The sequence below is a fragment of the Castanea sativa genome, chromosome 12 (genome assembly GCF_040712315.1).
Source record: "Castanea sativa cultivar Marrone di Chiusa Pesio chromosome 12, ASM4071231v1".
Taxonomy (NCBI): domain Eukaryota; kingdom Viridiplantae; phylum Streptophyta; class Magnoliopsida; order Fagales; family Fagaceae; genus Castanea; species Castanea sativa.
In genome coordinates this window covers 43415584-43559762 of record NC_134024.1, presented here as the reverse complement: position 1 = coordinate 43559762, position 144179 = coordinate 43415584, and the positions used below count along the sequence as shown (strand labels likewise).

Genomic DNA, 144179 nt, shown 5'->3' with positions numbered 1-144179 from the left:
ATGTCAAAAGCTCCTAAAATAGTTCCCCATTTAGCCACCCTTCTAGAGTAGTCAGCACTACGCAAAACTGACTTGAGAGGCAGTTGGGTCAGAACTACAATGGTGTGGGACTGGAAGTAATGAGGAAGCCTCTGCGTGGCATGAACTATGGCTAAGAATGCTTTCTCCACAAGTAAGTAACGCACCTCGGCGTCATTCAGCGTTTTACTGACGTAATAGACCGGTCTTTGCACCCCACTGTTGTCCCTTATAAGGACCAGGCGGACCGCATGGACAGCCACTGCCAGATACGCAAACAGGACCTCATCCACTTCAGGCAGAGACATAATAGGTGGCCGGGAAAGATATTCCTTAAGTTGTTGAAAGGCTACAACGCACTCCTCGGACCATTGGAACCCCCTCCACTTATTCAGAAGTTGGAAGAAAGGCTTGCATCGGTCAGCTGACCGAGAAATGAACCTGCTGAGAGCAGCGATCATTCTGGTTAATTTCTGAACTTCTTTAGGATTTCGAGGTGGCTGTAAGGTCTGAATAGCTCTGACTTGCACTGGATTCACCTCTATACCTCTATGAGTAACCATATAACCCAAGAACTTCCTAGAACTCACACCAAAAGAACACTTCGAGGCGTTAAGACGCAACTTGTACTTGCTAAGTACCTGAAAGGTGTCGTCTAAATCCTTCACTTGTGCAGATATCGTCTTACTCTTCACTACCATGTCATCCACGTATATTTCAATGGTCTTTCCAAGCTGCAACTCAAACATTCTAGTCATCATCCTCTGGTAAGTAGCCCCAGCATTCTTCAATCCGAACGACATCACTTTATAGTGATAATTCCCTGTTGGAGTAATAAAGGCAGTTTTCTCCTGATCTTCTGCTGCCAGTGGAATTTGGTGATAACCCTGGAAGGCATCCAAAAAGCTCATCTGAGGATGTCCGACGGTAGCATCCACTAGCTGGTCGATGCTAGGCATTGGGAATGAGTCCTTTGGGCAGGCTTTGTTTAAATCTGTGAAGTTTACACATACTTACCATTTCCCACTTTTCTTTTTTACCACAACCGTGTGCGCCAACCACTCCGGATAGAAAACTTCCTTAATAGCCCCAGCCCTCTTGAGCTTGAGCACCTCTTTCTTAACGACTTCAGTGTGCTCCTTGGAGGAACGTCGAGGGGGCTGCCTTCTAGGAGGAATAGCAGGATTGACGTTCAAATGATGATAAATGAAGCTTGGGTCAACCCCCGGAGCCTCATAAGGGTCCCAGGCAAAAATATCGACGTTGTTCTTTAGAAACTCCACCAATTCCATCTTCTCCTGGTGTGGTAAACATACCCCAACCTGGAAGAACCTCTCGAGATCATCCGATATCAAAAGCTTCTCAAGGTCTTCGCATATGGCCTTCTCTACTGTCACCACGTCGGGCGCATCCAGAGTCGTTAATTGCTATAAGTCTTTCACAGCCGAGGTCGAGGACTACGTTTCGGTCTGATGCAGCACTGCGGCCGATATGCATTGTCGGGCCATCAATTGGCTGTCGAGAATCTCTTCGATGCACTCCCCCGAAGGGAACTTAACCTTAACATGCAAGGAGGAGGAAACGGCTCCCAGAGTGTGCAGCCAGGGCCGGGCAAGGATGGCTGTGTATGGGGAATATGCATCGACCACGATAAAATTGACCTCGACCGTCTCGGAGCCAGATTGCACGGGCAACCGAATCTGTCCCTTTGGTATAACGGCTTTCCCTTCAAAACTTATTAACGGCGAGTCGTAAGGGGTGAGGTCCTCCAATTTCAACTTTAGCCCCTTAAATAAGTCAGGATACATGATATTCACGCTGCTGCCTTGATCAATCATTACCATTCTCACATCATAATTCCCTATCCTCAGAGTAACCACTAGGGCGTTGTCATAGGGTTGGATGGTCCCAACCTTATCCTCCTCTGAAAATCCCAAGATGGGCACACTTAGCTTCAGTCTCTACGGCTTGGAGCCCCCCTCCTCGGCCTGGGAGTCCGAAACGGCCATCACCCTAGTAGGACATGAGCCAGTCCTGCCCGGCGCAGCAAAGATAACGTTGATCGTTCCTAGAGGAGGCTGAGATGAGTTATTCCTCTGATTATTCGAGCCAGACTGACTGGCCTACCTGCTAGGTTGGTATAAGTGCTGTTTTAACTTTCCTTCGCTAACGAGCTGCTCCAAGTGATTTTAGAGAGTCCGACAGTTCTCGGTAGTATGACCCACGTCTTGATGGTACTGACAAAAGAGATTTTGATTCCTCTTGGCAGGATCCCCCGCCATCTTATTGGGCCATCTGAAGTAGGGTTCCTTACGGACCTTCTCCAGTAGCTGGTGCACCGGCTCTCGGAATACAGTATTAACTATCTGAGGTGCCGCCGAGCCAGACGGCATTTTCTGGGAAGTGAAACGATTTCCACATACGTGGTGAGGTATGAAACATGTGGGGGAAGTTTAGGTCGGATCAAAACTCCATTTTTCTCCTCGGATAGGGAAAAATAAATTTTTGAGGGGCTATTGTGGGGAGTGAAAGAATCTGAGTGGGTATTTGGGCCTTGGGCTTTATCAGTGGGCGCTAGTTCGTTCTTGACTAAAGGCCTTTAGGGCCATGAGTTGGCTCACGAGCCGAGGGCCCGAGGATTCATCCGAGGAAGAGTCACTCCTCGGACATACTAGTGACTACTTGGAGGTTCACTAGAAAGATTAGGGCAGGGTTCTGGAAAGACTGTGGGTTACAGAAGGAGTCCAAATACCCTCTAGACGTTTCGGTGTAAGAGAAATATCTCAGGAAAAGGCTGCTGCCTCCACATTAAAGACCCTGCACCTACCTCTCTGGCCGCATTAATGGGGAAGTGACCCCTGAACAGCGGAGTTCAGCCTTCTGGCTAGTATTTAAAGATTTCAAGAAGGTGGTAGAAGGAAATTTTGGGTGACACGTGGATAAAGGGAGGAGGAAAGGAAGTATATAAGGGAAAAATGGGGTAGCAGAAGGGGAGGCTTTTTGGAAAAAGAACTGAAGGAGAACTAGAAGTTGTAACCTTTATAAGAAAGAAAGAGAAATAATATACAAAGGGTCCTCGGCCTACGTCCGAGGAGGTTCATTTTTCTCTATTTGTCCATTGTTTATAAAAATTGTAGTAATTTGGCCCGTTCATCAAGTTTCGAGTACCCTCGAAATAGATTGCGAACCCACACTCTACAAATTGAATTGTCAAGGCTCATTGGGCCTGAGCCCACGTATATTTTTGAGTACAGGTGCAATTGTGCACTTACATTATCCACATTACCATTTTACTTTCTCCTTTCTATGAAGTGTTTTTAAAAATAAAATTTTGTGTTTTAAGCTAAAATTGTGTTTGGAAACACAATTTCAATGTAAATTACAAAATTTTAAAATTTTACACTAAACTCATGTTTCCAAAACATACCTTTAAAGCAAATGTGTTTACACTAAAAAATGTTTTCAAAATACAATTTAGTACAAAATGTTTATTGAAATTGTGATTCAATTTCCAAGTGTACATTATGTCCATTATCTCATGCCACATTGGCAAATCTTAATTTAAATCATGTTTTCAAAACACAATTTTGTGTTTTGAAAACACAAGGCAATTCTCCCAAATAATTTTTTCAGAACATTATTTTTAATAAATAATTTGCAAGAATAAACCGTAAATTAAATATTTTTTTCTTATATAATAATGTAAAAATGACTTCTAATATGCTATTTAAAAATTTTATTTTATGCAATAGAGGCAAAACAATAAATTCACACACACAACTACAGTAACCATCCTCTCATTTTGCTTCTCAACTAAACAAAGAAATAATTAATTTTCATCTTTTTGCTTTTTCATCCTCCATAACAAACATATATGTTGGAAAACTAAATTTTTTTCTATTTTCCCAATTTTCCATCTCTCCATCTGAGCAGACTCTTTAATAACAGATGAAAGCTACCTTACAAGACTTTTCATCATGTTATGGATACAAAAGTTTACATGTCATAATATATATATATATTGCTGGGAAATACTTTGTAGTTCAATTTCAATTACATTTCCACCTCAAAGACTCCCACACCTCCCCACCAAAAAAAAAAAAAAAGCAAAAAATCTACATACATCCAACAAAGAAAAGAAGAAGAGCTATGGTTACTCTGCTACAGTAATGGCAGGCTCCAGCTGCTATCTTGACTGAAGCAATGATACCAGCAGCAATATAGTGAGAGAATAACTGAAGGAAAATTGTCCCAACTTTTCTCCTTTTCTTTATTTAGGTATACACAGTCCTATTCAGTCACTTTCACCATGCGAAAAGTATCTCTGAGCATCAAATGGTTGCTTCCAGGAGTTAGTATCAGGTAACTCAGAAGCAGTTCCTCCATTCATGGGTGCAAATGCTGAGATAAAAAGAACATAAAAAGATCATGAACATCACACCAAAAACATCACAATTCCTAAAGATTAATTCATATAGAAAATATGCAAAATGAGCAAAGGCACATTCATCTCAGATGCTTTTAATCATCACATTTTAACAAATTCGTTCCTCTTTGTTTTACATATCATTTGAATCCATATTGTCTTTAATGGCAGTTATTATGGGTCTATATCCTGAAAGTTAGGTTATGTGTTAGATCAATGTCAAGATTTCATGAACATAAAGCAGAACAACATGTCAAGGTTTCAGTATGTAGTAATTCACTAACTTTTTTCAGTGGCAGTGACCCCAATTTCTCGAATTGCTACAATTTAAGGAAAGGTGTAGTCCCCAATTGCAATAGAAAGCAGAACTAAATGATTCCCTTTCTAGTCTACTAATATTCAAATCTGCTATATATAAGATTGTGGGGCTAGTGCATTAAGCATAATATAGTTACCATGTGAAAGTGTGCAGTGAGGCCAAAAGCCTTGTAGCTTAACTCACACTTCTTGGTATTTCCAATGCAAACGTCTAGGATTCAAATTTCCCCTTCTCCATTGTAACTATGGGGGGAAAACCAAAAAGTGTGCAGTGATGAAGAAAATCTTTGTTGCAGTTACCCAAGAGAAGTTGACCAATATAAAGGATTTTCCACCCTACTACCATAACATGCAAGATTTCAATATTCTCAAAAAAAGGGGCTCAGGGGTAGGGTTTTTTCCCTGATAAATTGCTCTTTTCCCTTTCCCCATTAGTGATTGTACAAGATTTCAATACTAGAATACAGATGCATGGAATTCCAGGATTCCATCTAATTATCTCATCTATGTTTTAGTATGAGGCTTACACAATGGACTTTGACATAACTCGTTGCTAATTTAGGGGAAAAATGTCACCACTAATTTAAAACTATTAGATAATAAGTGGCAAGTTCTGCCAAAACAGTCAAGGGACCAAACTTATATTAACCTCAATTGCATGAAAATATATTTTGCAAGGCCACCCACATAGTGATGAATGAGGGTTGAACTCAAAATCATTTAGCCTGCTGAAGAGAAGCTAAAAAGCTGATAAATAAACCTAGCTCAAGGTGCTATTGAGAGTGTTACTTTGCTTTCAGCAATTATCCGTCACCCAGGTCCAAGGAATCAGTGAGACCAAAACACAAAATAGAATGCAAGCAAGTAAAATAAAGCTCAAACACATTGAGCCTACCTTTATCTCTCATTCTTTTCTCCCTGTCAAATTCAAACTTATCCCGAATTTGGCTGACCCTTTCCCAATTGTCACCTTGCCTGTTCCTCCCGAAACCCTGGTCCTGTATTAAAATCCAGTCAATTTCTGTGGTAGTGGCAAATGTAACTAGACTTAAATATTAAATATTAAGTGATAAAAATGTTCAAATTAAATCAAACCATTTTTATAGATCAAACACATCCATGACTCTTGTAGCATAAATTACAAAACCAGAAGTGCACCCTTCTTGCTTAAATAAAATTAAAAATTTGCAATGGAGACCATTGAGCAAAATAAGAATGTCATACTAGAGACTGGGATTCTTCTTTTTTTCCTATTTTGAACTATTTCTCCCAGTAGAACCAGAGAGTGATACGAAGGAGATGCTCATTTACATAACCATAGGGCAGAAAATATTACTTTCAAGTGGTAAATAAGCCTTCTTGCAGCAATTTTTCCCAATGAAATCATGACAAACTATCATATTTTTGGTTCTTTTGAATGAATTAAGACCTTTCTTTCTTCTCATACAGGGGTGTTTCTTTAAATAGCAAAAAAAAAAAAAAGGCATGCTCTCAATTATTTTTTGATAAGTAATAGAAATTTATTGAAAAGAGACTGACTACATGCAAAAAAAAAAAAAAAAGTACAGAAGATTATGTACAAAAAGATAGAGACTCAATAAACATCAGAATGGAACCTCTATTTGTGAAACCCCCAAGCACGGGACCAATCAAACAAAGTGCCAACAAAATAAGCTAGAAGTTAGTCCCTTGTACTCTCCATATCCTCAGATGTTCGCCTATTTGGCTCTCACCAAATAATCCACATCCAACATAATGGAACCAAATTTCAAATATCCAAACGAATGTTTTCCCATCCAATTCCACCAACCAAACAAAAGATCTTTCACACTCTTTGGTAACCTGGGAGATACCAAAAGATCTAAATACAAAACACCACAATTCACATTCATAAGCTTCCTCGCAACGAAAATTAGAAGGTGATCCACCCCCTCCCCACTATACCAACGCATGCAACACCAATCCACATAGTATAGCCTCTCCTCCTAAGGTTATCACAAGTAAAAATAGTCCCCCATGCTGCCGTCTAAACAAAAAAAGACACCCTCAATGAGGCCTTCACACTCCAAATACCTATCCAAGGGAAAGTGACAAGAAAGGTTTTTTGTTTTTTGTTTTTTTGGGGGGGGGGGGGGGTTTAAATGCTAGGTAGGGGATCCTATGGTTGTGGTCTTTGGAGGAGTATTAGGATGGGTTAGGAGATGTTTGCTCAGCATATTTGGTTTGAGGTTGGTATGGGGAACTAAATTCGTTTTTGGCATGATTGTTGGTGTGGTGACCAACGCTTAAAAGAGAATTTCCCACTTTTGTATGAGAACTCTATGGATTGGGAGGCCTCTGTTGAGTCTTTTTTGGTGAGACAGGTGAAGGGTAGAGGTGGAGTTGGGAGGTGCTCTCAATTATCAAAAAAATTACTTTGCTAAAATCATGCTATATCTCTCATTGCAATTACTCACTGCGATTAACCAAAGATAAATAAGCAGAATAAACCTATGACAGGCCATATTCATCAACCTATTGGTATCACTCAAATTCCCTCTCGAGGGATTTCAATAAATAAATTTTTGTAACTATCAATTTACATTAATATGATGCAACAGTTGGTGTCACAAAATTTAAATCATACATGCTTTTCTGCACCTTCATTTCCATAGAACTTTTGTTGGACTATCAAGAATGAAGAGGAAGTTGACTAGTCTTAAAGTGACTGTAAACAAGGTGCATCCTCCAAGACATCTTGCCTAATGTTTTCTTATTAGTGAACATTGATGCCTAGATATGCCACCAACCATATATCGAAACATCCTTTCAAGTAAAATCTAAGTAATCCAATCTAAAAGCTCCTAGCTCTCATCAGCTAGCATAAATCAACTGTGTTTCTAGAGTACTCTATATTAGCCCAATCTTGAAAGTTGGAAGTACTAAACCTTGGAAGTAAAGCAGACAAGATAGCATACTTATATATATATATATATATATATATATATATATAGAGCATTCTTAATCCAATTCAAACCCATACCTTCATTGGCTCAGCAGCTGATCGCCTGCTCCTGAAACACAATCAAAAAAGGGTTAAATTGAGTTTCCATTGTCAACATCACATGCTCTTACTTCAAACAAATCAAGTCTTCTTCACTAAAAATTGATGCTTATGAACAAAACACAATCAAAAGAAGAAAAAATTGAGAGTCCATTGCTCTTACTTCAAACAAATCAAGTCTTCTTCACTAAAAAATTGATGCTTATGAACAAAACACAATCAAAAGAAGAAAAAATTGAGAGTCCATTGTCCAAGTTTTGCAATATAAAATAAAGAGAAACCTGTAAGGAGAAAAATCTTGATCATCATCTTCGGCAGACTCGTAGTTAGCGTGATCTTGTGCAATTTTCTTGGAGTAGCCTTCATCCCAGTACAACCTCTCCCAATTTTCTCTAAGCTCCTGATACAATTGCATGTACTTGTTGCACCAGGGCTCATGCTCCTTTACAATATCAATAGCTAATAAAAATTAGGTAACCAAACTAGCACTCACAAACCAAGTAATGATAAACAAGGAGAAAAGTGGACAAACCGATTCCTTGATAATGAGGCGAGTGCGGCGCATGAACTGCTCCCGGAGCTGCTTGCGGCGCTTATTGGGAATGTTGTCCCTTGGGATCACAAAGCGCTCACGTGGAGGCACATGATCGCCAACCTCATGCATTTCACCGTCCACTATCCACCACTCTGAATTTTTCTCACCCGCCTTCTTTGCTAGTGCCGGGGCCAGAGCTGGCCGTCTAGGCCTCCTAGACGTGCCCGTGTCAGTCCGGGCCCACCGGAGTTGCTGGGAAGCAGAGCGCAGGCATGGGGCTAATGCCTGGATTCGTTTGGTCAGGGAGAGCATAGATTGGCAGCTTTCTGATTCTGATTTTCTAATCTCAAAAGAGGTTAGAGTTTAATTCACTTATCCTTTGAAATCCATACAAGTTCCAAATCTAGCATCCAAAAATATGTGCCTTTACCCTCTATCAATTACCCAAAAAAAAAAAAAAAACATTTCATTATGCTTTAACTACAGATTAATGGTTAACAGCATAACACATTATCAGTAAGTTTAGAAATGGAATTACTGCATAACCATATACATAAAAACTAAAATTGTTGTGAAACAAATACAGTAATAACAATACCCCATAAATTCTTATCCAAACTTGCACCCGAAAATATATATACCTTTCCCCTCTAATCTATTGATTACCCAGAAAAACATTTCACTGTCCCTAAACATTTCAACTTGTCATCATCAATTCAAAAAAAAAAAAAAAAAAACCCAGTGTCCCAAATAGCCTTGACTCCCTTGATAGCTATCTAAAGGTTTATGAAAATAGGAAGCCATAATCATAAGAAAAACTGAGAGAGAGAGAGATTCTTCAATTAATTTAAGTTGCCAAAACGAGGGGAAACCGTACCTGAGAGTGACTGAATTCCGAGAATGTGCAAAAAATCGTGTAGTGTAGTGTAGATGTGAGGAGGGTTTTGGGTTTTGTTTTCTATTTTCGTCAATAAGAAAAAAAGATGAGGGTATTTTAGGAATTGCGTTCGTTTTTGAAAAAAAAGAAAAAAATTGGAAAACGCTGTCGTAAATGAAAACTTGTGTTTACTTTACTCGCCTCGAATCTCAAGACAGTTACAACTTGCAATCCAACGGTCTAGCAGTTTGTCTTGCATCGGCACTAAAACGAGAAGAGAAGAAAGGTTTGAAGAGAGTGGGGGAGAGAGAGAGAGAGAGAGAGAGAAGTGGAAATGTGTGGGAGAAGTCGTTGTACTCTGAGAGCTGATGACATTCCCAGGGCTTGTTACCGCAACAACTCCTCAGTTCGTAATCTTCAGATGGACCGGTCCGTACTAACTACTAACCTCTTTTCTTCATTTCTATTACTATTATTGCTTTCAATAATACTTATCAGTATTATATATAGGCACCGTCCATCCTATAACGTTTCACCGGGACATCATTTGCCGGTTGTTCGTAGAGAACAAGGATCATCATCATCAGCTGCTGCTGCTGTTTCTGAATCTGATGGTGTTGTTGTTCATTGCATGAAATGGGGACTCATTCCTAGTTTCACTAAAAAATCCGACAAACCTGATCACTACAAAATGGTACTCTACTCATTGCTATTACTAAAACTTCTCTCGCATTTTTTCAAACACATACCAGGCATTCAATCACTGCCTTTGCATTTTTTTTTTTTTTTGCTACATGTCAACAATGTCAATCAACAACATATATAGTGTGCTACTCAATATTTATCTATTTGCTATAATCGTGAAATGATCTTTTGTTATTAAGGCCCCGTGGTAACAGTGTTTAAACAACGAAAACTATTGTTTAAACACCGCAATATTTATTTATTTGCTGCATTTTTTCAAACAATAGTTTTCGTTGTTTAAACAACACAATACGTATTTCCATTCACTTTTTTATCTACACATATTTCCATAAAACTTAATCAACGTTACTAGAAATCTCTTACCAAATAGGCTTTAAGAGTCTGGCATGATTGGCACAACTCCAATGAACTTCAGAAATGTACAAGTTTGATGAATAAAAATCCTCTTTTGTCACATTCAGAGTGTTTCACTTTAAGCTATACCAATTATAGCCTAGCACACTTCCCTTTTTTTTTCTTCTTTATGAAGTAACCAATGTTTAAAATAGGGGAAAAAGAAATCAAACACGTGGCATACTACAATTGGTGGAGCATAAATGAGAACGCTAAGGGTAGGACAGTAGATCTTTATTAAAATTTGATCAAAAAAGAATGGATACTTCTTATGTTTCAAAGGATAAGATCGAGAAAGCCAATTGAGTTGGCTAAGTATGTGCATTTAAGATGAATGGATGCAATTTTAAGAATAGCAGTGTTTACATGTTATATGCTCATTCGCTTGCAAAGCGAAGAGAAAGAAAAGTTGTAAGAAAAGGAGTATGGGCTTACTGTGCTTTTATATGTGCTTATAAATGGCACGCACAAACATTAAAGCGACCTGAATACGAACTATGACTGCAAATAGAGGCCCAAACTGCACCTAACATTCTGTGACCTGTCTGTACCATAAGCCTAGAATGCAATGTTCCAGGTTAATCTGCTTTAGGATGATTTCATTTTCTTGAGAATTTAGTTATCAATGTTTACCATCTAGTCTGCATTGATCATCCTTCCACATCTGTATTAATCTTTCTGCTCAAGTTAGCTTAACATCTCAGTTGTCATGAATCATTTACTTTATCATTCAGTTGATAAATTAATTTGCGTATCTAAATATAGTCACTTGTTCTTACTTTTCCTTGCATTTTAATTATTTTTGTCAGTTTAGTTACACTACCTAAGCTACAATCTGACATTTTTATTACAAGATTTTTAAATTATGGCATGATATCATGTAAGAGTCTTTTATTTGTTTGTTGGTTTTCCGTCTCCAGTTCACATCCAAATGAAAATCTTTATTTTGACCTTCCAGTTTATTGACAAATCATTATTTATCTATGTCTTTGTGATCAATTGAACAATGAGACTGAAATGTTGATTTTGAGGCACACCTGTTATCTCATCCCTATCTTGGACATTAATTGTGTCCATTTTATTTTTGTTCATAATACTCCTCCTATCTACTCATTAACTTTCTCAAACATTCCAGGAGAGTGTGTGTGTGTGACATTAAGTGTGGAGGTTAAGATTGACAGCCCAGGGACTTCATTGATGATCATTGTAATTCTATCACTTTAGCTGAAATGAGGACAGCTTTAGTAAATCATATTATTTACATGGTGATTGGTAAATAAATTTCCGATAGTGTTTACATTGTTAATGATTTTTTCTCCTCATATAATTTGCATGTTTGATATGCATTCGTTTTGATTTCTATATAAAACTGCTTGTTTAGTTTGGGATGACTTTATATCATAGAACTTCTATTGGAAAATTCTTGTTATTTCATGTGTTGTAAATTGCAGTTTAATGCCCGATCTGAGTCAATAAGTGAAAAGGCTTCTTTCCGTCGTTTAATTCCTAAAAACCGGTGCCTTGTTGCAGTAGAAGGGTATGCTTTTTTTCCTCAATATTTGGCACCTGTTTCTTTAATATTGTTCTCTAGGAAGAATTTTCTGATAGTAGATTGATTTTATTTTTAACTTTCCTGAATATTGACAATCAATATTAAACTTCTTCAATTTCAGTGATTAAAATTAGAACCTTTTTGAAAGGATTTCCCGTTATATGGTTTTAGGTCATCTTGCAAGAAATGTTCATATTGTGTGTATGTGTGTGTGTGTGTGTGTGTATATTTGCAATTTATCTGTATATGGCATGAAATGTTCTACGCCATAACTTGACTTTGTATAATTCCCCAGATTCTACGAGTGGAAAAAAGATGGACAAAAAAAGCAGCCATACTACATCCATTTCAAGGATGGTAGGCCTCTCGTGTTTGCAGCTCTTTATGATGCATGGGAAAATTCAGAAGGTAAACCATTTTCCCCCCATGTATTTTAGATACATTTATTGGAAGATACATCATATTAAATTTTTTATATTTGATTAGCTCTAATAACTGATATATTCTTTCTGTGTTATACCAATTTCAGTATTAGTGAATAAGATCAGTTTAGTATGTTGTTTATCCTTATAGTTGTAGGCACTCTTCTTATTGCTATATCTACCATTTTACCAAAAATTTGCCGTGGTTGATATAGTTTCTTTCATTCTTTTCCCTCAAAAGAGAAGGCTAATACTTTATTTTAATTATTTTAGTGTATGATTTCCTGCAGGCGAGATCCTCTACACATTTACAATTCTCACTACTTCTTCTTCTTCAGCATTGCAGTGGCTGCATGGTAAGTCATGCTTGTTTCATTTTATTTATATTGCATGTTCTAATCTTGTGATGTCTGCACATTGTAAATTAGTGTGCTAAACCCCAAGAAAAAAGGAAACTCATGTTACTCATCTGTTATTTCCATCATCATATGTCAATGGGATGTACTGTCAGTGTAATGAGCAAATGTTTTCTTTTTGTTTTTTGGTAGAAGAGTGCAATTATTGTTAAGATTTATAACCAACTCTGAAGTTTTGGGATGAAGGTTTTGTAGTTGTATATTTGTACCACTTATGCTGTAAGGTATTACTATCAAAGGATGAGTAATTAGTTGAAAAACATGTTTGGAACTTGTGTAAGCACATAAAATTGTATGTTTTAAAGGAACAGTAAATTTAAAGTTGAGATCATGTGCATGTCTACCATGCTTCTGCTTTCTTGCTATTTGGAGTATGTTGTATAGGGTTTGCTTCCTATGACGCATATAATTTGTTGGTTGGTTTTACTTACCTTCTGCTATTTTGGCCAAGTTTTTGTATTTCATACATAACTGTACTATTGATGTCCTTGTAGATCACCTATATTTCAATTTTATGCATAGAAAAGGTCTCAGAAAAGGCATAAAAATGCCAAAGCCAGAGAAACTTTTGATTGTAGTTTAGAAATGGTGACTAGTAGGAATGTTTGAATTTATTGTCTTCCCACACAAACAAGATTTTAAAAGAATCCCACATTTTTATGGATTTTTAGCTAATGATTTTCCCGCTGTTGTAAGTTCTAACAAAATGAACAGGAATTATTGTGGTATCATTATAGTATCAGTCCTTTAATTTTGATAAAATTAAAATGGTAGTTATAGATTATGGTATCATCGCATATCTTAAGCTTGATTTCTAATTGTTCTCCAACCAATCATGTTAGAGTTGGAAGTGAGATCTACACAGATTCTGCTAAATTATTTGTTTACTATGCCAATCTTCACCAAATTAAAGTGGTCATATACTAATTTTTTCATTGCACCATCATTATAGACAGGATGCCTGTTATTTTGGGTGATAAGGTATCAACTGATACATGGCTAAATGGTTCTTCATCTTCCAAGTTTGATAACATGCTTAAACCATACGAAGATGTGGATTTGGTAAGAGCTGTCTGAATATAAGAAATAACAGCTTTTCTATATCTATATTTGCTACTTTGAGTATAAATGGTACACAATATTCCAAATTTATTATTCTTGTCTTCCAATCTCCAGGTGTGGTACCCAGTAACACCTGCAATGGGTAAGCCGTCTTTTGATGGACCAGAATGCATCAATGAGGTGAGGCTAGTTGCCTCTTTCTTTAACATAGTGTATTTTCTCTCTTGTCTTGCGTAAATGAATGTAAGCAATAGTTGATGGAGATCTGATAAATAAGGTCAATCAAGGGAAGAAGTGAGATGGTCTCATGAGACCTTTTCTCACAAGATATGAGTCCCACATGCTGTGTCTCATGAGATACCCTCTCCAATCAAGATTTAGTACCAAGCTAAATGGCACCTCTACCTCCCATAAGCATGGGTTGGTGTGTGAGAGTGGGGTTCAAATTCCTTGGTTTTGTGATTATGTTACTTTAATAAATAAAAAAACCCACTCAGTTAGAATTCATCTGAGGGTGTCCATTTATTGGTAACACTGGCTCAATTTTTTTAATTCTAATTATTAAGTAGTATGCGTTATGATTTTTTCCCTGTTATGGTTTTTGACTTGGTTTTTTTTTTTTTTTGGGAAAAACCAGGTAAGAAATATTCACAGTTCTTATTAAAAAAGAAAAAAGAAAAAAAGAATAGAAATAGTGGCAGTTGCTTTCTGTTCAGATACTCCTAATCCTAGATTTATAAAGGAAAAAACTCATAATTGCTGGTTGAACAATTTTCGTACAGATAAAATTAAAGATAGAGGGCAGCAATCCAATCACTAAGTTTTTCTCAACAAAAGCAATTAAAAAAGAAGAGTCATCAAACTTAGAGGAGAAAAACTCTTGTGCAGAATCTTTCAAGACTGATCCACCAAAAAGGTTTAAAAAAGAGCCTGAGACTCAGGACAATACAGCATTTTCATCCTTCACTGAAAAAGGTGACCAGGACGCAAGGAGCAATCCTATCTCCAAGTTTTTCTCAACAAAGGTAATTAAAGAAGAAGAATCAAACTTAGAGGAGAAAAAGTCTTCTGCCGAATCTTTCATAACTGATCCACCAAAAACAAATAGCTTTAAAAAAGAGCCTGATACTGAGGACAGCAAAGCAGTTTCATTCTTCACGGGAATAGGTGACCAAGATTCAACATCTAGTGTTGTACATTCTCAAGATGGACCAGCCAAGTGCCAACTGAAGCGGGACTATGAGGAGTTTAATGCTGATTCAGAGAAAAATACTGATGAAACTAGCAAGCTATGCTCTACTCCGGCAAGGAAAAAGGGAAACCCGAAGGATTGTGGTGATAAACAACCCACCCTATTTTCGTACTTTGGGAAAAGCTAGTGTTGTGTGCCTTGCTATGTAGATTCCCTGTGCATATGCTGCACCTTGTACATAAATTTTGTTGTCAGTATTGCAAGCTACAGATGAAGACTTTTGTAAAAGTAGGCAGTAGCTTGCAACTGTTGTGTTTTTAAAAAATTCCAACTTCACTCGTTTGCTGGAGGATTGTAAAAAGTTTGAAAATGCTTATCAATGAAATTTGTTTAACGTTGACAGAGAGATTGGGTGTAAACTAAACCTATGTAATAAACTTATTATATGGTTGATTGAATTAGATTAACGCAGGAACATTTGGGACATAAAGGTAGCATCCAAAGCGCACAGAACTGCGAAAACAATAATGTAATGTCCAAACCAGAACTGCAATAGCCATGTGTGCTGTTGCAATCATAGGTGCAGCAGCAGCTGTATTTGGTCTCCTCTCTGGCTCCGGATCTACCACCTATGCGAAAACTATAAACGCTCTGGGAAGAAACCACAGCATATTCAGAGATGATTTTGAGTGAGACCCGACAGCCTACTTTCACAACCTGCACAAGTAGCAATCTGTTTTCTACATGGAATAAAGTTATCAGTGCTGAGTGTTGGTTTTATTTTTATTTTTTGAGTCATTATTATTATTATTATTATTTTTTTTTTTGGCTTGTTAAGGCATTCTTTGAATAGCCCTTGAGCTTGGAAGGCTTTGAAGTGGATATTGAATGAATAATTTGAAACTTATCATCTTTGAATGGAGTATTAAATTATATTGTTACTTCTTCGTAGCTTCAAGTTTAGCTTCAGCATCCATGAAAGTAAAACAATTCTCACATGGAATTCAACTGCCATTGACGCCCTAATATGCCAATAAATAAACTTTCAAACTTGGATCTGTAACATGACATATATATAGTTTCACCAGGACTATTTTCGGGTTGCCAAATCCATGACTTTGTAAAAATTATTTTTTAGAGGGAGTAGAATCTGATCATCTTTTGCAGTGTTCCTTGGCAAAAGGGATGGCAAAATCAACACAAACCCATTTGTCCACCCAAACCCTCTCACTTAGATAAGACCCAAACCTACCCTATTATTAATTGGGTTAAATGGGTAGTAACCCAATTATAACTAACATTAATTGAGTTTTAATTGGGTACCCAATTAGACCCAAGTATCATTTCTACAAGTCACCAAACTCTAAAATACCCAAAACCACTAAAAAGACCAAAATACCCATAAAACCTCCAAAAATACCAAAATACCTCATAAACCTAGAAAATGATCAAAATACTCCCCTAAACCCATAAAATGACCGAAATACTCCCAAAACCTAAAAAAGACCAAAATACCTATCTAATACAAAAAAAAAAAAAAGACTAAAATATCTCTGAAACCTTAAAATGACCAAAATACCCCTTAAAACCTAAAAAATGACTGAAATACCACCAAAACCTAAAATTTTGCTCATTTTTGTGTTTACTTACCTGAATGTGTAATAAATTGGATTAGTAGTAGATGATTAACAATATCGGTGGACAACTTACTTAAGAATAAAAAGCATTTAGTAAGGGTTGAATAAAAATTTTGATTTTTATTAAGAAATATCTCAATTGCAATAATAGAACAAATACTATCTACAACAACACTACAGATCATAGCATATTTCAGCAAAATGTTGAACTTAAACAACTCAAAAAATAACTAAGAAAAGTTCCCCAATATAATTTAATTAAAGAAAAAGGGAACATGTTAGATGAGATTTTATTTAAAATAGAACCCCGATAACCTATTTGCAAATAGTATTTTTTTCATTTTACATTAGTTTTAACAGCTTGGGAGGCATTTCATTAAAGTTTGTTGGTACAAGCAGGAGGGTTCTGCTTGCCTGAAACCGCAGGCTGAACTTTAGCACAAGTGGAAGTAGCAGATCCTCCACCTCCCTTGTATGCAAGATCAATGTTAGAGAGCACCATTTGATGGCATGGTACACTCTTACTGCAAATAAGATTCACAGCTTCCTTTGTTGAAGAAGTGCCTCTAATTTTCTTAAAGGTAACATTACTGATCTTAACTTTAGAAGGAGACTGAAAACAAAACAAAAAATAAAAAAAGGAGCCAAGAATTTGATATCAGTATTTGTAATTAAAAAAAAAAAAACTTTTTTTAACCTTTAACTTCAAAATTTGTGTATATAATTGTGATGTCTATAGTAACCTGGTTTGAGCATTGATTGTTTGGGCAGTAGTTTTGATCAATGACGATAGGATTGGCAACATTGTTCATAACAACATCCTCGAAATGTATATTAGAAGCAACTCCAGAAGGGGAAGAAGGCCATGTTTTGATTCTAACACCATTATCTGTATTGCTAAGTGTGGCACCAATAACTCTAATTCCTGAAACATGTTGTTCATTCTGGTACTTTCCAAGACTTCCAATGCTGATATTATGGCTAGGTCCATAAGTTACTTGGTTAGCAGTAACATCTTGGGTTCCATCACCAATGGAGATGCAATCATCACCTGTTCCAATATTGGCATGGGTAATGGTGATTTGAGATGAATGTCTCATGTGGATTCCATCGGTGTTGGGGCTATCTGCAGGTGCAATTATGGTAACATGTTGGAATTGCAACTTCTTGCATTCCAAAAGGTTGATGTGGAAAAATTTGTTGTCCTTCGATGTAATGTCTTGGACTATTGAATTTGTGATGTAGTTGAACTTTATATTCTGTTCATGTTTACAAGTTAGATAAATTAAAACACTAAATATGAGTGCTCGAGTTCCATTTAAGCATTCACTTAAAATAAAGTTTCATTTAAAAAACATTTTAATTAGTAAAATGCTAACGATTCTTTGAATTATATAAAATAAATAATATTTTTTTTGGAAATAAATGTGATCATTAAATCAATAAAAAAAATGGTAAAGTTATAGCAAATATTATTACATAAAAACTTACAAACTAATGTGTCTATGAATGTGGTTGGTACTACTTCAATAATATTTTATTATATAAACAATTCTTCATAGACCACAAGCTTTGTCAAATGATGACATGCGATTGTGATTGGTGAATTATCATTTTTAGATATAACCATTGTTTTTTCTCTATCGCTTATAGTCGCATAGGTTAGTGTTGTGGCACAAAAAGTTGTGTCCATACTCCATAAACTTCCCCATATATAACTTTTAAAATTAATTCTTTTTTGAGTTGTGACACATCACTATACAAAACTTGTCAAATTATTTGTAAAACATTATTTATCATATAAATGTTTGAATTATTTTTTTTGTAATGAGTAAAGTTTGTAAAGTTGTAATGTCTATGTAGAAAATGATGGTAATGTAAATGCTAATTAATTAAGTTTGAAATCTTACAATAGGAAGTACGTTGCAGTTTTTGTCCTTGTCACACTCATTTTATTGCCATGCTTGTTGTCCTTTGCCATCAAAAACTCCACCACCTGACAAAGTGAGACCGTCGATACGTTCAAAAATGACCCAAGCATCTTTACCGTTGAAGGCAGCAACATCTGATGGGGCCTATAGGGTTCCTTGAAGGTTAAACTCAATAGCACCCTTGCATGGACCCAACAAAGTCACTAAACCTAGTTTGTATGCCCCCTCTAAAACCACAACTTTACTTCCTGCTACTGCGCATGCAGCTTTCCAAGCTTTTGTCAAAGCCTAAACAAATTATGAAAAATCAAAATCAGTATATAATAATAATAATTTTGCATGTTAATGTTTTGTCATCTGATCATGGCATCAATCAGTTTCTAGTGTAAACGGAGTTTGAACCTAAGTTCTCTTATTCAAAGTTAAAACACTTTACTAGTTAAGTTAACTAGAACACACTCTTCATGTTAATTAAGTATAGTTGATTGCACTACACATATTTATACCTGGGTGATATCGGCATTAGGTTATGCTCCATATGATTTAACATCAAAGACTTGCTAGGCATTGGTAGATGACAACACCAATAACAAGGAAATTGTTGCAATGCTTAAATTCTTTCCCATCTTATTGTTCTTTATTTCCTTTCTATTGCCAATTTGTTGTACAAAATGATGGTAACCTCATTTGGTTTGAAGCTATTTATACTTCAATACCTAAGCTCCACACCATTGAAACTACCCAACTAATATTAACTAATTTTATGCAATGTTGCTAAGAACTCTCTTGTATATACTTCAACTTCTGTGCTTTTATTAGTTTTTGTGCTTTCTTCTCCACTAATTAATTATCATTTGTTATTATATAAGATAAGATTATTTTACTTTTATATATCATCCTAACTTCTTTTCTTTAAATGGCATGCTGTTAGCCACCTGAAATTTGTTTATTTTATCATATGACCACCAAAGTGACTTCCATTAGTAAGGGGATGTAGATGCTCATTTTTGCGAGCCCAGCAGGAAGGAAGGCCCAAAGTCATGGGCAAAAGAAAGTAGTATGGAAATGCCATTAAGCTAAGTGGGGGGAATGACGGATAGTGGGTCTATAAAGAAAATAAATGGACCCTGAGGAAGTAAGTGGGCCTAAAAAGACATGAAAGAAAGTAATAACAAACCCATGAGCTGTATGGATATGGAAAAGTGAGAATGGGTCATGGCTATCACAGCGGGCCCAAGGCAATGTAAGTAAAGAAAGTAAGGGGCAATGGAAAACCCATGAGCCCCAAGGGAAATGTGAGAAGTACTTGGGCCGAGGACGCCCAAGAAGTTAGTAAAAGCCCATGGGAAACATAGAATTAAAAAAAGGCCAAGGATGCCCCAAGAAAGTAAGTGGGCCAAGGATGCCCAAATGAAAGTAGGTGGGACAAGGGAGCTCGTGAGTGGCACAAGGCCCAATGAGATTATTGGGCCTTCGAAGAAAGAATGAACGGAAAAGTCTAAAGAGGCCCAGTAGGCTTGGGTCAAGCAGATCTCACAGCAGGCACAACAGAATGGTGTGGCAGGAAGCAAGTAACAGGGGCTGGGAATAAAGGCATTGAACGGCTCACAATCGAGCGAGACCCAGCCCATAGAAGGTGCAAACCATAAATGAGGAGTTAGATGAAACAACCCACGCCAAAAGAAGCCAAAAAACGAGCAGCAGACTAGGCAATTTGACTTTCAGATCGCGGTAAACAGATGAGCAGCAGGCAGAATTTGAACAAGCATGGATGCAAGGCATGCGCAAGGCCTAGGCACCACCAACCTAAACCCAGCCAATACAAGAAATGGTGAGGTCATGGGTCAGAGGTAATGGGGTATGGTCTGGCGGTAGGGAAGGGGAAAAACCCATTTTTGTGTTTCCTACTCATGCTTTTTTGGAGGCAATGTCCTGCTGGGATGACATACTACCCAAAAGTGGCGAAACTGAGTTGGAACCACTAGGTTTATGCCGTGAGGGATAAAGAGAAGGAGAGCATTTACACCGTGGTAGGTAAGAGTGCCATAAGGAGAAAGCAAAAAGAAGAAGCCTTCTCTATCTGGTGAGACGGAGTGGCGCTAACTGGGTGATTGACCAGTCAATGATGGTCGGCAAAGAAACCCATGCCAGAAAAAAAAAAAAAAAAAACGGTTAAGGGTTAAAATGGTAAAGGCAAGCACGGCTGACCCTATATAAGGAGCCCTACTGTACATGGCCAAAGGGACGGCAACCTCTGTGAGATAGTCACTAGAATCACAAAAACAGGGGAGCAAGAGAAACAAGAAGAAAAAGAGAGAAAGAATAAAAAGAGAGTAAAAACAAAAAGAAAAAGAAAAGAAAGGAAAGGATTAAAGAAACAGAGAAAAAAAAGCAAGAGAGAAGCAGAGAGAATAGAGTGATTGGCATGCACCAAATGGGTTAATCTCCCTCTCCCCCTCTAACCCATGCTCTCTGGTAACAAATGATGTGCATTGATAATAGCTTAATTTTGTATATTTATATCATTGTTAGAAAGCATTATCATACTTATTTTGAGGTAATTCATACATTTTATATTTGGTTTTGGAATAATAGTGAATAATCAATTTTGTACTTAATTGAATCTTATTGCGTGAATTTGTCTTTTGTAGGAAAATGAAATTAAATAAGTGGATTTGTGCAAAGAAGAATGCTAATGGACTTTACATTTACAAGGGCCACGATGAAGTTAAAGAAGGCCAACCCAATTAAATTTAAATTCAATTGGAGCAAGGAGTCAAAGGAAATTTGCATCGAATCCAAGTCCAATTCGGATTGGGATTCCAGGCTGCATATTAGTTAGTATTTTTGGCATAACTTTCGGTTCAGATGTCCAATCGAGATGATTCAAGTTGGGATAGAAATTTAACTTAAAGAGCTACAACTTTGTAGTTTACCAAAAGTCCGAATTCTGACGTTAAATGGGCCAAAATCATCAGTTAATTGAAGCCTAACAATCTGGGATTTTTCCCAAACGGGAATTCAACTTGTAATAGGATTCATTGACTTATTTAAAGGTTCTTTAGGGAAAAATTCAAGGAGGCAAGTGCTAGGGCTGGGAGTTGAACATAGAGAGTGTGGCTACTTCTTTGGTTTTCTTCCATGATAGTTAATTTTATTTTATTTGTTTAGTTTAATGTTTATTATTTTATTCTTGTGTTTTATTTTAATTATTATGAGTAGTTAAATTTATAATTAGGGTTGAGGATGAAACTTTGTTAAGGATTATCAGTAATATTTATGTGATTTGATTTTTCCACAATAGTTGTTCTTTGATGATTTAAATTGTTCTTGCTTCATATCAATTGACTGAGATGAGATTCTAGATATGAGTTCAATCATATTTTTCTCGTGATTCAGGATTTATCTTAATTAGTTGAATGTTTGGTTTATTAATTCTTGATTATAAAATTAAATATCGCTTGTGATTTGTTGTCAATGGATACAATTTATGATTTGATTTTTAGAATTGGATATATCTTGTAATTTGTTTGGCTACAGATACAATTAATGATTTGATTTTATACATAAGAAGCGAAGAATAACATGCTTTTTATTTTTAAAATAAGGATTTTAATGAGAATATTTTTCATGATAGCAAGATTGATTTCTAGATTATCATGTAGTGAGTTGGGAAAAATCAATGATCATAAATATGTGTTGATATAAATTAATAAGGTGGATTCCAAAACCTTGATTCCAAAACCTTAATTCCTTTCCCTTGATTGTTTACATCTTTTTATTGCTTTATATCTCTTGCTTAGTTTAACTATTTGCTTAGTTTATTTAATTTCAAAACAACCAATTTTTATTAAACTAGATTAGGATTAATTTGGTTAAGATTTGATTAATTTTTCTACGTTCATTCAAGTCCCTGTGGGTTCGACCTCGTTCTTGTCAAACTATATTTCGGTACGGTTCATACACTTACGAGTATTTTAAAATTTCACAACAACAAAAAAGGAACTTCATTCAACCCAAGTCACTTAGACCCGTTCCTTCAAAACAACTAATTTCCTTCTCATAGAGATTAGTAGCATTGAAGGAGTGGTTCCCCTTCCCGACGTAGATTCCGCAGAACGATTTAACATGGCAGACTGACATTTATTTCTTTAAATACGCTTGTTGTTCTCTGTTCAATACTTATTCTTCTGTTACCATTGTGTAAAGCAGGCACTCTTCATACGGGCCCACTGTCTATTCAATCTAAATTCCTATTATTATCTTTATTATATCTACCTGCTGTAATTAACGTAACAGTTCTGCCTGCCGAAAAGCGTATGATCAGGACTTGATCAACAGAGGCATTGTTTGTGCACAAACCGGACTAGGAAGGTTTACTCCTGGACAGGTCCCAACTCCTCGATCCAAAAATCTTTGGGCCTATTGTAGCGGCAAGCGGCCCAGCCCAACACTTGCAAAAAATGGCCCACACAGAGGGAAAAAGTCTAGTAAAATCACCATCTACCAAAATTGTCCAAATTTAGTATAGGTAGCATGCTCGTCTATGAAAGAAAAATTCTGGTTTTGCATCTCATGCAAAACCCACAGCGGAAGCAAAGAACAAGGATCTATTTCATTCATGATTGATAACGTGCACAATGTAAATTTCAGAATTTAAGAACAAGATGGCGTACCTTGGTGTGGAGAAATTCAAAACAAAGATTAGAAGCACTTGGGAACACTTTTAATCTTCACTCCAATGCCACTTTACGCCCAAGATGTGTGGTCTCTCAATCAGTTTTTCAAAGGGAGAATGAAAGTGTGTCTCACACTCTCTCACACACAGTTTCTTTTTCTTTTCTAAACTCCTCTAATAAAAATTCTGTATGTTTCTCCCTTTATAACTAACTGATTATCTAATTGGGTTGGCCTATTGGGCCTTTCCAATTGGGCTTTAGTGTGTGGCTTGGAGTGGGACCAAAAGGGACCAATAAGACACTAGCTCCAATGGGCTTTGGGCTTTTCCGTCAACTCTTGACAAGTCCAAAGTTACCATTAATTATATTTAATACCACTATATAAATATAATTGCACTCTAGGCCTTATTAATAAATTATATCCCAAAACTTTATTATACACGTAACCCCTTCATAAAATATTCGTAGTAACACAAAGTCATAAATGTAGACTGCCACTTTGTAAATTACTACATCTTATCCTTGAGTACCCGGTTTAATTCTTTAAAGTTATTCATTATATATTTATGAAATCCAATTTCATAAATATATACTTTAGTAATTTCTTACTAAAGTGGTTAGGCCTAACTCTCTGAATAACTGAAACCATTAAACTTATCTCAAGGGAATATTTTATATCTCTATCAAGAGACTATGAATTCCATCTTGAGAATATATGTTCCATCAACACTAAATATGGCTGCCCAACATACTGAGGTTTTGACCGTCACTTCAGATCTCACTCCTGATATATCAAAGCAACCTACACTTCATGATCAGGTCCATTATTCTCTCAGGATTAAGAGTTCATGCAAATAGAAGTCGTGAGATTTATTATTCATTTGACAGTCGTTAGGAAAATAATAAATCTCACAGCGGTCCTGTTCAATATGTTTTAACTCTTAAAACATATCAACATATCAACTAGAAGCTTCCACTTCCATGATCAAGACAAATCATCTTAGTTGACACGTTATAGTCTTCGCAGATGAAATGCCCAATTTCATCACCGACTACGAACTATTAATTCTGAGTTTACAAAGAACTTGTGATTTACATCTTCTGTGACTTTTCACATAAATCACATACAATGCATCTCATGGACTATATGATAATGTCACATATTCACGTAACCACTATTTTAGATAATAATAAAATAACTTTATCAAATACAATATTAAGTCATACATCATGTCATACATCATGTCATACATAATGTCATACATAATATCATACATAGCATCATACAATAGGATTTAAGGGCACTAATCCTAACAGTCTACGGTTTACAATAGCAAATAATGAAACCCACCAATATTTTGCTCATTTTTTAGATTTTGGGGGTATTTCGGTCATTTTTTTAATGTTTCGAGGGGTATTTTGGTCATTTTTTTTTTGTTTTACAGGATATTTTGGTCATTTTTTAGGGTTTGAGAGGTATTTATGTCATTTTTTAATAGGGATGACAATTTTGCCTTACCCTGCTTAACTCGCCCTTCCCTGTTTGTCCCAAGCAAGTTTTTCCCGCCCCACAATGATGGTGGGGCGGGGATAGGGCGAGGTTTTAGACCCGCACCACGGGGTAGGGCGGAAATGGGTTTAGACTTTTTAGATCCAACCCGCCCCACCCCGCCCTGCATTGACAAGGGCTAAATTGTAAAATTTTCATACCTTAAAACCCTATTATTTAAACGAACACACACACACACACATGCGCACGCGCACGCACGCACACACACACACACACATATATATATCATCAACTTATTTTATTACACCCAACAAGGCTTTCTGCCTTCCTTTTTTTTTTTTTTTTTTTTTTTTTTTTTTTTTTTCTAGCAAAGTTGGAAATAAGGTACCAATTTTAGGATTTTCTTGTCTTTATTATAAAATAATTTATATACTATTGAATCATTTATTTTGTACTATGAGATTTTTGTTTTTGCTGTGATATTGTCTTTTTAAACACTTTAATAATATTATTCAGTTTTTGCTAAAAATTAGTTTGATTTGATGGGATAAATTTATTTGTAATTTCAAGTATATTTTTATTAATGAAACAAGTTTTATTAATAAAAATTGTAATAGTTGTTGGCAAATTAACAAGAAGTAGAGTTTTACGGGGTGGGGCGGGGCTTCGTGGAGCCACAAGGAAAAGGGACGGGGGCAAGAAAATTTACCCATCATGCAGGGTGGGGCAAGGATGAGGTAAGACAAAACCATGCAAGGTGGGGGGTGAAGACCCCATTATTCAGACCCGCGCCGCCCCATTGCCATCCCTAATTTTTTTAGGTTTGGGGGGTATTTTGGTAATTTTCAAGGTTTCAAGGATATTTTGGTAATTTTTAGATTTCAAGAGTATTTCGGTCATTTTTTAGGTTCGGGGTATTTCGGTCATTTTCTTGGTTTAGGGGGTATTTTGGTCAATTTTTAGGTTTCAAGGGTATTTTGGTATTTTGAGAGTATTTTGGTAATTCTAAGTGGTTTTTTTTAGCATATTAGGTCTTTCTATAGGTTTGGAGGGTATTTTGGTAATTTTAAAGAATTTTAGGAGTACTTTGGTCATTTTTAAGTTTTAGGGACATTTTGGTAATTTTGATTATTAGGTAATTGGGTGGGTTGAGGTTTACCCATAATAATTGGGTTGGGTTGGATTTGAGTTAGAAGTAATTAGTTATATGGATAATAAATGGGTAAATGAGTTTTATATACCTAACCCAATTATGCCCACCCCAAACCTACCAAAACTCACCCATTTGACACCCCTATTGCCAATGAAATTATTGTGACATTGATGCAAATTTTGGGCCCTTTGATGATGTTCAAAGTTTCATTGTAATAGACATTTTATGATTTGGAACAATTTAGCAAAAAAGTAGTAGGTCCTTTGATGATGTTGAGCAACTAAATCATGTAATAAAGAAAATGATTTTTAGGTCATTACAAGGCCAAAAGACATTTTGTATTTGATCTGTTTTCTCTTTTAATCAAATTGAGAGAGAGATGGAAGAGACGACGGAGAAATATAATTTTTTTTTATATATATTATTTGATTGTGTAGTTTATATTATTTTATTGGATTGTTTGTAAAAATAAGAATTGAGATGCTAGGTATATTGCTAAATAAGTTAGTAAAATAAATAAAATAATGTTCAAAGATGTAATATATGTTTTTTTTTTACATCATCGGATGTGAATGCTCTTATGTGCATAAATACCCTTGGATGTAAAGGGTAAGTCATAACTCATGAACTTTCTCTCATCATATATATATATATATATATATATATATATATATATATATATATATATATATATATAAAAGTTGAAGCGCAGCATTTATTGTTGCTACGTTTCTGTTAAGCCACATAGCAGCCCGTTTCCAACATTCTCTCTCTTTTTCTTCTTTCTTTTTTAACTCTTTTTTTTTTCCTTATTAATTTCCCAACTTAATGTTATTATTTCACCAACTTTTCCCCTCCCTTTTATTTTTTCATCTCCCCACTACTATCGATCTTAATATCACTTTTTCTCAATCCCTTTATCTTCCTTTATTTTTGGCTTTTCTTATTCTTCCTCTTACTGTAAATTTACAATTCTCAATTTCATTCTATACATAGTTTTCCCACACACATAAGGTTATTTCTCTCTCTCAAATTTTTTTCTTCATTTTTTGCTGGATTTTCTAATTGTTTTTCTTGCATCTCTACTTTAAATTGATAAGTTTTTGTATTATTTAAAACTCTACTTTGAGTTGAGGTGATTAAGTTATGTTTTTAAGTTGTTATCTTCTTTCTTCTCTTTGATTTCATGGATTTTGTCCTATTGCATTATATATAAAGATAGTATATAAGAATATAATGTTATTTTATTACATAACATAACATGATTTGAATAATTTGGTGTTTATTACAATATATGTATATATATATTATACCTTTTTTCTTATATTATTTTCTATAAATTTCTTATTATTCTCTCACTTTCTCTCTTGAAATGTGGTTATTCTCTCTCTCTCTTCATTTTTTTTATATATTCTTTCTTAGAACTCTTCTTTATATTGATGAATCATTGTGATTTTTAAAACTTTATTTTGTGTTCATACGCTTTAGTGTAGTATGTTTTTCGTTTCCCATTACAAGTAGCATATTTTTCTCTCCTATAGTTTTGGTTTGATTTTTGTTTGAGTTAATACTTGATTATTTTGGAAGCAAGAATTTGAATTTATATCAAAACACAATCTTGGCTATGCTAATAATAGATTGGCATTCGGTCCACTTCATCAATTCAGTCCGATTCGGTCTACTTCAGTCCACTTTGGTCAATTTTGATCCAATTTGGTCTTCTTCTGTCAATTCAGTCTATCCGCTCCATTCAATCCAATTTGGTCTACTTTGGTCAATTTGGTACTGTTCCCTCCATTTGGTCCAATCCGGTCCATTTAGTCCACTTCAACCTATTCGGTCCAATTTGGTCCATATGGTCCACATAGGTCTATTCCATCCAAGTTAGCCAATTCGGTCCAGTTAGGTGTATTCTGGCCAATTTAGTCCATTTAGGTCTATTCATTCCAATTTCGTCAATTCGGTCCAATTTGGTACATTCAGTCAATTTGATCAATTTCAAATCACTTTGGTCCAATTTGTTGCACTTAAGCATGGCAGAATACAAGTTTGGGTTGGGAGTACTATTAATTATTTAAGTAATATCAATTGTAATTATATAATAAGTTTTGGTTATCATAATAATCTCTTTGAGAGAATTAGAATTAGAATTATAACTTTGAAACTCTTTAATTATACTAAAAGAAATTAGGAAAATATAATGCATAATAACAATAATTAGAAGAATATATGGACCATTTCATGAAAGAATAATATCAATCAAAAACATAAAAAATGATAAACTTATATATTTGTAAAAATAGAGTACTGGAAAATACTTTTTGAAATTATTTAATTTATGAGGAGACAAATTATCTACAATAAAATTTAGAGAAAAAATTATACATATTTAGTATAAGTTTGTTATAAGTTTTGATTATTATAATAATCTCTTTTAAGAGAATGAAAATTTTTAATAATTTATTTAAATAAAAATTACACACACACATTTTTGTTTATTTATATATAGTATTATTTTTTTCTTGAATATATAATCAACATCATGAAATTTATTTAAAAGTAATGATGTTAAAATAAATGAGTAACTGCCTTAAATATTAAATTTGTATATTCATAGCCTTAATGTTTAGAAAAAATTTCACTTAAATTTAGCCGAATCGAAGTAGACTAAAATGCTATGTTAATGTGGCTTAACAAAAGTTTAGTAATAATAAATGCTATACTTAAGATTTTAGATATTACAAATTGAGATTTATATATTTTTTTAAAAAATAAATTTGGATTTAGAATAGGTATTCTCGACCCAAATATGTATTTTCCCTATATGCAAGCGTACAAAAATGGACCAAAGTGAACCAAAATGAATCGAAGTAGTCTAAATGGACCGAATGGAAAAATAGGACTGAATGGGAATGAGGAGGACAGAATAGGACCAAAATGAACCAAGTAGGACAGAGTGGACCAATGTGGACGAAATAGGAACAAATAGTACTGAATAGGACCATAATGGACCGAATAGGACTAATATTGACTAAATGGGACCAAGTGGACAAATTGGACCGAATAGAACCAAAGTGGGCAGAATCGACCAACGTGGATCGAATAATACTTTTAAATATTTATCATTATTATTGCATTTTATGGGCTCATATTTATAATTTCTAACTTGTCTCACCCTCCCTTAAAAGTTACCATGGCTTTTGAGTGATTTTGTGATATGCCTTTGTATTAGATTCGATTTCCCTCTCCCTTGTGTGTGTGTGTATTTGTTTCTCAAAAAAAAGAAAAGAAAAAAGAACGGGTAATTGTCCCACATTGCTTAAGAGAGTGTGTTGTGTGTAGTATAACTTGCCCCGCCCTCCCTTAAAAGTTACAATGACTTTTGAGTGGAGTTGTGGTGTGCCTTTGTTTTAGAACCCCTTTCCCTCTCCCTTTTGTGTGTGTGTGTGTGTTTGTTTCTAAAAAAAAAGAATGGGTTATTATCTCACATTGCTTAAGAGAGTATGTTGTGTGTAGTATAACTTGCTCCACCCTCCCTTAAAAGTTACCATGGTTTTTGAGTGGAGTTGTGGTGTGCCTTTATGTTAGAACCCCTTTCTCTCTCCCTTGTGTGTATGTGTGTGTTTGTTTTCCAAAAAAAAGAATGGGTAATTGTCCCACATTACTTACGAGAGTGTGTTATGTGTAGTATAACTTGCCACACCCTCTCTTAAAAGTTACCATGACTTTTGAGTGGAGTTGTGGTGTGCATTTATGTTAGAACCCCTTTCCCTCTCCCTTGTGTGTGTGTGTTTATTTCTATAAAAAAAAAAATTATAATTTCTAATGTTTATTTTGTTTGTATTTTTTAATTCAAAACTAAAGAGTTTAGACAAAATATAATAAGATCTCATACTTTTCAACCCAAAAATTAAGAAAAAAAAAAGAATTTTTGAGCTAAATTTGAAATACAACCTACAAAAGAATCAATTTAAGTCCCAATTAGTCCAAAAGGGACCGAAATTGATTGAGTGGACCAAATTGGACTAAATGGGATCAAAGTGGACTGAAGTAGACCTAATTGAACCGAATAACAATTGTTTAATTTTTAGGGAGAATAAATTATATATTATATTACAATTATAATTACAAAATAATTTATTTCCATGCATTGCGTGGTTCTGCGACTAGTTTCTGTCTAAAAATAGAAACAAATTAGAGCTTTGGAGCACTCACTACCACTCAGCGTGGTAGTTTTCCTTTTCAATGCAGGACCTAGTTATGCCGGACTACAGCAAAGCTTCATCACTGCCAAACCATATCCCACGAATTTCCAACCTTCGGCCTCAAAAACTTAATTACTCAGACCATTAAGGAGCTCAAGTATCAAACTGTGTAACTGCAAGAGCTAGACCTCCTAGCATTCAAACAGAGCTTCCATTCTCATTGAAGAGGTTTTAAACTACATACCTGACTGGTAAGTCATGTGAGGAAAGAGAAAACAACATAAAATATTAAAATATTTTATTCTCCCTTAACCAATCTGCATCATCATGTATTGGGGATTATGGGGCATGGTTCTTTACCATTAAAGATATTTATTGTATTGAGTTAATTAATTGAAACTATTCTTGACCAAATACAATTGGTATCGTCTGTATGCAGCAACTTCAAGACCATTGGTTTGAATATGCTACACTTGATCATCGGTAGAGACTTTTAAGAGCAAGAGGCATAATACCTTTAAATTTACACCAAGAGCAACTCCAAAAGTATTTTTCCCGTGTAATAGGGTTGTCTTATATGCCTTCGACTTGTACACACAAAACCCTAAACACTTAATAGGCTGAATTTATGTTTTAGAAAACCTCAGTTTGATCAATCAATTTTGAACTCGATTTACTGAAAACTGGGCTTTTCAGTTGATTGAACAACTATTGAAAAGCTGAAACTTGCAGTCTTGACTAAACATATGGACTCTTAAACCACTTGTTGGTGCAAACACAATGATAATAGAAATAACACGAAGAGAAACTGAATAATACTTCTGAATTTTTATTAGTTTAAAGAAAGAGATTACACAACACTATTTGGACTGACACTACAAAACACGCGGGTCTTAGACCGCGTTTGTAAAAACGCGGCCATAGACGGACTAAAGCCTCGTTTTTTAAAAACGCGGCTTAAAGCAAATAATAAAAGCCACGTTTTAAACATGTGGCCATAGAATGTGTCTAAAGCTGTGTTTTTTTGGAGCTATAGCCGCACTTTTGGGGGTGGAGCTATGGCCGCGCTTAAAACACGCGGCTATAGGACCTGTGTATTTCAAAAATCAATTTTTAATCTTAACTATGGCCGTGTTTAAAACGCGGCTTTAGTTTGGGATTGGGCTGCGTTTCTTAAACGTGGCTTCAGACTTTGCCTATAGCCGCAGGTTAAAAACGCGGCTTTAGGCTTTGTATAAATACTAAATTAAAAATTTTCAACCCTAGCCTCTCCAATAGCACATCAGCCTCCATCTCTCTTTCTCAAAGAGAACTCTCTCAGACTCTCACCTGATCATCAAGCTTTCACCTCCGATTCATCCATCATCCTCACCGATTCATCATCGTCCTCACCGTTGCCACCAAAGCTCACGCTCCATTGTACCGAAGCTCACACATCATCGCCGATCCGATTCATTGTCCTCCTCACCCATCTTCGAAGCCCAGCTCTATTCATCCATCATCCTCACCCATCCGTTCAATTAGCCATCGCCGACTCACGCAGGCCACGCCCCATCGCCGATTTGTTACCCAAGCCCCATTGCCGATCTTTCTTCACTCTTCTCCGGGTACTTTCCCTTGGCTTTTCCCTTTTTCTCAATTTGCATTTGGGTCTTTCTGTGTGTTTGTTTATGTTGTTGATTGTGCTTTGGGATTATTGAAAAGATCCTAAATTTTTTGAAGTTTCTTTTGTGATTGGTGATTTTTGATGGGGAATTGATGGTTAATTTGTGTTTTATTTGGTTGATTTTTTCTGGGTTTTGCTTGGATTTATATGAGATTGATTTTCGCATTTTATTAGCAATATGTTTAAGCTCTGCTCTGTGGACGAAGTTGGGTGTTTGATGGATATAAATTATCTATTATGTTCAGATTTTATTTTAATTTTTGCTAATTAGCTCTGTAAAAATTAAGAGCGACCAAATGAACATTGAGCTTCTCAGGAACAATGGTCGATGTTGTATTGTACTTTATATACTTGGACTCTGCGCATTGGAAAACAAAAGCGCTCAATACTACTCCTAAGAAGAAAAGCAATGAGAACAAATTAAAGGTTGTGTTAATTTGTGTCTTTTTTTCTTTGCGTGGAGTGGAGGGATCGACTTTTTCAAGTCTCTCAATGAGAAAGCTTAGTTGGGGCTCTTAGTTGATGTAACAGTCATTTTAAAAGTTCTTAAAGATGATGCAAGAGTCTTAGTTTATGCGGCTGCAAACTGCAATCGCAGTTAGCGAGCTTGTACAATTTGAGTCTCATCAGTGACTGGGCCCATAGTTAGGCTGTTCAAGCCATTTGATGAACTTTTTGTTGATTCCTAGGTATCATAGATTTAATAAATTTCAGAACAGATGGTTTTATCTTTTTTATTTAATTTATCTCTTTCTCTCTCTTTTATTTAATTTATTTAATTTTTAAGTAACAAATATCATTAAATGGGTAGAGGTTATGAACTCTCACCTTGCATGGAAATATGTAGTGGCGATAGGTCTTATTTGATGGGATGAGTAACATCAGTAAGAAAGCACAAAAAAGAGACTCACCGGGGTTTGGGTTTGGATTTTCTCTAATTTGGAATTGTTTTAATGCTTGCTGGGTTATCATTTCATTGGGACATGCATTTATCTTGCATGTCTGTTTTCTGCATTTTTTCTCTTTCAATAATTTATGTATAATTTGCACTTATAAAAAAAAGAGTATGATTTCTATTTTCTCCCATAGATAGTATTGATCATCTTCTAAATAGAAGTTTTGGAAATTGGTAGGCCATGTTGTTCTTGAAGCAATTTATGTTCTTTTATGTTCTGGAGTATAATTTACTAGTGCATGTGACAATGGAGAAGTTATATTATGAGTATTATCTTCATCTGTTGGTGTTCTTAATTTCTAGCTTCTTTGCTATTCTTGTAGATCTTTTAGTATCCCGTGTCCAAAGGAGGAGACTCTCTCTAGGCACTCTATCTTGGGTCCAAATGGACTTCATGGGCAGTGGCAGCCACCTATTAGTGATAAAGGGGTATGCTACTATCTAGCGATTTCTTTTGCTTCATTGCCAGAACCATGTTGAAATACCTCTTCTTGATGTAGGTCCAATATCCAAGCACAAGTATATGGTTCAATTAAAAAAGCGCTCAGACTCCCTTAGGCATTTTTAGTCCTTTCAATTCAATTATTAACACCAAACATTGGAGTTGTTTATAGGTACCATATGACCTTCATGTTTAATTTATTCAATTTGTATATATAATGTTATATTACGTCCTTTGTGCTATGTTGCCTCAGGAATGATGGGATCATGGATTTTTATTGGGGACTACTTACGACTATAGGTGCTGCATTTGTGTTGAATACATTTTTTTTTTCTTTTGGCATTTATGTGAAAAGAAGCCTTAAAAAGGTTCCTGCCTTAGACTTAATGCTCCTAACTCCATCTTAAAGCCATCACAAAAGAATGCATGCTTCTTACCTTTTAGTTTTAACCCACGGCATTAATTTTATTGATGTAAATTTTTTTTTCATCATTGGGTATATAATTGCTACAACTACTACGTCTTTACTGCAGTGGGAATTCCCTACTATTTTGATATATATATATTTATATATATATATATATATATCTCCCTTTGTCGTTTTCTTTGTAAAATTGATTAATGGAATCATATTTTGATTTTCCCTTTGTATTTTGATGTGTAAAACTGGTGAGATAGATATTTTTTTGAATGAATACCATATGCATCTTTAAAGAGGTAACTTGATAGGTTATATGACGGTTTTTAGAAAAGAAATGAGTTTTTCTAAATTTTATGAAGGTGATTTAAGGATATGTATGACAAAGCTGTGATTTAAGGTGAGTTAGCTAATATGGTTGCACATGCTAACAATATTTGTATTGTTGGTTGTGTTGAAGGTACTTAAGCAACTTAAAATTTGCCTCCTAATACTCCAATTTTGCTTGAAAAAGGAGATTTTGATAGGGTAAGCTGACCTTGGGAGATCCTACCTGCTGGTCACAAAATTGGGACACTAGAGCCATTGTTTAAGGAATTGGTATAACTCTCCTACTTCTATGATTTGTTTTGTGAATTGTGATGCTGATTTTTTTGTTTGGAATTGAGGGTTTTTTTTTGTTTCATTAGTAAAATATGCTCAAGGCTTAAAAGGAAAGTTAGATAGTGTCATTTCATTTGTACATATTCATTGTTTCCCTTAGATCATTTTGGGGCTATAGACAAATTCAAAAAAGTATACAGAGGTTATAGCTGCGTTTAAAACGTGGCTATAGTTGTGGGCTAAAGTCGCGTTTTTAAAATGTGGCCATAGTGATGGGCTGAAGCCATGTTTTTAAAACGCGGTAAGAGTATGTCCTATAGCCACGGTTATAAAAACGTGGCCATTGGTCCTGGCCTAAAGCCGCGTTTGAAAAAATGTGGCCATAAACCCCTCAAGTCTATAGTTACGTGTTTTAGACCAAACCATCCTACCCCTTGCGCATGTATCTAACCCAATATTTGAGACAATTCATGTTAGCCCATTAATCACTACAATTAAAAAGAACAAAATAGTCTCTCTCCTTTTCAACGTGGGATTAAACATTTTCATTAACTCTTCATCTTCTACATTCACTCTCACATCTTTATATTTATGTTATAAAATTTATTCATTTTAATTATTTAATATTAAAATGCTCCAACACCACTATACAAGACATTTTTTCTCATGGTTTGTCAATCTAAAGCTAACCCCTAACAATGCTAATGCAAATGCTCCTGCATCACTAGCTCTTGTATTTATTATTTATTGTTTTCTATTAATGCTCTGATATCAGTAGTACTCTTCAACAATAAGAAAGATATGCGAGAGGCAGAAATAGACCACGAGAAATATTAAAGGCTTTCGATTACAAACATTTATTGTAACGAGAAAATGCACCACTAAGAGTAGTTAGAGGTTCTTCAATACATGTTCAAACAAAACAAGATATTGATGAGTACAGAGACTCCTCCACTTGAACTCACCCATAACAACTATAATTATTTCTCTTTAAAAATAACAAGAGCTGGGGTTAATTTCTCAAACAAATTGGTCGAGATGTTCTTCCACAGAGGTGTATTTGACATCTGGGTACAACTGGGAAGCTTCCAAACCAAATGATGGCTCAATCTCAAAGTTGGTGTGATCACCCTTCACAAAGACCCCGTGGTGGAATCCCAACAGCACATTGGTTAGAATTGGGGACTCTACAAGAAAGTACCACGACCAAAAACAAGTTAATCAATGTTTTTCTCCTTGCCACTGTTAAAAATAGCATTTCTAGATATAAATCGTAACCATTAATGTGAATTTTTAAAAAGAAAATTATGTTTTTACATTTATTTAGTTTACAATATAAAATGTACATGTACATTTTATATTAAAAACTAAATAAATGTATACAACATTATACACATCATGCATGTAAATATGTACAATTATGTGCACTTTATATGAACAGTGAATGTAAAAATATAATTGTCCTTTTAAAAAATATGAAAGAACATAAAATTATTAACCGCTCATTATGTTTTGACTAAGTTATCATCATGACATTCTGCTGTAGCAACATTGGAGTTTAGGACAGGTTTTCTCACTGACCTTGGATGTCCTTCAACATCTTTTCCTCCGGAACATAGATTTTCTCAAGGGTTTTGCCAATCTTCTTTTCCCAAAGGGAAACAAGCTCATTGAATGAGTAAATGTTTCTAGGAGGCCTAAGATAGAGTATCTTGTTCAATGTTCTTGGGTCATCCACAGCTCTAATGGTATAGGTTCCTATGTCATCTTCCCTGTTAAAAATTGCTGCAAGGAGAAATAAAAGTAAAAAATTGTGAAACAATGATACATATCAATTATCATAACTACAATTGAGCTCATTGGATTTCACCTCACTCACACTCATCTCTATTAGCTTCAAAAGTTTTTAAGGGTGTATTTGTGTCATTTAAAATTCTGTTTCACCACTTAAGGACTTTTTTTTTTGGGGGGAATCTTCATCACTAAGGGTCCGTTCGGTTAGAGGAGTGGAAAAGTGGAAAAGTGGGAGGATGGAAAAGTAGGAGGATGGAAAATATTTAGTTTTCCCTCTTATGTATTTGGTTGGAGGGGTGGAAAAGTGGGAGGGTAAAAACTCTTTTGTTTGGTTGGAGAGAAAAAGGGAAGGATGAAAAATGTAATTTATATAAATTGACTATTATACCATTGTTACATAATATGTAAGAAATAAATTTATTTGTACTCATTACATAATATAAAATTTATCACATCATATATATAAATTTATATTATTATTTTTATTATTATAGATTAGGTCACGTTGAAAAAAAAATAAAAGAGAGAGAAGAGAACGTTGAAAAAAAATAGATCAAGTCACGTTGAAAAAAAAAAAAGAGAGAGAGAGAAGAGAACGTTGAAAGAAAAACATCCCAGGTCACATTGAGAGAGAGAGAGAGAGAGAGAGAGAGAGAGAGAGAGAGAGAGAGAATGTTGAAAAAAAAATCCCAAGTCACGTTGAAAATAAAAAATAAAAGAAAGAGAGAAGAGAACGTTAAAAAAAAAAAAAAGGTAGGAAGAGGACATTTTTGTAAAAGTACACTACTATAGCACTTTTCTCTCCAGATTTTCCTCCCGATTTGGGAGGAAAAAAAAATGTGGGCCCGGAGAGAAAACTTTCTCCTGGGTTTTCTCTCATTCCTATTTTCCTTCTCCAACCGAACAGTGAAAAACAATATTTTCTACCCTATTTTCCTTTCTCTATTTTCCATCCTCCCTATTTTCACCCGAAACGGACGGATCCTAAGGATTGATAATTGTATACGTACTAAAAAAAAGAAAAGAAAAAAGAATTGATAACTAATTTTAAATGACCTAACATTAAATAAAACCTTAATTTGGAGCAATAGATTTCCAATTTCATGTTTGGCGAACATAGCTACACATTTACACAACCTACTAATGAAAAAATGTTGCACTAGTGGGTCAATTAGTTCAATTGATAAAATTTCTTATTGTCCAATAAAAAATTTGGAATTTAATTCTAGCCTACACAAAAAATCAACTAAGGTCATGGTCTAATAATAAATAACAATTATCATGAGAACTTAAAGAAATTGTTGTTTACCTTTGGGATTTCCATCTCTAAAGATAATGACTTTATCTCTAGGAGGAACAGTGGCTCCTAGCTGTAACAAGTTAGGGAGACAATGGCCAAATAAGTAGTTGGCCGCAACATAAGTGTAAGGGATGTTGTTAGCCTCAACGGTGCGTCGAAATTGGACCTTAGTACCAAATGCAGTCTTTGCTGGCTCAACGGCATGGACTCGGTCCACATCGTTTCCAAATTCAGACGGGAAGAATCTCTGAAATTAAAACAGCTCACCCATTAAAATCTTTTAATAACTATTCAAACAATATTTCAAAGAATACTCGATGTTCTTCTAATTAATTAAGAGGATTCTTGGGTAAAAGCCATTAAGCTGTTTGCAACCGTGTCTATTTAGAATGATCCAATTCTATTCATTGATGTCCAAGGAATACCCAATTACTTTTTCAACAATAAAACGTTCTCCCTTAATATCAATGAGAATCTATGTCTTTCACACTAAGGAAAAACCTTTCTTTTTCATGTGAAGGAACCTAAACCAATTTGAGACAATTTTCAACATGATCCTAAGAACAACCTTACAAAATGAGACTTTGCATATAATTTTTTTTAAAATGAATTTGAATGAATAAATTAAATTTTAGATAAAATGAGTGGTTCAAATAGTTTGAGTAATTTAGAAGTACAAACCTTAACATTACCAGCTTCTTTAATGGCATCAACAATCCTGACCTGATCTACTAATTGGAGGTTACCCACCACTGATATCACCACATCCACTTGCTTTATCGCCTTCACTAAACTCTCATGGTCGTAAAGATCTCCCTGCATTTTCATTTTTTTTTAAACCACAAAACCTACCCATCTAGCATTAAACCAATGTTTTAAAAAGCAAAAATTTGTAATTTTTGAGATCGGACTAGGGGTCTGATCGAAGGTTGATAACGATAATGTCATCATTAAAATAGCAATTAATTAAACTACAAGTAAATGTATTAAATTTGTAAGATTTACAAAAAAAATTATTAGAAAATATTTTTTAACAATTAAACAACTTTCAAATAAATTTTCACAATTAATATTATATAAAGTTAATATAAAATAATAAAGCATAAAAATTATATTGTGTTTAGTGATCCTTCTAGAAGAAAATATTTTAATATATAATGAGAACATTTTCAAAATAAATTTTTAAATAACACCTTCACATGTAAAAACAAAATTATTAAATTACAAATAATTTTTTTTTTATACAAGATATAATTCTACTCTAGCTTAATCTAAGTATATATGTGTGTAAAGCTCTCTCTTGGAGACTTGAACCCCGGCCATTACCCCCACGCCCCACAAGTATTTATACTTGTAGAATGACCATCGCACCAAGGTATAAATGCCAAATAATTTTAACAATGAATATAAATGCAATGGTATAAATGTTTGAGAAATGATATTTAATTATTAACCCGTTCAAAGCAAAAATATAAACATAATTAAAACTAGTTATTCAACGCAAAACAATGCAAAGCCTTATGGCTCAGTGATTGTTTGGTAAGATTATCTTTGCCAACTTATTTTACTATTTAGTTTATTTTTGTTACTATTTAGCTTATTTTTGTTACTATTCATGAGTCTCACTGCACTTTTTAGTACTATTCATAGGTTTTACTATACTATTTCAGTTAATTTTTATCTTTATTTATAATAATTTCAGCAAAAAATTTTTAATTTTAGAAAAATAAGCGAATCTCAAATAGACCGTCAATAGTTAGCTTGTGTGAGTGTGACATTTATTTGGTTTTGAAAACTATGCATAAAACACACATAAACACGTACGTACAAAGAGAAACGAAGAAAGAAAATAAAAATATACTTACGTGGAGCAAAGTGACACCTAAGTTCTTGAACTTCTGAGCGAGTTTTCCATTAACGGGATCAAAGAGTAGTGTGCTCTCTCTCACCAAAGCAAAGGTGGGATGCCCAACCTTTACGCTTGCTTCCACCACGAATTTCCCAACATAGCCCGTGCCTCCAATTATCAAAATCTTGCTTTTCTGAGTCATTTGAAAGTGTTTAATTTGTTTTTAACAAAAAAAGAAGAAGAAGGAGATTTACAATAACAGGTAGCACTATAGCAGAGACAATAAAGGGTACGTGGAAGAAGGTGGAGTGGAAGTGGTCAGAATATGAAGCAATTTATGGATGATATGGCGAGGTATGGTTACAATAATGGCCTTTGGTTGGAGCAGAAAAGCTTGTTGTTAAAAAGGTAAGACCAATTCTTACGTATGTTTTTGGTGAAATTTAAAAAGAAATTTCTTCATAAGAGAAGACCAATGCTACTAATTGTCGTTGGAATGCGAAACAGTGACAGGACTCAGGACTCGGGACTCAGGACTCAGGACTCAGGAATCACATGATGACCAAAGTCTTTGGTCTTAAATGGAATAGAGACAATATCTCATGGTGACCAAGAAAATGTAGTAGGAAAGCGGAGACTAATTAATAAAGTAGTGCGAAAGTGGAGACTAACGTAGTGATCAGAGAAAGAGTGTGCCGCAACAGAATGTTCAAGTATAGTGTTCTATTCTTTGTTGGAGAGAGTCAATGGCGTATTGTTGGGGTTTGGGTCTTACGAGAATGCCATTGTGTTACTGTTGTAATCTCACTATTATAGTGAAACTTTTTCCTTGTCCCTGTTTATGGATTTAGGTATATTATTGATCTACATAAATTCTTTGCATCTATTTTTCCCTTACGTAAGAAACTTTGAAAAAGAGTGATTGAAATTAGGTTAAGACATGAAACAACAATTAATATTGGAGAATCATTCATGCCAAGACGATCTACCATGAAAGTTATCTTCTTACTTAAACATCTAACGGAAAAATATAGAGAGATCTATAAAGATTTTTATATGATTTTTATCGATTTAAAGAAAGCATATTAATAAATGATCAACAAAGAAATTATGATTAGACAAAGGCTTGGAGTGACATTGGAAAGAGACAAATTGAGATCCCGTGGCTTATTGCACCACGCAATAATTACCTTCTCGTGTAAAAGTTGGTAGGGTAAAGTGCTGTAACTTTAACTATTACACCATATCTAAATTCAAAAGAGATGAACACCAACCCTGCTTGGATATTGATCACCATTCTTTTTATCAACACAAGTTAAAGAATTTAAGTAAAAAAAAAAAAAAACTATAAAAAAACAAGTTATAGAATAAATATTTAATTAAAGGTTGTAATGTAGATCTTTAAAAAAATACTTGTGGATAGTTTATTAATTTATAGTGTAAAGAAAAATTTGTGAAGTTTATACATATATGTGTTTCTTAATACTATTCTTTTTAATGTGAAATTCAATACAATTATTGAGCTTAAATTTTGTCCTTGGGGAATCAACCGATTCAACCCATGCTGCTCATCAACAGGGAATTAGGTAGATAACAACCCATGTTCCTAACCAAGAGGGAATTCTAGATAAAGGAAAGAAAGTCTCTTTCATATTCAGAAATCAGAATAAAAAAGAAAAGAATGAAAGAGGGAGACTCTGTTTGGACCTAAGAAAGGAGTACTGGGTAAACTTTTATCACTATTCAAATGACTGCTCTCAACGCCAAAACAAAGGTATATTTATTGACGCGGACCATAAAGGTAATTAGTGGAGTCAATAAATATTAATATTAGTTAGTTGCATTTTCGCTTTAGAAAAAAAAAAAGGAAGTTAGTTGCGTTTTTTAATTAAAAAAAGAGAAAAATAAGCAATAAGAGGAGTACTGGGTAGACTTTTATCACTATTCAAATGACTGCTCTCAAACGCCAAAACAAAGGTATATTTATTGACGCGGACCACAAAGGTAATTAGTGGAGTCAATAAATATTAGTATTAGTTAGTTGCATTTTCGCTTTAGGAAAAAAAAAAAAAGAAGTTAGTTGCGTTTTTTAATTAAAAAAAGAGAAAAATAAGCAATAAGAGGATGTATAAAAAAAAGAATAATGTTAGGACTATAACTTTTGTCACTAGACAACTCATAAATGATGAAATTATAAATCTACCACTTTTATTTCACTACTCACAATTTGTCACATGAGTAAGTTATGATAAAAGTTATGGTTATAACATTTTCTATATATAAAAAAAAAAGTTGCATTTGGTAGTGGGTAGGGTCCGGTGTTTATAACAATTTTTTAATAGAAATTAATACAAAAATGAAATTCTCATTTTTGTGGACAAGTACATAATCCAAAATTTTTTTAACATATGTGAGTATATGCTTTATTTGTGCAGGAGCTTGTCTCTCAGTATTCCAAAAGAGACTTTAATTACGTACCCGACTTGCACATCATGTATTGGGTATTATGAGTCATGGTTCTTCATCAATAAAGAAATTTATTGTGTTGAGTTAAATAATCAAAATTATTCTTGACCAACTACAATTGGCATCCTTTGTATGCAGCAACTTCAACACTATTGGTTTTGAATATGCTTCACTTGATCATTGATAGAGGCTTTTAAGAGTAAGAGGCATGATACCTAGACACTAAGGGTTCGTTTGGATAGAGTTTATTACTGAAAATTGAAAACTGAAAACACTGTAGCAAAATAATTTTTAAATGTGTGAATAGTACCGTGGAACCCATTTTTAATAAAAAAAATTTTGTAAAGTGAAGTTTGTGGGTCCCATAAATAGTATATGGAACTCACAAATGTGCTGAAAGTCAGCAAAATGCGGCTACTGTTCATGCACAGTAACATGAACAGTAGCCTTGTCCCCCCTGACCCGTGCTGCTGCAGCAGAAGAAGAAGAAGAAGAAAAAAAAAAAAAAAACAAAAAACGCAAACGCAGACGCGGAAGAAGCTGTATCCAAACTCAGCCTAAATACTTGATAGGATGAGTTTACGTTCCAGAAAACCCACAGTTCAATGAATCAAATTTTGAGCTCGATTTATTGAAAATTGGGCTTTTCAATTGATCTAACAACTATTGAAAGCTGTTGAAAAGTTGAAACTTGCACAGTAACTTGTAATCTTGTCCAATACATATGGACTCTTTGCAATTGGCTTATAGCCTTTAAATTGTACACATGAAACCCTAAATACTTGATCGGATGAATTTACTTTTAAAAAAACCTGCAGTTCGATCATTCAAATTTTGAGCTCGATTTATTGAAGATTAGGCTTTTTATTTTTTAATCGATCGAACAACTATTAAAAGTTGTTGAAAATCTAAATCTTGCACTCTTGTAGTCTTGACTATGCACATTGACTCTTAAACCGCTATGCAAGACACATTTGCTCGTGGTTTGCGAACCTAAAGCTAAAACCTAACAATGCCAATGCAGATGCTCCTACATCACTTGCTCTAGTATTTTTTTTCCCTATTAATGCTCTGATATCAATATTCAATGGTACTCTTCAACAATAAGGAAGACATGAAAGGCAGAAATGAGAAATATTAAAGGCTTTTGATTACAAGCATATAATGTAATGAGAAAATGCGCCACTTAGAGTAGTTTATGGTTCTTCACTAAATGTTCAAACAAAACAAGATATTGATGAGTACAGAGACTCCTCCGCTAACTAACAACTAGAATTATTTATCTTTAAAAGTAACAAGAGTTAAGGTTAATTTCTCAAACATATTGATTGAGATATTCTTCCACAGAGGTGTATTTGACATCTGGGCATAGCTGGGAAGCCTCCACACCAAATGATGGTTCAATCTCGAAGTTGGTGTGATCACCCTTCACAAAGACTCCGTGGTGGAATCCCAACTACACGTTGGTTAGAATTGGGGACTCTGCAAGAATGTACCACGATAAAAAAAACAAGTTAGTTAATGCTTTGCTCCTTGCCATTGTTAAAAATAGCATTCCTAGATATAACCCTAATCATGATTAAGGTACATATACATAAAAAAATTATGTTTTCATATGTACTGTTCATATACACTTTACATGATAGTGCACTATATTGTACATAGTTCATGCAAATGTGTACAATTGTGTATAATTTTTATAAATGTGAGACCAATTCTTTCAAGTATTATTATTATTATTATTATTTTTTGTGAAAAAAAAGTATTCATAAGAAGAGCATTCCACCTGTACTAGATAATGAGAAACACGACTCAGTACTCGACAAGGATGATCAAAGTCTTTGGTCTTAATTAAATGGAACAAAGACAATATTGATCAAGAAAACATAATAAATTTGTTTAAAATATTCTAAAATTATTTTTTTCATTTATTTTTATTCTTACGTGCTAAGTCACTGCATTAGTCTCCACTTCCCGCTACATTGTCTTTAGTCTCGGCTTTCCTACTACGTTTGATTGGTCAACATTATCTCTAATCCATTTAAGACCAAAGACTTGAATGATCTCTGGCAAGTCCTGAGTCCTGTTTTTCATTATCTAGTGCAGGTGGAATGCTCTTCTTATATATATATATATATATATTTGTTTTTTCACAAATAATACTTGTAAGAATTGGTCTCACCTTTTTAACAAGCATTTCTGCTCCTACCAGAGGCCATTATTGTAACCCATACCTCATCATCTCATCCATAAATAGCTTGATATTCTGATCACTTCCACTCCACCTTCTTCTACCTGTTATTGTAAATCTCCTTTTTTTTTTAAAAAAAAAAAAAAAAAAAAACAAACAAAACACTTTCAAATGACTCCGAAAAGCAAGATTTTGATAGTTGGAGGCACAGGATACGGCCTACGTTGGGAAATTCGTGGTGGAAGCAAACGTAGAGGTTGACCATCCCACATTTTCTTTGTTTAGAGAGAACACACTACTTTTTGATCTCGTTAAGGGAAAACTCGTTGAAAAGTTTCAACAACTTAGGCGTCACTTCGCTCCTCGGAGGTATATTTTTATTTTCTTTCTTCGTTTCTCTTCTTATGTGTTTGTGTGTGTTTCATGCATGGATTTGAAACCCACACCAATTAAAGAACTAGAAAAGAGAGACTCAAAGTTTTGAAGGTTGGATACTGGGTTTAACCAAGATTGAACCATGATATGTCATTTAATTTTTTTATTAAATTTAATTCATAAATTGTGTTTATATACAATAATTTCCCATATCTTGCCAACTGAAGGCTTGTGGCCTATTGGTTTGATATGCTGGATATAATTAAGAGGCATGTAAGACCATTATATGATTTTCATCCATCTAGAGAAAGCATATAAAGAAGTGATTAACAAAGAAATTATGACTATACAGAAGGCTTGGAGTGACATAGGAAAGAGACAAACTGAGATCCAGTGGCTTATTACACCACGCAATTACCATCTCATGTAAAAGCTGGTAGGATGAAAACTATTTTTAATTAAATTTTTTTTAACTTTTTATTCTATTAGCTTTTATGTTGCATGGTACAATAACTTTAACTATTGCACCAAATCCAAATTCAAATCCGAAATAAAAAAGAACACCAACCCTTCTTGGATATTGGTCACCGTTCATATTATCAACACAAGTTAAAGAACCTAAGTAAAAAAAAAAGGTTAAAGAATAATATTTTATTACAAGTTGTAACCTAGATCTTAAATATATATATATATATATATATATATATGTGTGTGTGTGTGTGTGTGTATATGTATGTATGTATGTATGTATGCATGTATATACTTGTCAATAATTTATTAATTTAATTTACAATGTAAAGAAAAATTTGTTAAGTTTATATGTAATTAATTCTTAATATATTTTTAAAAAATTACATTTGTTGATAAATTATTGAGTTCGTAGTGTACTCACAAATTCATTATTATAATTATATATGTATTAATTTTAATATTATGCATGATTTTTTAAAAATGTATAGAAATATATATCTTTTTTGGAAAAATACAAATATCGTTTAACAGAACATAAAAACACATTTTAACTACTATCAACCATGCAATGCCTTGCTGTTGATATTAGCTAGCATATGCATAAATTCAATACGGCACAGATTCCTGGCATGGAGTGGGGATTCATGCAAACTCGTGGTGATCTCTCTCTCTCTCTCTCTCTCAGTGATAAACTATTCACTATTTAATTGAATCAAGATCCTCCGGTTAGGAACTCAAGAAAATCTTAGAAAAATGCTAATAATACCGAGTCCAAATTTTCTGTCTCATTTTTCTTGCTCCACTAGTATATACTCCACAAATAAAAACATGTCACATGTCCATTTATTTTATTAAATACTAAATTTATGCTTTCTATTATTTTAATTTCCTAAAATAAATAAATAAATAAATAACCCGTCATATTTAGGTAATTGAAATAATAAAAGGCATAAATTTAGCATTTAATAAAATAGATGGACATGTGACATGTTTTTATTTGTGGAGTATCTAGTAAAGCAGGAAGAGTGAGATAGAATATTTAAACCCAATAATACCCTAGCATATGTTTAGAACTCTAAACATCATTTTATCAACTTAATCATTTTTAGTCTAAAACTAACAATTAGCCAAATATAGGTGATTAACCAATTTTTATATATCAAACAAAAAGATACTATAAACTAAATATGAAAATAGAGAAAATAAGGGCAAACCACAGCTAATCATAAGGTAGTGTTTACGAAGAGAAAAATCTGATTGCGAATCAAGAGAGGGTTCTAGCTAAAGAAAGACTCTTTCATGTTCGGAATAAGATAATCACCCCATGTTGCTAATCAAGAGGGAATATATTCTAGCTAAAGGAAAGCAAGGCTATTCAGCAAATAAAAGAAAAGAATAACTCTTTCAAGAAAAATAAAAATTAGACTTTTACTACTATTCAAATGACTGCTCTCTAAGTCAAAAAGTACATTTATTAGAGACATGTACCATAAAGAGTCAACAGATACTAGGATTACCTAACTCCCCCTATCCTTCATTTTTAACGAGTGCACTTACTTCTATAATACTTTCACAACAAATTTTAGATGAAATATTGTTATTAGTTGTAATTTAATTCGACAATTGAAATTACTTTTTTCTTCACTAATAATAACAAATAAAAACATGTCATATAATATTTTTTATGAAAGTCGTGAATATAGCATTTTTTCTAATTTTTTAATAAATAGATCCGGTTAACAGTACTCTTAAGAGATTTTTTTAATAAATCAATTTAGGAAAGTTTTGATACCACTTTTATGAAAAATATTTAAAAAAATTATAAAAATTGGAAAAGTTAATGGATGTCCTAAGAGCATTAGTTTAGAAAATATTTTTAGAAATATTTTTTTATAGTAAAAGAAAAAGTAATTAATTTATGATAAATTTTTATATTTTCCATGATATTGATATTAAAAATTTACTAAAAAATTGTCAATTAACAAATATTATGATGCCCCCGTTAATTTTTAAACTAAGTAGTCAAACAACCCTATTTTCAAAATATATGGCAAGATGCCACTCTTTTAGAACATTATTGATGTCGAGTTCCACGTGACATTTTTTTATATTTAAAATCCCTTCATCAAAGACTGCCACCATCATAGAACAAGTATGGAACTCAATATTACTAATGTCAAATTTCACGCAGAATTCAATATAAGCAATATCAAGTTCTAAAAGGGTGGTATTTTCCCAAATAGTTAAAAATTAAGGTCATTTTACACATAGTTATGACATAGTATTCTTTTCGACTTGGCGTGTGCATGCGGGCAATCTTTCACAACTATCATTTATTCTAGGCTTGGTACCAATTTTTTCACAAAACTATTATTATGTCCATGTGATGCACCGCTTAATTTAAGTTATATATGTTGAAACTATATTAATAATTTGTGAATCACAAGATAAAAACAAATTAATTTTGCAACATGTATACATACATATATTGAGTCACTTTGTGCATACATGGTGTGTAGTATATAAAATTTACATATTAAAACATAAAATAATGATATATAATCAAAATATATAAATTATTTTAAATTATTTGAAACATTTAGTAGAATTTGAGGTGAGTGAAATATTGAAATTTGAAGTTAAATCATATCATTATATATATATAGACACACACAAACACATAAAAATTATATATTCAAAACAAAAGTGAGAAAGCTATCAAAATTTGATAGAATTAATTTAATTAAACAAATAACATATTTCTATGATTCTTACCTCTTCTTCCAGTTTGGAAAGTTGCGTAGCAAACACTTTTTTTTTTTTTCCTTTGTGTCTCCCTATGTTTTTATGCCTTGCATTTGATTCTCCGGCATATTTGTATGCTTATTTAGACTTGCATAAATGCAGGTTCTGTTGTGTCTTCAACTTGCATGTCCAGCATGTATCTGAAATATTAATTTTCCATTTATATCAATTACTATATATATATATATTCAAATTTAACCAATAGTAAATATATATATATATATATATATATATATATATATATATATTTACTTGCCTAATTTTTGGAAATTCACATGCTTTTATACATGTGTCACCATAGTTTTGGTTCATGTTTTTCTTTTTCTTTTTTTTATAATAATTTTTTAGGAGACTCATATTCATTCCCAGCATTGATATTTTTAATATAGGCCGTGCAATAAAATGTTATGTCCTACAAAAAAAAACATATGGTAGATGTTATCTTTCTAACATAAATCTCAATATTAACAAAAAATAAAATTTTTTTCTAACCTATTCTTTTTCAATCTTTATAAAGATCAAAATTAACAAAATGCAATGACTAATCTTTTTCTCTTTCTCATCAAGGTTGAATTTGGATTCTTTAAAACTGTATTGAAATACAACATATTAAAATAGTTTATTGGTGGACTATTTTAGTTTACAAAATACTAATTTAAGAAAAAATAAATTGAAAATAAGAAGTTCTAGAATTGTACTAACCCTTTTCTTTTTGTAAGCAATAATGTAACATCAAATTAATGTCTAATTAAAAAATATATATAATGTGTATGTAAAAGAACTTTAATGAAAATAATTAATAAATTATAACAAATACATAAGCCAAAAAGAAGATTGTTCTCGAAATCAAAATTGAGGGGATGAAAACAACATATCACCATTGGAACCAATGTCATAAACATGTAATTCATATATGAAATACAAAATAACAGATCTTCCAAAAGGAGAATAAGAGATTTGTAAAAATTATTATATCAATTCTCGTGGAAGATCCACCACTATGAAAGCATGTCTAACAATATTTGATCATTAATTCTCAAACCATAGCATATAAAATATATCAAATTTAAGGGAAGTAACTTAAACAATAGCAACAAATACATAAAACCTATTCAATTTGATTATAATAAAAAAAATTAGAGTAAATAAATACATATTTGTGAGGTTGTAGGTGTTGTAGGTAGGAGAAGGAAAGACTAAATAAAAAAAATCGTACAATTGGTAGGAGAATGAAAAAATACATCAAATACCGTGTGTGTGTGTGTGTGTGTGTACCCTAAACTTCTTGAAGAAGTTGATATGAAAAATAAAATGAGTCCATGAGTTGTATGTAAAACCATAAAGGATATGGACATTCTCATCTCAAGAAGTTGATATGGAAAAAAAAGAAAAAGAAAGAAAGAAGGAGTCTGTGACGTTAACTTCTTGAAGAATTAAAGTTGATATGAAAAATAAAAAGTCTGTGAGATGAATGTAAAATAAAAAAGGATATAGACGTTCTCGTCTCAAAAAGTTGATATGGTAGAAGAAAAAAAGTTGAAATGGAAAAAAGAAAAAAAAGAAAGAAAGAAGGACCCATGATGTAAAATTAGAAAAGACAGGTTGTTAATTTAGTTTTTGTTATCCAAACTGATTAGGTCTCTTAGATATAGTAGTTATATGCCACCCAATAACTAAAATTAATTTTTTAAATAAAAATTTAATAAATTTTTGTAATTTGGTAAAGCTACTTGGATGTAACCATGATTTTTAAACCCAATTTTTATTATATAGTAAAGTATAATATATGATATTTGATACAAACTACCGACAAAGCAGTAAATAGACTTCCAAAAAAAGGAAAAGGAACAAAAGTGGTTTTTCATATCTATAAATCTTTCCTAGTTTTTTGGAGAAATCTGAAGGAAAAAAGAAAAGTTAGTACTGGATGATTGGTGATAGGCTAAAGATTGCTACTTTTCCAGGAAAGTTAAACAAAAAAACGTGTGGGTCTCTCTTTACATGCACTTTGCAGGATTGCGTGGAAGAGGACGTCCGCTACTTTTATCTGATCTTCGTATAGGTTGGTTGGATTTACCATTTGTTTGATTGTTTCTAGATCTATGGTTTGTCATTAAAAATAACAATTTATTTTCTTAGTGGAAAGTTCAAAGACTTGGTCACACCAAAGACAACGTAAAAAAGCATCAATATGGCACTTAAAAAGTTCAAAGAGCTGTTGGTCACACGGAAGCAAGCTTAACTAATTGAAGGGCTCCTCTTGCTTGCATTTAGCCTCTACCTAATTTGTCATTCACTCTCCTAGGTTATATTGATAAACACTTTACAATTTTCTTTCTTCTCTTTTCAGAACTTAACAACCGTCTGCTCATAAATCCCAATGGCTCTTGTGACCAGCAAAAGAGCCTCATCATCCTCTTTCACCCAATTCAAGAACTTCGATGTTTTCTTGAGTTTTAGAGGAGAAGATACTCGTCTTGGTTTTATAGGTCATTTGTATAATGCTTTGCGCCAACGGGGTATTAACGCCTTCATTGATGATAACCTTAAAACAGGAGAAGAAATTTCTACAGGACTTCTCAAAATCATTGAAAGTTCAATGATTTCAATAATCGTATTTTCTGAAAACTATGCATCCTCCACCTGGTGCTTAGATGAACTTGCGAAGATTGTTGAATGTAAAAAGAATGACCAATTGGTGCGACCAGTTTTTTATAACGTAGATCCATCAGAGGTTCGTAACCAAAAAGGAAAGTTTGGAGAAGCATTGACTAAACATGAAGAAAAACTAAATGATAACAAAAGGGTGCAGACTTGGAGGGAATCTTTATATGAAGCGGCCAATATATCTGGTTGGCATTACAAGCATGAGTAAGTTCCTATATTTAATGAATACTTTTGTGCTTTTACATGTTCTAATGATTTGTAATGAGTAATGACCACTGCATTTTATTGTTAAACAACAACTACTACTATTGTTTCTAAGTTTTGCCAAATTGTGGATTTTTTTTTCTTGTCATATCTTCTAATAAGGTAGTTAGTCACATAGTTGTCAAAAGTTGAATTGTACCAGGAATCAATTTTTCATTTTATTAAATTATGTATTTCATATCATATCTTCTACAATAAGATAGATAAATACTTCATAAAATTTATTTTTAAAAAAATTATAGATTTACATATAAGAGGTATATTTTATTATAAAATTAGAAAATATTTGACTAAATAATGGAAAAATTCAATCATCACTAACCAATAATATTTAAATAAACTATTTAAATAGATTTTTCTTTACCTTTATTGTTCGCATTCAAGTTTCTTGGACCTGTGTGTGTGTGTGTGCGCGCGCGCACGCGTGTGTGTATTTTCAATTAGCAGCACTTTCATATAAACTATACCTCTCTTTCTTTTGAGAGAGAGAGAGAGAGAAGCTTATGGATATATTAGTTTAGTGCCTAAAGTGTGTAGTCCAATAATTTTATGTTAAAAACAAGTCTATCAATTTGTTGCACTTAAATCAAAGCACAAATTTTAGCGCAATGGCTCAATTCAAATTGATATGTCTATGTATTATTCAATATATATGATTCATACGATACAATTTCTATGATACATATTTACGTATTGTGCAATTCATGATAATAATTGATATGCACCTATGATACAGTACCTTTAAAGTTCAATTCAATATGTATCACTTATTATATAGTGGCAAAGCCAAGATTATAATAAAAATTAAAGACAAAATTAAGTCTAAAAAAGTTTATTAATATTAGAAAAAGATTACTTAATCTATTAAAAAAGATTGATTAAAGTAGAAAATATAATGTAAAATTAAGTCATAATTTATTTTTTGTACTTGGTTTCAATTTATTTTTTTCAGCCTTGTATAAGCTAGAGTTAGTATAATCGTTTTTATGTGAATGCTACTTTTTCGTATTTTAAGCTAACTATAATTATTTTTTTCAAAAAAGTAAAAAGTACTCAATGCATATATATAGTTTCTTTTATGTATGAAGTGAAAAGATTAATCTAAATGTAAGATAATCAAACAAATCATTTGATTATTATTATTTTTTTGTAAAATTAAAAAAAAAGTAATAGCAATATGATCATATTCTCGAAAATTTTAAAATGTTCTATTTGTGACTTGAGTATTTATTTATTTTATATATGTTGTATAATATTCTATTCTTGAATTAATTAAAAGCAATAATGTTTATTCTTTCTATCTTATATTTCATTTCCAACCATGGTGGGCTGATTGCAAAAGACCTAAAATTATATAGATTTCCAAAAGAATTATTCTGCACTTACAAATAATAATTAAAAAAACAACATATAAAATTTGGTACATTGTCTTGGAGATACTGCGACAATAAAATTCGGTGTATATATATATTCCTTGATTACATTAGTAGAATTAAAAGTTTTTTTTTTTTTTTTTAAAGTTTTGATTTTTAAGTATAATAAAAATTAATATATTAATTTAAAAAAAGCTTTATAGAGCTTTGGGTGGAATGGAGTGCAATTCCCCCCCCCCCCCCCCCCCGCGTACCTGGCTTTGCCCATCGTACCATATGATACTAATAATTATGGTTAATAATAGGTCAATAGTAAAAATAAATGAACTTAATATTAGATTATCTTACTGATTAATTTGAAGTTTCGATCTCATGTTGTTTTAAAAAAATTTAAGAAAAATTTAAGAATTTTATTCAAGTATCATAAATGGGATTCCAATAAATTTTTGTTCCTAATCTAACTGGATTTTCCATACAACTTCCTGCCTAAAACTAATTTCCTAACAAAAAACAATAAGTAAAAAAAGTCTTAATAAAATATTAGTTCTTAGATCTTTAAATTACTTGACGCTTACTAAATGACAGTTCTTTGATTAGTTGTAATGCACAAATTGAACATCTAGAATTTAGTTTAAGTTCATTTTCAATTTATAGTCTAACTAGTTACATGTCTTTGATTATTTGTGAATGACAGCTGCACTGAATTTGAATTTATCCAAAGAATTGTTGAAGAAATCTCAAATTCTAAATTAAATCGGATGCCATTATTTGTTGCTAAATACCCAGTTGGAATAAATTCTCGTGTAGACGCCATAACATTGCATTTAGATATTGGGTCAAATGATGTTCGTATGATAGGTATGTATGGCCCTGGTGGAGTGGGTAAAACAACCATCGCGAAAGCTATTTATAACAGAATTTTTGATAATTTTGAAGGAAGCAGCTTTCTAGAAAATGTTAAAGACAAGTCAGGGGCAATTAATGGCATAATCCAACTACAAGAGGCACTTCTATTTGAGATCTTAGGGGATGGACAACTAAAGGTGGGAAGTGAATCGAAAGGAACCAGTGTGATAAAGAACAAACTTCGCAATAAAAGAATTCTTGTAATCCTTGATGATGTGGATAAATTGGACCAAATAGAAAGATTGATTGGAGGATGTGATTGGTTTGCTTTGGGAAGTCGAATTATTATAACAACAAGAAACAAAAATTTATTACCTTCTTTAAGAATAGGTCATTCAACCTATGAGGTTAAAGAGTTAGACGATCATGAAGCTCTTGAACTGTTTAGTATGCATGCTTTCCAAAGAAACAAACCTGAGGAAGATTATTTAGAACTTACTGATCAAGTTATATGTTATGCCAAGGGCCTTCCATTAGCTCTATCAATAATTGGTGCTGATTTGTGTGGAAGAAATGAAATGCAATGGAAAAGTGCATTAGATAAGTATAAAAAAAATTCCTGACAAAGATATTCAAAAAATACTCCAAATAAGTTATCAAGGATTGGATGACACTGAACAAGATATTTTCCTTGATATTGCATGTTTCTTCAAAGGGCATTACAAGGATTATGTTGTAGATATACTAAATGCTTGCAATCTATACCCAATTATTGGTATTCAAAAACTTACTGATAAGTGTCTCGTAACTGTTGATCGATCTAACAAATTATGGATGCATGACTTGCTACAACAAATGGGTAGAGAAATTGTAAGACAAGAATCGCCACAAATGCCCGGAAAACGTAGCAGACTATGGTGTTATGAGGATGTTGTTGAAGTGCTAATGGAAAATACGGTATAACTTCTAGTTTCATTCTCCTTTATCATTTTCTTCATGAAGTAAATATAATGACCATTTTTTCCTTATAATTTTTTTTTTTGGTTATGGAAGAAATTCATGTCCAATAATGTGGATAAGATTTAGTAATTATTCTATTTTTTATGAAATCTTTTGAATGATGTGATTTATGTAATTTTTTGTCCAATTAGGGATCAGAAAACATTCGAGGCATGATGATATGCTCACCTGAACCAGAAGAGATGCAATTAGAAGCTAAATTTCTTGAGAAGATGAAAAATCTCAAATTCCTAATGGTTGATAATATAGATATTTGTGGAGGTATTGAATATCTTCCCAATGGATTAAGGTTGCTTGATTGGCCTGGATTTCCTCTATCTTCTTTGCCATCCAATTTTCGTGCTCAAAACCTCATTGCACTCAACATGCCGCAAAGTCAAGTTATATTGGACAAGCTTCTTGAGGTATGATCAATTTTATTTATTCATATACTATTAATTCATTAAACTTTATGTTAAAGTTTGTCAAAACTAAATTATGATTTTTTTTTTCAACAGAAAATACGGTTCAAAAGCTTGACATATATGAATTTTCACTCATGTCATTATATTAAAAAATTACCCGACCTCAAAAAAACCACCCCAAACATAAAGGAATTGAATCTTCGTGGATGTAAAAATTTAATGGAGGTTCATGAGTCCATTGGACAACTTGATAAGCTTGAAAAGTGGGACCTCACAGATTGCATTGAACTTCAAATCCTTCCAAGTTGTCTGACGATGAAATCTCTTAAACATTTAAGTCTTTATCGATGCACAAAGGTTGAGAAGTTCCCCAATATGCCACAAGAAATGGAAGGTTTAAAGTATTTAAATCTATGTGGGACAGCTATTAAAATGTTGCCTCCATCATTTGCAAATCTCATTGGGCTTCATCAATTATTCCTAGGCTCTGATTTCTATTTGGGTCATCTTCCAAGTAGCACCTATAAATTGCAACATCTTTGTGAAATCTATCTTTATGTCAAATTTCCAAAGGACGTGGAGATTGGTAGACAAGTACTATGCAATTCTTATGGTGGCTTTTCTAATAATGGGTTTCGGAGCTTGAATGTCCTCTTTCTTTGTTTTTCTAAAAATGGTTTAGAAATAGATTTTATTTTGAATTCTTGGTGCCCCCTCTCGTTGAAATGTTTATTCATACGGAGTGAAGATTATACCCTTCCAAAAAGCATTATCAGATTCAGTAAATTACATTCGCTTGACATTAGAGATTGCCACTTCATTCAAGAAATTCCAAAGCTTCCAGAATGTATAGAAAAAGTTGATGCATCAAACTGCTTCTCGTTGAATTCACAATCATTAAGCAAATTATTTGTTCAGGTACCTCTCTCTCTTAAAGTTAAAAATAAACATTTTCAGTTGCCTAATGGTAAAATAATTTACCAAATTTGCTAAAGGATAATTATAGGTGTATAATCTTGTACACATTTGTTTAGTTTACAATGTAAATCTTACATTGCTACCTCAACGTAAACTAAGAATTTTCTTTTACCAGTAATTATAGGTTTACATTGCACTTGTACTCCTTTCACAAATGCGTACAAACATTGTACACATTGTTTTAGTCTTCAATGTAGATTTTACATTGCTAGTACAATATAAACTAAGAATTTTCATTTGCTAAAATTCACTTTCTTGAATTTTATAATTGCATGCAGTTTGGAAGAATTTTAGAGCTTCCACCAAATATGAGATGTTTAGGTGTGAAAGAAGACATATTAATGGAATTACAACCATCTATCAGATTATTGCATCAGATTGATTTCCCTTGCTGGCTCTCCCCATCTGAGTTCTCTGTAGCTGAAAATTATGATGAAGATGACACTATATGTGAATATGAAATTGTAGTACCAAGATATGAGATTCCAAAGTGGTTCAACCATCAAAGTGTTGAAAGTTCCATATCATTCTGGATTGGTCCAGAATTTCCAACATTTGCTCTTTGTCTTGCTTTTTGTCTAGATCAGCTAACTGATAAAGATACATACAGTTGTGTTTGTGTTGTCCACATTTCCATCAATGGTCATAAACGACTGCTCATGCAGAGACTCTTCCGAGATTTTCAGTACGATCATCTGTGGTTTTACGGTGCACCTCATACCCTATTGCAGCAAAAATTTGGAGACTTGATTCAAAGTGATCAGAATCATGTTGAGATTTCAAGTAAAATCTCTCACTGGACTAGTACAACTGGTGGAAAAATTGCTCCTACCATTGAAAGGTTGGGGGTCCATGTGGAATGCATTTGTCGTCCTAAGAATTCAGTTATCATCCCTAAAAATAGTGAAAATGTTGATGTTGACTTTGACAACACTGTACTCTCGCCTTCACTACCTCTATTCCCCACTTCTAATGATTCAAACATACATCATGGGGGTTCCAACAGTGTAGAAGTTTTAAGGCTTTCAACAAACACATCAAATAATGGTTTTGACTCAAGTTTGATGGGCATTCATAATGATGGGAGCGATTTGTGTGTGTCATCAGTTGCCTCTCCCTTTTCAAGAATTGGATATAATGACTTGAAGGTAATGGATGGTGATGGTTTTGATTTGGGTTCTTCTTCAGTGGTCCATCCTTATGTCAACGGTGACTCTGGCTTCAATCCAGATCCACCATCAAAAAAATTGAGAACCCTTTAATCAAATTTTGAAGAAATATGCCAAGGTACTATTATTACATTGTATTCTATCAATTTCTTTTGCATTGTTGAATGCTGGAGTTCATCTCCCCATACCCCATTGCATTCTTTGATTTACATCATCAGAGGTTTTTGTCACATCCTATTTTCTTTCTCTAAATTAAGGGGCTCATTCAAACGGGGTATTGATTCAATTTGAAAGGACATTTAATGCAAAGAAAAATAGGAATTGATGGTCATTTGATTTGTTGTTGAATTCTATTTCTTGTAATGGTAAAAGAATTTTCAAAATTATTCTAGAAAACTACATTAAATTTATCTCGTTAATGGACAACTAAAGTCAAAATGCCTATACTTTTTTAGACCCACAAATACCAATATCTAATTGGCCATACTCAAGAGATTACTTGAAATGATTAGAATTATGGGTTTTAATTAGTTGAGCATATTTGTTATGGCGTTTTGAAGGGGCTCAGTCATATTAATTCAGAAATAGATAGCTTGAGTGAATGTTGCTGGAAAATTAAGGTTTGATTTTGGAATAGCCATGGTGCAATTGATTATCAGCTAGAAGACTCTGTTCAAACACAATGCACTATGTATTATGAAATAAACTAATTAAATATGTAGATTCTAACAACCAAAAAATAAAAATTCAAAAATCTGAGTAGAAGTGGATCCTTTGGTTGAAAATTTAGGGTTACATAGTCTAAAGTCACCACCTTATTAAATTTGATACAATTTCAAAGTTGTTTGAAAGTTAAAATAATTTTACATAGTCACCTCCTAGAAGATCCTCTTCAACTTCTAACTGTTGGTCTAAACCTCCACGATGCTTCACAAAGTTACACTGTGATGCTGCAATAGGCAAAATTTTCTCTGTTGTAGCTGTGGTTGCTAGAGATTGGAGAGGGACAATGGTATTGGCTGTCACAAAAAAGGTAGACTTCATTATCCTGTTCAAGCAGAGGCAGAAGCCATTATTTGGGCCTCAGGCTTGCAGCTGGCTGAATTGCTAAAATTGGGGAGGGTAATCATTTAGAGTGGCTCTAAGGGATGTATAGAGGCAGCAAAAGGTCAGTCACAGAGTATTGCTTGGAGAGTGAACTGTTGTATTAAAGAGGCCAAGCTGATAGCCTGCAATATTCCCAGATGCATCTTCCATTGTGTCAATAGGAATGGAAACAAAGCACTTCATGTCTTGGCTGGTTGGACTCTGAAATTTTTTTTGTTTGGCCCTTTTATCCTTTCTCTGGTCCAAAGAATTTTGTGGAAGTATATTTTCAGGAACTGGGATCTGTGCCTCTTGCAGTCAGTTCCTAGTCCTTGTGGTTAAAGTATTTCCTCCTTATTATCAAAAAAAAAAAAAAAAAAAAATTTACATAGTGGCCAGGTTTAAAGGATTTTGCAGAACTCAGTATTTAACTAGAGTGACTTAAAATCTCAGGAATAGAATTTTCTCCCTTCAAAAAAGGGGGAAAATAATAGTTCTTATTTTATTTGAGTAGATTCCTGGAATCAGCCTCCCCAAATAAAAGTTGAGAGTGAAGTTGTCTACCAATCACCTCTCCTAGACCCTAAAAAAGTGGGAATTTTCTTTATTAAGCATGACCTTTTTTTACATATATTTGAATAGCTTTTTAATTTTCTTAAAATTCTATTAAATTGGATGAATAAAAGATGGGTTTGAATTTGCTTGTGGAATCGAGGCCTTAAAGCTATGATCACCCGCCTAGTAGAAAGCCTTAATCCAATGCTGATTTCCCCCCCTGTTGTTTGTGTGAAGTGGACTAGAATTCATGTTTGTATCAACTTGTTTAAACATAATAATTCTATATCATCAACTTGGTTTGAAAAAAAAATCTATGTTATGATCTGTTTGAAAAGTTATGCTCGTCTTTACATGATAAACATTTAAATAAGCATGCAATGATATATGCTTCTACCTAGTGAGAAATCCTATGCATGGATCACTCTTTTTGCTAGTTGGACATGTTATGAATACATTTCTGCTTAAGCTGTTTTCCTAAGAACTCATGGCAGCACCCTCTCTTTTTTTTTCAAACTTTGCAGTCTCAGAACTAACAATTCTCTTAGTTTACAATTAGTTTTTCCCTGTTTTGATGTGTACTTATACTTTGTTGCTTGGTTTTACTTGCCTTCTGCTATTTTTGGCTGAGTTTGTATTTCATACATAACTGGACTATTGATGTTCATGTAGTTCATCTATATTTCATTTTTATGCATAGAAAAGGGCTTAGAAAAGGCATAAAAATGCCAAAGCTAAAGAAATTTTTTAGTGGAGTTCAGAAATGATAACTGGAAAGAATGTTTGAATTTATTGTCTTCACACACACAAAAAAAAGATATAAGAAGAATCCCACATTTTTATGTATAAAAGCCAATGATTTTCCCGTCATTGTAAGTTCTAACAAAATGAACAGGAATCATTAGCAGATTGTGGTATCATTATTGTATGACTGTATGAGTCCTTAATTTTTGAAAAAATTGAAATGGTAGTTATAGATTATGGTATCATCACAGGTCTTAAGCTTGATTTTTAATTGTTCTTCAACCAATCATGTAAGAGTTGGAAGTGAGTTCTCCATAGTTTCTGCTAAATAATTTGTCTAGTATGCCAATCTTCTCCAAAACACAGTGGCCATGTACCAATTTTTTTCATTGGTCATTACAGAGGATGCCCGTTATTTTGGGTGATAATGTATCAACCGATACATGGCTAAATGGTTCTTCATCTTCATATCCAGATTTGGTAAGAGCTGTCTGAATAGAAGAAATAACAGCATTATTATATCTATATTTGCTACTTTGAGGATACATGGTACAAAATATTCCAAATTTATCATTCTTGTGTACCAATCTCCAGGTGTGTACCCAGTAACACCTGCAATGGGTAAGCTGTCTTTTGATGGACCAGAATGCATCAAGGAGGTGAGGCTAGTTACCTTTTTCTTTATCATAATATATTTCCTCTGTAGTCTTGCATAAATGAATGTAAGAGAAAAGTTGATGAAGATTTGATAAAAAGGTCAATCAAGGGAAGAAGTATCTTATGAGACAGTTTCATGAGATCTCTCTCTCACAAAACAAGATGTGAGTCCTTCAAGCTGTGAGAGCGTGGGCTCATGAGACCGTTTTATGTGATACCCTCTATAATCAAAAACCTATTTAGTTTTATACAGATAAGATTAAAGATAGAGGAAAGCAAAAGCCAACTAAAAAAGAAGAATCCTTACTTATGTGGAGAAAAACTCTTGTGCAGAATCTTTCAAAGACTGATCCACCAAAAAGCTTTTAAAAGGAACCTGAGATTGAAGGATTACACAACATTTTCACCCCTCACTGAAAAAGGTAACCAGTACGCAAGGATCAATTCCAAGTTTTTGTCAACAAAGGGAATATTAAAGAAGAAGAATCATACTTAGAGGAGAAAAAGTATTCTGCTGAATCTTTTAACACTGATCCACCAAAAAGCTTTAAAAGAGAGCCTGATACTGAGGACAACAAGCACTTCCATTCTTCACTGGAAAAAAGGTGACCAACACTCAACATCTAGTGCTGTACATTCTCAAGATGGACCAGCTAAGTGCCAACTGAAGCCAGACTACGAGGAGTTAAAGCTGATTCAGGGCAAAATACTGATGAAACTGGCAAGCTATGCCACTCCGGCAACGAAGAAGGGAAACCTGAAGGGTGGTGGTGATAAAACAATCAGCCCTATTTTCGTACTTTGGGAATTGGGAAAAGCTAGTGTTGTGTACCATGCTATGTAAATTCCCTGTGCATATGCTGCACCTTGTACATAAATTTTATAAATTCTGTTGTTAGCGTTGCAAACTACAGATGAATGCTTTGTAAAAGTAGACAGTAGATTGCAATCTGTTGTGTTTTTGAAGAAATCCAGCTGCATTCATTTGCTGGAAGATTGTAAAAAGTTGAAAACGCTCATCAATGAATTTTTATTATTATTTATATTTTAACATTGACACTCAGAGATCGGATGTAAACTAAACCTATGTAATAAACTTATTATATAATGAACTTATATATGGCAGATCAAATCAGTTGCGGCGCCGTGTTCAGTCCGAGTGTTACAAGGAACGCCTGACCTGAAAAAAAAAAATTATATATAATAATTAAATTTTTATTATTTTTTTACCTTTAAAAAAAAAATAGGAACACCTTCCGCCAAAATTAGGAACACCCTCAGATAAAAATAGAAATAAATTTATTTGCTCTACTTTCAAGAAAAAAAAAAAAAACCACTGTGACAGAGCAACAGATTCATCAAGTAAAGCAAAACCAGAATAGAGCACATCAACCAACGGACGGCGCCTCCGCCTTGAGCAACGCTGCAACAGAGCACATCGGTCATCACATCGCTCAAGCTGAAGAACCAGAACACTCATCAAATTAGATTAACACAAATGGGAGCTTTTTGGTCATAAAGGGTAGCATCCAAAGCACACAGAACATTGAAATGAAAACAATAACGTAATGTCTGAACCAGAAAACAAAGCTGCTGCAATAGACTTGTGATGTTGCACACTTGCACTTTTAGGTGCAGCAGCTGCTCTATTTGGCCTCTTCTCTGGCTCCCTCAGGATCTACACCAACAGTAAAACTATGACATTATATCTTTGTATAGAGTATTAAATTAGATTTGTTATCTTCTCTGGCTATTTTTTCTTCTCTCTTCTACCTTTTATTTATTTATTATTTATCTTTGTAGTGTCGATTATTGCCAGCTTGCTTGACTGAACATGTAGCACCAAGTTTAGCTTCAGCATCCACGAAAATAAAACAATTCCCCATGGAATTCAATGGCCGACATTGACGCCCTTTGGAAAATGCCCTTATACCTTAAATTTTATAAAATGTCATGCACCCTCACGTGCTACGGTGCTAGTGCTTTCCATATCACATGTTGGTATTTAGATTTTTATACATTTGTTCATATCATTCCCACATGGTATTGTATATGTATATTTAAATGAATTTGGTAATTAAATTCACACATTTTTCCAAAAAGCCTAATTGTCAATTATAAGTGTTATTTTTTAAAGAATTAAAATTGAGGATTAATCAAAACATGATACTATCTTAGGATAGGCGTGTAAAGTGCCTAAAACCTTTCCGGCATACCTTCCCCTCATAGAACGTAACTCCTAAGTTCATGTCTTTGGTTCAAGACCAGTGGTACCTCCAGGATTATTTTCTAGGGAAGTCAATAAGAAACATTAATTATACATAATCTAAAATAAAAGAGAACTTGAACATAAATAAATAATAATAATTAAAAAAAACTCAAATACATGAAGTTTTACTATTGTCTTTTACGAGGTTTCATATTTTAAAATTGTTGCATGATATTTTCATTATCAATTCTATGAGTTATATCTCTTTTAATGTACATAACCAAGTAATCATTTATCCACCGATCTCCTATTTGATTAATTTATTCCAAATTTTTTAAGATATAAGTGGGTTTTTTCTAAGGTTTAAGATTAACAAATTTCTACCTTTATTATTGAGCTTTTTCTTTATTGTTGGTTTGTTATATTATTCACATCAAACGTGCAAAAATAGCTAAAATACTATTTTAGCACCAAAAACACTAAAAAAGTCGCTACATCAAATTTACCAAACTTATAATTTTTTAACACCTAGCTATAGTAAACTGCCAGAGAACTGCCATCTTTGGTAGTTTACTATAGCTAGATGGTAAACACACAAAAAAATAAGTTATTTAAATGAGAGAGAGAGAGAGAGAGAGAGAGAGAGAGAGAGAGAGAGAGGGACTTGAGTGAGAAAAGAAAAAATATATTTAAATGAAGTTGTAAAAGAATAAAATATTTGATGTTAGGTATATAGTAAAGTGAGATGTTAAAATAAATAAAGTAATTTTCTAAGTTGCTAAAAACTAAAATTTTTGACACTTTTGATGCGGATGAACTTATTAGGATTTTTTTTCTATTTAAAAAAGGCAAGATATTGTAAAGATGCTCATATTCAAAGCTTATTTCAACGGGGTTTTAAAAAAAATTCAAAATTACGGTGCTCAAAATTTTGTTTTAGGGGGTCAAAAAAAGAAGAAGATATATATATTGGCCAATTCAGGGGGTTCATTTGAACCCCCTGAATTTCAAGTGGAGCCACCCATGTTCAAGACATTTGCCTTACCCTTTAGCTTAGGAAACCTTAGGAAAATCCTTAATTAATTAGGCATAAAATGGATTAGACATAAGTGATCAATTATACCTAAGAAACCAATGGTTGGTGGCGACTCTAATAAAATGGAAAGATAAAAATAGACTCACTAAAAACACACACGTACACTCAAGCGTTCACACACGTTCTTATAAAAAAAAATGTGTCCACACACATACACCGGCATTTTTTGTAGTGACACACATTTCATGATGTGTCTCACCAAACGAACTCCACTCCCATTAACAAAAACAATTGGGGGGTTGAAAAGTTTATCACTCAAAAGAAGTAGCCTTCGAATATGTTGGAGTTCCTCAAGGATCCAAGACAGTAAGATTTTTTTTTTTTTTTGAGAGAAAGACAATAAGATTAAAATGAATAAAATTACAATTTCCTAATAGTTTAAGATTTGAAGAAAGTTAGTAATTTAACACAGTATTAAAACATGAGGTCATAAATTCAATCTCATGTCACCATCTCACCCTCAGTTAAATTTCATACAAAACTTCAATATTCCTATAATCACTATAAAAATTTATTTGGTCCACAGTCCACTAAATGAATGTGATTGCAACCTTTGTCCATTACTAAAACAAAGAACATGACAAAAGATATTATAGAAATTGAGCGGAAATGTACAGGTAAATATTATTCACTAAAGTATTTAGGAGTGCCCTTATCTTATCTTTTTCAAGGCCAATGATTATCTACTACTAGTTTCAGCACAATGAAAGTGTTTTGCTTTTTGTTGGCGATTCAAATGATTTTTTTCCCCTCCTTTTATGTCATTCCCACTTAACTTCTTGGAAAGTTGAAAGACTTGAAACTGTTTGATCTGAGTGGAAACTTAGGGTCTATTTGGTGAAGTAGTTCAAATAACAATATGTGAAAGATGAATTTATCTATTTTAATAAAGGATCTTTTTTTATATGTGTAATATTTCGTTGTTGTAGACCATACCTCTGAAATTGGGTACCTGCAAAAAAATTTCTCCTTTCCTTTTACAGTAATTTATTGTAAAAAAGAAAAAGATGTACTCTAAATTATTCATATTCCAATGTAAAACGAATCACTCAGAACCTTTTAAGATGTTTTCTCACCAACTGCAAGTAGTAACTACCGTTACCATTTCAACTCATCTCTCTCCTTCTTATCTCCTTGTTTAAGATATTCACAACCTTTTGCTCATAAATTATAATAACTTTCCCTACCAACAAAAAGCAATCATTTAACAAACCAAAGAGTTAAAAAAAGGACTCCTACTTACCAAAAGGTAAAGACTTTATAGTCTGAACACAAATTTCAGCCTTCCACCTAATAAACGTTTACTTTTAGGCCCACCAAATTTTGGCCCATTTTACTTTTTAGTCAATTGCCCAAAAATTTAGGTTCCATTTTTCCATGCCTTTTTTTGGGTCATGATTCATCATTTTGGGCTTATTATTATTTTTATTTAAGGAACTCTGGGATTATAATTTATCAAGACCACATTGCTCTTTTTTTTTTTTTAGTATTATCTCATAAAGTTATGGTAAACATAATAAACTCATCAATTTAAGGGGACGGCATCCTCTAGTTTTTAGTATATTTTTAAAAAAATTTCTTTTCTTTTTAATTTTAAAAAACTAGTGCTATTATTATTATTAGTTTTTTTGAATTTAGGCTCACTTTACATTTTGCACAAAATTTTCCCTTCCTATTTTTTTAAAAAATTGTCCCAATTCCTCTTTCATATATTTATGAAGATCACATTTCTTTTATTGCATTTGAACCTACAAAAGAAATTGTATACATAATTTAATTTTTGTTTTTAGCTAACCATTAAGCCTAGACCTTCGACAGTAGATTGGAAATATAATTACTATCAACTTTCTATGTGATACGTTCGAGATGTGCATGCCCATTGGCCATTGCCCTGTCATAACAAGAATTGATGTTCTGTGATATATTGGCTTGACGTGATGAGGTTGTTTGGTTTACTGGCTTGACAGTGGCATTGTTGAGGTTATATTCATAATATAGTTTTTATTGGTGACTAAGAGCATTCATATCCAGGTTTTTATAAAAGTACTAGCATTATGCGTGTGTAATGCACGGCTTAATCAAAATTCATATGTAAATAATTTTTTTTATTAATTTATTTAAAATAAATAATAAAAATAACTGAATATTGTATTTTTAAGTTATATAATTGTAAGTGCACAATTTGTACCCGGACCCAAACGAGTGATGGGCTCAGGCCCAAAGAGCCTTATACAATGAAATTTGTAGAGTATAGGTTTGAAACCTAGGTTAGGGATATTGGAGAACTGATAAACAGGCTAGAAGGCCGCAATCTATGCAAATAATATATGAATATGACAAAAAACTCTTCTCGGACGTAAGCCGAGGACCACTTGTATGGCATTTCTTTCTCTGAGCAAAATATTACAATTTTTTTTTTTTTTTAAAGAGGTCCCCCTTCTTCTTTCCTCTCTCGTCTTCTTATAGTCTTCTTCTTCTTCCTTGTTTCATCCACGTGTAACATGGATTTTCCTCTTAGATACTTGTCTCATCCACCACCTTCTTGAAGTCTTCAAATAATAGCTGGAATGCTGAATATTACTGTTCAGAGGTCATTTCTCCATTAATGCGGTCAGGGAGGTAGATGCAAGGCCTTTAATGTGGTGGTTGCAGCTTTTTCCTCAGATATTTCTCATTCGTTCCTCCTTCTGACGAGTGCTTGGAACACGCCTTTACCCAACAGATCTTCCAGAATTCTGTCTCTAAATCCTTTAGCACGTCCCATGGCCTTTACTGGGCCCGTCCGAGGAGATACTCCTCCTCGGACAACTCCTCTGCCCCTTGTAGCGCGGACTAGCCTGTGGGTCCCGAAGACTCTGATTGAACAGACTTATACCAACTAACCAGGCCTAAGGCCCAAACGTGCATTTAAGCATTTTTTACCCCCCACAATAGCCCCTCAAAACTTCATTTTTCCCCCCATCCAAGGAGAGAAATGGAGTTTTGAACCAACAACGCACCCTTCACACACTTTGCAAACCGCCACATGTGTAGGGGTCTTTTCATTCCTTTAAAACCGTCCCTGATGCTTCGAAACCCGGAACACTCGCATTAATGATTGCAAGTTAAGTCTTGTTCCCCACATTCAACGGTGAGATCCGCATCCAACTGTTCGGGTTCACTCTAAAAATTTTGGGCGGGATAATTATGATTCGAGGCTGCCTCCCACACGCCAAAATGCCTAGGAAACTGTATCTCCATCCATCTTTTCAGAAATTAATCAAGTCTAAGAGTTACTCACTCTCTTTCCTCTCAAGAAGCTCGTGAAGAATCGCCTAACTATTTCCCGTAAGTTCTCAACTTTCTTTACTCATTTCTCCTCGGCTTATGTCCTCGGCCAACAACTAGACCCCTCCCATTCTCTAAACTTTCATTCTCACTCCCACCAAATGGGTAGATTTAAGTGTTTAGTAGATACCGACACCGGTATGGAGGGTTTTCGGGCCAAACACCATATTCCCCAAGACGTAAGCTTGAGATATTGCCCAGTAGAAGCCATAGGAAATGCCAGAAGAGAGGGAGAAGTTATCATCCCCATCATCGCATTCCTAGAAGGTGGGATGACCCTTCCCATGAGAAACGTAACCAGCGAATACCTACGTAACCATAGGTTATGCCCAGATTAGTGCACACCAAATGTATTTAGAGTCTTAGGTTGTGTTGACGCCTTAAATAAACAAATGGGTCTGAACCTCACATGGCACGACGTCGTTTACATGTACGAGTGCCATAAACTAAAAAGCGTAGGATACTACCTTAAATCCAGGTCTAGCATTGTTAGGCTCATATCATGTCTTCCCAAATCCAACAAAGGCATGAAAGACGACTATCTTATCTCCTCGGGAAACTGGTATGACGGCCCTTACTGCCCAGTCAAATGGGGAGACTCAGGTGTGACTCCATAGGAGTTAGATTCCCTAACCTGTGACTTAGTCCTATTAACTTTCCCTTTTTTGGTTACATTGCATATTACTACACCTTTCTTTGATATTTATTGCTGATTTTAACTATGCTCGTCTCCTCGGATGTTTTTCACAGATAAACAACACGTACGGCCGCGCCTAAGTCTTTGCAGCGTCATAGACCTCAATCGTATTCTCTGATCTGAAGTCTTTGTTAGCGAATACCTACAAGTGAGAGCAGCCCACCTGATATTAGGATACGATCCTTTATCAGAAGATTTCCAAGAGATTGACAACGCGATCACCGCAGGAGACAAATGACGCAGAAGGATAGACGTTTCACGACGAGGCTTCCTTTCTGACCACGAACTCCCAGACGACCCCTCCATCATCCTATACTCTCGCCCCATCGCAGCAATTCCTCTCTTGGCACATTCCCAAACAACAGCCATCCGAGAAGAACCTGTGTCCTTGCAACAGTCGTTGGACGAGGAAATTGACCAGTTTCACCTTGAAGAAGCCGAGAGACCTCGAGATGATCAACTCGTCATCCTCTCAGACGAAGAGCACGTGCCTGCAGAAACTTCTGGCATAAAGGGTTTAATAATAGCGCAACCTGAGTCTAGCTCTGAAGAAGAAGACATGTCCATTCTTAGGAAGCTGATGTCGAAGAGGGGCACGAAAGCCTCTACAAAGGGCGCGGGTGAGTCACAGATCCCTCCCCCTCTGCCACCGCCCCCTCCTCCCTCTGATCCTAAGATTCCTATTCCGGAGCCTAAGAAGAAGAGGAAAAACGAGGCCAAGGAGGCAGAAATGGAGAGGCAGAAGAAACTAAAGCAGCAACAACAACAACAACAACCGAAAGTAAGCAAAGGTAAGGGACGTGCCTTTTCGGTAGAGAGTGGGGAGAATCGTGACCTGGCCAAGGTACGCCGTACACAGGCCAACTGGACTCCCAAACTGAAGCTAGATGGGGCCCCCATCTCCTGCCAATCCAGCATCAGGGCGTTCTAGCAAGGACACGCTCATCACCTGGCTGAGGCTTTGGAACGGCCCCTTCTCCTACCAAAGGACATGGATGCCATAGAGAAGATGACTCAACCACATCTTTTTCTCTCTCTCAAAAGGGACTTGGCTTTAGTGAGTGTCCCATGTTTACCCCCACCTTAATGCTTTCATTACACTTTAGCGAAAAAATCGTTCTTATGTACTTTGAATTTGCTTTAACAATAATGCATCAATTTTAATACTTTAACGCAGGCCATTCAAGAAGTCTTTGCTGCAGAAAAGTGGGTGGAAGACTCTCGGAAGAAAGCTGCAGCTGAACTTGAGGTCAGATAGGAGACCGAGAAGTCCTTAGGCCAAGCTTTTGCAGAGAACGAGAACCTAAACAAGCAACTGATAGAGGAGAAGAGGGAGAGAGATGGTGCTGAGGCCAGCCTAAAAACGATGAGAACTCAGGTGGAGGGGCAACGCAAACTTCTACGTCAGAAGGACGAGGACTTGTCCAAAGCCCAACAAGAAAACTCTGATCTGAAGAAGGAGCTTGCTCAAATGAGGGAAGAGGCTCGTGCCTTCAAGGAAAGCATGGAGGCTGCGAAGAAGGCTGCTTACAAAGAAGGGGTTGAGACGACAGAAAATCAACTGACAGAGGAGTTCGTTGAGCTATGCCGGGAGTACTGCCAACAAGTGTGGGCGGAAGCTTTAAATGTGGCAGGGATTCCCACAACTTCCGAGTTGAGGAAACCTGAGAACATTTGGCTTCCTCAGGACATCCAAGTGCTCGAAGAGCTTCCTCCTGTCGCACCTACCCTCGAGACAGCGCCTTCAATGCTTCCATCCATGATTCCATTGCCCACTCCAACTCCTAAAGAACTTGCTGGTTCTGACAAAGAGAGGGAACAAGGCGACGAAGCTGAGAAGCCTCCGAGCAAGAATGCCGAGCCCAATGTTCCTCCACCAGTGGCCAAAGATAAAGGGAAACAAGTCCATGCCTCGTTCGAAGCAGAGCTAAAACAAACAGAAGATGACAGCAATGCAAAAGGGGCTGCCAGCACATCCAAGCAGAACCCCCTACCAAGGCTTAAGGCTTAGGCCATTTAGGACTCCCTTTTCCTTTCGTGATAAGTTTTTTGTATTTAGGACTTTCATTTTAACATTTTCTTTCAAAATTTTATTTCCAATGTATCCATTGACAAAAATTAATGAGAAATTTGAATGGTTTGATCTTCAACAGGCTTTCAACCTTCAGTACAACAATACTACTTCGCTTCTCCTTAGTGCAAAATTACATGAGTGGAATAATTAACTCCACCCCCTTAATACATAGTAAAGTCTTTACAACATTTCGATTATCAGTAACTTCAAATAAAAGTACATATACTTAGTATATATATGTAAATTATGCCTCAAAACCACAATATATGTAATACAGCAATACACAATCTAAAATTTAATTTAGCATTTACTTTGGGGCATAAAGCAATCCATCAAACTTACTGTGGCTCATCAACACATCAACACTCATGTGGTATGGTTTCTGCTAATTTCCCCAAAGCAGGGGGTCCGAGGACCTAACATAACTAAGGTTCTGTTTAACAGTCAATAGGATATCAATTTCCACAAGGTATGTGGTCCGAGGACCATGCATGACCAAGTTTCTGTTTGATATCTAGCAATAGCGTATTGGAATGTTAATTTTCCCAAGGTAGAAGGTCCGAGGACCCGATGTAACTAAGGTTCTGTTTAACAATCAATAAGATATCAATTTCCACGAGCTATGTAGTTCGAGGACTATGCATGACCAAGTTTCTGTTTGATATTTAGTAATAGCGTATTGAAATGTTAATTTTCCCAAAGTAGAAGGTCCGAGGACCCGACATAACTACAGTTCTGTTTAACAGTTAATAGGATATCAATTTCCACAAGGTATGTGGTCCGAGGACCATGCATGACCAAGTTTCTGTTTGATATTTAGCAATAGCGTATTGAAATGTTAATTTCCCCAAGGTAGAAGGTCCGAGGTCCCGACATAACTAAGGTTCTGTTTAACAATCAATAAGATATCAATTTCCACGAGGTATGTGGTCCGAGAACTATGCATGACCAAGTTTCTGTTTGATATTTAGCAATAAGTAAATTGAACTGCATAATGATAATTTAAACAACGAACGACAAAAGTGCTTTTTATTAATAATAATACCTTCATAGGTTATTTACATTCCAAGGGCGTTGTACAATTTTTTCATCTAGATCAGCTAAGCGATATGACCCTATGCTCGCTACAGAAATGATCTGGTATGGTCCTTCCCAATTTGGTGCTAGCTTTCCCCACGCTGGATTTTTGGAAGTACCCATGACTTTCCTCAACACTAAATCCCCAGGCGCTAGTGGTCTTAGCTTCACATGAGCATCATATCCTCGTTTAAGCTTCTGCTGATAATAAGCCATTTGGACCATGGCGGCCTCTCGCCGTTTCTCAACCAGATCCAGACTTCTATCCAAGAGGCCATCGTTATTTCCTGGGTTGAAAGAACTTGTCCTTAATGTGGGAAACCCAAATTCCAAAGGTATCACCGCCTCGGCCCCGTAAGTCATGGAGAAGGGTGTTTCTCCAGTGGATCTTCGGGCGTAGTCCGATATGTCCACAAAACGTGTGGCAATTCCTCTACCCATCTACCCTTTGCGTCATCCAGCCTCTTCTTAAGTCCACTAACTATAACTTTGTTAACGGCCTCGGCCTGCCCATTTCCCTAAGGATAAGTTGGAGTGGAGTATCTATTTGTGATGTCCAAGTCATTACAGTATTTCCTGAAAGCTTTACTATCAAATTGCACGCCATTATCTGAAATAAGTGTGTGAGGTACCCCAAATCTAGTGATAATGTTCTTCCATATAAATTTCTTGGAGTCCACATCCCTAATATTTGATAGAGGCTTAGCTTCGACCCACTTGGTGAAGTAATCAATTCCCACGAGTAGCCACCTTTTGTTTCCCATGGCCCTCGGAAAAGGCCCAATTATATCCAGTCCCCATTAAGTGAATGGCCAAGGGCTAGACAAAGGATTAAGGACACCACTAAGTTGATGAATATTGGGAGCAAACATTTGGCATTGATCACATTTTCTTGCGTAGTCCTGAGCTTCTCTCTGCATATTGGGCCACCAATATCCCTGAGTCAGAGCTCTATGGGCTAAGGATCTCCCCCCAGTATGGCTTCCACAAATTCCCTTATGCAATTCTTCCAAAAGTGCCTCCGTCGCTTCAAGATGTACACATAGTAGGTATGGTCTGGAAAATGAGCGTTTATACAACTTCTGATCCTCAGACAATCAGAATGGAGGCGCCTTTCGACGAATTTTATCTGCTTTAGACTTCTCCTCAGGCAGAACATCGCTTTTTAGAAAAGAAACCACGGGGTCCATCTAGCTAGGTCCGGGCCTTGTTAGATGGATATGGATGACACTTGTGGTGGTTAAAGTCGGTTTCAACAAGTCTTCGACGAGGATAATCCTAGGCAAACACTGAGCCGAGGATGTCGCCAAAGTGGCCAACGAGTTCGCATGCGTGTTTCCACTTCTAGAAACATGCGAAAGAATGAAAGAATCAAACTCGAATTGTAAACATTTGACCTGGGTCAGGTGCTCTTGCATTCTTGGATCCCTAGCCTCTATGGTCCCCGTCACTTGGCCCACAACTAATTGAGAATCCGAGGACATATGAACTACCTTTCCCCCCATTCTCCGTACCATATCCATACCGACTAAGACAGCTTCGTACTCAGCCTCGTTATTAGTGGCCGAGAACGCTAATCTCAATGATTTCTCAAAGGTAATTCCTTCAGGGGATACCAAAACAAGTCCAACACCTAATCCCCTCTGGTTTACTACCCCATCAACATACGCTTTCCAAATCGGAGGCCCTTTGCATGTGATCATGCCAACTGATTTTTCATCCATGTGAGATTCCGTTGCAGTTTCTTCTAACGATGGTTCGGCGAATTCTGCCACCAAATCAACGAGAACTTGGCCCTTTACTGAGGTGCGCGGCATATATTTGATATCGAAAGCTCCCAGAATAGTTCCCCACTTGGTTACCCTCCCTGAGTAGTCAGCACTTCGCAATACTGACTTGAGAGGCAGTTGAGTCAAAACCACGACGGTGTGGGATTGGAAGTAGTGAGGAAGCTTTCGTGTAGCATGGACTACGGCCAGAATTGCCTTCTCCAAAGGCAAATAACGCACCTCAGCTTCATTCAAAGATTTGCTAACATAATAAACCGGTCTTTGTACTCTACCGTCGTCCCTTATCAGAACCAAGCTGACTGCATGGATAGCTACAGCTAGGTATGCAAACAGGATTTTATCGACCTCCGGCCGAGACATGATGGGTGGCCGGGAAAGATATTCCTTAAGTTGCTGAAAAGCTAAGGCGCACTCCTTGTACCATTGGAATCCTTTCCACTTATTTAACAATTGGAAAAAAGGTCTACACCTATCAGCGGACTGAGAGATAAATCTGCTGAGAGCAGCAATCATCCCGGTCAATTTTTGAACTTCTTTCGAATTCCAAAGAGGTTGCAAACCCTGAATGGCTCTGACCTGTGCCGGATTTACCTCTATTCCTCTATGAGTCACCATGTAGCCTAGGAACTTTCCGGAGCCCACCCTAAAAGAACATTTTGAGGCGTTAAGGCGCAACTTGTACTTCCTAAGTATTTGAAAGGTGTCGTCCAAATCTTTCACATGCATAGGTACTGTCTTACTCTTCACTACCATATCATCCACATATACCTCAATGATCTTCCCAAGCTGCGATTTGAACATCCTGGTCATCATCCTTTGGTAAGTAGCCCCTGCATTTTTCAAACCGAATGACAACACTTTATAGTGATAATTTCCCGTAGGAGTAATGAAGGCAGTCTTCTCCTGATCACCCAACGCTAAAGGTATTTGGTGATAACCTTGGAAGGCATCTAAAAAACTCATCCGAGGATGCCCAACCGTAGCATCCATTAGCTGATCGATGCAAGGCATCGGGAACGAGTCTTTTGGGCAGGCTCTATTCAGGTCTGTGAAGTCCACACATACTCTCCACTTTCTGCTCTTCTTTTTTACTACGACAGTGTGCGCCAACCATTCTGGGTAGAAAAATTCTTTAATATCCCCAGCCCTTTTGAGCTTGAGCACCTCTTCTTTGACGGCCTTGGCATGTTCTTTCGAAGAACGCCGAGGTGGTTGCCTTTTGGGAATAACGGTAGGGTTGACGTTCAAATGATGGCAAATGAAACTTGGGTCAACCCCCGGAGCCTCATAGGGATCCCATGCAAAAACATCGATATTGTTCTTAAAAAACATCACCAATTTCATCTTCTCTTGGTATGGTAGCCGTACCCCAACCTGAAAGAACCTTTCCGGGTCATCATTTATGAGAAATCTTTCCAACTTTTCACACGTGGCCTCCTCTGCTGTCACCGCATCTGGCGCATCCAGAGTTGTTAATTGCTATAAGTCTTCCACAGCCGAGGTCGAGGATTCTGATTCAACTTGATGCAGCACTGCGGCCGATATGCATTGCCTAGCTACTGATTAGCTACTAAGAATTTCTTCAATCAATCCACCCGAGGGAAATTTTACTTTAACATGTAAAGTCGAGGAGACAACACCTAGAGCATGCAGCCAAGGCCTGGCGACAATGGCCGTGTATGGAGAATATGCGTCAACCACAATGAAATCTACATCGACCGTTTCTGGGCCCGACTGTACGAGAAAACGAATTTGTCCCTTCAGTATGACAGCCTTCCCTTCAAAGCTTATCAACGGCGAATCCTAGGGAGTGAGATCCTCCAGCTCTAACTTAAGCCCCTTGAATAAGTCAGGGTACATAATATTCGCACCGCTACCCTGATCGTCCATCACCCTCTTGACGTCATAATTCCCTATCCTCAATGTGACCACCAGGGCATCATCATGTGGTTGAATAGTCCCAACCTTATCCTCATTAGAGAATCCCAAAATAGGCGTACTCCTTTTGATCCTCTTCGGCCTCGAGCTAGTCTCCTTGGCCTGGGAATGTGATACTGCCATCACCTTTGTAGGACAGGAACCGGTCTTGCCAAGTGCAGCGAAGATGACATTAATCGTTCCCAAGGGCGGTCGAGATGAGTTGTTCTTCTAATTATTCGAACTCGAATGATTTCCTTGTCCGTTGGGTTGATACAAGTGCTGCTTCAATTTTCCCTCGCTAAAAAGCTGCTCTAAATGGTTCTAGAGGGTCCGACAATTCTCGGTAGTATGACTCACATCCTGATGATACTGGCAAAAGAGGTTCTGATTCCATTTCGTAGGATCCCACGCCATCTTACTGGGCCACTTAAAAGTAGGGTTCCTTATGGATTTTCTCCAGCAATTGGTGCACTGGTTCCCGGAATACGGTATTAACTACTTGAGGAGTGGCTGAACCAGATTGCCCAGAGAAATCTCTCCTTGGCTTATTGTTATGGTACCTGTCCGACCTGAAATCTCTTCTCTCCTGGGGGATAACCTTCGCCTTACCCTTACCTTGTTGTTGATCTTCCTCAACCCTTTTGTACTCGTCGATGCGATCCATGAGGCGACGTACACTCTGCACGGGCTTTTTGGTGAGAGATTTCCTTAAATCGTAATCAGTTGGGAGGCCCACTTTGAAAGTGTTAATCGCCACTTTGTCAAAATCTCCGTTGATTTCATTAAACATTTCCCAGTATCTGTCAGAATACACTTTCAAAGTCTCACCCTCCCTCATGGCTATGGATAACAATGAGTCCAAAGGCTGAGGGACTTTGTTGCATGTAATGAATCGAGACGCGAATGCCCTGGTGAGTTCCATGAAAGAATCGATGGACCCCGGCTTTAGTCCGTTAAACCATTTCATAGCAACAGGTCCCAGGCTAGAGGGAAAGACTTTACACATCAAGGTTTCATTCTAAGAATGTACTGCCATCCTCTAATTAAAATGGTTCACGTGTTCGACTGGGTCTGTCCTGCCATTATAGATGGTGAAGGTGGGCTAAGTGAACCGCCGTGGGAGCCTTCCCTTCTCGATCCTGCGTGAGAAGAGTGACTTGGAGAGTTGGTGCAACGCTCGGCTCATAGCATCGTTTCCCAACCTCCTAGAGGGAAACTTCTTATGCTTACGACATGGAAGCTCATCCTTCTTGTAAGAGAAGGTTTCTCTAGGGGGAGTCCTGGACCTTGGACTGTAACTGCTTCTCTGGGACCCCCCAAAGGAAGGATTGGACAGAGGTGAAGCCCGCCTTCGTCTGACATGGTGTAACTTTTTCTTAAGGTGGTCAATCTCCCTCTGCATGGCTTTGGCATCATCCTCATGGGTGGCCCTGCTTCCACCACGTGAATGGCTTGCATCAGGGTGTACTGTATGCACACTTCTCTCTCGATCCCTCCGATGCTCAAAGACGCTCAAAATGATCTTCGTGTTGGGACCCTTGAGACTCTGCATAATGCGAACCTAAGCCTGCCATGATGTTCCAATTCCTTCAACACTAGATTTTCCACAGACAGCGCCAATTGTAAGTGCACAATTTGTACCCGGACCCAAACGAGTGCTGGGCTCAGGCCCAAAGAGCCTTATACAATGAAATTTGTAAAGTATGAGTTTGAAACCTAAGTTAGGGATATTGGGGAACTGATAAATAGGCTAGAAGGCCGCAATCTACGCAAATAATAGATGAATATGACAAAAAACTCTTCTCGGACGTAAGCCGAGGACCACATGTATGGCCTTTCTTTCTCTAAGCAAAAGATTACAATTTTTTGTTTTTAAAAGAGCTCCCCCTTCTACTTTCCTCTCTCATCTTCTTATAGTCTTCTTCTTCTTCCCTGTTTCATCCACGTGTAACACAGATTTTCCTCTTAGATACTTGTCTCATCCACCACCTTCTTGAAATCTTCAAATAATAGCTAGAAGGCTAAATATTACTATTCAGAGGTCATTTCTCCATTAATGCGTCCAGGGAGGTAGATGGAGGGCCTTTAATGTGGTGGTTGCAGATTTTTCCTTAGATATTTCTCATTCGTTCCTCCTTCTGACGAGTGCTTGGAACACGCCTTTACCCAACAGATCTTCCAGAATTTTGTCTCTAAATCCTTTAGCACGTCCCATGGCCTTTACTGGGCCCGTTTGAGGAGATACTCCTCCTCGGACAACTCCTCTCCCCCTTGTAGCGCGGACTGGCCTGTGGGTCTCGAAGCCTCTGATTTAACAGACTTATACCAACTAACCAGGCCCAAGGCCCAAACGTGCATTTAAACATTTTTTACCCCCCACAATAATAAATGCATGTTGTGTGAGACAAATGTATCATAAAATACACACACACACACACACATATATATATATATATATATATAAAATTGAATGGATGATAGTAGAGATACCTAAAAAAAATATAAAATGATTATCAATAATACATTGAACTTTAAGGCTCAATTAATCACATATATTTAAATGAAAAACCTTTGAATTTAATAGTAAAAAAAATATCCAAAACAATAATTGAAATCATGTTTAAGTGAAAACCTCAATTCAATAATTAAAAACAATCTAAATTACTAAACAATTAAAAATTTGAAGTAGGGAGAGACTCACATGAGAATTTAATTTTTATCCTTGAAAGCATGAGAGAAGACACTGAAACTTGAGTGAGTTTCACCCTACCAAGTTTAAGTCTTGTGCATTGCACGCTACATGAGTGTGTATATGCATGAAAATAGATCTAAATTTAACATTTATTACAGAATAGAGGTGGTGTAGTCTTACCCCTGTCTAGCTAATTATTGTTATAATCCCTTTGTTTTGTAGGGAGAGAATGAAATGCTTCTTTTGAAAAAAAAAAAAAGAAAAAAAAAAGTCAACCTATAATATATAATATCTAAGATATTAATCTTTGGAAGTAGTATCTCATACGAATTAGTATTTCAATTGTGGGTTTTTATAGTTAGAAGTTAGCGCATAGTAATTAATAATTATAAAATTAGAATGAAAATTTTTTAAACCAATCCCTTAAAAAAGTTTTAGTAGAGTTTAAATCACGCTAATAAAAAGTTAACTCTCTATTCTTTTTTTTAAATCACGTTAATAAAAAGTTCCTTATAAAATTAGTAAACGTTTCTTAGGCTTATCTATTTAGCTTTATTGCCAAATTTATATAAGCTCTTTTCTTTTATTTTATTTCTTTTTTTCGAATAACACAACCAAAAACCTATAAACAACAATTTAAATTTAAATAAAGAATATAGTCAAACTTATTCATAATTTGAAATTAATAAATTAGCACAAATCATAAATTAAGATATAAATGTAAAAAAAGAACAAAGAATAAACATGTTTGTTTTCTCTATAATTTTGAGAGATGAAAGTGTGGGTATGTCACTAAAACCTAAACTAATTATTGTAGAAGAGAACAAATGAATACAAAATTTTAATATTATGAATTGGGTTAAAACGTATGTGAGAAGTTTTTATTAATTTTTTTGAAGTTAAGGAAAAATATCTTAAAAAAATGAAAAAATAATAATGAAGAAAGAATTCATACTTGCGTTGTCTTGGGATTAAGACATTCATATATTGGAGTAAACTTCACTTTAAAAAGGATATATATATGTGTGTGTGTGTGTGTGTGTGTGAGGGCAGAAGGGTCAGAATATGTTCTTGGGTCTTGGGCTTGATCCGAGGGTATTGACCTGTCCGAAGAGGGTTTAGTGATAATAAAGATACAAAACTTAGAGGCCCACAAGCAAACTATTACGCCAGAGGTTAAGTGGAAGTATTCCGAGGAGGGGCATCTCCTCGGCTATATGAAGTGAAGAATATACTATACATCATGATATTTATGAGAAAATTCTAGGAGGTTTGGTGGATGAGGATGTGTTCCGTAAGAACACAGATAAAGGAGTAAATAAGAAATATCTTAGAGAAAGCTGCTACCACCACATTAAAGACTATGCACCTACCTCTCTGGCCGCATTAACGGGGAAATGACCTCTGACCAGTAGTGATTAGCCTTACGGCTATTGTTTGAAGATTTCAAGAGGGTGGTGGATGGGACAAGTATAGATTGGTGATCTGGTCCATACGTGGAAGATGGTGGGAAGAAGGAGGAGGGTATAAAAGGAAAAGAAAGGCATTGAGGGAGGGGGATCGGAGAAGAAAGAGAAAAATACTGTACACACCACCCTAAATTATAATCTATCTTTAGAACAAAGAAAAACAATACAAATCATTCGCGGCATACGTCCGAGGAGATTTTCCGCTACGTAAACATCTTGTTGCATGTGGATTACGGATCTAGCCTATCATTTATGTTATCCAACGTCCATAGAACTTAGGTTTCAAGCCCATTCTCTATAAATTCCATTGTATTAGGCTTTTTTGGCTGGTTCCCTTCACACTGTTGGGTCTAGGTACAAATTGTGACCTTACAATATATATATATATATAGAGAGAGAGAGAGAGAGATATATATATATATATATATATAGAGGTAGAGTTTCATTTGATATAGATTTTAAATCCTATTGGAATTAAGATTTCTAATCAATTTGTTTGTTGCAATCTCATAAATGCCATAAAAATTAGAATAAAAAAAGGTCATATGAATAAAAAGAAAAAAGAAAACCTTTTTTTTTTTTAAATGGAAAAGAGGAAACCTTTTTTTTATATAACCAAAAAAAAAAAGTCTTTTTTTTTAGAAGAACAAATGTTTATTTTATATGATTTTTTTTTAGAAGAAAGAGAAGGTGTTTACTTTAAACTCAAATAATTATTACTTTATTTAATTTTTTTTAAGACTTTATCCTAGAACATTTTTGGTAAATTGGTATGAACAAAAACTTCTATCTTTTGTTTTTCCAATGAATTTGCTTTTTTTTTTTTCTTATGACTGTAATATAATTTATTTAATAATAAAAAGATTAGATGAAGAATTTGAATTATAATCAAATTGAGACTTTTATCAACTTAGAAATTATAGGAGAAAAAGATAAGAACAAAATATATATATATCTATTTTTTTAAAAAAATTATGTAATTTGGTGAAGTCACTTGGTGCAGTCACGGCTTCCAAGTGTAATTTTTATTATATAGTATATGATATGATTTATTTTACAACTCAAAAGACTATTCTATTTATTTTACCAAGTCATTTAATAATACAACTTACATCACATTTTCTTTATTGCCATACCACCAATTAAAATAATATATAAAGAGAGAAAAGGCAAAATGAGAGAGAGAGAGAGAGAGAGAGAGAGAGAGAGAGAGGTTAATAAAAAATGGAATTTAAGCTTCTAAAAGTACCACCTTACTATAGTTAGATTGCAAATTTTTTTTACAAATAGCAATCTGGGTAATGCTTGGTTTGAGGGGGGGGGGGGGGGGGGGGTTGATGGTTAAAGTAGCAATTTGGGAGGGGAGGTTAAAATATTGTGATTATTTTGCAAATTTTTGTGCACTAGGGTGCTACATTTAATAGGTATCATAACTTAGGAATATCCTTAATTAATTAGGCATAAAATGGATTAGTCATAAGTAATCAGTTAAACCTAAGAAACCAATTGTTGGAGGCAACTCTAATAAAATGGAAAGATAAAAATGGCCTCACTAAAAACACACACGTCCACTCAAGTGTCCGCACATATACACCAACGTTTTTTGTACTGCACACACATTTAACGACTTGTCTTGCCAAACAAGCTCCACTTGCATTAACAAAAACAGTTGTAGGGTCAAAAAGTTTATCACTAGAAAGAAGTAACTTTTGAATATGCTGGAGTTCCTCAAGGATCCAAAACAGTAAGATTAAAATAAAGAAAATTACCATCTCCTAATAGTATAAGTTTTAAAGAAAATTGATAATTTAACATGACATTAGAACATGAGATCATAAATTCAATCCCATGTCACGGCCTCACCTCCCATTTAAATTTCATACAAAATTTTAGTATTCCTATAATCACTATAAAATTTATCTGGTCCACAGTCCACAAAATGAATGTGGTTGCAGCCATTGTCCATTACTAAAATAAAGAACATGAGAAAAGATATTAAAGAAATTGAGCAGAAATGTACTGGTAAATATTATTTCACTAAAGTATTTAGGAGTGCCCCTATCTTATCTTTTTCAAGGCCAATGATCTACTACTAGTTTCGGCACGATGAAAGTGCTTTGCTTTTTGTTGTCAATTCAAATGGTTTTTTTCCCCTCATTCCCACTTAACTACTTGGAAAGCTGAAAGGCGCGTATAACTGTTTGATCCGAGTGGAAACTTTAGTTCGCGGAAGATGAGTTTCTCTACCTTAATAAAGGATCTTTTTAAACATGCATGTGTAATATTTTATTGTCGTAGACCATAAGTTTGAAATTGGGTACCTGCGAAGCATTTTCTCCTTTTCTTTTACAATGTAAAACGAATCATTCAGAACTTTTTAGCTTTCTTACCTACCATTACTATTACCATTTCAAATCATCTTTCTTTTCTTCTTATATCCTTGTAAAGATATTCGCAACCTTTTGCTTTTGCTCATAGATTATAATAGCTTTCCCTACCAACAAAAAGCAATCATTTAACAAATCAAAGAGTTAAAAAAAAGGATTCCCACTTACTAAAACGTAAAGACTTTATAGTCTGAATGCAAATTTCGGTCTTCCACCAACCATCAAATTTAGGCCCACTTAATTGCCCAAAAATTTAGGTACAATTTTTCCATGACTTTTTTTTAATTTTTTTTGGTTGCGATTCCTCATTCTGGGCTTATTGTTATTTTTATTTAAGGAACTCTAGGCTTATAATTTATCAAGACCACATTGCTCTTTTTTTTTAGCATTATCTCATAAATTTATTGAAAACATAATAAACTCATAAATTTAAGGGGACGAACTGGACGGTATCCTCTAGTTTTCAGTATATTTTTACAATTTTTTCTTTTCTTTTTAATTTAATAAAACTAGTGTTATTATTATATATATTTTTAATTTAGGCCCAATTTACATTTTGCACAAAAATTTTCCTTCCTTTTTTTTTAATGTCACAATTCCTCTTTCATATATTTATGAAGACCACATTTCTTTTATTGCATTTGAACCTACAAAAGATATTGTATACATAATTTAATTTTTGTTTTCAGTAGTATCTGTAACCATTAAGCATGGACCTTCAACAGTAGATTGGAAATTTAATTTATGTTAACTTTCTATGTGATACGTTCAAGATGTGCATGCCCATTGGCCATTGCCTTGGCATAACATGTCAAGAATTGATGTTCTGTGATGTATTGGCTAGATGCGATATCGCATCTATGACGTTTATATATGTATCTATACTATTAATAAGATGATTCACTTGTTTTGTCTTAAATTTTTGGCATACCAAAATACCCTTACATAAATTTTTAACTCTCTAAAATACCCCTATCTTTTAGTTAAATCATTTTAAATTTAAAAAACAAGAACCTATTAAAAGAATAATTTACTATTTTTTGAAAAGTTCCTAAGTTTTAGGTTTTCAAACTTTTATAAACTCTCACTAACAAAAATATCCTAAAAGTTAGGACACTATCTCTATCTCATTTTTAAACATTATTTCACTAAACACAAAATAAAAAATAAAAAAGAGTCTCATTGCCACGCGCAAAGCACGTGTGATGAGTCTAGTGTGTGTATATATATATATATATATATATATATATATATATATATATATATATATATATATTGACGGGAAGACGAGGCTATTTGGTTTGCTGGTGTGACAGTGGCATTGTTGAGGTTATATTCATTATATAGTTTTTATAGGTGACTAAGAACATTCATATCCAAGTTTTTATAAAAGTAATTATTTTACAGCTCGAAAGCCCTTTTTATTTATTTATCTATTTTACAATTCTCTTAATAATACACCTTACGTCACATTTTCTATATTGCAATGTAAAATGAATCACTCAGAACCTTTTAGATGCTCTATTTGCATGTGTTGACTTGACTCATTTCCTTTTTTCATAAACGTCCTTGTCAAGTACACAGTTACGTAAACAACCACGTGGATACTATTCAATGTCAGCTACTGCAAGCACATGAAACTCCAGCCTCTTAGGCTCGAGTTTCTTCATTGAACTTGAGTCTATAGAGACTTGAAATACTAATTTCCTTAATAGTTTCGGAAACCTGCCAACCAATGAAATTGTTAATAAAATGGTGTTGTAAGTGCACAATTGCACCTGGACCCAAAGACAATCACGGGCTCAGGCCCAATGAGCCTTAAACAATAAAATTTGTAGAGTGTGGGCTTGAAACCTAGGTTTGAAGTACTGGGAGCTCGATAACAGGCTTTTATAAACAATACAGGTAAACAACGAACAATAATTGCAATGGATCTCCTCGGACTCGAGCCGAGGACTACTTCTTTATTATTTCTACTTCTTCCTTAAAGATTACACTTTCTCAATTTCTTTCTTAGCTACCGCCCCTCTATCTTTGGCCTTTACCCCCCTTTTATACTTCCTTCCCTGATACTTTTTGAACAGTGACTAGAAGTTTCCACCTCACTGTTCAGGGGTCACCTCCCCATTAATGCGGCCAGGGAGGTAGGTGCAGAGCCTTCAATGCGGAGGTGGCAGCCTTTACCCTTGATATTTTCTTTAATACTGGTGCATCTAGAAGATTCAGGATGTCCCCTTTTATCCATTAGTCTTTCCAGAGTTATGCCTTGACCTTTATAAAAAAAATCTTGAATTCTCCTGGATCTGTCCGAGGTGAAACCCTCCCTCGGCTGTATCCTCGAGCTCTCGGCGTATGGGCCAACTCATAAAGTTTAATCCCGGAGCAGGTCGGCCCTCCACGTTACAGCCCAAAGGCCCATATGCCCACTTGGACCCTTTTACTCCCCACAATAGCCCCTCAAAACTCTATTTTCTCATCAGCCGAGGAGAAAAATAGGGTTTTGATCCAACGAACACTTCCTCCACACTTTCTGCAAATAACCACACGTGTGAAAACCGTTTCGCGTTCCGGAGGGTGACACTTGGCGGTTTTATTTTCAAAAACGCGCGCATTTATTACTATGAATTACACCTTGTCCCCCACGTTCAACGGTGAGATGTGCATCCAACGGTCCTCGTTATTTCACGAAAAATTGGGCGGGACAACTATAATTTCGAGGCCGCTTTCCGCACACCATGACGCTTCGGGAACCTACGCCTTCATTTAATTCATCAGGGACTAATCCCATCAAAACATCAGTAAACATACTTTACCCGCAGAAAACCGTGGAACTCTGCACAACTTGAGATTCGTAAGTTTTTGATTCTCCTTTTCTTAACCTTTTCTCCTCGGATCTTGTCATCGGCTAGACTTGCAGACTTTTTCCCCTTTTAGAGTTTAGTCTTTCGCCCCTCTTTGATGGAAAAATTTAAATGTCTAGTTGATACCGCCGCTGGAATGGAAGGCTTCAGAGCCAAGTATCACATTCCCGGCAATGTAGGTTTAAAATATTGCCCGGCGGAAGCCGTGGCTGGCTCTAGAAAGGAGGGAGAGGTTATCATCCCGATGATAGCCTTTGTAGAGGGTGGGATGACCCTCCCAATGAAGCCTGTAACTAGGGAGTACCTTCGCAACCATCGGTTGTGTCCCGATCAGTGCCTCCAAAACATTTTTAGAGTTTTGGGTAGCGTCGATGCTCTAAACGAGCAAATGGGTCTAAACCTCACCTGGCACGATGTCGTCTTTCTGTACGAGTCCCATAAACTCTCCAAAGTAGGTTACTACATTAAATCCCGCTCCAGCGTCGTTAGGCTAATCTCCTGTCTGCCCAAATCCAACAAAGGCATGAAGGATGACTACCTGATCGTCTCTGGGAACTGGCACGACGGCCTCCACTGCCCAGTTGAGTGGGGAGATCCAGGTGCGACACCTTAGGATTAACCTCCCCCCGCACAAATTCCTCTAACACTCACAAAAAATGCGTATTCACTTGTATTCACGTTTATTTAGGTTTATTGTGTGTTGTGTGAATCCGACCATGTTCGTTTGCTTTGGTGTCTTTCTTTGCAGATAAGCAACACGTGCGCCCACGCTTAAGCCACTGCAACGTTGCAGATCTCAACCGAGTACTGCGCTCCGAGGTGTTTGTCAGCGAGGACCTACAACTCAGGGCTGCTCATCTGATTCTGGGGTACACTCCCATTTCTTCGGACTTCCAGGAGATAGAAAACGCCATAGTCGCGGGTGACCGAAGGCGAAGGAAGATAAACGTAGCCCGGCCCCACTTTTTGGACGACCACGATCTCCCTGACGCCCCTCACACCATTTTGTACACACAGCCCATAGCGGCAATTCCCCTCACACTCTCAGGCAACCGCCCGTTGTTCCAAAGAGCAGGTGTCTTCTTCACACGCTAGGCGAGGAGATAGAACAGCTTCCAACTTGAAGACACCGAAAGACCTCGAGGAACTAGTTCGTCGTACTTTCTCGACGAGGAAGAAGAAGCCACGAGGCTTCTGAATTGCGGGGTTAGTCGTTGCCCAACCAGAGGGACGAATCCGAGGAGGATATGGACAGGATGAAGGGTCTCCTAACCAATAGAGCTGCGAAGGTTGCTGAGAGAAAGACGGGGGGGTCCCAAGCTCTTTCATCCTTGCCACCTCCCCCTCCTCCAACTGAGCCAAAACTTCCAGCCGAGGATCCCAAAAAGAAAAGAAAGGGGGAGGCCGAGGGGACAGGCGGTAAGGAACCAAAGAAACCGCGACAACAACCGCCAGCCGTTCAGCAGCAGAAGCTGGATAAAGGCAAAGGCAGGGCCCGCTCAGTTGAAAGCGAAGAGATCAGGGACGTGGCCGAAGTGCGCCGAGCACCGGCCACCTGGTCCCCTGACTTAAGGCTGGACGGTGCACCCATCTCCTGCCAATCCAGTATAAGGGCGGTTCAACAAGGCCATGCCCACCACTTGGCCGAAGTGTTGGAGCGCCCTCTTCTGCTGCCCAAAGACATGGAAACCTTGGAAAAAATGAGCCAACCACAACTATTCCTCTCTTTAAAAAGGGATTTAGCGCTGGTAAGTTTAACCCTTTTAGGAAGATTCCACTTTTAACAATATCAGATTATTCATAAGTGTCTTGCTATATCTGACTTCCTCGCACTTTATTGCAGGCCATTCAGGAAGTCTTCGTAGCCGAGAAATTTATAGAAGACACTCGGAAGAAGGCCAGAACTGAGCTTGAAGTCAGGCTGGAGACTGAGAAGTCCTTGGGCACACCTTCCTGGTAATGAGAAGCTTACCTCGGAGGTGGTTGAGCTAAAGAGAGAGAAAAATGGGGCCGAGGCGAACCTGAAGACCATGAAGACCCAGATAGAAGGGCAGCGCAAGCTTCTTCGTGAAAAAGATGACGAGCTCTCCCAAGCCCAAAAGGAGCGCTCGGATTTGGAGAAGGAACTTGCGCGAATGAAGGAGGAAGCCGGCGCATTCCATCGTTCTCTAGAAGCCACCAAGCAGGCGAGTTATGAGGAGAGGGGTAAGCGGTCAGGAGCAACCGACGAAGCCTTTGCGGCCTTGTGCCTGAGACCTTGTCAAAAGGTCTGGGAGAAGCTTCCGAACGTAGCAGGAGTTCCTCTATCCTCGGATCGAGGAAGTCCGAGAATGTTTGGCTTCCCCGGGAGATACGAGGAGATTGAAGAGGCTCCTGCTGCTACTCCTACCCCTGAAACAACTCTTCCTGCTCTTCCTCCCATGGTCCCAAAGCTAATTCCAGATCCTACAGAACCTTCGGGTTCCAATAAAGAAAAGGAAGGAGACGGGGATGCCGAGAAGGACTTGAGCCAAAATGTGGAGCCCAACGTCCCTCCAACAAAGGCAGCGGACAAAGGAAAGCAAGTGCTGTCTCCCTTTGAGTTGAGAGAGACCAGGCCACCGAACTTCTCAGCAAGACCCCCTTCCAAAAGCTTAGGACCTAGCTTAGGACTTCTCTTCTTCCATATTTGAATTAAATATGTAATGTATATTTGAATGATTAATGAAGAACAATTTCATTTGATTCTCACCTATGTTGCATCCATTTTACTTTATTCTTTTTGTATTTGTCATAAAGATTGCCATTAGTACATAGTCAAAAAGGGACAGAACAAACAAATCTAACTCCAAGTATTACACAATCATAACCTCCACGCAGTCATTCGCATGTTTTAGTATTAAAAACTTAACAGCAGATGACATGGTTGAGATATTTTAAACAATGCCTTGGTTAAAAAAAAAGACCTCATATAACGGTTAAACCCTTATAATGTGTGGTTTTGTTTTTAGTAGGATGTAAGATCCAAGGACCATTCCTTACATAAATTTGCTTAACACTTAAAGATATAGAACTTTAAGATCCGATCTAACAAACAGTAAGGCACTAATTTCCAGACGCAATAAGAAATTAACTTTAATCAAGTTTGCGGTCCGAGAACAAGACTTTACCAAGTTGCTGTTTGATTATTTAGATCAGTAACTTCAAATGTTAATTTTCCCAAAGTAGGAGGTCCTCGGACCCGGCATAACTAAGGTTCTGTTTAACAAATGACAAGATATCAATTTCCACAAGGTTTGTGGTCCGAGGACGACACTTAACCAAGTTTTTGTTTGATTCTTAGGAATAGTAACTTCAAATGTTAATTTTCCCAAAGTAGGAGGTCCGAGGACCCGACATAACTAAGGTTCTGTTTAACAAGTGACAAGATATCAATTTTCACAAGGTTTGTGGTCCGAGGACGACACTTAACCAAGTTTCTGTTTGATTCTTAAGGATTGTAACTTCAAATGTTAATTTTCCCAAAGTAGGAGGTCCGAGGACCCGGCATAACTAAGGTTCTGTTTAACAAGTGACAAGATATCAATTTCCACAAGGTTTGTGGTCCGAGGACGACACTTAACCAAGTTTCTGTTTGATTCTTAAGGATTGTAACTTCAAATGTTAATTTTCTCAAAGTAGGAGGTTCGAGGACCCGGCATAACTAAGGTTCTGTTTAACAAGTGACAAGATATCAATTTCCACAAGGTTTGTGGTCCGAGGACTACACTTAACCAAGTTTCTGTTTGACTCTTAAGAATAGTAATCGTATGCGCCAGAGGTACTCATAACTTTGAAATGTTAACTGACAAAAGCACATTTTATTAATAATAATACCTTCTAAGATTATTTACATTCCATGGGTGTGGTACAATTCTTTCATCTAGGTCAGCTAGCCGATATGACCCTATGCCTGCTACTGAAACAATGCGATAGGGGTCTTCCCAGTTAGGGTCCAGCTTACCCCAAGCTGGGTTCTTAGAGGTGCCCACAACTTTTCTTAGCACAAGATCACCAGGTGCAAGTGGCCTTAGCTTCATGTGGGCATCATATCCTCGTTTTAGCTTCTGTTGATAATAAGCCATTTGGACCATAGCTGCCTCACGCCGTTCCTCAAGTAAATCAAGACCTTTCTCCAAGAGTCCCTTGTTATTCTCTGGGCTAAAAGAGCTCGTTTTTAGGGTAGGAAAACCAGATTCCAGAGGTATCACCGCCTCGGCTCCATAAGTCATAGAGAATGGCGTTTCCCCAGTGGACCTGCGCGGTGTGGTCCGATACGTCCACAGAACATGAGGGAGCTCTTCCTCCATCTCTGCCTTTTCGCATCCGTCCAACCTCTTCTTGAGCCCGTTGACTATGACCTTGTTAATGGCCTCGGCTTGTCCATTTCCCTGAGGATAAGCTTGGGTGGAGTACCTATTTATGATACCCATGTCACCGCAATACTTCCTGAAAACTTTGCTGTCAAATTGGACACCATTATCTGATATAAGTGTATGTGGTATTCCAAATCTAGTGACGATGTTCTTCCACACAAACTTCTTGGAATCAACATCTCTAATGTTTGCCAAGGGCTCCGCCTCGACCCATTTAGTAAAGTAATCTGTTCCTACAAGCAGCCATCTTTTGTTACTCCGTCGCCCTCGTAAATGGCCCCACTATGTCCAATCCCCACTGTGCGAAGGGCCAAGGACTGGAAAGGGGGTTAAGAACTCCTCCAGGTTGATGGATGTTAGGGGCGAACCTCTGGCATTGATCACATTTCCTGGCGTAGTCTTGAGCCTCCCTTTGCATATCTGGCCACCAATAACCCTGAGTCAGAGCTCTGTGGGTCAAGGACCTTCCCCCAGTGTGGCTGCCACAAATCCCTTCATGCAGTTCTTCTAGAAGTGCTTCCGTTGAGTCAGGGTGCACACACAGCAAGTACGGTCCTGAAAAGGATCGTTTATACAGTTTCTGATCCTCGGATAACTAGAAGCGTGGCGCCTTTCGACGTATCTTATCTGCCTCCGATTTTTCCTCGGGAAGGATGTCATTCTTAAGAAAAGACACGACCGGGTCAATCCAACTAGGTCCAGGCCTTACTAGATGGATGCGAGCCACATTGATGGGGGATAAGAGTTGGCTTTAGCAAATCCTCCACAAGGATAATCCTGGGCAAACCCTGAGCCGAAGATGTTGCCAATGTGGCTAAAGAGTCTGCATGGGTGTTTCCACTCCTAGGAATATGAGCTAAGGCAAAGGAGTCAAATTCAACTTGCTGACGTTTGACCTGGGCCAAATATTCCTGCATTCTGGGGTCTCTAGCCTCCATGGTCCCCATGACTTGGCTGACCACTAACTGAGAGTCCGAGAACACATGGATTTCCCTTCCACCCATCCTACGTACCATCTGCATGCCTACCAAGACTGCTTCATACTCGGCCTCATTGTTAGTAGTCGAGAAGGCCAATCTTAAAGATTTTTCGAAGACAATTCCTTCAGGGGACATTAGAACAAGTCCAACACCAGACCCTCTCTGATTAGCAGCCCCATCCACATACACTTTCCAAGCCGAGGGCACTACGGCCTTGATCACTCCAACTGATTTTCCATCCATGTGTGCTTCTTTTAGAGTTTCTTCTAGCAATGGTTCAGTAAACTCCGCCACCAAGTCAGCGAGGACCTGACCCTTCACCGAGGTGCGAGGCTTGTATTTAACGTCAAAAGCCCCCAGGATGGTCCCCCACTTTGCTATCCTGCCTGAGTAGTCGGCACTACGCAGCACTACCTTGAGGGGCAATTGGGTCAGGACAACCACGGTGTGGGACTGGAAATAATGAGGAAGCTTTCGCGTGGCATGAACTACGGCCAGAAGTGCTTTCTCCAAGGGTAGATAACGTACCTCGGCATCGTCTAAAGATTTGTTAACGTAGTATCCGGGCCTTTGCACCCCGTCATCATTCCTTATAAGGACCAGGCTGACCGCATGGACAGCCACTGCCAGATAAGCAAATAAGACCTCGTCCGCCTCGGGACGAGACAAAATGGGCGGCCGAGAAAGATATTGCTTGAGTTGTTGGAAAGCTAACGCGCAGTCCTCGGTCCATTAGAACCCTTTCCATTTGTTCAACAACTGAAAGAAAGGACGACATCGGTCAGCCGACCGAGATATAAATCTGTTCAAGGCGGCAATCATTCCGGTTAATTTCTGGACTTCTTTTGGGTTCCGAGGAGGCTGCAAGTCCTGAATAGCCTTAACCTGTGTTGGGTTTACCTCTATGCCTCTATGAGTGATCATGTACCCCAAAAATTTTCCAGACCCAACGCCGAAAGAGCATTTTGAGGCGTTAAGACGCAGCTTATACTTTCTTAACACCTGAAAGGTGTCAGCCAGGTCTCTTACGTGGGAGGGTATTGTTTTGCTCTTCACCACCATATCATCCACATATACTTCAACGGTCTTCCCCAGTTGCTGTTCAAACATTCTAGTCATCATCCTTTGGTAGGTAGCCCCAGCATTCTTCAAACCAAATGGCATGACCTTATAATGATAATTCCTCGTTGGAGTAATGAAATCAGTCTTCTCTTGATCCTCCAATGCCAAGGGAATCTGGTGATACCCTTGGAAGGCGTCCAGAAAACTCATCCTGGGATGTCCGACAGTAGCATCCACCAGTTGATCAATACGAGGCATTAGGAACGAATCCTTGGGGCAGGCCTTGTTCAGATCAGTAAAGTCCACACATACCCTCCATGTCCCATTCTTCTTTTTAACAACAACAGTATGGGCCAACCACTCGGGGTAGAAAACTTCTTTGATAGCCCCAGCCCTCTTGAGTTTAAGAACCTCTTCCTTCACAGCCTCAGAATGTTCTCTGGAAGATCGCCGAGGTGGCTGCCTTCTCGGAACAATAGCTGGGTTGACATTTAAATGATGACAAATGAAGCTCGGATCAACGCCTGGAGCTTCATAAGGATCCCACGCAAAAACATCAATATTGTCCTTCAAAAATTCTAACAATTCCATCTTCTCATGGTGTGGCAAAAGTATACCGACTTGAAAGAACCTCTCTGGGTCTTCGGCTACTGGAAACTTTTCCAACTCCTCACATTGTGTCTCCTCTCCTGTCACCATTCCAAATGAATCAGGAGCTATTAACTGCTATAAGTCTTTGGTGATTAAAGCCGAAGGCTCGGCTTCTGTCTGATGCAGTACTGCTGCCGATATGCACTGCCTGGCCACCGATTGGTTGCCGAGGATTTCCTCAACACATTCCCCCAAAGGGAATTTAACTTTAACATGCAAGGTAGAGGAGACAGCTCCAAGCGCGTGCAGCCAAGGCCTGGCGAGGATGGCTGTATATGGAGAGTACGCGTCAACCACAATGAAGTCCACCTCAACCGTTTCTGAGCCGGATTGAACGGACAAACGGATCTGTCCCTTTGGCACAACGGCTCTCCCTTCAAAGCTTATAAGCGGCGAATCATAAGGAGTAAGATCTTCCAACTTCAACCTTAACCCCTTAAATAGATCAGGGTACATGATATCCGCACCGCCGCCACGATCTATCATCACCCTCCTCACATCATAATTCCCTATCCTAAGCGTAACTACAAGGGCATCGTCATGGGGCTGAATAGTCTCTACCTTATCCTCGTCGGAGAATCCTAAGACGGGCAAAGTGCCCTTCATCCTCTTCGGCCTACTGCCCGCATCCTCGGCCTGAGAATGGGAAACCGCCATCACCCCTAGTGGGACCGAGCCGGTCCTACACGTGTGCAGCGAAGATAACATTGATTGTTCCCAATGCCGACCAAGACGAATTGTTCCTCCTGATTGTTTGAGCCGGGTAAGGCCCCGACTCGCAGGTTGACAAAAGTGCTCGCTTCAGCTTTCCTTCAACGACAAGCCGCTTCAAATGGTTCCCAAAAGGGTCCGACAGTTCTCTGTAGTGTGGCCCACATCCTAATGGTACTGACAAAAGAGGTTCAGATTCCTCTTCGCAGGATCCCCTGACATCTTACCAGGCCACCTGAAAAAGGGCTCCTTACGAACTTTCTCCAATAACTGATGCACTGGTTCTTGGAACACAGTGCTCACGGCCTGAGGTGCTGCCGAGCCGGACTGCCCAACGTAATCTCTCCTCAGCCTGTTGTTGTGATACCTGTCCGACCTAAAATCCCTTCTCTCCTGCGGGATAACTTTCTCCTTTCCCTTACCTTGCTGTTGGTCTTCCTCCACTCTCTTATACTCGTCAATACGGTCCATGAGGCGACGTACACTACGGACGGGCTTTTTAGTCAAAGACTTTCTCAGGTCGTGATCAGTAGGAAGGCCTACCTTAAAGGTATTAAGCGCCACCTCATCAAAGTCGCTATCTATTTCATTAAACATCTCCCAGTAACGGTCGGAGTATGCTTTCAGCGTCTCCCCTTCCCTCATGGTCATGGATAACAGCGAGTCCAATGGCCGAGGTACTCTGCTACACGTAATGAACCGCGAAGCAAATGCTCGAGTAAGCTCCCCAAACGAACCTATAGACCCCGCTTTAAGGCCGTTGAACCATCTCATAGCAACGGGTCCCAGGCTAGAGGGGAAAACTTTACACATCAGGGTCTCGTTGTGAGAGTGCACCGCCATCCTCTGGTTAAAGTGACTCACGTGCTCCACCGGATCAGTCCGGCCATTGTAGATGGTAAAAGTGGGCTGGGTAAACCTTCTGGGAAGCCTTCCTTTCTCAATCCTCCGTGTAAACGGAGATTTGGAGAGTTGGTGCAACGCCCTACTCATAGCATCGTTGCCTAAGCCCCTAGAACAAAGCTTCTTACATCTGCGGGTTGGCTGGTCGTCCTCCTCACCGAAGGACGTTGCACTGGTGGGGGAGCGCGACCTTGAGCTGTAGCCACCTCCCCTATCCTCCTCCGAGGAAGAATTAGACGAGGACGGTGAAAACCTACGTTTAGCACGGCGCAACTTCCTCTTCAAACGATTGATTTCCCTCTGCATGGACTTAGAACCCTCCTTGTGGGTAGTGCTACCCCCACCATGAGTATGGCTAGCCCCTGGGTATTCTGTGTGGACGCTTTCCTCACGATCCCTTCAACGTTCAAGACGCTCGAAATGATCCTCCGGTTGTGATCCCTGTGACTCTGCATGGTGAGCACCTAAGCCTGTCATAGTATCCCTACCTCTTCTAGACTAGATTTCCCACAGACGGCGCCAATTGTAAGTGCACAATTGCACCTGGACCCAAAGACAATCACGGGCTCAGGCCCAATGAGCCTTAAACAATAAAATTTGTAGAGTGTGGGCTTGAAACCTAGGTTTGAAGTACTGGGAGCTCGATAACAGGCTTTTATAAACAATACAGGTAAACAACGAACAATAATTGCAATGGATCTCCTCGGACTCGAGCCGAGGACTACTTTTTTATTATTTCTACTTCTTCCTTAAAGATTACACTTTCTCAATTTCTTTCTTAGCTACCGCCCCTCTATCTTTGGCCTTTACCCCCCTTTTATACTTCATTCCCTGATACTTTTTGAACAGTGACTAGAAGTTTCCACCTCACTGTTCAGGGGTCACCTCCCCATTAATGCGGCCAGGGAGGTAGGTGCAGAGCCTTTAATGTGGAGGTGGCAGCCTTTACCCTTGATATTTTCTTTAATACTGGTGCATCTAGAAGATTCAGGATGTCCCCTTTTATCCATTAGTCTTTCCAGAGTTGTGCCTTGACCTTTATAACAAAATCTTGAATTCTCCTGGATTTGTCCGAGGTGAAACCCTCCCTCGGCTGTATCCTCGGGCTCTCGGCGTATGGGCCAACTCATAGAGTTTAATTCCGGAGCAGGTCGGCCCTCCACGTTACAGCCCAAAGGCCCATATGCCCACTTGGGCCCTTTTACTCCCCACAGGTGTAAATAACAAAAAATCCTTTCTTACCAACTAGTAAATACCATTTCCATTTCAACTCATCTTTCTTTCCTTCTTATCTCCTTGTTAATATATTCACAACCTTTTGCTCATAGATTATAATAGCTTTTTCCCTACCAACAAAGAAAAATCATCTAACAAATCAAAAAAAAAAGAAAAAAGAAAAAAGACTCCGACTTACCAAAATGTAAAGACTAAAGACTTTAGAGAGGAGAAAAAGAAATGGTGCGAGTTCGTAATCAAACTTTATAGTACGAATGCAAATTTCGGCCTTCCACCAATTACACGTAGAGGTGTCAATATTTGACCCAACTCGTGAACACGACACGAACTCGACACGGGTTTTTTTGGGTTAGGGTTGGACCTTAATGGGTTTGGGTCATAAACGGGTCGACCCGAAAGTGACACGATAAGAAACGTGTCATAAGCGGGTCAACCCGTGTAACCCGTAATAGACACGTTTGACACGCTAATTTATTTGTGTCAACCTAAAATGACCCACTTAACACAACTTGTTTAACTTGTATAACAAATAAATATTCATTTTATTTTAGATTTGTCAAATACCTTTTATATCCAACATATATTTTAAATTTAAAAAGAAAAGTAATTACAAAAATTAACAAGAGATATAATTGAAAATTGAAACTTTACAAACCCTAAATCTCTAAACCCTACAAACCCTAAATCTCTAAACTTTCTTATAAATATCATTTCTTTTTTCTTTTTTCAGCTATATTACTCTTCTCATGCCTAATTCTCAAACTCAAAGTGTCAACTCTCAAACCGGTTATTGCTCTCTCTCTCTCTTTGAAGTGTATGTACTTCTTTTGGAGTGTAAAGAACTTATTTCTAGATGAATATTATATTTTTGTTGAGCTATATTATTTTGAATGTGGGTTGAAGACTTGAAGTGTATGCACTACTTTTGGGATGTAAAAAAAAATTATTTCTAGATGGATATTATATTTAATATTATGCAAGTTGAAATGAGTTGTATTACATTTGTGTCAACCCAACATGACTCGTTTATTAAGCGTGTTAAATGGGTTGGGCCAGGTCAACCCGCCTTATTAATAGGTCGGATTAGGGTTGAAAGATCATGACACGATTATTAAATGGGTTGAGTTAGGGTTGAGTCATTTAGTTGAATACCCCTACTTCGACACAACATGAACCCAAAACACTAATCCGAATTGACACCCCTAATTACACGTTTACTTTTAGGCCCACCAAATTTTGGCCTACTTTTTAGTCAATTGCCCAAAAATTAAGGTACAACTTTTCCATGCCTTTTTTTGGGTCACGATTCCTAATTCTGGGCATATTATTTTTTTTATTAGAGGAACTCTGGGCTTATAATTTATCAAGACCAATGTCCTTCTTTTAATTTTTTTTATATAGCATTATCTCATAAATTTATGGTAAACATAATAAACTCATAAATTTAAGAGGACAGTATCCTCTAGTTTTCAGTATTATTATTATTTTTTTAAATTCTGTTCTTTTTAATTTAATAAAAGTAGTGTTATTATTATTATTATTATTATTATTTAATTTAGGCCCACTTCACATGTGAACCTATGAAATAAATTGTATAAAATGTCACAATTCCTCTTTTATATATTTATCAAGACCATATTTCTTTTATTGCATTTGAACCTATGAAAGAAATTGTATAAATAATTTAATTTTTGTTTTTAGCAGTATTTGTAACCATTAAGCCTGGACCTTCAACAGTAGATGGCAAATTTAATTTCTATCAACTTTTTATGTGATATGTCTGAGATGTTCATGCCCATTGGTCATTGCCTTGACATAACAAGAATTGAGATTATTTAGCCACACTGCTGCAATAATTTTAAATGTAACAACCTAATGTAGCAATCTGCTAAAATTTTTTAGCAATAGCAACCTAGATGTTGCTTCAATTTTGGTAATTGGGGCCTTCTCAAAAAAAATTTTGGTAATTGGGGAGTAAAATAACTTATTTGGGGTTTTGCCCAACTTAATGCTACTGCTCTAAGGTGAGGTCCATAATTTATAGCTTTTCGTCAATTTAAACTAATGAATGATTTTTAAAAGAGAGGTGCTACGTCCACAATATTTTTACAACAAATCATAGGTGGTTAGTTGTTATTGGTTCAAATTTGAACCTAACACTAAGATTACTTTTTTGCCCCAACAATAACAACCAGTAACATCTTGCCACTTAGGATTTGTTGTAAAAATGTTGTAAAAATGTTGTGAACATATCATTTCTCTTTTTTGAAAATACCATTTTACCAATTTTAGTGAATGAGAATATTTTATCAAATTCGATTCTATGACCAAGACCGCGTACAACACAGGGTTGAATAATAAATTTGCAATATTGTTGTCGTATTAATAACTCTAAGGACTTTGAATGACTTAAAAAAGGAAAATTGAAAGAAAGGTAGATTCGTAGAGGACATTTTTTTTAGCAAAAAAAAAAAGTAAAGGACTTTGACTGACTTGGCAGCATATATAAATATATGTTCATCAATTCCATTCCCATCCCACCATCCCTTACACTGATAAGTGATAACAGCAGAAATATTTTTGTCCAGCGTTCTTATTATAGGCTATAGGGTATCAAATGGGGCGTTTAACGGGGAAGTATCAAGTCTTGTGTCTACTGTCCTTGCTCTTCTTGCATTCTCCATTGTCTTTTTCTTCTTTCTTGTCTTCAAACTCACAATGCTCTGCTCTACTCCAATTTAATAACTCTCTTTCTCTCGACTGTTTTGCTTCTAGTGTCGGTTATGGCCAATTATGTGAACGATCTTATCCAAAGACAGCCTCTTGGAAGGAGGATAAGCATTGTTGCAGTTGGGATGGGGTTGAGTGTGACAAAAATACAGGCCATGTGATTGGCCTTGACCTAAGTTATAGTCGGTTCAAGGGCGCCATTGATTCCAACAGTACCCTCTTCCTTCTTCGCCATCTCAGGACCTTGAACCTCGCTTGAAATGACTTCTATCCCTCTCTACTTTCATCTGAGTTTGGCCAGTTTAAGAGTTTGACTCATCTTAACCTTTCTTATTCCTACTTTTTTGGCCCAATCCCATCTGAAATCTCCCAGTTGTCTTTGCTGGTTTCACTCGATCTTTCCTGCAATAATTACCTATCAATTGAAACACCAGTATGGAATAACCTAACTCTGTTAAGGGAACTTCGTTTGGATTGGATAGATATGTCCTCAATTAGACCTAAATCTTTGATGAACCTATCTTCCTCTTTGACAACTCTTAGTCTCCATGGCTGTCTCTTGCAGGGAAAACTCGAAAATAGCATCCTACTCCTTCCGAGTTTACAAACCCTTGATCTAGGGCTTAATATTTATCTTAATGGTTCCCTTCCAAAGTCTAATTGGAGTAGCACTTCCCTGAAGTTCTTAGATCTCTCTTTTACAGGATTTTCAGGAGAAATACCTAATTCTATTGGCAATCTAAAGTCCTTGAAGTATTTAGATCTAAGTTTATGCAAATTTTTAGGGCCAATTCCAACGTCACTTGGAAACCTCACTCAAATGACTGATCTAATTCTATTATACAACAGTTTTACTGGATCAATTCTACCATTGCTTGAAAACCTCGCTCAAATTACTCGTTTGACTCTATTTTCAAACAATTTTAGTGGGTCAATTCCAACATCGATTGGAAATCTCACACAACTTACTTTTTTGGATCTATCAATAAACAACTTTTTTGGAGTGATTCCAGCATGTCTTGCGAACCTTACAAAACTTACTTATTTGCATCTGTCATTTAATAATTTCAATGGTGAGATTTAATTGCCCCTTATGTACTTTAGGTGTTCTTGGCAAATGCATGAAACTAACAATTTTCAATTATTGGGGAATATTTCAACAGGTTTGTTGCCGTCCTCACTATTGAACTTGCCAAATCTCTCCACATTACGCCTTGATAATAATCAACTTGTTGGTTCTCTTCCTAATCACGTAAGTGGTTTGAGTGGTTTGAATCTAACTGATCTCTTTTTAAATTCAAATTTCCTATATGGAACATTGCCATCTTGGTTGTTCAGTTTGCCATCTTTGATGAGGTTAAACATCTCTAGTTATCAATTCATTGGCGAGATTGGTGAATTCAAGTCCAATTCATTGGAGGAGCTTGACTTGGGCTATAATATGCTACAGGGCTCTATACCTAAGTCAATATGTAGACTTGTGAACCTTACTTCTCTATCTCTCTCATCAAATAACTTGAGTATTATGTTGGACTTAGAAATATTTTCAAAGTTCAAAAATCTTTGGGGTCTTTATTTATCAAATAACTTAGTTATCATCAACAATAATGTCATCTATACCCTGCCCTATCTTAAGTGGCTCCATTTGTCTTCTTGCAACATCAATGAATTCCCAATTTTCTTTAGAGCAGCAACAAATTTAATAGACTTAGACCTTTCCAATAACAGTATTTACGGTCAAGCTCCAAGATGGTTGGGGGATATGGGGAGGGATTCATTATATTTTCTTGATCTTTCTCACAACTTGCTTCAAGGACCATTTCCCACTCTAAATTTTCTTGGGCTGCGATATATCTTGGCATCCAATAACAAATTAACTGGAGAAATCCCTTCTTTAATTTGCAATGCAAGTTACCTTGTACTTCTAGATTTGTCTCATAATAACTTAAGTGGCATGGTTCCCAAGTGTTTGGTACACTCTAATGTCCTCGAAGTGTTGGATTTGCGAATGAATAGCCTTCATGGTACCATCCCTACTACATTTTCCGAGGGCGGCAAATTTAGGAGTATTAACCTTAATGGCAATCAATTGGAAGGGCCATTGCCGCGGTCTTTGGCAAATTATAAAGACTTGGAAGTTCTAGATCTTGGAAACAATAAGATAAATGAAGTCTTCCCTTATTGGTTGGGAAGTCTTCAGAACTTGCAGGTTCTTGTCATACGATCAAATAAATTTCAAGGTCATATAGGCAATCCTAAAACCAAATTTCCTTTTCCAAATTTGCGAATCATAGACATCTCTAACAATAAGTTTAATGGTCCTTTGCCAACAAAATATTTTGAAAATTTGAAAGCCATGATAACTGTGAATGAAAGTGACGTTGCATTGAAATATATGGGAAGTGCGTATTATCGTGATTCAGTGAATGTCATGATCAAAGGGCAGGATATTGAGTTGGTGAGAATCCTAACGGCCTTAACAAGCATCGATTTTTCAAAGATAGATTCATAGGGGAGATGCCAAAGATAATTGGAAGCCTTAAATCATTGAAGGGGCTCAACTTTTCTCACAATAACCTTACAGGTTATATTCCCTCATCGTTTGGAAATTTGACTAATCTTGAATGGTTAGACCTCTCTTTCAACAAGCTCCGTGGGGAGATTCCCAATCAATTGGCAGATCTACCGTGGCTTGAAGTTTTAAACTATCACATAACCAACTTATAGGACACATACCTTCAGGAAAGCAGTTCAATACATTCGATATTGATTCATACACCGAAAATTTGGGATTATGTGGATTTCCGTTGTCAGGAACATGCAACAACCACGAGTCAAATCAACCACCGCCATCAACATTGCAAGAAGAAGACAATTTCGAGCTTAAAAATGGGTTTAGTTGGCAAGCTGTATCGATAGGTTATGGATGTGGAGTGATATTTGGAACATTGATGGGATATCTTATGTTTAAAATTGGAAAACCAAAGTGGATTGTGAGGATGGTCAAACTAGAGCAACATATCATGCTCAAAAGGCTGAAGAAAAATGCCCACAGACGTGGTGGAAGTAAATAACAAGTCAAAACAATTTGTGGGTAGATTTGTTAGAGTTTTTTTAAGAGAGTTTCAAAGGCATGTTGTAACATTTTGTAATTTGTGGAAATCACTTCAATTTCATGAAAAGGTTGGGAGTCCAAGTAGAATGCATCTATTGTGGGTTTTTTCATTTCTAGATCATGAAATTTTTTCAACCATGGAGGAAATTATGGACATGCTGGAATCTGACTCCAGTGGCAAAGAAGAAACAAAGCTCTCCTCGAACTCCTTCCATTTGCCAAAATTGGGATAAAGATGAAGCTTCCCTTTCTACTTACCATCTTCATCATCCTTATTCACTCTCATCTTCTTCATTTTTCAAATGATGGAAATAGCACATAATGGTGATTTAGAAGAATATCAACCTTCTTTTATGGTCCCCAAAGACACAGAACACCATTTGTTGCCAAGGTATGCCTCTGTCTTTATTTACATCTTGGGGTGCCTTTGTCATTTTCTTCTTTCTCTCTCTTTAAATGTAAAGGATCATAGACCAAGCTGCTAAACTTTTTAATTAATATTTATAAAATAATTATTTGATTTGTTTTATTTATTTATTTATTTTAATGCAGCTGGTTGGTGTTGTTGCTGTTGAAATAAACTGTAGGCCCAAGATTCCTTTCCCTCTTGCAATCTGGTTTTTGATTTCTGCTTGGCTTAGCATCAAATGCCCTGTAACATGCAAGGTTGATGCCTCTGATGTTTCGGAACATATCAAAAATCTTTGTGCTCTAGAATATCTCAAGACCCCTAAGTTGACAGTAAGGCCTTAGTCTCTCTTTCTTGATTTTCTTGTTGGGTACCACATCTGTCTATATTTAAATTTTGCTTTTGTTTTTCATGTCCATCTTTATATGATTCTTTGGTGAATGAATTTCTTAAATTTTAATGTTGTGGAAATTTATGATGGTATTTAATTATAAACTTGCTATCAATGTTGAATGTAAGTATTGTCATTTTTCAACTGAAAAAAGAAAAATGTGAATTCAATTTGACTGAAGATTCAGGATAATTTTGAGATTATATATAGAAGTTCGGTGAGCTATAAGTCAACTTGTAGGTGTAGACTTGATATGATTTCTTCTCCTATTTGCAATCTTTAGGTTTTGATATATGAATGTGGAGTGAAGGTATATATCACTGTATGTTTTTTTCCTCTTTCTGGCTGAATAGTTTCACTGTATTAAGTTATAGACGAAACTTTCCAAGTTTCATTTGTCTTTTCTATTTTGCTCGTTCCTTTTCCTTTTTAGCAATAGTTGGTATGCATTTGGTTAGCTTTCTTCCATGTTTGATTCAAGGTGAAGCCCATTTTCCCTTGTACTTTATGCATAAAATATCTATGCCTATGCCTTGAACCATGTTGTGGGTAGGAGGTAGTGAGATTAATCACATTTAGAAGATGGGCACACCCCATCTAAAGGAATAACCTTTTCCTTCACTACATTGTTCTCCAAACTGTTGTATCTAGCATGCCAATAATAACTAATGTTCCAGGCATAGTCCACATAGTGCTGAACAAGCAGAGCATAAAAATCAAAGGTCCTTTGCTATATTACTATAAATAAGAAGATGGTCTGTTGTCTCCCTGCTAATCTTACAAGTGTAACAACAATCCTTGTTTTTTCCCCATCATTAATTCATCCCCAATGCCGTAGACACCATCTAGAGAGAGAACGATCTTACAGAGGGGAAAGATAAGGTAGAAGAGAGGGGCAGAGGGCGAGATGGTGAGAAAGAGTGAGAGAAGTCAGAGAGAGTGACAGTGAGAATGAGAGAAGAGATGAAACAAATGGAATAGAAGAGAAGAGAGAGACACAGTGCAGGCATGAGAAGAGCGATAAAGCAAAGCAAAGAGAAGAAATGAGAGAGAGCTTACCGTGAGATCTAACTCTGTTTCATGTGGAGTGATAGAGTTGTTTTCCCAAAAAATTTAGTGGAAAACATTCTCTAAAAAATAAGTCTTTTTTTTTTTTTTATAGATTTTTCTATTGACCAAAGATTGTTTTCCTTTGATCAATTTTTTTTTATGCTACCAAACACTGGATAAGTTTTTTTCCAAAACAAACGGAGCGTAAATCACCACTCACCATTAGAATTGAGGTACTTGAGCCATAGTCAGTTCAGAATTGGGTTACTATTTGGTTGGAATGAGTGTATAAGGCATAAGACCTATGCCATCATTTCACTATCATCTTTGCCAACACCCTTTTGCCTACTGGATCAATAGAAACTAAGTGGTGCATGAAGGAATAAGTGTTAAGGATGCTGAAATCTTGATTTCCACATTTTACCTGTTCGCTATTTGTAGGGTTGTAGCAAACACATGGGAAGTGGACATTCCTGTTAAATTTCAACAATTTTGGCTTTGATTGTTATAGTTGACACTAATTCTGATTGAAGGGAGTAAAAGCAATTGAAATCAATTGAGTGTTGCGTTCCATTGTGAAGATAAAAATTGGGAGACCTTTTTTATTTTTTGTTAGCTGGAATGTGCCCTACAAAACCACAGTTGTTTGTTTGGTTATTAGGGAAGTAGTACTTTTTTTTTATAATAGCAAGGTGAGGTTGTGGGTTTAAGATTATGGGTATGCGTTTAATTGCTAATTTAAAAGAAGAAGAGGGTGGGGGGGGGGGGGGTTGTAAAATGGAAGATGAAGCCATGGGTTTCAAGAGAAACCAGGTGCATGTGTAAACTACTATTAAAGAAAAATATCTGCAGATGTAGTAATAGAATTTTTCCCCAAATATTTTTGGTAATGAACCCATTAATGATAGGAGTGCATTTAATGTTGATGCCTTCCTTTCTTGGTGCATCTCCTGCCTATTTAACTGTAGAGTTAAGTTGGTAGTCTGTATCAGTACATGTCAGATTTTTAATGTAAGTTGTAATTTAGGTCATTGGTATCTGTTTTCTTAATCCTTGCAATCCTCATTCTGGACTAGTGGCTATGAATCACTATACAAATTTTTTAATTCTGTCTTTGCTTGGTCTTGCAGGTTTTTCCCTACAATAGAGAATTTCTTGGCTGTATAACACTTGATCAGATGTTGAAGGCGTGGATCCCTTTCTCTATTCTTTCATGATATGTCTACATGATTGTGTCAAACCTGTAGAGAATTTGGTAAATATAATTATCCTTGGATGCTTTATATGGTTGTGTGTAGTACATGATGTGTGTGAAGACAACAAGATTAAGTTCTTAAGATATTTCATAATTGGAAACTCATGATTTGGGCAATTTATTTTTTTCCCTAAGGTTTATCTTTCTATTCTTTGAGAGCCTCTGTTCCTTACTTTGAATTGATCAACTTCATACTTGATGCAAATGTGTACAAATGTCAGTCTTTGTATTAGAATTTGATTTATTTTGGGTACAAAAAGTTGAACACTTGAAGAAACACATTTTGGAAAGCTGCCACTATTTGTACTTTTACATGTGCATACATACATATATTTCATGTAATTAATGTGATGCCAAAGGCTATAATTAGTAAGGTAACAAAAATATTCTTTAACTTTGACAAGAGACAAATATACAGGTTCAAAAATGGAAACGTTGACTGTTACAGTGTGGAGTACATGCTTTCTTGGCTCTTAACCTGTTGTTTTTCGTTCATAGAGGCCAATGTCATGGCTGGTGATAATGCATATCACCAGTGAAGTCGTTGCTTGAAGAGATAATGCACTGTGCGAGCAAAGCATATTGTTGGCATGTATGAAAGGTATGATTTAAGTCACAGTTGAAATTTGTCTTAGATTCTAGTATCAATGAGGTCACCCCTGATTATGCCTTTCACAACCTCTATTATAATAATCTAGCGGACTCTAAATATGTGCTTACTTGATCTCATAAACTTAATTGATCGTAGACCACGTGTTGGTACATAAACATTATTAGTGTTATTTAGTAATATTTACACCCATGTATTAGTTTTATCAACAGGATGACATATACAGAAACGTGAAAACACTAGCACAATTTTATTCATGTTGTGTCTTTGTCTCTCCTAATCTGCCATATTAGTGTTTCTGCAGCTTATATCCATGTCCACTTCTTCTTAGTCATGTTCATAAATTTAAAGTTTAAATTAAGTTTGAGATATTAAGCCAAAAGTTAATTTGATTACAGATGTCAAATTAAGTTTTAGATAATTTTATTTTTCTTTAGGACCTAACAGATGTCATTATTCTACTATTGTTTGCCTCATTGTAAGTTTATGATTCAGTCTAACTCTTTTTTTCTTGTTCAACAAGGAACTCAAACAAAACTCTTGGTTGGTCTATGAAGGATTCGCTAATAATCCTTATGGTGAATTTTTCATTGCAAGGAACAAATCTCTTCAAAAGATATATTGCTTTATCATCAACAAAGAGCTCATGAAATATGTCTTTCAATTTATACAATTTTCTGTACTATTTTTTTAAGAAAACCTCATTCAGGACTATAATGTGAAGAATTGGAGGAAGCAATTGTGCAACCTCAAGGATGGGAATCCAAGCTTCCTTGTAGTTGTTCAACGATTTTGACCATTGGAAGATATCTAAATGTCATTAGAGAATGTGGGTAGAATGGTAAGGGTCTGTTTTGATCATGCACTCACAATATAGTCTAATAGTTTTTTTTCAAAGAAAAAATAATAGAAGAGACCCTTCTAGTCTTCCATGATTATGTGTTTCATCTTACTTGTAGGTGTTAGAAAATCCAAAATTAACGAGCTTTAGCTCAAACCATCATTAACTTGATTGTATAAAAGCTGCTAAAGATTTTGTGTAGCAAAGTCTGAATTTATCTCATCAATTCACTAAATAACTTCCTTGCCTATATACTTCGTATTTTCTAGTTCTACTATGTTACTTGTCAATTATGGCAATTGACCTACCTTAGTAATTAATTTTCTACTGAAAAATTATGCTTTTACTATTGGAGTATCATCTAATTGGAAGGATGTGCTTCTTAAAGCAATATCTTCTTCTCAATTAGGCATATGTTACATATGGAGTTTGCTATCTATTTGATTTAACTAATTCTTAATTTCAACTAAATGGGGTTGTATAACTCAGAAAATCCACGTGTATATTTTATACTACTTTTTCTTAAACAGGTTATCCACCACCATGATTTTTTCCTTGATAATTGTCTCAAAGAATGTTTGCTTCTCTAAACTACTGAAGGTCAGTGCTGTTTTTTTATCAACAAATCTTGTTCCAATTTCTATTTGGATTAACGATCAGTATGGTCAAAATATTATACATCTCTAACTTTGAAAAGTAGGGGGGGAAGATGTTGGGTAGAGAGATCTGATTGAAGAGTGAAAAGAATGAACAAGGAAATTTGAGAAAGCTCCTAATCAGCATGTTGAGCCCAAGAAAAATTGCAAAGATTGGATTCCTTCTTTGGTAGACATTCCCTACATATCAAAGTTAATGAAATGTGAAGGTAAAAGAAATCATGTTGCACATTGTCTTAAAATTCAAGCCACAAAAAAATCTTTGGTTCAAGTTATTCTTATTAAAAATAATAACCTACATCTTTGACTTTAGAATTAAGATGTCATATTATTTCGATTAAGACAAACTTGGAACTAAAATGATCATATAGAAATGGATTAATCCAATGATAATTAAGTACCACCAATGAATCTAGTGTAAGAAGGAAGAAATTAATATGTTATGCCGATATTCAAAACTTGATTTCTGATTTCCATGAATCCCCCATTGGGGTTTATTCTTATTAGCTAGAATTTTCAAATGCAGAAAGTGGAAATGGTTAAATCTCTGTGCCAGCGGTATGCAGCAGCAGCAACTCAATGGTTGGTATCATCCTCCGTTGACTTTCCCAAGCAGCAACAGATGAATTGCTTAATGGTTCTGTTAGGAATTCAACAGGTTCATCAAGGGCACTTAACCACCAAAAATTTTATGGTCACTGATCAATTCTGCAAGTAAGGTGACACATGCAAACCTCTCTCTTTTTTTGAGAGTGTGTTTGTTTGTTCATTGATTTCTCATTCACACTTGTTGCAGCAAATTAAAGAGAGAATTTATTGCAAAGCATCAAAGCTTGGGGTCGAAATTGAGCAATAATTTCTAAGTAGAGCCATGTTTGACTCATTTTGCATGGTGTATAAAGACTAGTTGTTTCTTATATATGGTACTTTTGGATGAACAAAGTGTGAATATCTTCAAAACATCATATACGGTATTGGGTTTACAATTTCCATATTGTTGATAGTGTCTCGGATTTATCATTGCTTACATATCTCTAACAAATATGAAAATCCTCTGAGTTTATAAAGATTTTTATTATTGTTGTGTTAGTAGGTATTTATTGTTGCGCTATGGGTCTAATTATAAATGGATGCTTAACTCTTTGGATTAAGTTGATTGAGTTATTATTGAAAGTCTATACGGAATAATCTTCTTAGTACTCGGACTTAAAGATATGATACATGTGTATCACATTGCAGGCCAGATTTTATCTATCAAGGTGCTAGTAACATTCCTTACCGTTTTGAAAAAGGAGAAATTTGCCTTTAACTTATTGATCTTTGCAAACAAGCAGTGGCAAAAGATAGCCAAGATATTTACAATTTCTGAAGAGTTTGCAATACCTGCAGCAGCAAAGTGATTTCAGCTAAAGGACTTCCGATTGTTCTTACTTCTATGTAAGCACATGAATAAGCGAGTAATTTAGGTCATTTTTGGGTGTAGAAAGTAGAAACCTAAACTATCCCTGTTTTTTACAAATCATTTCCCGTTATTCTGAGGCTGTTTGTTAATTGCAGCGCTCTGTTCACTCCAATCCTTCATCATTGAACTCCAAATCCAAGCTCTCAATTAAAATAACCCTTTATAAATCCTGCGAATATAGCATAATTTATCACCATAGAAGGTTGTCCAGCCTTTCTTACTGATTATCCCACATCAAATTTGGGCATTAGTCCCATCTTCAATATGGAGGAAATTACGGCATAGTATGGTGACTGTAACAGCCATTCATTCTAATCATTAGATTAGTTATACATTTTCCACATTTTGAAAAGGATTCTCAACCCATGAAAGATTTGTTGGGCAATCAAACTGTTACTACTAAAGATTGAGACAATCAGAAATTTATTGAACAAGAGAATACATTGTAATGTGACATGGAGCAGAAGAGGAATTGAATTGAGAGCTTGAATAGGATTGGATTTAGAGGAATTTTGTAATTTTATGGAACAAACGAGGCATTTTTTTAAAAAGAAATTTCAAGAAATACTTACTGCTTAGTAAGTAGCAACTTATTACATGGAGTATGTAGCACGTAATTAGCCCTTTATGTACGTCACAATAAAGCAATCTGGTATGATTGACTTAGACATGAAAAGAATGTAGCATGAGAAGTGAGACTGTTCTTGTTCTTGAAATGTTGCGCCTTGAACAATCTTTAGCTTTTCATTGTACTTATCTCGTAACTCGTGTTCCAAAAGATGAAGAGAAAATTAACTTGTATCTTAATATTCTTAAGGTTTGCCTTAACAGGAATTCACATCCCTACAAGTATACTAAGACATTGAAATCCAATGGTAACTTAAAGAACTCAAACAAGGGCGTAAAACATTTCCCAAACTCACATTTTGCAAACCATTGCCTAAATGGATTCAGATCCTCTAGAGTTCTTAGGGTACTCTACCAGTAGAGTTCATTAAATCCTAACCACTCTTTAATGATTTAATGGTTTAGATTCTGCCATGTCAGCATTTCATTAATAATATTCTTGAAATAATAAAATAATGTTGTAAACAAAACAATTAAGATGATTGTTAATGAAATGCTGACATGGCGAAATCTAGACTATTAAATCATTAAAGAGTGGTTAGGATTTAATGAACTCTACTTAGTAGAGTACCCTAAGAACTCTAGAGGATCTGAATCCTGCCTAAATAGGATTGAAAAATAAATAAAACCACGATTAAAAGGTCTGAAAGTTCCCCTATAACGAATCAAATAAATTGAGACAAAAATTGTTTTAAAACAACATGAAAAAAATAAAATCAACCCATATAAATCCTCATATTTTTTAACTCAAGATGTCAATTGGGCTACAGGTCGTCTAAAACCATTTAAATTATTCCAACATAAAGTACCAACAGATGCTCTAAGTCGTGAGTTCTAGTTAGCTCAACTGGTAAAGTTTTTGATGGTTGAATAAGAGATCTGGGGTTCAATCCCTGCCTACACCAAAAATTGATTGGTGTCTTGGTCTGATGATAAAGAGCTATCATCAGGAGCGAACACCATAGGTTGAAACTCTCTCTAAGAAAAAAAAAAACAGATGCTCTAAGTCTAATTTTCATATGACTACTCCATAATTCCAGGATTGTATTTAACCATAATAGCTGGTCATAAAATCAGATTAAACGACCAAATTCGGAGCAACACAATTGAAACCAAAGACATCATATCAAACACGCTAGCAAAGAATCTTTTTAAGTTTTATTTGAGGCATAAGTGGCACACCAAAAATGTTTGAGCAACCAAAAGACAAGCTTAGGCAGACCAACATTATGTTATCAAAACAAAAAAAAAAAGGCAGACTGACATTATAGTCCAAGCCGACCCCAACTTAATAAACATGTGCAAAATTTATTACAAAATATTAGATACATTTCATCTATATTTGGTCAATCATCATGGAAACACTAATGTGTAAAAGATAATATGAATACAAAAAAATAAGGGCTTGTTTGGTTTGAGTGTATTTTCAGTTTTTTGTGGAACTCACTATTAAAAAACTTGCTTGGTTTTGTATTTGTATTTAGTTTTCATTTTTTAGTATCCAAAAAAATAGGATTTGAATACAAAAACTAAATACAATTTTTTAGTGTTTCCATTTTCTTGAAAATGAATACAGTTGCATTTTTGTAAAAAAAAAAAATCAAATATGCAAGTCCTACTATCATTGACTTGTCACATCAAAGAACACTCTCTCTATTTGTTGGTAGTTATCATAAAAAAAAGTGAAGAGGAAGACAAAGCAAAAAATAATACCAAAAAAAAAAAAAAGATGGAAACAAAAAATGACTATAAGATTTGTGTATAGAAAATGAAAATAGAAAATAAATACAACCTCAACACAAACCAAACAGGCCCTAAATATCTCCAATCAAATTCAAACTAAACTAATGTTATTCTAGAGAACTCGTTTCTAAGTATATTTGTGTGTAAAGCTCTCTTCTAGAGACCTGAACCTTGCTGCCTACACCCCACAAATACTTATACTTGTGAAGTGACTATCGCACTAAGGGAACTTCTTTTCAATGTAAACAACCAATTATCTATTAAAAAAAATTCTACTTGGAGATTATTAAAACGTCCTTTAGAAATTGAAATTTTCGCTTAGAATCCAAAGGTGTTTTTACTTTCTAAATTGTCAACATCTTTTTTGAAAAAAAAATATCAATAGTTCTTAATTTGAACATACTTAAATTATATTATAAACTAATAGTAAATCATCCTAATTCCTGGTAGTATTTGTTAGATTTAATAAAATTAGATATAATCAATTCATGAATTTAGATCAATAAATTGAAGTCATAACATCACTTTGAATGAAATCAAATATAAATGAGAATTAAGAATTTTTTAATACCTTAAACAAATTGAAATCAATTAAAATTTTAATGATATGGAGATTAAAAGTTTTTGGGACAAAAATAAATGGAGCAATTAGGAAAGAAAGTTATCTATTCTAAACTATTTTTGAAATCTCATAACGCAAGTGTTCCACTGGATTATTTTTTATATGTATTTTTTTTTTGTGTTTTTTGAGGAGAGAGACATAAAAATGGAGCAAAATTACATATTTAGATTTGTTTTTAACAAATGTGAGTTAAATATTTAGATCTGTTTTTAACTTTAGGTAAGTAAAGTATCAAATTTCAAACTACAGCTAGACAATGTATATTTCGACCAAAATTACAGGTGAGTATTTACCGTTTTGTGCTAAAAATTTTATTGTGAGCATTTTTGTCCAAATATTTTTGCCTCATTTTTTTCTAAATTTGGGGAGATTATATTTTGGTTAGCCCGGTAAGTCCGGAAAGGAAACTCTTGAGCCCCACCAAAATCTCTCCCATTTTCCACCAAACAATTTTTCTCCCTACTTTTCTATCCTCCTCCCTCTAATCACCCCAACCAAACGGAGGCTTATGTAATGTATTTATTTCCTCTTTAGTTCAATTCTTTTTTGCAGATAAAATTAAAGATAGGGGAGCAATCCAATCACTATAAGTTTTCCTCGACAAAGGCAATTAAAAGAGAAGAACCATCAAACCTAGAGGAGGAAAACTCTTGGGCCGAATCTTTCAAGACTGATCCACCAAAAAGCTTTTAAAAAGAGCCCGGGACTGAGGACAATACACCATTTTCACCCTTCACTGAAAAAGGTGACCAAGGCGCAAGGAGAAATACCAAAAAGCTTTAAAAAAAGAGCCTGATACTTGCAGAGGACAACAACGAAGACTCAACATCTAGTGTCGTACATTCTCAAGATGGACGGAACGGCTAAGTGCCAACTGAAGCAGAGACAATGAAGAGTTTAAAGCTGATTCAGAGCAAAACAGTGAAGTGATGAAACTAGCAAGCTATGCTCCACTCCACAAGGAAGAAGGGAAACCTGAAGAGTGGTGGTGATAAACAACACAGCCTATTTTCATACTTTGGGAAAGGCTAGTGTTATGTGCCCTGCTATGTAAATTTCCTGTGCATATGCTGCACCTTGTACATATATTTTGTTGTCAGTGTTGCAAGCTACAAATGAAGGCTTTTTTGTAAAGTTGGCAATAGCTTGCAATCTGTTTTCTTCAAAAAACCCAACTTCAATCATTTTCTGGAGGATTGTAAAAAGATTCTAAGCCTGGGAATTTATCTAACGAACTCATACGGGGATAATGGTCCCATCAACAGTAATGTGAAGTAGAAAACTATGTTATGGATCAACCAAGTGCAACAAAATTGGATTTTCATTTGTTCATGTCATTAGTGTGCAGAGCATGATTTTTTTTTTTTTTTTTTATGGTTATGTTACACAAACAGCAAATATTTCTTGACTCATAATTTTAACCTCCCTCTTATTAGCTGGAGTTCATTGACAAGTGCAGCACATAATTTTACATTTAGTTTTGAACACTTTGTTCTTTTATATTTTATGGTTTGTTTCTATATTTGGTTCAAACATGCAAGATGCTTGAAAGACAGTCATACAAATTAAGTTGTGACAGCCTGACAAGCTTGGTTAGCTAGCACCAGTTAGGGAAGTGCATCTAATTTATGCAGTATTGCATTAACTTAAGTAGAGGTTTGAATTCTACTGGAAATGGAAGTTAAAGACGAATATAAGTGGCAATTATTTTTCTTTTAACAATAACGGCATGGAATTTGTCCTAGAAAGATTGTGGAGAGGGATTGGTTGTTTTGATCGATTATATCAATATATGACATTGTATTTATTTTTGTTTGTCTAGAGTTACAAATATTTAAATGGTGATGAAATAGTTTTGTCAATATGTCAAGTGACAATAACTGCAAACCTGGAGTTTTATTCTAGTACATCATTACTGCAGTTCTAACAGTAACTACAAACAATAAAAGATAATAATAATAATAATATAAAAAGAAGATACTTTAGACAAATCTGATTTTTCTCATGTAAACACACTAGCATACTTTTTCTTGTTCACCAACGCTAACCTAGCCTGTAAAGAGCGGCTGACATTTGAAAATGAATAACCTGAAGAATCATCTCAAGATATTGCTTGTATTGTTTGACACGTTAGATATTGTCTTCTGACCCTTGAGCATTTGAAGGCCATCTCAAAACTGACCACCAGCCTGAAAAACTCAATATTCCACATGCATGTTTCCCTGAAAACCAAGTTCAGAAGTTGATTAGGGCCAAAATGGATTATCACGATATTGAAAATCAATAGAGTATCCTTCAATTTCTTCAAGAAAGTGGGCCTGAATTCCAAACACAACCCCCCCCCCCCCCCAAAAAAAATAAAAGGGCAAAGCAGCAACTTCAACAGAGAACCCAACTCTTTAAGTATTTTCAGATTGGAAAGTATCCAAGATTATCATTCTAAATTTCTACATTTATATATATGGATGTATGAAACTAATTGCACAATTAATTGCAGAATAGTCATTCAAAAAAACAAGATTCCTCTTTAGAATCAAATCTTGTGTAAGAAGATGGCTAATAATGATTTTTTGAACATGTAAAAACTCTCTCACACACACATAAACTGCATCCAACTAAAAATTCTGCAGAATGAAATTATACTTAAAACTCAAATAAAACCCCTCTCCCCTTTTTACCCCCCTCCCTTCGGAAATTTTTTTGTTTGCCCATTTAGGACTCACTCACTTCCCTTCGTTCATCCATCCTCAGGGGGGATTCCAACGCTTGCTCTCCACTCTTCTATCATCCCTCAGATTCTTAATAGAAGGTAGAACTTAACAATCCAAAGCCAAAAATTTCCACCTTGTGTATGTGCCCCTTAACATAATTATTCTAGTATATTTTTTTGAGCAAACTATTTATACACACTCAGTTCAAAAGAGCTATCTTATTCCCTAAGGAAAACTGTTACACATAGTTGAAATGCTTAAGTTTCCAATGTCTTTCACCAAAGCAAATATGAGTGTCTATTAAGTCCTATATATTATCGATACCAAACATCTTTGGGACTTCCTTCATTGAAAGCTTCTCAAAGAAGGGTATCCATACATCAGGTAAAAGTCAGCTAGTGCTCTACATTTTTCCTGGCTTGGGCCAGTTGTGAACATGATATACGAGTATATGACACTAAGCATAGGCCCAGGTGGAGTTTCAGCTAGTGATCTCAATAATTACTTGAATTAAAAGATTCAAGAATTTCTTCCAACACAAAAAAAGACCCAAAATAAATTACTTCTTTCATCACTCCATGAGCGATTTTAGTCCTTGAAATATAAAGTCCGTTAGATAAGAAGGGCAAACTAAAAACTAACCTGTCATCACTCCATTAGACACGTTAGGGATTAAAAATTCTCACTTTTAATTTGTTAAGGACTAAAAAATATTACTTTTAAGTTATTAAGACTAAAAATGACCACTTCCACTTCCACATGCATATTTCCTTGAAAACCAAGTACAGAAGTTGATCAGGGCCGTATGGATCATCACCGTATTGAAAATAAATAAAGAAATAATGGATTCTTGAGGAATTGGTGACACATTTTTTTTTTTTTTGATAGGTAATAAGACTTTTATTGAAAAAACTGAACATCATGTTCACGATGGTGAACACTCTGAACAAGAAACAAATACAACAAAATCAGGAACTAAAGTGAACAGAATCTAAGAATTCAGAAATTGGAATACAATTCATAAAACCCCAGATATGAGCCCACTGAAACAAAGTACCAAAGAGAAGAGATTTTAAGAGATCTAAGGGTCTCTCATTGTCTTCAAATATGCGGGTATTACGTTCCCACCAAACTAACCACAATAAACATGCCCGGACCATATTCTAAATAGTTGATAGGAATTAGTGACACAAATAACCTCAAATTGTGTTCATTCTGTAACTTTGCCTCCAATCAAATTGTTTTAAACTTAAAACATAAATATAAATAAAATAAAATAAAAAAGCCTTTTACACTAGCACATTCTAGTAGAAAACTTCAGGTCCTAAATAAAGATATGTCTCTACAACGAAATGATCGTTAAGTTTCTTCAAGAAATCATTCTAAATCTCTACATCAATATATATATATATTGATGCGTAAGATAATAACAATAAACTTATATAGGAACATCTGAATGCAAGAGCCTTTTTGGAAAAAAAAAAAAGTAAGCAAATGCAAAAATCTCAGCTCCAAGATCACTATTGGCAACATACAGCACTGAAAACACTATCAAAAAAGTGCATCAGAGACTCTAATTTGTTGCCTTAATATATATATATATATATATATATATATATATATATATGAGTGTGTGTATGTGTGAGTACAAACCAATTGCACAAGCAACAACAGAATAGTCATTTCAAGAATAAATATACCTCTTTAGAATCAAATCTTATGTGTGAAGATGGCTGATAATGATTTTTTGAACATGTCAAAACTCTCTATGTAGAGATAACCACATCCAACTAAAACTTCTGCTGAATGAAATTTTACTTTAAACTCAAATAAAACCCCTCCCCTTTAACACCCTACCTCCCCCTTTTTTCCCTTCAAAAAGTTATTTGTTTGGCCATTTAGGGTTTACTTCACATCCCTTCAGTCATGCACCCTCTGAAGGGATTCCAACACTCGCTCTCTGCTCTTCTATCAACCCTCAGATTCTTAATAGAAGGTGAAGCTTAAGAATACAAAACTTTCTGCCTTGCGTATATGTTCCTTATCATTATAATTCTAGTATTTTCGTGAGCAGTCTATATATACACATTCAGTTCAAAAGAATTATCTTGTTCCCTAAGCTAAACGGTAAAACATAATTGAAATGCTTAAGTTTCCAACGTCTATCACCAGAGCAAATACGAGTGTCTATTCAGTCCTATATATTATCGATACCAAAATATCTATGGGGCATCCTTCAGTGAAAACTTCTCAAAGAAGGGTATACATCCATCAGCTAAAGAGTCAATTAGTGCTCTTCATTTTTCTGGGCTTGCTCCGGTTGTGAACATAATATACGACACTAAGCATAGACCAAGGTGGAGTTTCAGCTAGTGATCTCAATAATTAATTGAATTAGAAGATTCAAGAATTACATCCAATACAAAGAAAGACCCAAAATACATTACTTATGTCATCACTCCACAAGTGATTTTAGTAATTGAAGTTTAAAGTCATCACTTTAAGTTCCTTAGATAAGGAGGCCAAACTAAAAACTAACCTGTCATCACTCCATTAGACACATTAGGGATTAAAAATGATCACTTTTAAGTTTGTTAAGGACTAAACGTGAACACTTTAAACTTAAGTTAAAGGACTAAAATTACTGATGGATTAAAATTCAGAGACCAACAATGTATTTTGCCAAAAAAAAAAGAAAAAAAAAAAAGGCAAACCCAGATTGAGATTTGAGACAATAATGCAGAAGGAAATAAAACCCAGATCGAGAATTGAGACAATAATGCAAGAACCGAAAAGAAAAGCATCCAAAAGAATTCCATACCGAATGAATGAATGAATGTTATTGCTGAAAAAGTTGCTCAGTACATTCCTCCCCTGGCGCTATTGAGAATGGAGCCAAGCGTACCCAACACCGCAAAAGCCAAAAGTGGGCTAACATCAAGAGTGTCAAAGATGGGTGGGATGATATTACGAAAGAGATTGAGATAAGGATCGCAGAGGTCACGAATGGCGGACAAAGGTTGACGGTCCCACGGGATGTTAGGGAACCAACTGAGCAAAACCCTGACCATCAAAACCCCACTGTAGATGTCAAGCCATTTGGCGAGGCCAGCAGCTACAACAGTGAGAGGGGTGTTGAGGTAGCCAGGGGGACGGTCCTTGAGAGAAGCGAAGAAAAGGGTTGTGGTGGCGGCGGTGGAGAGTGAGAGAGGGAGTGGGAGTTTTGGGAGGAGGAGGCGTGTGGAGAAGGAAATGGCTATGGAAGCTATGGTGGATATGGTGGTGAGAGTGGCGTTGGGGTGAGATGGGGTTTGTGGAGAAGGGGGAGTAGAGGAAGCGCAGACAAAGGTGGAGGTGGGTTTGCGGAGAGAGAGGGAGAGGGGTTTGAGAGAAAAGGGTTTGGGGTTTGAGGATGGAGGGGAGAGGAGGAAGAGGGCTTGGGAGCTCGCTAGAAGAGAAGCCATTTTTTGGGGGAGAGGTTTTGGGATTCTGTGACTTTGAGTTGAAGTTTTGATGAATGAAGTGACCTAAAATTGGATTCTTTGAGTGAAGCTTTAGGTGTGGCAGTTTTTGCTTTGCCACTTTCCACTTTTTTTTTTTTTTTCTTTTTTTTAAAATATAATTTCAAAGTGAGAGAGGGTTGATTCCATTAAATGATTTCATTGATTTACGAGACTTTTGAGGCTAATCAATTTAACCATTTTTCTCAAACTATAAGGACAAAGTTAGATATAAAATCGGTTGTAACTTTAGTTTATAACTTTATTTAATACTATATATTTTTTATTGAAAGTGAATTTTAACAAATTTACTGTTGGATTATATCTTCCTCTTATATTCTCCATATTTGCAAAAATTTTAGAAAATTAAAGATCAATTACTATATTATCAATAAATTGTTTAAATTGCAAATTTTTATAAGTTAAAATTATACATAAAATATAAGCTTATAAATCTTATAGTAAATATTATACAATTGCCATGGAATTTGACATGTGTATTAAGAGTGCAAAGAATGTGCAATTCAACAATTAGATTTTTAAAATATGTAATAATACTTATTTTACTAATAAGATTGTAGTTTTAGACTACAATTAATTTTGTAGTTAAATTTTTTCCAAACTATACATACATGTGCCCTCAAAAAATGTTTTGATGATAATTTCAAGATGCTTTTCAAGTTTTATTCTAGATGTAAATGTAGATGTTAGGGAAGATGAGAATCATAGCAAGGACTCTAATATAATTGGAGAGATTTGCCTTCTTATTCAGTCTTGTAAACCACTCCTACAAAACTTCCTAGTTTGGGCATCAATCATGGTGGGTTAATCTTTCTTCATCCAAATATTAAGTCAAGAAGAGAGTTTTATAGAGGAGAAAATATATAGCAATAATGATAACTGTGGGGTGTACAAGGACCAAAAAGGATTGGATATGAAATAACACACACGATTCCACCAGCAAAGGAGTATCCGTCCTGAAGACTACATCAGTCCGAGAAAGGAAGGAGATGCAAGATAGCGTTGTAAGAGGGCCCATTTAGAGGAAAAAGGACCATGGAAAGGGGCCCAGGTGGTGGGAGGGAGCTTTCTGTAAAGGTATAACATCCATATTCGCATTGAATGCACTACAACAACCTTATCAGCTGCATTAATGAGGAAATGACACCTGAATAGTGGTTTCACAACTAACAGCCCATTTTACCACTTTTAACAAAACTTCAATGGGACGTGGGTCTTAAGGAGAGCCCTAAGGTATCTAGGTGGAGGGCTAGAATGCAAAGAAGAAGAGTCTATAAGGGAGGGAAACATCCCAGTTAGTGGGATGAACATTGTTCCTTAAGAGATATACAAGCAAGAAAGTGAATAGTATATTACCTGTTATAGAACTTGTATCAATTGTATATAAGGACCAACTCTCGAACTTGCCCGAGGGCAACTTTATTTGCAATTACTACTTGTATTTCCTTTTTTCTATTACTTTTGGTTATTCAGCCTTAGACTTGAACTTGACCCAAAATTGCATTAGAATTGTTTTCCCACCCTTTATACAAATTATATTGTTTAGGCTAGGTTTGAAGGACAGGGCACCACTATTCTTAATGGGCTTGGGCCATCAATTTCTAAGCACTTACAGCAACAATTTTTTTCATATCTTCCTTTGAATATGTTTGGGGTATTTATAGATAATTGTTGGTGAGGTGGGTGGACGGTTCCCATGGTAGAGGGATGTTCTAACTACTTCCCACCCTCTTAGCCTAGGTCAACTCAAGGGTATGTTTGGTTAGAGGTGGAATAGGATCAATGGAAAATAAAGGAGAAAAAATAAAAGTGAGTGTTGTTTGGTAAGGTGAGAATGAGAGGAAATTTTTTGGTGGAGCCCAGACATTTTCCACCTGAGTCCACAAAAATTCATCTCTTTAAACTGGAGAGAAAACAAGCATGAAAAGCTTGTTGTTTACCCAATTAACATATTGCCCCAATTTAATGAGTCTATCCCTCTCATTGCTTCTCTTTTGTTTCTTCTACACAACCACAAGCAACCACGCGAAACAATCAAACAACAACATGTCTAGGTTTGTTCTTTGCCAAGTTTTTTCCTTTTTCTTTTTTGTTTTGAGCCACTAATATATTATTTATATTATACTATATTATATTATATGCAATAATAAAGGAAAATAATATAATGAGTAAAAATAATAATTAACATATTATATTACTATATATAATATTATTTTATTAATTTCAGGGCCTTCGTCCGAACAAGACAACCCATGGAAAGGAAGGATCCATATGAGGCAAGAAGTCACTTTTCGAAGAAGATAGCAGAACCCAGTCTAGACCAATAGTATAGGAAAACTTTCCAAAAAAGCATCTATCACCTTCACATTGAATGCACTACACCAACCATGTCAGCCGCATTAATGGTGGAATGACACCTGAACAGTGTTGAGACAGCCTGTAACTCCCTAAGCATGACTTGAAAAGGAAGGATGAGACAAGTATCCTAGAGGAGAATCAACAATTCTCCACGTGGAGGGACAGGATGAGATATGAAACACTATAAAAGAGAAGGAAACCCTCATGATTAAGGGTTGGATCCAAAACGATATCAAGAAGAATACACATTCCCACTTTTAATATCAAGTGTAAAAGGACTCCTTGGCCATTCCGAGGAAGATAAATCAAACACATATTATTCAGAAAATAGTTCTTACGCAAACATCTTCATTTCTTTTGGAGAGAAAATGGAAATGAAAACCATTTTTGAGTGTATTTGGTGGGTGGGGAGGAAGTAAAATAAATGGTGGGGTTCAGGTATTTTCTTCTTAAGCCTACTAAAAAGATTTCTCTCCAAAATGGGGAGAAAAATGAAGAGAGAAAATGGGGCTGCTTAATTGACAAAAATGTCTATGTGCACTTGCATGTAGGCAATTCGTTTAGTTCATTCTTTTTTTTCTTTTTGGTGCTTTCCTAGGCACATTGCCTCTTCCTTTTTTTTTTCTTTTTTTTTTTCTTTTCCTTTCTAGGACTTTGCCCTTTTTTTTTTTTTTTTTTAACTAGACATGATTTTTGTTGGGACATGATTTTTATTTTTTAATAAATTGGGTGATTGCTTTTTTTTTGTTCGTCACTTTTTTGTTTTAATTGGCTATCATTTTTTAACAAGGATATATGAGTAAATTTATACGAACTCACTTTTTCTATTTTTTCACTTTTTTACTCCCATTCAAACAAAAAAGAGAGAAATTAAAATTTTTTCTATCATCTCACTTTTCCACTTCTCCAACCAAACAAACCCTTAGATACGTGTTGGTAAAAGCATGCCTCCCAAAGAGGTGAAGTGGAATCCTTTTATGTCTTATTACATTTAATGATAATTCAATTGTAGATGGGATGTTAAATGTTGGATTGAAAAAGATTTTCTTAAGACTTCTCTAGGAACTTCCTTTTCTATGAAAGGTCCTCAACTGTCGCTTGTAATCCTGACTATGAAACCAGTTCATTACTTTGTATCTGGTTTGCTTCATTTTTCACTTTTGCCTTCTGCTTCTTGCTTTTAGGCCTCCTTAGTTTTCATCTCTTTACTCTATTCTTCTTCCTTTGGGTCTTTTATCATTTTTCAAGCATCCGTAAGTCTCCATTTCCACTATTTGTTATTTTCCTTCTTCGTTTGATCTTTAACTCTCATACGTAGTAGGGTTTAGGGAATTATACTATCATGGGCAAAATAGTGAGATTAGTGGATCAAATAGGAAAATGGCAATGTCTAGGAAAATTTATTGTTTTTTTTTTTTTACAACATGGGTCTCAAGTATGTCTTGGAATGGGATCGTATTCCTCTGACTATCAATTTGGAACCCGACTTACTATCGATTTGGATATTGAGTTCTTCACACTTGACTAAATCCAATCACATTGATCAATGATTCAACATCGACATTTTGGTCTCAGTGGTGTGACTTAGCTACGAATTTGGTTGAATCAACTTGGCACTAGGGCAGTGGGAAAAACGACTCAAATTTGACCACACCGACCAATGTTTAATTTAGTTTATAAGACGACACATTACTTTCACATGGTCTCATTATTAGCATCACTTTTATTGTATATTAATCACAATATACCACCTCAATTAGGGCTATCCAAATGGGTGCCCAAACTGACCAACCTACTTAACTTGAACCAACTTGTCCAAATTTTGCTGGTTTTGACGCAATCAGTTATTGGTGACAATTTCAATGGTCCAAAACTTGCCTCAAACGGGTCGAGTGTCAGTTTTCCCACTAGGGAATACATTGAAACCGACCATTCAATGAAAGCCCATCTTTATAGAATCTCCAACCAGACTAATTGAGATCTCACTATCTCTAACCAAATCTCGCAATCTTCAATAAGATATGGTGAAAACACTCCCCATCGCCATTTCTATCCAATTTCGACTAAATCTGACCACTACTAGTGGACAATGAAATGGCATAATGGTCGCTTTTGTTCGACTGATGGTCTATATGAAGCACGAGTGCGTTTTCGAATTCAGGTGCGGGTGCGGGTGCGGGTGCGAGTGCGGGACTCGGCAATTTTTGAAAAAGTAGGGTGCAGGTGCGGGTGCGGGTGCGGTGATTAAAAATGAGTCCAAATTTTCTGTCCCACTTTTCCTGCTCCACTCTATACTCTACCAATAAAAACTTGCCACGTGTTCATCTAATTAATTAAATACTACTATTAATTAATAACGGTAGCATTAATAAGTAAATAATGATAGTATTTAATTAATTAGGTGAACACGTGACAAGTTTTTATTGGTGGATTATAGAGTGGAGTAGGAAAAGTAGGACAGAAGATTTTGACTCATTAAAAATTATTAAAAATATTTTTATTTATATATTTTTATATATTGATAAGCATACTTTTTCATATAATTGTAAATATATACCAATTTAAGAGTAATAGTAGATAATAACTAAAAGATTATATTCATAAATTAGAATGCAAACCACAAGTTTTTTTTTTTTTTTTTAACATGTATCTCAGCCAATTTCAACCGGTTTCGGCTGATTTTGGTTGGAATTGGAGCCGAATCGGCTTGAATCGGAGCTTGTCGGCGAGAATCGAAAAAAAAAAAAGGCGAATCAGCTCGTCGGAGGAGCTGCGCCATGTCATCGTGAGTCTGGTGTGGGTGCAGCGGCCCTGGAGCCGCACCCGTGCTTTCTAGTAGATGGTGGGTGTTGCCTTTTGATAGTTGATGTGATTAGGTCTAGTTCAAGTTGAGTAAAAAACTAACTCTAAATGACCCATGGACACCCCTAACCTCAACCGTCGTGAATTTTTTTTCATGAGACTAATTGATTTACGGAATCCCTCTTCAAAGTCTCCGGCCTATACATCTCAGATGTTTGGGAATATATTTCAAAACAGCTGGTTGCCCCTTGCCCTACCCTTTTTCACTTACCAAAAAAGAAAAGAAAATTTCACTTCACTCAAATGACATATGGAATGGCTTACATGTACATGGACATGAAGCAGTATACATTTACAAGGAAACAAAAGGCAACTGGACGGCGCAAAAAGCATATCCCAATTACGGTGTTTGCAACGACAATTATGCCCCAGGAAATCTGCTATAGTACAATTCAGAGAGGCAGCCTATTTTCTAGCTCAATTGCAGTGCTGGAAAGTGGAAAACAACATGAAATCAAGACCAAATGTCAAAATTAATTTCTAAACCCCCCCCCCCCCCCCCCACCCCTCTTTTTTCCATTAGATGTGCTCTGTAGATGCTCCCAATTTTCTTTCTTTAGTCAAATTAGCTATGACAGCATGTCCATAATACCATATATATATATATATATATATATATGTTCAAAAGCTGGTACAAACATTTTAAAACATACACATACACATAACCTAAACCTTCATTCATCTTGCAATATTTTCTGTGTTCATAAACCGCTATAAAGATAATATGCAATTTTTCTGTTCAATTATAGGAGTTGCTCGATCCCTTATTACACAGCTTAACAAGAAAAGAAAAAACCAAGCAAAGGAGATGTTGCTAGTAGTAATCAACATAATGGAAATAGATGGGGACGTAGAAAGGGTATTAAAGACGAATAATAAGCCTCCATCAACTGTCCATTTGGTGCCATTTCCATGATGAACTTCTTCAGCATCCTAAGAGGACCCATCATGACCCCCCATTGCACCACTGGCTTCGATGCTAAGCAGAACCCTCGCCGCTTATTTCCTAACCGTATGGTGCTACTCTTCCTCCGTCTAAGCCGTCGGCGTGGCCTGCACCACCCCCCCAATGTTGTAGAATTTGGTAACATGGAAATGGTCAGGGCACCTCTTCTCAACATATTGCCAGATAGTTTTGTGGTGGTTGTGCAGTGTGTTTTCTTCAATATTATGCTTAATGCTTTATATAGTGAGTAAAAAAGATGAATCATTGATGTTAATCATGATGGTCATAATGACAGCAATTATAACAATCATTTTGTTTATGGCCTGATGCTAGTGTGCAATAAAGTATTAGCAATTGGGGTGATTTTGGTTCTACTTTCTTGATTAGGCTTATGGTAGTCATGATTAAAAGAGATGGGCTCCTGCTCATGAAAATGAGATTTTGTAACTTTATTTAGGTGAGATCTGTTGTTGTACATTGTGGTTTATGCTATTTTTCACTGTGGCAAGTTTGAATGGGGACCCAGAGTTTAACTTTAGCAACCTCCCTTTAACTTAATTGAGAAAAAAATAGGGTGAAAGCAACATAAATAAAGAGGATTAGACTTCGTTAGTTTGTGATTATAGATTTCATTAAAAAAAATCAGTAAAACTTTAGTTAAAGGTTAGTTTAATAGTTAAAAGGCATTTCTTTCTTTTTAGTTTGGGAGGGTACAAAGATTGCCTCTTGCTAGTTCTTTTGGCTAGAGAAACAAAATTACAAACACAATTGAATTGAATAAACCAATTTTATTGTCCTCTTCCTCTTTTACTGATATAGGTATAGCCATATAGCCATATAGGCTTTAAAACTACCCCCCCCCCCCCCCACCCCAACAAGAAAAGAAAAAATCAATTTAGACTAACAGTTAACTTGTTAAAGTGTAAATATTTCTTTATGAACAATCATTAACAATCATTAATAATTCCTTCAATAAATTCAAAACTACATTCGAATTCATGATTGATTCTGAATAAACTAATAGAAATAAATAGCTACTATTGATTGAGTTTAGCTTATGGCCTGTGGTGCTGTGCTCATCTTCTATGAAAATATTCTTTTTGGTGTAATGTGAGAGGATAAGCATTGTTTGCATAGTACTGGTAATTACTTATTCTGAGAATTGGTGGACTACAACCTCTCATATAAATATGAGTTCTATACGTGTAAAACTGACATTTAGAGTTTTTTTTTTGAAAAAAATATGTAGTATACTGAGTGTAGTGAATAATTTCGGCAGTTTTTTGTTTTTGTTTTTTTTTTAGATGTTTCAAAATAGCCGTTACGTGTCAATCCTATAATGCAATCATTCTTGGAGTGGGGTCTAGCTAAATTAAACGGATAGACGATTCCAAACACTAATAAAACAAAATAAAAAAAGTTCAGATTCCAAAGGGTAAAGACTAAAGATTAAAGAAGCCAAATTTTTTATACCTTTTGATATCTCTTCGGAATAGTAGTTACATAGTGTTTTGAAATTTCCAAATGCATACAAATTGCTAATAGCCAATAGTTACTAAGTACAGATCCTAATTAAAGATTCTAAAGGAAAAAAAACTATTAATTTTACCATAAAATTTTACAATTTGTGGTGACAATGTATGTAATTGGACCATATTCAATGTAATTGAAGCATGGCACATCAACAATATAGTAATTAATTTTTTAATAGACTATTTCACTGCGTGTTTAAAATTTAAAACATCAGTCTATAATACCTATATAGTAAAATTTGTAATAACATTACTCATGATTATGTAGGTATAAATTATGTTAGGTGTACACAAAAGTAGCACAAAACAAAATTATAACGAATGATTAGAGTACAAATGTTTTAAATTAAAGTTAGATTCGTAATGCAAAAGCAACATGATAATAAGTAATGTTCATGGTGTAGGTAATAAATAACGCTAGTTATAACAGTAGTGGGGTTCATAAAAAAAAATAACATTAGTCGGTTTTATGGGCTTGATTTTCTTTTGGGCTATTTGTGGGTTGGTTTTATGGGCTTGTTATTTGTATCATTTTTGGTTTGGGCTTTAATTGAGCCAAGCCCAATCCTGACCTTCCAGAGCATTCTTTTCATCATCTCTCATCAAGCCCAACCATTTCTTCCTTCTTTTCATCATCTAAAGTTATTGATCCAATATGTACAATCAATTATCCGGCCACAAACAATAAAATATTCGTAAAGCAATTCATCAGAAGATAAATATATAGGAAGCCCAAGTCTTCGTCTTTTTGTAACCAAATAATTCTTTTTTGAAGCATATAACAAAAATTCACCGCAATTTCATAACATTCCCCAAATTAACTATCACATAAGAGTTATAAAAAAAAAAAATTAATAACATGGTCCCAGGTGTAAGGTGGTAAGCTAATTTATAAATAAATAAATTATTTTTTTTTTTAAAAAAAAAATCTACACCAAATCGGTTCTTTCAAATGTTGTGTATTTAAGCCTAAAAAGTATAATCGCCAATCGGTGTTGTGGTTTTTGTGGAAGTACAACTTAGGGCCCGTTTGGATTGAGGGGAGGGAAGGAAGTAGAGTAGAATTGGCTAAAAGGAGACTAATTTTGAGTTAATTTCATTATATTCTGCTCTATTCTCCTCACTCTCTCTCAATCCAACCAGATCATTAATTTCCAACTATTTCATATATTTTTCTTCATGCTGAATTGCTAACTGGATATGTGGTTGTTTAACTTTACATTATCTTGTATTTTGGTTTGTTAGTTGCTGGGATTTTTTCCCCGATCTGCATAGTTGGGTATTCTCAATCTTGCGGATTGTGTAGTTTGGTCTATTTAGATATTGTTGCTGTTGGGAGTTGTTTGTTGTAGCCCTGGACTGTTGTGGTTGATTTTTCCACCTTGTTGCTTAAGAAATTCATTTGATCAACATTAAAAAAAAAAAAAGGGGGGGGGGGGGTGTTGTTAAGTAAGAATGTCTCTATCGATCATTTCATTTTCTCGTTTAACGTCCCTATCTGGACCGGTACATGCTGTTCAGTTGATTGCCATGCATAGTATCATTTTTGTAAGAATTAATAGCTTTTCATAGTTTTAGAGGTTGAGAACTCAAATCCGCCAAGTAAAGAGTTAGGCTTCTTTTACTTTTCCGAACTGTTTTTTTTTTTTTTATAAGAGATTCTCAATCCATTTCGGGAACCATGCAAATTGTTTGAATTAGTCCACATGATATAGATAACAACTATATACTAAGTCACTAAAATATTTGTATATACTGATACATTGTCTTAAGCAATTTTGTCATCAGATTGCCAAACTTACAAGGCTCTCTCCCTCATGATTTGCATGATCTCCACGATAGCGATCGAATAAATACCCAATATTACTTTGAACCAATCCAATGTATCAAATGAAACCCCTCGATCATCATCAAGTTCCCTTTAGGTAACGTACGTGCTAAATTACTTACATACATGTGGATGATTCTTCTAAGATAACAACATGAAGCATAACAAGCCACACAATATTAAGATACACAATCATAAGAGAATATTTTTTAGGTGAACAACCAGCTCTTATTTCGATTTCCGGATCAAACTCTCTTTTGGGACCTTTAAAACTGCATTTTGAATCATTTTTCCTGGCCATCTATTGAACTTTGGGTTTTCACAAGTAGTTGTGATTGGTTTAATGGAACTTTCACAAGTAATGACGACTGGCACACATTTTTTCACTTATCAATCTGAAAATGAAAAGAACACGTGTAAAATTGTGTGTACCTAAATTTTCTGAAGCAATAGTCAAGCTCAAACAAAAAAGAGAAACAAGAAAATAGTGCGGAAATCGGCACATACCCATCACAAAAGGTTGATGCAATGACGTGGAAATTAACATATTCCCATCACATTAAGTTAGGCCGGGGATTGGCTCCACTTGTTTTTGTTAAAGGTTTGTGATTGAATTATGAGCAAAAAGTATGAAAAAGAGAGCACATATGGAAGTTTATGTAATTCGGTTTAATGACATACATCCACGTGATGATAATGGTTGACACCAATACTTAGGAGCTAGTTGAGTTCATAGATGAAAGCATTATGTGATTGGCATCATTAAAAACATGACCGACATGTTGCATGAGATTGACAAGGTAATTGATGTGACATCTATGCTAACTGATTGACATGACAAGATTTTGCGTCACTAACATGATATTATATAAATGACGACTATAACGTTTGGCTTGCATGCCAAAAGTACTTTGGCAAGTAGGATCTTGTATTAATACTTTGCATAGAATTACATCATTAAGAAGAAATGTTATGTGACTAAGGCTGACATAGCAACACCTTGTGATGCGCATCATGGCATTTTATTTTACGCTACCTATTTATCACCAAACTTGTTATAGCCTTACCACATGGTCCAATCTACAAGAATGATTCTTGCAGTAAATAGTGAGTGACAATAATTTTGTAAAAATTGTATTGTATTAATCACTTATTCTTTTTATTATTAATTAATAAAAAACTTCACTCACACATGTGTACCAAACAATCTCTCTCTTAATTATGTGAATTTTTGCCTTTTTGTGAGTAACGAACAAGTCCTACTATTTCCATCTTGCCTATAAGTTTTTTTTTTCTTTCATTATCATGTTATCTATGGTCCTCTCAAACGCCATTTTTCTCCAAAATAAACCAACCACGTGGATCAATGCACAAGGTGACCTTATAACACACATATGGCACATGGCACAGGGCACATGGCACATGGCACATGGCACATGGCACATGGCACCACACAAGTCCTCTCCTTTAGTCTATCTTGTGCGGTTGTGGCATGGGAAAGAGAATACGTGGTAAAGATGTATACTCTGAGAAAGAGAAGGAAGAATGCTTTACTTTTTTTCTTTTTTTGAGGGAAAAGAATGGGATTTATAAACACAGGTATATTAGAATTGACACCACATTAGCAAGTTATCTTGTGCTTATCACACAAAACATTCTTGTCCTTGGTGTTCGCGTGAAGCTGCTCCAAGCTGCAAAAGGTGCATTGGTCAAACTATTTTTGTGCTTGACTAGTCACAAACATAATCATACTTATTCGATTCTTAAGTGCTTACGTGACACTACTACTCCATGCCACAAAATGTGAGACGATGTATGGCCAATGAGACAAGTACATATATATATTCGCTAGCTAATTTTGGTAGTCAAAAGAAGCTATCATTACCTATTACCCCTAAAACTTGTCAGGGAATTGGAGAACCAATTTAGAGGGAAGGATGTGGCAGATATGTTACAAACTTACAATATCATGCTTTTGTTAATTGAACTTTTGTTTTGTAAGACAGTTTGAGTTGTAACGAATCAGATGATAAACTCGAGAGCTTAAATATTATAGTGTTTTAGTCAAATTTAATAGTGGGACTGATGCATTTTGATTGTTTGGATAGAAGTAAATGGGTCTACTACTTCGGGGCAAAACTTGTTTTCAGTGCAAAACTTCTAAACCTTGGCTTGAAGTTGTCTTTGCATTCAAGGTGACCCACCAAAACTTACATAGGTATATTATAGTATAATATTTCGGGAGTATAATTATATAATACTCTCTCTTTTCGCTAATAACAGATTTCATTAATTGAATTCATAATAAGCCTTCTATTTATGTAGAAGAAGAAGAAAAATTGACATTATTATACTCTTAAAATATTGCATAATCTTCAAATCTACCAATAATTGTAATAAAAACATCATTAAAAAAAATTGATGTGCATGCATTGATTGATGTTTGTTTTACGTACATGTTCTTTTATTACATATTACGAGCATGTTTAGCATCAGTTTTAGCTTTTAATTTTTAGTTTTTATGTACAATTTTTTAAAACCTTTTTTTTTTCCTCTTTTTTCTCACTATTTAATTTTTTTTTTCAAAGTATAAGTATATTTTAGCACATATTTAGCAAAAAAATTTCAATAAAAAGCTAAATAAATTACTTCCAAACAAACACTACATGTCATGTCATATGGGTAGAGTTTAGATAATGTGTTGTTACTACTTAGGAATTATTTGCTCAAAAATTAGGTGTTTAGATCTTCCAGTGTTTGTGTCGGTAATCTTTATTTATAAGATTTCAATGCAAATCTTGGTATCGATGGACTGGTTAGCATCATACGGTGAGTTTTGATTGCTTTTGTAGATTTGTTTTTCGCAATCTTGGAAACCCAACTTTTTATTTAAGCTTTAAAGGACGATTCTAATATAGTTGCTTGCTTGATTGCTTTTGTAAGTTGTTTTTCACAATCTTAGAAAGCCAAATTCCTATTTAAAGGGCAATTTTATTATAATTGCTCTTTTCATATTTCTACTTTGGCGGCTTTTGAGAACGAGTTGCCCACGGCCAAGGGTATTTACCTTATGTTGTGGATACAAAGAAACAGTATTGTAAAACTTGATGATATTTACATAGTGAGCAAAGCTTCCTGAAATTTTTTCAAAGGAAATGAAGATTTAAACCATCAATTAATCAATAAATATATATAATAATTTTTTTTATAAGGACTAAAAGTTGAGACTTTGCCTACTTGAGGTTCACTTCGTTAGGCTTCCATAACCCACTTTTGTACATTTAACGTTAAAAAAACAAAAAACATAACAAAAACATTAAAATATAAATCTAAAAGCATATTTCTTAAAATGGTGAAGATTTAGCTTAAAAACATTTTTCCTCCTCATAAGAACATAAGTCTATCAATCCAAACAAAACTGTCAAGGGGATAGAAAAAATTGAGAAAGAAATTTGAGGTGTGTTCCATTCCCTCCGATTCCTCCCAATTTTGAGGAGAATGAAAATTTGAGTTTTTAAGGGAATAGAGAGAAATGAATGTTCCTTCTTACTCATTTCATTCCCTCCTACTTAAACTCTCAAACAAGGTAATGAACTTCCCATTCTCTCTATTAAAACTCCCAAACAAGGGAAGAAAAAAAAAAATTCTAAAAATATTCTTTTTCATTCCTTTCCATTTCCTTCTCCCAACAAGGGCTAAAGGATTAGTTGTTGGTACTACCCTAGAATCCTCTGATTATCAAGTTAAAAATATGTTCTCTCAATTCTTATTGAATGGAGATGAGGGTTTTTCTCATACTTGGGAGTGATGGGTTGAATCCTCTATTTATGGGACCTTAAGGGCATTGATCTCTTTGATTTTTGACCCTTGATTGTTGCTAATTATCTAAATCACCTTCCTTTAATGAAGTGACAGATTTACATGATATCCTCATGGAAAATCTGCTATTTCCTTTTGTGGTTATCCGTTTAAAGATCAAATATGACCTTGGCACTTAATTTTCCCACCTTATTGGTTGTCTTGTGATATGGCAGGTCTTCCATTGGGTGGACGAATTCATACACTATCAAGGACAATTGCACTTGTTTCTCCACCAAAAGAAAAAGGACAATTACACTTTACCTATATATATATATATATATAAAAGGATAATTACAAATTACTCATATGTAGTTTGGACTGTTTTAATATTACCTACATGTGATTTAAAAAGTATCACTTTATACACATGCAGGGACGGATCCAGGATTTCAAGTTAAGGGGTTGGATTACAAGCAAAAGGGAAAAAAAAAAATTCCAACTAATCATCTATATGTATTAACAAAATATCAATTAAGACAATACAAAAAATCATTGTTTCTTAATATATCTAGATGCAATCATCTATCAACACCGATAAAAAATACAAAACACCATTGTTTTTTTAATACATTATAGTGCAGTCATCTTTGCAATCTCAATTGACAGATTTACTAGTTTTCAATTTATAAATTTATCTAATTAAAAAATATTAATTATAGCATTATGAGTTAGCAATATGGGCTAGTGAGACAACAATCTTGGAGGGGAGGGGGGCCAACTATAAAAATAAAAAATTACACCTAGAAAAAAAAAATGATTTGGGTCAGTAGGCCCCCCTTAGGTTCGTCCCAGTACACATGAGGTAGTCTTTGTTATATTTCTGTAACCCACTTTATCAATTTTAGTTAGGAAAAAACTTTTAAGACAAAATATAAAAGAAAATGGATCAAAAAGCATTTCATGAGAAACTATTTGACCATTGTCCTAGGATTCAATAACACAAGATTTAGGGCTAATTTGAACATCACACTTTCAATAAATCAAAGCTCATCCCTATTTCACTATACAAATTATTGACCACATAGATAAATGAGGAAATGAAGGATAAAATTTTAAGAAAAGTGAATAAAAAATTTCTCGTCATCATTGTTTTTCACACTCCCAGCATCACAGCAACCCTAACTACCCTCACCACCATTGACAAAACCCACTAAGATAAAAAAATAAAAAAATAAAAAAACTAAGTACGATTTTCAACTATTCTGCCCTATCACCTTTGGAACGGTTTCGGGATTGATTTCACTAGAGTTTCGGTATGGTGGGTGTCTTTTATCCTTTAGTGGTGTAAACGATGGGTATTTATAGCCAAATATACAAAGTACAAACCCTATGCTTAGCGGTCATGTTAATCATTTGAGAGCTAACCAGCCTTTGATCCGGATATGGAATGGAGTGATTTTAGGGTTGTTATTGCTAAATGGCGTTCGACTAAATAATAGGATTTCCTAGGATATTCTTTCTATTAAATAGATTTTTTTAAATCTTAACCATTTTTTTAATGATTTAATGGCCTGAATTTTACCATGTCAGCATTCTACTAACAATAATCTTAATTGTTTTGTTTGTAACATTATTTTATTATTTTAAGAGAACTATTAGTAGAATGCTAACATGACAAAATCTAGACTCTTAAATCATAAAAGAGTTATTAGAATTTAAGGAAATCTAGAAGATCTGAATTCCCAAATAATAGGCGTGCACCCCATTTTTTCCTAGGATCTATTTTGGGCTTCAAAAATGGATTCAGACTTGCATCTTTTGGCCCATTGGACTTAGTACATGTGATGATCATTTTGGTAAGAGCTCAGAGCTTTTTTCATCATTAAGGTCAAGGACCTCGGGTATAGGCTAAAAAAAAGGGTTTATCTACAAATTTGCTAAGGTCATGTTTGGTAGAATATAACGGTAATTATATAGGAATATGAATAGGTATCACAAGAAATACAAAATGTGTAATGTAATACTTACTACTATTCATTTGTTTGGTGACAACACAATAATAGAACCCTAAATACAATGGAATGAAACTATTTTAAATCAAACTTAAGATATATTTTGGGAAATATCTTACTCATATAATTATATTTCCTAAAAAATAATATTTTTCAAATTTGAAAGAGAGATTAATTATTTTTTATTTTTTTTTTATTTTCACAATTGTTATGTGCATATAGAAAGTTTGTTTATTTGAAAATATATTAATTTTAGAAATTAATACCTTTACTAAGGAATAGTTATTACAAGTTACAACCATGGTTTTAAAAACTGGACTAGGGGCAAAACTGAATTTGCATCTTGTTCCTAGTTTTACCCAATTTTTTACCCATTTTGGCCTTTTTTGATCAGGTTTTAAGGTCTTTTCTGGACCGAACTAGTGGCTGGTTACTCGTTCAACCGGTCAGTCTAGTCTAGTTTTTAAAACCATGATTACAATCCTTTTAGAAATGAATAATTATTTCTCATTTTAAAGAATAGTTATTCATAAGGAATGACTATTTCATATACTTCTATGGTATATTTCTTGTCCGTGGTCCAATTTTGGTTCATTTGATTTCAATTGAAAGGTTTTTTTTGGTACTTTTCACAATTTAGGATATAACAATTAATGGGTACCTAATTTTTTTTTAAAAAGTATTAACAGGTATTAATAATGGGTACCTAACCAACTAAAGGAATGAGTAAAAATGGGTACCTAGCAAATTATAAAAAAAAAAAAGAAAAAGAGTATTAATGAATATTAATGGGTACCTAACCAATTAAGGAAATGAATACTAGTGGATACCCAACCAATTATGGAAATAAGTATTAATGGGTACACAACCAATTATAGAAATGAGTATTAAATGTTGAGAATATTAGTCGATATAATTTTATAAGAAGTAATATATTTATAAAATGAGCGTAGCTAAAATGATAATATTAAGAAGATAGATAAGTGGAAATACACTAAAAAGATAGGATTTAAAATAAATCTACTTAAAGATAGGGGTGGCCTCTATTAATAGAAAGATGGAAAATGTTTGCTTGAGATGTTTTAGTTATATTCAGAGAAGAGCAATTAATGAACCGATGAAAAAGATTGGGTTGATTTAAGCTAAGGGGACAAAAAAACAGTAGAGAAATACCAAAAATAGCATTAGTTGATATAATTTAAAAAAAAAAGTCAATTAAGGAATAAACAAAGAGCATGATTTTGAATAAAATATAATGGAGGTAAAAAAATACATATGGCCGACCTGAACAAACTTGTTGAGAATTCATAACCAACTTCCAAAAAAATGGGACTAAAGATTTGTTGTTGATGTTATAGTTGTATGTCGAAAAAATGGATTAAGAGGCTTTTCATCAATCCCATATGTGCATTTTTTTTTCTTTTTTTGACCTTGATTTGTGTGGTCACAGCTTTGGAGATATTGAATTTTCTTGAGCATATTTTGTTGTTTGATTGCTATGAAATTTCAAAGTAGATTCTCAAAACAATTTTTTTTGTTAGTCAAGTCAAAACAACAACCAAAGAAGGCATAATTATTTCAAATGCATATCTTCTCCATTTCTTCCCCACTTCAAACATCTTTATATTGGTGATCTTTTTCTTATCGTAAGATAAGTTTGAAACTTGTAGATTATTGTCCATTTAATTTTCTAGTTTTGAAACTATGTTTTTTTACATAGTACAATTCCTTTAAATCACTTTTTTCTAGGTACGTCTTTTTCAAACAACTCATTTTCAAAAAAAAATGAAAAAAAAAAAATGTTGTATCAAGTGCATAGGCTATCATTATTCCAATAAATATAATACTTTGTAGGCCAAAGATTGTACTTCATTTGGTTGGGGTGAAAATGGGAGGGATGGAAAGGTGAAGGAAAAAATGACGGGGGAAATGTTGTTTTCCCATGAGAGAAAAAAGAGGGGAGAGAAAACAGAGAAGAAATCCCATGGATCCATAAATTTTTATCCCCTTGATTTTGAGAGGAAAAAAAAAAAAGGAGAAAAAAGGGTCCCAAATCTTAAATTACGCATTAACCCTTCAAAAGACCTCCGAGTCAAGCGAGACAAGACCAAGTAGCAATTGAGTTGTCCCTATCCTTCGTCATCCACAAAATCTCATGCTAATCGACCTGTCATCCACAAATCTCTCGACGTCGAATTCATTGCCCACAAAATCTCATTGTAATCTCCTTCCCTATGTCTTGAATATCCTCTACGTGCCCTAGTTGTCAGATCTATGGGTAGACGATGAATGTGTTTTGATTTATTTTGTTTTGTTTTATGTGCATCGATGTATGTGTATAATAGGGGTACAACAACCTACATTTTCCATTATTTCATTTTTCTTTTCAATCAAATAAAAATGTTTCACATTATTCCATTTTTCCATCTTCTTAACCAAGCACACGAGAGATAAATTAAAAGTTTTTCTATTCTCCACTTTTTTGTCGTTTTCCTCTCATCATTTTCTATCTTTTTTTTTTCATCCTAATCCAAACGAGAGAGAGAGAGAGAGAGAGAGGACAAAATTAAAATTTTTCTATTCTCCCATTTTTCAATCGTTTCCTCTTATAATTTTTTATCATTTCTTTTTAATCCTAATCCAATCAAGCGAGAGAGGGGGACAAATTAAAATTTTTCTATTCTCCACTTTTCTGTTGTTTTCCTCTCATCATTTTTTATCCTTCTTTTCATCCTAATCCAAACGAAGAGAGAGAGAGAGAGAGAGAAGATTCCACTTCATAATTCACTCACTAATCTAAATTAAGAACGACAATTTTAGTGTACTCATCGATTCAATATGTTTAATTTAAAAGAAATTGAGAAGTGAAAGGAAAATTCAAATTGGTTAAAAACTTAAAAGGAAAAAGGGCTAAAGTCACATGTCTTTTGGGGCAAACGATAGAGGAGTAAAGTCATCAAGGAAAAAGTAAAAGGAAAATTTATGACTGCCATATCCAATCTCTTATGATCTGTCAGATGGATTTGATTCACTTTGACAAAACAGTAACAAAATCTATGAGAATAAATGCCAAACGCGCCACCCTTACCAGTTGCCGGTTACCATTTTTCCCATAGTCCATGCAAAACTGCGATGAACTTCATACAAATTGAAAACCTTGGCTAAAAAGGTCTAGCCTAAGCCTCTAAGCATATCATGACTTCCTACAACACCTAAAACATCCCCAATAAGCATAGATAGGAGGGCGTTTTTAATACATTGAATCAACCACTCTCGGTGCCATCATTGCCATTGTACAAGGTGTTGTTGTTGGTGTTCTGGCTTTGTTGCTTTGAAACTGGGTATTTGATAGCATTAAGTTCAACCTTCCTGAGAGCAGCTTTGCCAAGATCAATGCCACAGATGTCAGAAAGCTGAACAAGATACAGCAAAACATCAGAAAGCTCTTCACCCAGGTGAACTTTCTCCTCTTCTTTCCAACCAGGCAGTCCTTTTGGAACCTCTCCTTTCCACTGGAATATCTCAGATAGTTCCCCAACTTCACCAACCTGATCAAAGATCATAACAAAAAATTACTCTTTTAAAAAAAAAATTAAGAACATTACTACATATAGAAAAGGGAAAAGGCAAAAAAAGCAAGATGATAAAAGTGGGGTTCCAAAGATTTCTGTGATAAAAACAAAAGGGAAGATCTGTTTAATTACAAAGTTGGTGAAGTTTGACTCTGGTTAAAATAACATTCATCTAAACTCGTGAAATAAAAAAAAGTAAAAACGACAAGAAATATATTGTATATATATAAAAGAATAATGGAAGCCTAGCCCACTTGCAAGCAAAAGGTACCCCATTAGAAAATTATATGGTTGAAACATTGAAATCATTACTTCAAATTCTCTCTCTGTCAATCCAAGTTGTATTTCTTTAGGTCATATCTCCAAAAAACCCGTAAAGAAAGTAAAAGAAACAAATACACAAGACTACAAACAATACATTTCTATATCATCCTCCCTCTTGTTTGGATCATACAAAACAAAAGGCTTATAATAAAGCAAAGGAGGCAGGGGGACTGTGTCTGTGTTTGTGTTTGTGTTTATTTTACATACCAGAGCCAAAAGGAGGTTTCTGGGGCTGTGAAACTGTTCCCAGTTTCTCTCCTTAGCAAACTCTGCCATCTTCTTCTTGAGAAGATCAAGAGTAACACTTTCAGCTTCTGGAGGCCCAGTCATCTCTCTCCTCAGCAACAAAGAAAAATGACAGAGACAGTACTATAAAAAAAAGACCCAAAACACACAGATTTAAGAGTGAGAGACAGCTAGCTCTTAAAAGCCCAAACCAACCAAAGACAAGTAGACAAATCTGTGCTCAAATTTCCTTGGGAAGGGACTTGGAATATTAGAGAGAGAGAGAGAGAGAGAGAGATTGCCAATAAAAACAAATGGCTGCTTTGGTAGAAATAGAGGACTCCCTGGATTTGTACTTATTGCACTCTTGAGGCTACCTACTCCCGGCTGTGGAGGTAGCCAGATCATGCATAAATAGCTCATTCCTTGAATAATAGAGGACACGTGTCGGTTTCCATATATTCTCGCCTCGATCCTAGGTGAGCTTCGTGGCTATGTAGGGACCGTATTTTCTTCTTCTTTGGTTTGATTGGCTATTAGAAGTTAGAATATGTATTTGTGTATTGGGAGTGGGACCGCTTGTTCTCTCTCCGGGAACTTTCCAATCAGACTGTGAATTCTGTATCTGCCATGTCACCACCATGTCAACACTCAACATTTGTTTGGTAAACTACAATACTCAACATAGGATTGTCGGTTCAACCCAAATTCTTCCACAATATATTTTTGACCAAATTACCATTTTAGTCTTTGTTGAATTAATCTCTAACATTTTAAACGTGTTAATTTTTGTGAAGTTAATATGATTAATTTTGAAGGCTAAAACGTTAATATTGGTGCCATCTAAGATGTCATATGGCAACCCATATGGTTTGAAATTAAAATGATGCACTTAAAATGTTAGTCACCACTTAGATATTTGTGAATTATGTTGTGAACTTATTGATTTTGATAATGTACAAGATTTTATAGATATATTTATTAATGAAGATGTGTTTTATTTGCTCCTCAAAAAAAGATGTGTTTTATTTGTTTATTTTTTAATAATAATGATTTTAGTCTGTGAAGAATATCTATTATGTGATTTTAAAAATGAAATGGTATGAACCCTGATGTTGTAATATTAAAAAAAAAAAAAGAATTAATACATGAGAAAGTGAGTTATAATTGTAGATGTTTCCAGTGACATTTAGATCAAATTGTATTTTTTGTGTTCTCAAAAGTATATTATATAGGTTTTGAATCTCCCTTCTCCACTTAATCCAGATGGTTATTGAAATAAAATACACACAACATTTAAATTATTATATAAACATCTGAAGAATGTAATGAATCTTTGATTTTACTAGGAGAAATTTTAAAGAGTACTGCAATCATGTGTCCAACACCATAATTTTTTGATAACCCAACACCATGATTTGAATAAGGCATTTCTTGTGGGGAATAAGAATAAGGTTATAAGGATGTTACTCTTAATTAAAATTTAAAAGTCAAAATGACATACCAAGTTAGCTTAGGATGTCAATAAAAAGTTAGTTTCTTTGCGTGGCATTTATATGATTAGATTAGATAAGAACCATCCGATTCCAATTTATAATGGACATGGTATTAGCATCTTTTTTTCTTTTTTTCTTTTTTTTTTCTTCTTGATAATTTGAAAAAACGACATGGTATTAGCATCTGCCAACCATTTGTAAGGTACTACAGCTATAGATAGATAAGTCTTTTGGTACATATGCAGAGGTATCATATGTGGTTTTACCCAAATCCCAAAATGATGAATAAATTGATAACAAATGCTGTGGCGGTTCTAAGAATTTTATTTAGGGTGGGTATTAAGAAATTTAAATAACCATAATATTTTTTTTGGTACCATTTTTTAAGGAAAAATGAAATTAGAAATTATTTTTATTGAACAGGTTGAACGAGTTACAAATTTTATCTTTTTGTTTTATAATAAATTTTTTGTTAAATAATTTTTTAACTTGATGTTGTTTGGTCTTGTATTGTTTTTGTTTGGTTTGTGTTTGTTGTTATTTAGGCTAATATTTATTGTTGTTATTTAAGCATAAAAAAAGATTGAGAACTATGTTTGGGGGCATAATTAATTTTGGAGTAATGCTACATCCGCCATTTTTACTATAAATCTTGTGCAAAAAACTGTTATTAGTGTGTAAAAAAATTAATATCAGTATTTAACCCAAATTAGAATCTCAAATTAGAATCAATAACTGCTTACTACTCTTATTTTTGTTGAACCCTAATTTTTGTAATTCTTAAATCAGTGTTCAAAATTTTTATTAAAATAGTCACAATAAATTAATTTCGTATATAACATTTTTTTTTACAAATATATATATATATATATATATATATATATATATATATATATATATATATATATTTTTTTTTTTGCAAGTTTGGGTGGTACTTTGACCACCCTGGCTTGCAAGTAGAGCCGCCAGAAAACAAATGGAGTTGTCCAAAGCTGTAAATAAGAGTTTTCAGGGTCTTATTTTTTTCCTCAAAGTGGATTCCCTTGCATTTCAAACCTACTAGGCTATTACTTGACAGACCATGACTTTATGGTACATCCAAATGTTTTTTCACAACTTTGTAAAATAAAAAATTCAGTCAGACTTCAATTTTTCCACAATGCCTTTGTTTTACCAAAATTCAAGGTTCTTTATGATCTGCTAAGATCTTAGCACATGATCCGACTATTTTCTTTCGGTGATCCTACGACACTTTGCATATAGCTAGAGGGAAGACCAAATAGGCAAATAGCTATTTTTGTATACTTTTTTTTTTCTTTCTCATGTTCAATTTTGCATTGACATATAGGTATAGAAACAAAGGTATAAAAGCATCAATGGATTCAAAGAAGGCATATTCGGCAAAGTCTAGCCTCTCCATATTAGTTTTGGGATGGAACTTAGCCACAATCTACTAGATCATGCACATAAAATAGGTAGAAGCCTAGAACTTTAGAAGGAAAAGAAAAGAAAAAGAAAAAGAATATATATATTTTTTTGAAGAAATGTAAACCAATTTCAAATCTAGTAAATAAATCAATGTATATAATCTATAATATATTTTATGATATATATAGAAGGCTAAATTACAAATTACACTTTCTAACTTTACCTAAAATTTAATACAGTCCTATAACTTTATTGTTGTTCAATTAAGTCCTCTAAACTTCAACTTTATACATCTTAGTCCTTCTTAATTTCCATCATAGTTGTGCCATTAGTGACTCCACAAATGACATAGCTTTATAAATTTATTTTTAAAAATATTATATATTATAGATTATATATATTATGGAACTAAAGTTGTTTGACTTTTTGTTAACCTTATAATATTGTGCAAAATAATTTTTTGAGGTCTCACAATTTCACATATCATTATTTAATATATATATATATATTTATAAAATTTAATTAAAATTGTATTATATATATTAACTCTCTATAAGAATTTTAAAACACCATATTCTTTAAATATTTAGAATATATAATTTCATATACAAGCGAAATCATAATAAATACCCAATACTAAAATATCCATATACAAAAACAATCATTATTAATAAATATTAATAGCTATCATAATTATCAAATTCATATTTAGACAAAACAAAAAAAAAAGAGTTAAAACACCATTTGATTTTTTAATTGATTTCAAATATAATTATACATTTAAACCCTTAATTAGTATTTTGTCACATTATATTTTATTTAAATAAAAAATGTTATAACTATTAATAACTACCATAATTATAATATTTCATATTCAAACATAATCATAATAAATTTCTATTAGTAACTATCATCATTTTTAATTTAGATCCTCTAGATTTCCTAAGGTACTCTACCAAATAAATTTCCTTAAATCTTAACCATTCTTTAATGATTTAATGGTCTAGATTTTGCCATGTCAGCATTCCACTAACAATATTTTTAATTATTTTGTTTGCAACATTATTTTATTATTTTAAGAATATTGTTAGTGGAATGCTGACATGACAAAATTTATACCATTAAATCATTAAAGAGTGGTTAGGATTTAAGGAAATCTATTAATAGAGTACCCTAGGAAATCTAGAGGATCTGAATCCCCATAAAATATATATTTATTTTTTCCCAACAAAAAAACACATACATTTAATAGTTATGTAAAAACGAAATCATACTAATAAATATCTATAAATAACTACCATAATTATCAAACTTCATATTTACTCTTTTATGTACAAATATGGAAATAATAAATTTATATTAATTATTATCATAATTATCAAATTTCATAACGAAAATACACATTAATAATTACCATAATTAATAGTTCTATATATTACTAATACACAACACATGACTACATCGACCAATAAAATACAATAATATCATTGGAGAATCTATTATAATACACCTAATAAATAACTATTAATAACTACCATACTTATCAAATTTTATATTTAATATTTCATATACAAACACAATCATAATAAATTTCTATTAGTAACTATAATAATTATTAAATATATAATAAATTAACTTGTACCCCATGCTTAAGCATGGATGTATTTAAAAATAATCATATTTCCATCATAAAAATATATATGAATACTTGATTAATCATATTATTATAAAAAATAAACATAATTAGATGTATGTTAAAATTTTTGCCTAAATTTAATACTATTTATAATCATTTTTATCTTTATTCTTAATAAGATAGAATGTGTGGTGATTTTTGTTGAGTAAATATATAATTGATTTTTTATTTTTGATTTATATAATTCAGTAATATTGGACTTTTAGTATTTTGTACTCATTAACTCACTTAACCCAAAAAAAATAAAAAAACTTAAGTGAACACATGACATAAAAATGTATATTAAAATTTTCACTCAAAAAATTTCATATGAAAACAAAATCATACTATAAATATCTTTAAATAGCTACCATAATATTCAAACTTCATATATAATATTTGAGAAATATTATGTTCACAAAATTTTCACAATAACTTTTAAGTGGTAGGTTGTTATTGGTGGGTAAAAAAGTAATTTCAATAATTAATGGGTTTAAATTAAAAATCAATAACAACTTACAACCTATGATTTGTTTTGAAAGTGCTGAGAAAATATTGTGGACGTAGCATTTCTCTTTCTTTATAATAAGTAATAATTAATAGACATTTATTGTGATTGTTTTTCTACATAAAATATTAAATATGAAGTTTGACCACTAAGGTACTTATTAATAGATATTTATTAGTATGATTTTGTTTTTCTATAAATGTTTTTTTTCAAAATTCAAAAAATATATTTTATGGTAATTATTAATAGGTATTTATTATAAATTTATAATTATTATAGTTATTAATAGAAATTAACATAATTATGTTTGTATTTGAATATTACATATGAAATTTGATAATTATGGTAGTCATTAATATTTATTTATGAGGTGGAGTATATTAGATTTCCCAATATTATTATTTGAAATTTAGTGGTCAACGTAGTCATGTGTTTTGTATTAATAATAATATAGAACTATTAATTATGATAATTTTTAATATCTATTTTTATGAAGAAATTTAATTATTATGATAATAATTAATAGAAATTTGTTATGATTTTTTTTTACATAAAATATTTAAAATGGAGCTTGATGCTTATGGTAGTTATTAATAATATTTATTGGTATGATTTTTTTTACATGGAACTATTAAATGTATTTTTATTTTGCAATATTTAATATATAGTTTATAGTAATTATTAATAGGTATTTATTATAAATTTAATAATTATGATAGTTATTAATAGAAATGGATTAATATTGTGTTTGTACATATAATATTAAATATGAACTTTAATAATTATAGTAGTTGTTATTAGATATTTATTAAATATGATTATGTTTAGATTTCCTAATAACACAACAAGTCCTAGGTGAGCCAAGTTTAAAACCAATAACAGTTTACCGCTTATAATTTTTTTTGAAATTATAGTGTACATTACTCATTATCATAATGATCAAATTTCATAATAAATACACATTAATAATTATCATAATTAATGTTTCTATATTAATACACATTTGCATTGATCAATAAATTTTTGTTTTATATGGAACTAATAAATATATAGTTTATGTTAATGAGAAGTGTTATGTTCACAAAATTTTCATAACCAATCATAGGTGGTTGGTTATTATTGGTTATAATTTGAATCTATCACTAAAATTACTTTTTTGCCATACCAATAACAACCTGTAATAACCTGCCACTTAGGATTTGTTGTGAAAATATTGTGAACATAACATTTCTCTTATAGTAATTATTAATAGGTATTTATCGTAAATTTAATAATTATAATAGTTATCCACAATGTTTTCACAACAAGTCTTAGGTGGGCCAAGTTAAAAATATTTCATAATAAATATATATCAATAATTATCATAATTAATGGTTTTATATTAATACACATTACATAACACATTGACCAATAAAATACAAGCAATATTATTGGGGAGTCTAATATACTACACCTAATAAATAACTATTAATAAGTATAGTAATTACCAAATATTATATTTAATATTTATATGAACACAATCATAATAAATTTATATTAATAACTATCATAATTATTAAATTAATGATAAATACCTATTACTAATTACCATAAATTATATATATATATATATATTAGTTCCATATAAAAAACCATACTAATAAATATCAATTAATAACTAGCATAATTTTCAAGCTTAATATTTTATATTTTATGTACAAACACAATCATAATAAATGTTTATTAATTATTATCATAATAATCAAATTTCATAATAGATAGATATTAAAAATGATCACAATTAATACTTCCATAAAAACACAACACATAATTACATTGACTAATAAAATACTAACAATATTATTGAGGAACCTAATTTAGGTATAAACAAAAAAAAAAAAAAATACTGAACATAAGTCTTAGGCTAAAATGCAAAAAAAAAAAAAAAAAAAAAAAACTCTCTAAATTTGATTGAAATTTATTTAAATACTCTAACATTACTTCCATTTCATTGAGTGCTCTAAGTTTCAAATTTATTCAATTTAGGCCTTTTGTCTAATTCTGTTAAAAAAATTCGGTTAAGTATGCAATTAACTATTGAATGTTTTTTTTTAAGTCTCACATAAAAAATTTATATTAATTTTATAGGTTTTTTTCATGAGAGAAAAATATTTTTTTAATGGAAAATTTTCAACGAAATTGGACAGAATGCTTAAATTGAATATATTTGAAACTCAGACAACTCAATTGAATGAATTTGGAGTTAGAGGATTTAAATGAATTTCAATTTAACTTAGAGAGTGCCATTTGTATTTTTGTTGAAGTTTTATCATCATAATAAATTTTTATTATTAATTATAATAATTACTAAATTTTATATTTATATACAAAATGAAAGATAATATTAAGTTTTCTTTTTTGGTGTGTTGATAAAACCATATTTTATTATTCTTTCGTGTGAATTGCTGACTAGTCATTCACTAAATAAAAGTAATCTCATTTCTTTAAACACTCGAATAATCATATCCAACTTTACTAGATCCTAACAATAATTAATAGTGACACTTCAACAAAACTGACTTTTCAGATTTCACATGATCATTTTGGTCCTCACCGGAAGAAAAATATATATTAAATGTAGACCCATGTGCATAGCATGAGAGATTGTAAAATGTGGCGCAGTCGGCATTGTTAATTGTTAGTAAGTTATAAATTTATAATTGCCTTGGAACCACGGCAGGATAGGGCTACAGACTACAAGAGTAACCATCTGTATATAATGTGTACAAATATATATGATATATACTATCTGCATATTTTAAGATAGCAAGCTTTGCATGCTTTAACCCCTATATATATATATATATAATGTAATGTAAACTTTTCATGATAGTGATGCCTTAGAATATTTTTGCCACCGTTCGATAGAGAGTTGAGCAACCATATAATATATATCACCCTAAAACTTAAAGGAATAATGGGGACTATATATATAGTATGGTCCAACAATACTTGGTGGTTCCTATTTCAACTGTCCAAAACATTGCACTACCAAGATTTTCTTTGATTTGTTCTATTTAAGAAAATCGAGTTTCAAAATAGAGACATTTCCCTAATTAGTTTGAGAAATGAGACAACACGCTGATTTTTTTGCACGAAATGGGCAAAGGCCAATTTTCTCCTAAATATGAAGGATAACTTTCGTGCAAAAGAGAAAAACCTTATACTAAATTACAATCATAAGAAAGGAATAAACCATGTTTGTTGCAAATTGGAACTACTCTCCCTAAACTTGTTTAAGTATATATTTTTATATGATATGAAAGGGATGTGATTTTATTATTTTACTTAAAACCTAATCTTCAAGGGCAACGTGTGCATTTGACCAACCCATATAATGAACTTCACTTGAGTCAACCTAACTCAGTGGCGGCTCCAAAATTTTTTCTCAGGATAGTTATTAAAGAACTTAAATTATATAAATTTTAATAAAAATATAATTTTAATAGAGATGAGTTTAAGTTATATCTGGTATAACTCTAAAAAGTTACACGTTTTCTAAGCCATTGGATAAAAAAAATGCACTCATTAATGCTGATATTCTGATAAGGATCTCATTTATTATTCTTATTTGTAACATTTCATTCTTATCTCTAATCCCAAAAATAGGTATATTTTTCTCTTTGCTCTCTCTTTCTCACCCACTACACGTTTCTCTCTCCTCCATTGCTCTTCCACCTCCATTTTCATAAGGTTCCACCTCCATAGTCACATAGAATTTGATACAAAAAATCTATGTATCACTGAATAGATAAATTTCTTAATTAATTTCACCATTTCCACCGTTTCAAGAAACCCAGTCTCTCATCATCATCCAAAGCTTTAGGTGGTCCTGTTAAAAAAAAAAAAAAAAACTTTGATTAGTCTCATTATTTAAAGTGCTCATTGGGAGATAGCAAAAAATGCATATATAGATCATTTTTGCCCTGTTGTGATGTGGCCCCCTAGAGTTGCAGAAAAATGAAAAAGAAACGGTTGGCTCTACAATTAGAGCTGCTCATTGTGCGTGAAACGTTCAATTAACTCTGCATCTTTCTTATTTTTGTTCTCCTCTAGAATCTGCATTCTGAAAACATAAATTTCAAAATGCTTGAATAGCTGAAAGCTTATATGAATATAAACATATGGGGTACATATAAGTTACAACCAAAGGATTTATAATAGCCAGAAAATCCTGTTTCAATTTACTTACACGCTAGACAAGGATCAAAAGGGCAAAGGACCCATTTTTTAGCAAATGGACCCCTATCAAAAACCCTAGGTAGTAACAAGAATTCCCTGTATCTAAAATGGGTTTTCAATAAATAGTTAGAGACGTGGGAAGCTATCACACTTTGCTTGTTATGGAGTATTAGAGAGAGCATAACGCCGGGACATTTGAGTGAATTGAATCTACAACTGTTCAGCTGAAAAGTTTATTCCCGAGATCTTTTTGGAGTCGGCTAGAACTTTTGGAAAATTCAATTCTTCATCCCCTTTTTTTTATTTTTTCGATTTTTTGAATCTTACTTTACATCTTATTTTCAGTTTTCAAGCGCTTCTCTTGTATACTTCCCATGTGCTTGGCTTCGCCCTTTGTTAATAAAATTCTTTGTTATTCATGAAAGAGTAAAAACCCGAATAGCCCACTTACTCAATTTCTGTACCATCTCTTTTGACGTAGTTTTCCTTCTAATTAATAGTATGTATCACATATGATTAGAAATATATATATATGATTCACCAAAAGCTTTGTTAAGTACCAAAAGTTTAGTCTTTCATTAAAAAAAATAAAAAAATCAGATTCTATGTGGCTGTGGAGGTGGAACCTTATGAAAATGGAGGTGAAAGAGCAATGGAGGAGAGAGAAACGAGTAGTGGATGAGAAAGAGAGAGCAAAGAGAAAAATATACCTATTTTTGGGATTAAAGATAGGTATATTTTGATTGAAATTTATTTAAATATTCTAACTTTACTTCCATTTAATTGAGTACTCTAAGTTTAAAATTTATTCAATTTAGGCCTTTTGTCTAGTTCTGTTAAAAAAAATGCGGTTAAGTATGCAATTAACTATTGAATTTTTTTTTTCAAATTCTCACATAAAAAATTTATAAAATATTTTTATTAATTTTATAGGTATTTT

At 34.8% G+C, this 144179-nt stretch overlaps 6 protein-coding genes, 1 long non-coding RNA gene and 4 pseudogenes across 9 annotated transcripts; 5 read left to right on the top strand and 6 right to left on the bottom strand.

The window, feature by feature from the left end:
- Positions 1–3893: 3893 nt before the first annotated feature.
- On the bottom strand, positions 3894–9332 carry LOC142619104 (uncharacterized). Of its 3 annotated transcripts, none has more exons than XM_075792173.1 (6): positions 9218–9332; positions 8338–8672; positions 8087–8247; positions 7785–7815; positions 5658–5760; positions 3894–4419 (listed from the first exon to the last, which is right to left on the bottom strand). In XM_075792173.1, the coding sequence occupies exons 2-6, from the start codon at positions 8650–8652 to the stop codon at positions 4313–4315; spliced, it is 717 nt and encodes a 238-aa protein (XP_075648288.1). In that variant the 5' UTR covers positions 8653–8672; positions 9218–9332; the 3' UTR covers positions 3894–4312. The 3 variants fall into 3 exon arrangements, with proteins under 3 accessions (XP_075648288.1, XP_075648287.1, XP_075648286.1); XM_075792172.1 differs by having other exon boundaries at positions 8338–8680; positions 9218–9287; XM_075792171.1 differs by having other exon boundaries at positions 8338–8773; positions 9218–9276.
- A 121-nt stretch (positions 9333–9453) lies between these two features.
- Positions 9454–15364, top strand: LOC142618803 (uncharacterized). Its single transcript, XM_075791830.1, has 8 exons — positions 9454–9646; positions 9728–9911; positions 11767–11852; positions 12163–12275; positions 12580–12645; positions 13658–13767; positions 13882–13947; positions 14550–15364. The coding sequence occupies exons 1-8, from the start codon at positions 9552–9554 to the stop codon at positions 15144–15146; spliced, it is 1317 nt and encodes a 438-aa protein (XP_075647945.1). The 5' UTR covers positions 9454–9551; the 3' UTR covers positions 15147–15364.
- A 1608-nt stretch (positions 15365–16972) lies between these two features.
- LOC142619273 (exopolygalacturonase-like) lies at positions 16973–19153 on the bottom strand (annotated as a pseudogene).
- A 16012-nt stretch (positions 19154–35165) lies between these two features.
- Positions 35166–39303, bottom strand: LOC142621279 (phenylcoumaran benzylic ether reductase Betv6-like). Its single transcript, XM_075794601.1, has 5 exons — positions 39118–39303; positions 37934–38068; positions 37262–37499; positions 35740–35943; positions 35166–35345 (listed from the first exon to the last, which is right to left on the bottom strand). The coding sequence occupies exons 1-5, from the start codon at positions 39301–39303 to the stop codon at positions 35179–35181; spliced, it is 930 nt and encodes a 309-aa protein (XP_075650716.1). The 3' UTR covers positions 35166–35178.
- Positions 39304–49789: 10486 nt separating this feature from the next.
- On the top strand, positions 49790–56223 carry LOC142620734 (TMV resistance protein N-like; annotated as a pseudogene).
- Positions 56224–58547: 2324 nt separating this feature from the next.
- Positions 58548–60072, top strand: LOC142621013 (uncharacterized). Its single transcript, XR_012841679.1, has 2 exons — positions 58548–59174; positions 59506–60072. It is a non-coding gene; the product is annotated as an uncharacterized LOC142621013 (long non-coding RNA).
- A 35253-nt stretch (positions 60073–95325) lies between these two features.
- LOC142619050 (receptor-like protein Cf-9) lies at positions 95326–96522 on the top strand (annotated as a pseudogene).
- Positions 96523–96531: 9 nt separating this feature from the next.
- Positions 96532–104767, top strand: LOC142619049 (receptor-like protein 19; annotated as a pseudogene).
- A 5305-nt stretch (positions 104768–110072) lies between these two features.
- On the bottom strand, positions 110073–114467 carry LOC142618759 (ylmG homolog protein 1-2, chloroplastic). Its single transcript, XM_075791773.1, has 2 exons — positions 113752–114467; positions 110073–110441 (listed from the first exon to the last, which is right to left on the bottom strand). The coding sequence occupies exon 1, from the start codon at positions 114392–114394 to the stop codon at positions 113789–113791; it is 606 nt and encodes a 201-aa protein (XP_075647888.1). The 5' UTR covers positions 114395–114467; the 3' UTR covers positions 110073–110441; positions 113752–113788.
- A 5881-nt stretch (positions 114468–120348) lies between these two features.
- On the bottom strand, positions 120349–120822 carry LOC142618250 (uncharacterized). The gene has a single exon (XM_075791153.1). It carries the CDS (start codon positions 120790–120792, stop codon positions 120496–120498), a length of 297 nt encoding a protein of 98 aa, XP_075647268.1. The 5' UTR covers positions 120793–120822; the 3' UTR covers positions 120349–120495.
- Positions 120823–132758: 11936 nt separating this feature from the next.
- LOC142618494 (uncharacterized) lies at positions 132759–134285 on the bottom strand. Its single transcript, XM_075791439.1, has 2 exons — positions 133894–134285; positions 132759–133338 (listed from the first exon to the last, which is right to left on the bottom strand). Exons 1-2 carry the CDS (start codon positions 134014–134016, stop codon positions 133054–133056), a joined length of 408 nt encoding a protein of 135 aa, XP_075647554.1. The 5' UTR covers positions 134017–134285; the 3' UTR covers positions 132759–133053.
- Positions 134286–144179: the final 9894 nt, after the last annotated feature.

What these genes read in the sequence shown, in the direction of transcription:
- LOC142618250 (XM_075791153.1), bottom strand. Translation starts at nt 120,792, where the DNA reads ATGTTGAGAAGAGGTGCCCTGACCATTTCCATGTTACCAAATTCTACA.
- LOC142618494 (XM_075791439.1), bottom strand. Translation starts at nt 134,016, where the DNA reads ATGACTGGGCCTCCAGAAGCTGAAAGTGTTACTCTTGATCTTCTCAAG. An exon ending in GAAACCTCCTTTTGGCTCTG is followed by an intron (nt 133,339 to 133,893) that starts GTATGTAAAATA and finishes ATCTTTGATCAG; the next exon opens with GTTGGTGAAGTTGGGGAACT.
- LOC142621279 (XM_075794601.1), bottom strand. Translation starts at nt 39,303, where the DNA reads ATGACTCAGAAAAGCAAGATTTTGATAATTGGAGGCACGGGCTATGTT. An exon ending in AAGAAGCTGGTAATGTTAAG is followed by an intron (nt 37,500 to 37,933) that starts GTTTGTACTTCT and finishes TTTTAATTTCAG; the next exon opens with AGATTCTTCCCGTCTGAATT. An exon ending in GATGTTGAAGGACATCCAAG is followed by an intron (nt 35,346 to 35,739) that starts GTCAGTGAGAAA and finishes ACTTTCTTGTAG; the next exon opens with AGTCCCCAATTCTAACCAAT.
- LOC142618759 (XM_075791773.1), bottom strand. Translation starts at nt 114,394, where the DNA reads ATGGCTTCTCTTCTAGCGAGCTCCCAAGCCCTCTTCCTCCTCTCCCCT.
- LOC142618803 (XM_075791830.1), top strand. Translation starts at nt 9,552, where the DNA reads ATGTGTGGGAGAAGTCGTTGTACTCTGAGAGCTGATGACATTCCCAGG. An exon ending in CGTAATCTTCAGATGGACCG is followed by an intron (nt 9,647 to 9,727) that starts GTCCGTACTAAC and finishes TATTATATATAG; the next exon opens with GCACCGTCCATCCTATAACG. An exon ending in AGCATTGCAGTGGCTGCATG is followed by an intron (nt 12,646 to 13,657) that starts GTAAGTCATGCT and finishes CCATCATTATAG; the next exon opens with ACAGGATGCCTGTTATTTTG.
- LOC142619104 (XM_075792173.1), bottom strand. Translation starts at nt 8,652, where the DNA reads ATGCTCTCCCTGACCAAACGAATCCAGGCATTAGCCCCATGCCTGCGC. An exon ending in GCCTCATTATCAAGGAATCG is followed by an intron (nt 8,248 to 8,337) that starts GTTTGTCCACTT and finishes GATATTGTAAAG; the next exon opens with GAGCATGAGCCCTGGTGCAA. An exon ending in GAAAAGAATGAGAGATAAAG is followed by an intron (nt 4,420 to 5,657) that starts GTAGGCTCAATG and finishes TTTTTATCTCAG; the next exon opens with CATTTGCACCCATGAATGGA.